At 46.0% G+C, this 143,101-nt stretch overlaps 3 protein-coding genes and 1 long non-coding RNA gene across 5 annotated transcripts; 1 reads left to right on the top strand and 3 right to left on the bottom strand.

Moving 5' to 3' along the window:
* Positions 1-39,484: 39,484 nt before the first annotated feature.
* Positions 39,485-50,437, bottom strand: LOC144326884 (uncharacterized). Its single transcript, XR_013391768.1, has 3 exons — positions 50,343-50,437; positions 48,459-48,620; positions 39,485-41,199 (listed from the first exon to the last, which is right to left on the bottom strand). It is a non-coding gene; the product is annotated as an uncharacterized LOC144326884 (long non-coding RNA).
* A 204-nt stretch (positions 50,438-50,641) lies between these two features.
* Positions 50,642-83,428, top strand: RACGAP1 (Rac GTPase activating protein 1). 2 transcript variants are annotated; one of them, XM_028710643.2, is made up of 17 exons: positions 50,642-50,778; positions 62,743-62,842; positions 63,970-64,172; positions 67,467-67,597; positions 70,571-70,640; positions 70,925-70,978; positions 71,860-71,937; positions 72,879-72,996; positions 73,697-73,824; positions 74,688-74,852; positions 77,157-77,252; positions 77,465-77,663; positions 78,886-78,991; positions 79,155-79,287; positions 79,416-79,551; positions 80,809-80,917; positions 81,752-83,428. In XM_028710643.2, exons 2-17 carry the CDS (start codon positions 62,758-62,760, stop codon positions 81,825-81,827), a joined length of 1,887 nt encoding a protein of 628 aa, XP_028566476.1. In that variant the 5' UTR covers positions 50,642-50,778; positions 62,743-62,757; the 3' UTR covers positions 81,828-83,428. The 2 variants fall into 2 exon arrangements, with proteins under 2 accessions (XP_028566476.1, XP_028566486.1); XM_028710653.2 differs by lacking the exon at positions 50,642-50,778 and adding an exon at positions 54,768-54,789.
* Positions 83,429-84,381: 953 nt separating this feature from the next.
* On the bottom strand, positions 84,382-95,442 carry LOC114586809 (uncharacterized). Its single transcript, XM_028710634.2, has 5 exons — positions 95,196-95,442; positions 91,770-91,875; positions 90,789-90,895; positions 88,675-88,847; positions 84,382-87,686 (listed from the first exon to the last, which is right to left on the bottom strand). The coding sequence occupies exons 1-5, from the start codon at positions 95,425-95,427 to the stop codon at positions 87,408-87,410; spliced, it is 897 nt and encodes a 298-aa protein (XP_028566467.2). The 5' UTR covers positions 95,428-95,442; the 3' UTR covers positions 84,382-87,407.
* A 5,112-nt stretch (positions 95,443-100,554) lies between these two features.
* On the bottom strand, positions 100,555-110,396 carry LOC114586802 (aquaporin-5-like). The gene is made up of 4 exons (XM_028710622.2): positions 109,938-110,396; positions 104,304-104,465; positions 101,724-101,804; positions 100,555-101,574 (listed from the first exon to the last, which is right to left on the bottom strand). Exons 1-4 carry the CDS (start codon positions 110,298-110,300, stop codon positions 101,338-101,340), a joined length of 843 nt encoding a protein of 280 aa, XP_028566455.2. The 5' UTR covers positions 110,301-110,396; the 3' UTR covers positions 100,555-101,337.
* Positions 110,397-143,101: the final 32,705 nt, after the last annotated feature.

The raw sequence follows: 143,101 nt of genomic DNA, 5'->3' as shown, positions 1-143,101 counted from the left end.
GAAAGGTCAAAAATTAAGTGAAAAACAAGGGAAGGATTTGCTGAATAATAAATTAGAAATTGGAATACAGAAAGGGGAGGTATGAGGAAGTCGGGGAAGTAAGTTATAAGAAAATAAGGGTCGAAATTATACTTGTTTTTTATTTTCTGTTTGTCTGTTCTATTGTATTGTTCTGTTATAAAAGTTCTGTTATTGTATTGTTGTTATAAAAAACTTCTGAAACTTTAATAAAAAATTTATATATAAAAAAAGGAAGTTGGAATTGTGTACGGCTGTCCACATGGCACCATCTCTTGTAAGCACAATGCAAGTATAATGTTGGAGACTCCAATGTATGGACTCATAGCATCCACTGCCTCTCAGGGCCTATCAAAGAACTTTGGCAACTGAGGCAGAAAAGTCCAATGAGACCTACTCTGCCCACCAAGGTTTGGTGTGTATCTGGTTTTCCCTGTATCTGGCGGCGGGTGTGCAAATCCAACATTGCTGATGTCGCAGCAAAGCGTGACTGTTGCAGTCACTCACGTTTTGCCGCCTCGGCGAACCAAATTATTTACGAAGCGCGACAACGACAACGACACTCTGCCATGGAAGGCTTAGGGCCAAATGAGAAGTGGCATTTATCACAAAGCTGCACACACACTGCACATTTAAAGTGTCTCCCACTCTGCAGGAATTCTGGGAATTGTGGTGTGTTAAGACCGCTGGGACTTTAAAATAATCTACAGGTCCTAAGATTCTTGGCTGTGTTGCGGGAGGTTATACGATGTTGTTAAACGTGCTTTGAGTGGGCTTTCAATTTACCGTATGTTTCGCCCTATAGGACGCACTTTTCCCCCTCCAAGAATGAAGGGGAAATCTGGGTGCGTCCTATGGGGCGAATGCAGGCTTTCGCTGAAGCCTGGAGAGCGAGAGGGGTCAGTGCGCACCGCCCCCTCTCGCTCTCCAGGCTTCACAGACCTCTCCGCAAGCAGCAGGAGCGCTCCCGCTGCTTGCGGAGAGTTGCCGGCATGCCGAAGCCTGCACGCGCTGAGATCAGCGTGTCCAGGCTTCGCGGACCTCTCCGCAAGCAGCGGGAGCCAGCGCTGGGCTCCCACGGCTTGCAGAGAGCTGCCTGTTTGGGGGCTGGGGTCAGGGGAAGCTCGGGCCTCCCCGCCCCAGCCCCGTGCCTGGGGGGGAATAATTTTTTCCCCTTTATTTCCCCCCCAAAAAACTAGGTGCGCCTTATGGGAGGGTGCGTCCTATAGGGCGAAAAATACGGTATGTTGTTTACGGAGCCATTGTTTGGTCTTGCACGGTTCTTTTTTCTTTCTCAAACAGGCATTGCAGGTGGAGCGCATGTGTAAGCCGGATAGGGACCACAGCATGGAGTTTTAATCCATTGTTTCACTACCACCTGCTTTGTGGCCCCGATCCGAGTCCACGCATGCAGTTCTGCTCTTCTCAATGGGAAGAAACCTTGGCCAACAATTCTTCCCACCCGCTTAATCCTCTCTTGTGCAAACCTTATCATAGGATGTCATAACGACAAGTTCCCTTTTTTAAAAAAAAAGGTTTACACAATAAAAAGGACAAACTAATCTACAAAGAATAATGAGAGATACTAAGAGAAAAGAGAGGAGACAGAAAAATAAAAAATCCTCTCTCACCGCTATATTTTAATTTTTATCCCATACAGAAAAAAGTGAGCCTTCCCAGAATTCCTCATTTCTCATAGCATCTCACCCTGTGAGATCCCCTCTTCCCCAGCTCTCACACAGGGTCCTAACCTTCACTTTCAACTGCTTGCAGTTCTTACCCAAATTTCTATTCCATACCCTCCAACATTTCTCTGATGGAGATAGGGACACTGTATCCAATAATAATAATTTTACTATTTATACTCCGCCCATCCGACAGGGTTGCCCCAACCGCTCTGGGAGGCTTCCAACATATATAAAAGCATAATAAAGGTAAAGGGACCCCTGACCATTAGGTCCAGTCATGGCCAACTCTGGGATTGCGGCGCTCATCTCGCTTTATTGGCTGAGGGAGCCGGTGTACAGCTTCCGGGTCATATGGCCAGCATGACTAAGCCGCTTCTGGCGAACCAGAGCAGTGCACGAAAACGCCGTTTACCTTCCCGCCGGAGTGGTACCTATTTATCTACTTGCACTTTGATGTGCTTTTGAACTGCTAGGTTGGCAGGAGCAGGGACCGAGCAACGGGAGCTCACCCCGTCACGGGGATTCGAACCGCCGACCTTCTGATCAGCAAGTCCTAGGCTCTGTGGTTTAACCCACAGCGCCACCTGCGTCCCCTAAAAGCATAATAAAACATAATAAAAAAACCTTCCCTATACAGGGCTGCCTTCAAACGGCTCGGGGGTTGGATAACTCCACACCCTCCAACATTTCTCTGATGAAAATAGGGATGTCCTAAGGAAAAGTGGGACATTCCAGGATCAAATCAGAAACTGGTACAACTTCTGTAAATCTGGGAGTGCCCCTGGAAAATAGGGACACTTGGAAGGCCTGCTATTCTTAATTGGAAGAAACCTTGGCCAACAATCAATTCTGCCCCTGCTTAACTGTCTTGCCCAAACCAAGGCTCTGTCACAGGACCTCATAACAACATGTTGTCCAGGTTGCCAAAAGACCCAGAAAAGCTAGCCCTGAATCGGACCAACGCACACAAACAGTTGTGTGAATCTACCCTGTTAAAGAAGGGGTTACTTGGAATGTAGGTCTGGTTTGCAATTTTCCTCTGAGGATAAGATTGTTTTGTGCAATGAAACCCCACCCCAAGTTTCCTTTTGCCTTCTGATGAGCTCTTCCATTCCCCGCCCCCACTAAGCTCAGACTCGCCATGCCTACATAATGGCAGCAGAATCTAAACACCCTCTCTGTACAGGTATATAAATCAGCGCAGCAAGACAACTGGGAACCAACCCCCAGGGTACCTCTGATAAGCCCAATTGCTAAAACTTCCCACAGATGAGAAGGAGCCTTTGATCTCTCTGAAGTTACCTCATCCCTTACGCAGGCTGTTTGTCAGGAGGCAAAGGAAAAGATAATGGAATGGATGCAAACGGACAAAGAGCGCAGGAGACACAGCATCCTCTGAATAAAGAAACACTCTGCAATTTACCTGTGGCCGGACTGGCTGCTGCTGCTGTGACCTGATTAAACCTAATACAACACAGATGGGCACAGGGTCATAGCCCCATTGGGGTCAATGGAATCTTCCCTAGGACAGGGAATGGGGACCCTGGGACCCTTCAGATGTTCCTGGATCTCATAATGCCTGACCATTGGTCCTGCAGGCTGGGGGTGATGGGAGTTGAGAGCAAAGCAATAGGGTCCCAACTTTTGCTCTACGGGAGCCTCTAGGGGCCAAAACACAGCCAGATGCAAATCAATTTCACTGGGGCGATGGAAAGGTAAAGGACCCCTGGACAGTTAAGTCCAGTGAGGCGACTATGGGGTTGTGGCACTCATCACTGCTTTCAGGCCGAGGGAGCCGGCGTTTGTCCACAGACAGCTTTCCGGGTCATGTGGCCAGCAGGACTAAATTGCTTCTGGTGCAACGGGACACTGTGACGGAAACCTAAGCTCGCGGAAATGTTGTTTACCTTCCTGCTGCAGTGGTGCCTATTTATCTACTTGCACTGGTATGCTTTTGAACTGCTAGGTTGGCAGGAGCAGGGACCGAGCAACGGGAGCTCACCCCGTTGCGGGAATTTGAACCGCCAACCTTCTGATCAGCAAGCCCAAGAGGCTCAGTGGTTTAGACCACAGTGCCACCCATGTCCCACTTGTGAGGCGATACAGTTGGCTCAAAGGGCCAGAGCCCCAAGTTCATATATCCAATTGTGAGGGGGGAAATTGAGAGGCTACACAGAGAGAAAGTAGCTGGCCCCGGGTCAGTCAGTGAGCTTCATAACAGGTCAGATTTTGAACCCGAAACCCTAGACCAGGCACAGGGAACCTTTAGCCCTCCTGATGTGGCTGGACTACAACTCCCATTAGCCATGGCTATTGACCATGCTGGCCAGGGTTGATTGGAGATGTAGTTCAGTAACATCTAGAAGCCCAAATGTTCCTAACCCTGGTTTATTCCAACAACTCACCAAGGTCTTGTCGTTCTTTCCCAGCCCTGTCAGCTGCAACCTGTTTAACTGGAGATGTTGAATGAACTTTTGGATACAAGCAATGTGCTCTATCACTAATCTATGGCTCCTCCTAGCCAGAGGTAAAATTTGGTCAATGGGCCACCCAAGGCTTGCCACTGAAGATATGGCCCGAATTTGAACTTTTGCAACCTTGTTGATAAAAGGGACGCGGGTGGTGTTGTTGGTTAAACCACAGAGCCTAGGACTTGCCGATCAGAAGGTCGGCGGTTCGAAACCCCATGACGGGGTGAGCTCCCGTTGCTTGGTCCCTGCTCCTGCCAACCTAGCAGTTTGAAAGCACATCAAAGTGCAAGTAGATAAATAGGTACCACTCAGGTGGGAAGGTAAACGGCGTTTCCGTGCGCTGCTCTGGTTTGCCAGAAGCGGCTTAGTCATGCTGGCCACATGACCCAAAAGCTGTACACCAGCTCCCTCAGCCAATAAAGCGAGATGAGTGCCGCAACCCTAGAGTCGGTCACGACTGGACCTAATGGTCAGGGGCCCCTTTACCTTTACCTTTAACCCGGTTGGCTCCAGTGAAGCCTATGGCCTTATCAATGAGTGTAAGAAAGCCAGCCCCTGACTATAGTAATTTCCATTTCTAATTTATTTCTGGCCCCCACTGAATTGCCGTACCACACAATTTACCATGTGGAGGTGGGAGGGTGTCAGAAGAAGCATCTAGGAACAACTAATTAGCAAATATAAATGGGTGATGTAAGGTGGAGCAAATCAAGCATTATAGGGATGATGGGCTAATGAGTAGGAGGAGGGTTTTCTCTGACAGATAATATTTAATGCTGTAAAGGAAAACATAATCCTCAGCCACCCAGGTGGTGATTCATTTTAAAAAAAACACACACACACACAGAGAGAGAGAGAGAGAGAGAGAGAGAGAGAGAGAGAGAGAGAGACTAAAAATAAGTTTGATACAACAGCAGCTCATCTGTTCTCCAGTTGGCTAGAGCACGTGATCAAAAAACAGATAGTGTCAGTGTCTGTTACAATCTGAATTGCACATGGGATACCATTGATTTAGCTCGCATGATTGAGAAGCAAGTTCAGTGTGAATAATGTACAAATGATGCAGACAAGTAGTTGGATTCTGTGGCTAGAAAACAAGAATCTCTGAAGACGGAAGGTGCTGTTGCCAATCACGAGCTTCTCCCTTGAACCGAAAGCACAGAATGTGCTCAGTTTCTAACGCTAAGCCAAAGCTAAGAGGGACGCGGGTGGCGCTGTGGGTTAAACCACAGAGCCTAGGACTTGCCGATCAGAAGGTCAGCGGTTCGAATCCCTGCGATGGGGTGAGCTCCCATTGCTCGGTCCCTGCTCCTGCCAACCTAGCAGTTTGAAAGCACATCAAAGTGCAAGTAGATAAATAGGTACCGCTCTGGCGGGAAGGTAAACGGCGTTTCCGTGCGCTGCCCTGGTTCGCCAGAAGCGGCTTAGTCATGCTGGCCACATGACCCAGAAGCTGTACGCTGGCTCCCTCAGCCAATAAAGCGAGATGAGCGCTGCAACACCAGAGTCGGCCACGACTGGACCTAATGGTCAGGAGTCCATTTACCTCTAATGGGAAGACTAGCTCAGTGGCAAAGCATCCCTGCCATCTCCAGGTAAGGCTGAATCTGAAAACTTTGGGCCTGCCTTTTTAGAAGACCTATCCCCACGCTTGACAGATATTCCCCCTTTCCGCTTTTGTCAAGGAGGTCTGCACACCTCCACCACCTCCCGTGGGAGTCCGTTCCATGGTTGAACAGCTCTTGCTGGCAGAAAACTCTTCCTGATGTTTGTTGGAATCTCCTTTCTTGTAACTCAAATCCACTGGTTTGAGGCCTACCCTTCAGAGCAGGAGAAAGGAAGCCTGCTTCATCTTCCAGCCCTTTAGATATTTCAAGACAGGTATCCTATCTCCTCCTAGGGTGTGTCTACACAGAGGAAAACCCCCACTATAAATAAGTCAGAAATTAGATTGTTAGAACAAATGGAGGGGAAAAACCCCTATGTAAAATCGCCTAGAAAAGTTTTCTGCTCTGCAGCGCCATCTGGTGTCACACTGTTATAACGCATATAAAACATTTTTTCTTTACTAATGTAGCTGAGTCCCCAGTCTCCTTTTCTCCAGGCTAACATACCCAACTCCCTCAACTGTTCCTCATAAGGCTTGGTTTCCAGAGAATGTCCTTGCATATGTATAGTATTCTACGTTTGGCACGTTTGGTTTCCAGTGGGCTTCAGAAGCAGGCTTGCCAGCTCTTCCAATTTGGCAGAGAGATACTAGCTGTTAAGGCTAATGACCTTCCCTTCTGCTTTCACTGTTGTTTCCTAAGCAATGTTATTGCCAATTAAGCTAAATTGCCCCCAAGGTTGAGCTAGGCTTACTAGATCAAAGCAAAAAAAGAGAGAGACGAAAAACACCCAGTCCGGTTTGCTAACAAGCACTTCAGCTAGTTCTCATTTTAAGATTCCTAAAAACCAATTTTTAGGGGAAGAGCCGTGACTCAGCGACAGAGCAAATGCTTTGCATGCAGAAGGTCCCGGGTATAATCCTGCATTTCCAGTCAGAAGAAACAGGCTATGTGAATATACTGTACAGGTGCTGGATCATTGCAGCCCGTCAAAGTAGACAATCCTATTCAAATTTGGCCACTTTCCCAGTGGCGTAGCGTGGGTTGTCAGCACCCAGGGCAAGGCAAGTAATTTGCGCCCCCTAACCCGTGGATTTGCGCCCCCCTAACCCGTGGATTTGCGCCCCCTAACCCGTGGATTTGCCCTAACCCCAGATGTTGCGCCCGGTGCGGCCGGCCCCCCCTGCACCCCCCACGCTACGCCACTGCACTTTCCTGACCTGGGATGTTTCCACGCCATGGGCGTAGCCAAGGAAGGGGGGCAGGGAGGGGCAACCCCCCAAAAAATCATCATCATCAACAACAAAAAACATAGCTAACTGAGGTTCTGCCCCCCCCCCAACAAAAGGCCTGCCCCCCTTGACAAAAATCCTGGCTACATCCATGTTCCAGGTGCACCAGCTCTAGGAGGGAGAGGGGTCATCGGCCCCCTCAACACTCCTTAGCAGGAGGCTCAGCTCCCGGAATATTGAGGGGGCAGAGGAGGCCGAACCACCAAGCCGAGTGCAGCTCAACATCAATGGCAGGCTCCTTCTGGGCGCGCGAGAGGAGGAACCACAGCCATTGATGCTGGGCAGTGCTGGGCAAGGCCTCCTCCCAATGACACGTGTGTGTGATGTCACAGCTGCGCGACACACATTGCACATGTGACGTCACCAGACACTGTGCCACTGGACCTCCACCAAGCTTTGAGTACGTTTCTGTTGCCCGTATTTTTGAGCTCTTAGCTGACACTTAAGAGCTCTCGAGCTCCTCAGGTTTAGCAAAGCTTCTTTAGGAATCTGCTTTATACTGGGTCATCTCACTAGTCCATCTTGATCTGACTGCCATTGGCTCTCCAGGTTTCCAGACCAATGACATTCCTAGCCTTACCTGGAGATGTCGGGGATTGGACTAGGAACCTTCTGCATGCAAGGGAGTGGGTGGTGCTGTGGTCTAAACCATGGAGCCTCTTGGGCCTGCCAATCAGAAGGTCGGCGGTTCAAATCCCCGTAACAGAGTGAGCTCCCGCTGCTGTGTCCCAGCTCCTGCCAACCTAGCAGTTCGAAAGCACACCAGTGGAAGTAGATAAATAGGTACTGCTGTGGCGGGAAAGTAAACAGTGTTTCCGTCACGGGGTTCTGTTGCGTCAGAAGCGGTTTAGTCCCGCTGGCCACATGACCTAGAAAGCTGTCTGTGGACAAACGCCGGCTCCCTTGGCCTGAAAGCAAGATATAATAATAATAATAATAATAATAATAATAATTTGGCTGGGTCTCCCCAGCCACTCTGGGCGGCTTCCAACAAAGATTAAAAATACATTAAAATGTCACACATTAAAAACTTCCCTGATGTCTTCTAAATGTCAGGTAGCTATTTATCTCTTTGACATCTGATGGGAGGGCGTTCCACAGGACGGGTGCCACTACCTCTGCCTGGTTCCCTGTAGCTTTGCTTCTTGCAGTGAGGGAACCGCCAGAAGGCCCTCAGCCCTGGACCTCAGCATCCGGGCAGAACAATGAGGGTGGAGATGCTCCTTCAGGTATACTGGACCGAGGCCGTTTAGGGCTTTAAAGGTCAGCACCAACACTTTGAATTGTGCTCGGAAACGTACTGGGAGCCAATGTAGGTCTTTCAAGACTGGTGTTATGTGGTCTCAGTGGCCGCTCCCAGCCACCAGTCTAGCTGGAGATGAGTGCTGCAACCCCAGTCACCTTTGACTGGACGTAACCGTCCAGGGGCCCTTTACCTTTACTTTTACCTTGCATGCAAGGCAGCTGCTAAGCTATGGCCCTTTCTTAACGAGCTGCTCCTATTAAGACTTAATAAAGTTGCAAGCACCAAGAGAACTAGCTCTAGCTCCTATGTTTATTGTTCTAGCCCAGGGCCATGACAAACCCTCAGGAACAGTATCAACAAAACAATGGATGTCGGCATCCAGAACAATATAGAACATCCATACAAACCAACATCCATTATGTGAAAGAAAATACCAGAGGCACCAACAAGCTTAAATCTAGCTTGGTTTCAGATTAAACCTCCAAATTTATAGTGATGTAACTTAACTTCATTTTCCTGACCTTCTTCCCACCTATTGATTGATTGATTGATTGATTGCAGCCAGTGTATAGAGGGCCTCTCCATGCGTTACAAAGCTATCATTGTCATTCAGAAGAAACCGAGCCATTTATGCCCACTTGCTTGTGTGAACAAGGGTTTCAGAAAGTGATCTCTGGGGTCTTTATCTGAGGGGCAGGCTAACAGATAATGAGTGATGTTTTCCCTCTGGAACTGCTCATATTGCTCCTCTACCTAATTAAAGAATGAACCTAGGAATTACAGCGCAGAACAATACAGTGGAACCTCAGGTTAAGTACTTAATTTGTTCCGGAGGTCCGTTCTTAACCTGAAACTGTTCTTAACCTGAAGCACCACTTTAGATAATGGGGCCTCCTGCTGCCACCACGCTGCAGGAGCATGATTTCTGTTCTCATCCTGTAGCAAAGTTCTTAACCCGAGGTACTATTTCTGGGTTAGCGGAGTCTGTAACCTGAAGCATATGTAACCTGAAGCGTATGTAACCTGAGGTACCACTGTATTTTGGGCCACAGTTCAGTGCTGAAACATGGAGCATCTTACTTTCCAATTTTAGGAAAATATGTTCATTTATCTACAAAAATGTATGGAATAAAACCATGCAAATAATAAAACATTCTGCCCTGATTTTACTGGCTTTGCTGTCATTATAGATGTGGTGGGGAAAGGGTTTGGGAACTCTCCGATTGGAGAGGGGTGCCAAATCTTCTGAAGATTTTCATGGGTTGGCTTCGGCTGATCGTCCCACCGAAAAACCTGCCTGCCCACCAAACTTGCAGTCCTGACATCCCTTGTTTTTTTTTAACCTAGGTGTCGTTGCCCAACACCAAGACTAACGTGTCACCCCCAATATCGTATTGACCGGTGATGGCCTGTTGCCATGGCAATTGCTGTCAAGAACCTGAACTGGCCAGAAGGCTAACCGCTCTGTTTGAAGCATCATTCAGAGGCCCAGTGGATTCAGTTCTTGCGCTAAGTGAGACGGGCTCTTGGAAAGCATTAGCGAGAGAGGGAGGCGAGAGGCTCCCAGCCCTTTGGGGACAGGAAACAAGCAGGCTCTGCAGCTTTACTCCCGCTTTGTTTTTTTGATCTCGCAAGTAACATTTCAGCCTCTCGCTGTTCAGCTCGCTGGAGCCGGCACAGGGCTGTGGGGCCCCCAGGAGGGCCGCGAATCAAATATTCCTTCTCTACTCTGGCAGCGATATTGCCAATGACAGCAAATGCATTGCTCTAATCTTTTCCCATTTTACTCATCTGCTACAGGATCTGACCTCCCTTAACAGCTTTGAAGGCTGTACCAAGCAGAGGCGGCAGCAGGGCTGGCTGAGAACAGAGGCCCAGCAACAGCTGCCACCGCATGGAGGAGACGAAGGATTCCCTCAGCAACAGCCTCACACACCCCAGCCCTATGGCTCTAGGTTTTCTGCTCAGTCAACGAGTTCAATTTGTGCTCATTGAAATGGCTGAACTCAGAGATAGCCATTTGGCCACTGGTGAGCTACATCTGGCCGCAATATTTTTTTTCCTTTTTTGTCTAGTCCATAAAAGTCTGGAGTTTTGTGGGATGTCTGACTCCGTATCGCGGCAGCCATGTCTTCCTTTTATTAGGAGCCTCCTTCCCCAAACCTAGCCTCTAGACACTCTGTAAGGTAAAGGTAAAGAGACCCCTGACTGTTAGGTCCAGACGCGGATGACTCTGGGGTTGAGGCGCTCGTCTCCCTTTATTGGCCGAGGGAGCTGGCGTACAGCTTTCGGGTCATGTGGCCAGCATGACTAAGCCGCTTCTGGCGAACCAGAGCAGCGCACGGAAACGCTGTTTACCTTCCCGCCGTAGCGGTACCTATTTATCTACTTGCACTTTGATGTGCTTTTGAACTGCTAGGTTGGCAGGAGCAGGGACCGAGCAACGGGCGCTCACCCCGTTGTGGGGATTCGAACCACCAACCTTCTGATCGGCAAGCCCTAGGCTCTGTGGTTTAACCCACAGCGCCACCCGCGTCCCATAGACACTCTGTACTAGATGCTAGAAGAGATGAGGTATAGGTATAGTCTTCTTCTGCAGGAAGTGCTGGCAACTCACGCTATACCACTGTGGGCAGTCACTGAAGACCAGTTCCCCCCAAAGTGGGCGATACTGCCCCCTGGGGGGCTCTGGAACGATCCAGGGGGTGATAGTAGCCTTGAATGCAATTGGGGGGCATTGAATAAAAATAAGGGGATGGTGGGAGCATAAACAAAGAAGAGAAGAGAGTTTTGAAAAACTGTTCATACATGTTTCATCTGCTGTGTAATGGCGCTTACCGCCAGCTTGGGCACCTCCACTAGATCGGGAAGTCGTGCTGGAGGTGAGGGTTTTGTTCCGGCCTTGGGTGAACCCTTTTCAGCTTCACCCATCCTGTGGCAGTGCTGGTCCCACCCCTGGGACAGATCAGACTGAGATGGCAGGCTTCACTCTGGTCCACCCCACGGGTTTTTAAGTCTGGGGCCTAGCAGATCTCCAGGGGGGCAATTGAGTCATATTTTTTCCCTGAAAAGGGCGCAGTAGGCCAAATAGGTTTGGGAAGCTCTGGTGTAGACTATAGGTAGGTAAAGGACCCTTGGACAGCTAAGTCCAGTCAAAGGCAACTATGGGGTTGTGGTGCTCATTTCGCTTTCAGGCTGAGGGAGCCGGCGTTTGCTCACAGACAGCTTTCTGGGTCATGTGGCCAGGACTAAACCGCTTCTGGCATAATGGGATACCATGATGGAAACCAGAGCGCACAGAAATGCTGTTTACCTTCCCGCTGCAGTGGTACCTATTTATCTACTTGCACTGGCGTGCTTTCGAACTGCTAGGTTGGCAGAAGCTGGCACAGATCAACGGCAGCTCACCCCATTATGGGGATTTGAACCGCCAACCTTCTGATCAGCAAGCCCAAGAAGCTCAGTGGTTTAGACCACAGCGCCACCCATGTCCCCTGTCTGTATAGTGTAGAGACTATGCATAGCTAGACAAACCAATGACCTTATTCAGTGTAAGGCAGCTTCCTAAATTCCCATGTATGATGAGCCCTGCTGCCCAAGTTCCTGATGCCCCCCCATTAGATGCCCCCCAAATGTCACCTTGTGGCAGCTCTAGATCATTATTTCTCAGCCACACATATAACGGGGGGCATCATATAACGGTTATGTGAACCTTCCCTAAGTGGCAGTGGATGTATGTCTCTCCCACACTCAGCCCAGTGACCCCGCCCCCACTGGTTAAGAGCCCATTGAAAGCAGACTGAGCAGATCCACGCCATGTACTGAAGAAGAATTGTGATGTTTTCCCCATATGTCTTCCTTGCAACTCAGTCTATATATACACACACAAACACACACACACACAGAGAACAAGTAGACCCTAGAGCTTATAAGAGCACTGTCAAATGCTAAGTAATTATATATGAAAAATAAGTGAATGACAAAACAGAGGGAGATGTAAAACCATGTAGCTTAATGTTTGGGCTTCTGCCTTCTTTGTGTTACTGAGAAAGGCAGAAGCCAAAATGTTTCAACTAAGCATTTTTTTAAAAAGAAATTTCTGTTTCGTGATTATATCTATATTCACGCTAGGAAACAGGTCTCTTCAGGGACAGATGGGCAAATGAATACATATGGAAATATGAGAGGTGGGATACCATATTGAATGGAGCTTTTTGGAAAGGCAGAACAGATTGGAAGTGGTAGCTGTTACCCGTTGCCACTTCCCATGATGTCATGCATTCGGGTTTTCTTCCTTCGCGCTCCTGGTCTAATGGGTGATCTCTCTCGCGCAGCCCAGAAAGCATCAGCAGTCTTATGCGCTGATTTCAGAAAGCCTAGATTAATTCATTGAATACAAGCATGTGGCAGCATTCTGGCTGGGGTTGCCAACTGTTTCCTGGCAGGGCTCCCGAGCCTATAACTGCTGCCTAATAAGCACAGATTCAGCCGATGAAGCATGCTGCCTATCGTTTCATCTCTGTACTAGCTTCACCTGCTAAATTTGTGCCTGGCAGGCACCTCTGATGTACAAACGCTCTTGTGAGAGAACTTATGAATTGCATGCAGTAAATATTCGACAAAAGCTCCCCACTGAGGAAGCTCAGGTCTACCTTTCAGACAGGCAGGGCGGAAGAAGAAGAAGAGTTTGGATTTGATATCCCGCTTTATCACTACCCGAAGAAGTCTCAAAGCAGCTCACATTCTCCTTTCCCTTCCTCCCCCACAACAAACACTCTGTGAGATGAGTGAGGCTGAGAGACTTCAGAGAAGTGTGACTAGCCCAAGGTCACCCAGCAGCTGCATGTGGAGGAGCGGAGACGCGAACCCGATTCCCCAGATTACGAGTCCACCGCTCTTAACCACTACACAACACTGGCTGTGTGGGAGAGAGAGAGACCTGGAGGTAAGGTGATATCTGAAGACTGAATGAAGAACTATAGTATTCATCCCACCTCCTGCTTAAGTAGGGACGCTTGGAGGGTCTGTGTCTCCTTTGATAAGCCATAGTAGACCAAAAGCAATCGTAAGTGGATTTTGCTCTAGAATTCTTCAGCATATTTGTCAAAAGAAAGGAGGACGCTGTCTATTCTTTTCTCTCTTTTTAATTTTTTTTATTCAAAATTATAACAAGACATATTATCCAAAAACACATCATCCTTGCCCCCTCCCCCCATTTTTCCTCCCGGAAGTTCTACCCGGAAGTCAGTTCTGTCCCCTGGCGGGGGGACAGATAGTCTTAACTAATGCCTAAACAACCACTCACATTTATGTATTTCAATAAAGCTGTGGCCAAAATTATGCCAAAAGCCTTAAAACAAAAATTATGTGTGTGTTGTGAGTTATTTGAGGGGTGGCTTGGGGACCTCGACATGCAAATTCTTTGGACCTACTTATAACCCTTCATGCTCTGCCCAATGAGGATTTAAGCCCCATTGGCTTGGAAGAGGTGTGGGGAAAATGAGTGGCACACTTGTCATCTTACCATCTTACATTGCATCTGCTGTTTACCAAGCACCGTGCCATAAAGCAAGAATGCAGAACCTGTTGCCCTCCAGACGTTGTCAAGCTCCCATCAGCTCCAGTCAGCAATGCCAATCTGGAGACCACGCAGAGTGGCCATGTTTGGACCAAGTCTGCTTTCAGTACAAATAAACCGAAGAAGGGAGAGCAGGGACACCTGGTCGCAGTCTTCCCCACAGCGAGAGATGTATTGAATTTCTATTTAAATCACTGCAGTCATTTCTAAATGTGCCTCTTTACATATCCATTTGCACATGCTAATTTTGTGAAAATTGGTGCCGTCTCTTAACTCCTTTCCAGTGATGTACTCCCGTTTTGTTTTGTTTTTGGCCACTCTATGGCCACTGAATAAATGGACTCCATGAATTACCTTTTCATCCTGCCTTCTTGCTCATAGGTCAGGACTCAGGGGCAGAGAACACAGGAGCCAACCTCTAGGGGCTGAGGAATCTCCATCTCCCCTAAATAAAATATTTGAGGGATTTGGGGGGCCCCAAAATTGATGGGTATTGCCAGTGCTTCCCCCCAAAAAAATATGTTTAGGTAAAGGGACCCCTGACCATTAGGTCCAGTCGTGGCCGACTCAGGGGTTGCGGCGCTCATCTCGATTTATTGGCCGAGGGAGCCGGCGTACAGCTTCTGGGTCATGTGGCCAGCATGACTAAGCCGTTTCTGGCAGTGGCGTAGCGTGGGGGGTGCAGGGGGGGCCGGCCGCACCGGGCGCAACATCTGGGGGTTAGGGTTAGGGGGCGCAAATCCACGGGTTGGGGGTGCAAATTACTTGCCTTGCCCCGGGTGCTGACAACCCACGCTACGCCACTGGTTTCTGGCGAACCAGAGCAGCGCATGGAAACGCCATTTACCTTCCTGCCGGAGCGCTACCTATTTATCTACTTGCTTTGACGTGCTTTCAAACTGCTAGGTTGGCAGGAGCAGGGACTGAGCAACGGGAGCGCACCCCACCGCGGGGATTCGAACCACCGACCTTCTGATAGGCAAGTCCTAGGCTCTGTGGTTTAACCCACAGTGCCACCTGCGTCCCAAAAATATGTTTAAGGGTACTCTAATTTTCACTCAAGAAAATCACCGTTTTATAGTTCAAATTAGGAAAAATAAACACAGTAAATGGACAAAACTACAAAGATTCACAAAATGTTCAGCGGTATGCGTACCCTTGAATCCCCCCCCCCCTGAAAAAAAGCACTGGGCATTGCCACCATGTCATGTGATCAATTATGCAGGACAATATTTTATTCAAGTTGGCACCCCTGGCAGAGAACCTGAAACAAAGTCAGAGTCACATTCCTTCTTGGGTAACCTTAAGGGGAGTTGGGGGCACATGTCAAGGATGGGTGGGGCCAGAAGTGAAAGTGGGTGGAGCAACGGACTCTTCCCTTTAAAGTAGACCAGGGGTCAGCAAACGTTTTCAGCAGGCTGGTCCACTGTCCCTCAGAACTTGGGGGGCGGGGCGGCAGACTATATTTTGAAAATAAAAATAAAAATGAATGAATTCCTATGCCCCACAAATAACCCAGAGATGCATTTTAAATAAAAGGACACATTCTACTCATATAAAAACACCAGGCAGGCCCCACAAATAACCCAGAGATGGGTTAGCGGAGTCTGTAACCTGAAGCGTCTGTAAGCTGAAGTGTCTGTAACCCAAGGTACCACTGTAATGGATGTGGCGAATTAGGTGCGGCTATGGTTGTAGTTCAACAGTGGCAGCACCATCCTGACTTGGCCCTCCTGACTGTGGAAGAAAGGCTGGATAATTTTTTATAAATGAAATCTTCATCGCGGAATTCAGTTAATAAGCTGCCATTATGCCACATTTCAATAAATTATGGATACAGTTTGTATGTGGCTTAAGAGCTATGTTAATCAGCTAGATAATGATCTCCCATTTATACAGCTCCTTTCGTGAATAAGGAACCCAAAGTGCTCAAGACAGGATATAGATAGGCATCTCTTCACCTGACTCTGAAATCCAAGTCCCTGTGGGATGAGAGGAAGCAGCTATTCTCCAGAGGAAGGATGAAAGCATCGCCTTGCATTGGCAGAAGGGACTCCCAGGCCTGCCCAAAACACATTTCCTAAACTGGAACGGGGCCAGGACACGGCTGCCAGCACCCTTGCTCTTTTGCAGAGAGGCTGGGTGGCCGTGAGTGGTTTAGTGACCCTGCGAAATGGGTGTCCTGGTTTGACATTTTTTTGCAGTCGAAAAGGCATTGCCTCTGGTGGTGCCAAGTCCTCCTTGCAGGATGCTGGGGCACTGGAGTGACTTCTGACACGGAATCATCCTTCCTTCCAAAGCTGGTAAAACAGTGGTCCCTTAGCACTGCTTTAGGACACAGGGAGCCAGCAACGAATGAACTGGAAGAGAGCTTTCTCGTTCCTCCCAAAGGCAGCTTTTTAAAGGCACAGGTTCACACGCAAATGTCTACGGTTGTGTTCAGCAGAGGCCGATCCACCCGGGCAGATTGGGCGCTGCTCCACCAGCCTCCTGCCAGCCCATGCTTGCATAGCTGTCAACTTACAGATTTGAAAATAAGGGACCAGCAGCCTCGAAAATAAGGGATCAGCAGCCAAAATAAGGGATTTTCTGGGTACAGGTATGTTCAACTTCTGAGCCCCTCCGAGCCAAATGCGGAAAGCCTAGCCAGCAGCCAAACGAAGCTCCAAGCCGTGGTTCCCACAGCGCAGCAACCCGGCAAAGGGGTTGCAGCAAGGAAAACCAGCGTCACCTCTCCGCTGGGAAGCGCTGAGCAAAGGCGAGTCCCCAGGCAACGCGGCCGATTTGATCGGCACAAGGCATGCAAACTCCACCCCCCCAGTTGTTCTTAGACTCCTTATTGGGTGAGCAACGCAGCCAAGCAACACAGTTGGAGCCTCCCTCCTCCCTGGCCAGCAGGGAGGGAGGGAGAGGAGCTGCTTCCTTTGAAACCTGGGAAATTTAAGGGACATCATCAATAAGGGACAGCAGCGGGACACGGCACTGGGATAAGGGACTTTCCCGCCAAATAAGGGGCGGTTGACAGCTATGCATGCTTGTCTGGCCTTCCTATTCATTCATTCATTCATTCATTCCACACCTTTTCCTTCAAGGAGCTCAAGGTGGCATACATTTAATCCCCACAACAACCATGTGAGGAAGGCTGGGCTGTGAGACAGTGACCGGTGTCAGGTCACCCAGTGAGCTTCACAGCTTAGCAGGGATTCGAACCCTGCTCCTAGTCTGATGCTCCAACCATATTTTTTTTATAAAAAATAATAATTTCCCTTTTCTTTTTAAAATAATTTTCTTTTTCCCTTCCAGATGCTCTAACCATTACACCACACTGGCTTCCTCCTATCCAGCCCTCCTTAGCCACAGTGTTTATGAAAAATATTATTTCTAGACCTCCCCCCACCTCTGTATTGATACCAACACTTGCAGGCGGCCCTTGGAAGGTTCACCCTGGAAGGGTTTCTACAACAGCAAGGAGATGTGGGTGGCGCTGTGGTCTAAGCCGCTGAGCCTCTTGGGCTTGCCAATCGTAAGGTCAGCAGTTTGAATCCCTGCACCGGGGTGAGCTCCTGTTGCTCTGTCCTGCCAACCTAGCCATTCGAAAGCATACTAGTGCGAGTAGATAAATAGGTACTGCTGCGGTGGGAAGGTAAACGGCGTTTCCGTGCGCTCTGGCACTTGTCATGGACCTCTGCTCCAGAAGCAGTTTAGTCATGCTGGCCACATGACCCGGAAAGCTGTCTGTGGACAAACGCTGGCTCCCTCGGCCTGAAAGTGGAGATGAGCGCCACAACCCCATACAGTGGTACCCTCAGGATACAGACTCTTCAGGTTACAGACTCTGCTAACTCAGAAATATTACCTCAGGTTAAGAACATTGCTTCAGGATGAGAACAGAAATCGTGCTCCGGCGGCACGGCGGCAGCAGGAGGCCCCATTAGCTAAAGTGGTGCTTCAGGTTAAGAGCAGTTTCAGGTTAAGAACGGACCTCCAGAACGAATTAAGTACTTAACCTGAGGTACCACTGTAGTTGAATTTGACTGGATTAAACCATTCATCCTACAACGGCTTTATGGTGTGGTTCACCTGGTATCAATACAGAGGAAGGATGGGCTATAATAAACATTTTAAATTAAACACACACACACAAACAAGTCACTTGGGCACACAAATAAGTCGCTGAGGCACACCCACCATTGTGAGGCTTCCTGAGCTGTTATCATTGGTCACGAAGTACCGGTGATGTCACAAAAGCACTTGGCAACTGAGTGGGTCTAAAGGTGGGCCAACAGATTGCAACCATAATAATAATTCAGCATGGCCCAGTTTTCCTCCACCTGCAGGAGCCAAATTGGCAGATGGACCTGGGCGTCCATCCAGCTGCGGGATGCTGTGGAGCATTAATAAGGCACGTTCCTTTGCTGAGCGGGACTGTGGCTTGAAGGCATCTGATATCCACGGACGGAAGCTGGCTACGTCGAGCGATGGAACTAGCAGAAGCTGGCAGAGGTTGGTCGGTGGGCGCTTGTGGGTTCTGCATTTGGAAACTGGCGGATGCCGCGAGGCTGAAGCAGGCTGATGTTTGCGGGTGTAAGCTGGTTGAAATTCACCTTCAGGAGCTGGTTGGCAGAAGTCGGCGGATATTTGTGGGTTGAAGCCAGGGCGCGAATGTGAATGAATGGAGAGTGAATGACGATGCGGTGGACATGTAAAAGGGTAAAAGAGTATTGGGAAATAATCCATAATGAATTGAAAAAAAAATGTTTTAAAGTACTTTCCCCAAAAAACACAACAGAGTCCTTTCTGTTGGGGATAATTCAGACTGAAATTCCCAGGTGTCAAAAAAGGTTATTTATGTATGCTACTACTGCGGCCCGTGTTTTGTTAGTCCAAAAATGGAAAAAAGTGAGGTCCTAACTAAAGAATGGCAGCTTAAGCTGACAGAATATGTGCAGCGTTCAGACAACATATAGAATAAGGTAACAAGAAGAACATACATTTAGAGAAGATTGGAAAATGTTTATTGAATATATGGGGGAGGGGGAATTGTGTACACCTGAAAACATTGGCAGCATTAAGATAAACTCAACAGTGTAAATACCGGTAAATTTTGAAAGACGTAGTAATGGAATACTGAACAGTTTAGCTTTTGTAAAATATGCAGGGATATATGATGTGCAAAATGAACCATGGAAAGAGAAGAAGGGAAGTCATTGATATTTTAAGGTTGTTTTAAATGAGTATTTTAAATTGTAAAACAAAAAATTTAATTAAGATTATATATATATATATATAGAGAGAGAGAGAGAGAGAGAGAGAGAGAGAGAGTGAATGACGATGTTGGTGTTCTTTATGGATGTTGGCTGGTGTACACTTGCGGCAGCTAGGCTGGTCACTGGGAGCGGCCACCAGGACCACATAGCGTTGGTCCTGAAAGCCCTACATTGGCTCTCAGTATGTTTCCGAGCACAATTCAAAGTGTTGGTGCTGACTTTTAAAGCCCTAAATGGCCTTGGCCCAGTATACCTGAAGGAGCATCTGTACCACCTTCGTTCAGGCTGGACACTGAGGTCCAGCACCGAGGGCCTTCTGGCAGTTCCCTCACTGCAAGAATTGAAGTTACAGAGAACCAGGCAGAGGGCCTTCTCAGTAGTAGCACCCACCCTGCAGATGTCAAGAAGAGAAGCAACTATATAACTTTTGTAAGACATCTGAAGGCATCCCTGTATGGGGAAGCTTTTAAATGTGAAATGCTTTATTATGTTTTTATATACCGGTATGTTGGAAGCCACCCAGAGTGGCTGGGGCAACCCAGGCAAATGGGTGGGCTACAAATAAATTGTTGTTGTGTGATTGGGAGGTTTCAAATGTGGTTTTAAAAAACTGTAAAGGACCTCTGGACGGTTAAGTCCAGTCAAAGGTGACTATGGGGTGCAGCGCTCATCTCGCTTCTGGCCAAGGGACCTGGTGTTTGTCTGCAGACAGCTTTTCCAGGTCATGTGGCCAGCATGACTAAACCGCTTCTAGTGCAACGGGACACTGTGACAAGTGCCAGAGCGCATGGAAACACTGTTTACCTTCCTGCTGCATCAGTACCTGTTTATCTACTTGCACTGGCATGCTTTCGAATGGCTAGGTTGGCAGAAGCTGGGACAGAACTGCCGACTTCCTGATCGGCAAACCCAAGAAGCTCAGTGGTTTAGACCGCAGTGCCACCCGCTCCCTTTTTAAACGTGGTAGAGGTGAATGGTTTGTGAATGTGATATGTGATATGTGAAAGGAAACTGGTGGGTATTCATAAGTAAACAAAATGCATAGAATTTGTCAGGATGAAGTTAGCAGATGAAGTTGCAAGGCTGAAGCCTGGTGGCTGCTATCAGATGGTAGCTATATCCCCCATTGTCTCTGTTTTTTGCCAGGGATGTCCGAAGTCAGTGAGACTTTTTTTTCCTGCAGGAACCAGTGCCAGATTTACATATAAGCTAAACAAGCTATAGCTTAGGGCCCCACTCTCTTGGGCCCCCCCCAAAAAAATTTAAAGGGGAAAAAACTCCAGGATGTACATTTCCAAAATATAAGATAAAAAACAAATAAAATAAAATAGAGCTTAATAATTATTTCACTATTAATATACTTCTTAATTGTATTTCAGTTCAACTTTTACTTTGATAAAATACAGATTTTGTTATGTGCAAATGGCTTTAGATACCTATTAGGTCCATAAATTACCATATAGCATATATTCAACACAAAAAACATGGCAATTTTTTGTTGACAAAGGACAGCTGGGCATATAAAGGGCCCCATTACCTTCAGCAGCTTAGGGCCTCATCAAACCTAAATCTGGCCCTGGCTGGAACTCAGTTCCGGCACCTCTCAGGTGGGCGCCATTGCCATTCTAATAGAACGATGGAGGTGTTCATCGTGAATTCTGGCACCTCTTTTTCCAGAAAAATAGCACTGGTGAGATTTGCTCGACGGCAACCCTAAAAGCAGTGAAGAGAACTGCAGTGCTTAAGCAAAAAGGCTTATCTTTCCAAATAAATGGCTTTCTAAGTACACCAGCTGTAGTGCCCATGCTACCATTTTCTTCAAAGGCAGATAGTGGAAGATCCAGTGAGCTTTATGGTGCCCTATCCTGTGTATCAGTACTGGCTGAGAAATAAAAAACGAATCACTGCTGATTTGCCCCACAATCGTCAGGCTTGGGGAGTCTGTGCTGATGGCTCTCCAGCTGTTGCCGCTGCCTGCCGGCTGCCTGTGATGTCACAAAAGTACGTGGTGGCTGAAGAGAAAAAGGCCCTCCCTTTGTGATGTCACTGAAATCTCCAAATCCTGAAATCTCCAGATCTAGGATGCTCCTGACCCTGATCCTGACTTTCATTAGTGTCAACGTGGGACTGAAACGTCCCTCTTATGAGGCAAGAGGAAGAGGCTGCCTCAGGCAGCAGATACAGGGTGGCATTAAGGTAAGGTTACCAGACGTCCCTGGATTTACAAATCAGCCCCCTGACAAAAGCCATCTGTTTAGTAGGAAGTTGAAAAGAGTCCCCGGATTCCTTGAAAAAAATCTGGTAACCTTAAGTGGGCAGCAGACTAGGCAATGGGCAGATATGGCCCAGGAGCACATCCCTCTGGGGTTATCTCCTGTGCATGACCACCTGAAATGAATGAGAAAACAGCCCTTCCATTCCTATTTGTTGGTATCGGCAGAGAATGACCCAGGGATTTGCACCCCATGCTAATTCATGGAACGTGTGTGCATGAATTTGTGTGTGTGTGCGCGCGCGCGCGCATGTGTGTGCACACCCCATTGTATTCTCCAGTCATTCCCACACAATACAAATTAAAGTTACTTGTGTGCACACAATACTTCTAAAGCACATTTAGGTAAAGGACCCCTGGATGGTTAAGTCCAGTCAAGGGCAGCTATGGGGTTGCGGCGCTCATCTTGCTTTCAGGCCGAGGGAGCCGACGTTTGTCCACAGACAGCTTTCCGGGTCATGTGGCCAGCATGACTAAACCGCTTCTGGCAAAACAGGACACTGTGACGGAAGCCAGAGCGCACGGAAACGCCGTTTACCTTCCCGCTGCAGTGGCACCTATTTATCTACTTGCACTGGTGTGCTTTCGAATTGCTAGGTTGGCAGGAGCTGGGACCGAGCAATGGGAGCTCACCCCATCACAGGGATTAGAACCACCAACCTTCCGATTAGCAAGCCTAAGGGGCTCAGTGGTTTAGACCACAGCGCCACCCAAGTCCTGCACATTTAAAGCACCCACCCACAGCCAAGAATTATGGGAACTGCATTTCTTGGCGGCTCCAGAGGCTTTCAGGCAGGAGGCCATAAAGAAGATGATAGACTTGCATGGGAGTATGTGTTCTGCTTCTATGGAGCCCAATACTTGCCCTGCTCCCCCCAAAAAGAAAAAAGGGCTGGCAAAAAAATTTGATTTGGAGGAAGAAGAGGAGGACCCAGCAGTGGTAGACGATGAATCGGAAGCAGAAAATGAGCTAAAGGAGTACAGTGGTACCTTGGGTTAAGAACTTAATTCGTTCTGGAGGTCTGTTCTTAACCTGAAACTGTTCTTAACCTGAGGTACCACTTTAGCTAATGGGGCCTCCTGCTGCCGCCATGCCGCCAGAGCACGATTTCTGTTCTCATCCTGAAGCAAAGTTCTTAACCCGAGGTACTATTTCTGGGTTAGCAGAGTCTGTAACCTGAAGTGTCTGTAACCTGAAGCGTCTGTAACCCGAGATACCACTGTATAAAGGTAAAGGTAAAGGGACCCCTGACCATTAGGTCCAGTCGTGACCGACTCTGGGGTTGCGGCGCTCATCTCGCTTTATTGGCTGAGGGAGCTGGCGTACAGCTTCCGGGTCATGTGGCCAGCATGACCAAGCTGGAGCGGTACCTATTTATCTACTTGCACTTTGAGGTGCTTTCGAACTGCTAGGTTGGCAGGAGCAGGGACCGAGCAATGGGAGCTCACCCCGTTGCGGGGATTCGAACCGCCGACCTTCTGATCAGCAAGTCCTAGGCTCTGTGGTTTAACCCACAGCGCCACCCACATCCCACTGGATATGACTATGCCAAGAGTGGACATTGATGGATGTCGTGGTAGAAGGCACACGAGGATTCCTCTCCAATGCTGAAGGTGCTGTTCCAGGACTGTTAGCTATGCAGGGGGAGAGCTACAGTTTCCAGGATTCTTGGTGAAGGGGAAGCTTTAAATGTCTTTTGAAGATATGATGTCTCCGCAACGTTCATACCACTTGAACGGTCATGGCTTCCCCAGGATAATTCTAGTTTGTTAAGGGTTCTGGGAATTGCAAATCTGCGGAGGCTCTCTCGGCACAAATTTCAGTTCCTAGGATTCTTTGTGGGGGTGGGCTGGGGCAGCCATGGCTGTTAAAAGTGGCGTAAGAGTGCTTTGCGTATATGGTGCGGATGCGGCCCAAGTCTTAAGCACCGACACAGCCCATTGCAGCAGCAAGGAAGCAGCTTGCTCCCATTGCTGCATGAAAATAATTATCTGCACAGTCTGAGTCACCGGCAATTTTCTCTGGAGCACCATCACTGCCCTGGGCTTTAGGATTTTCAATATCTTGTATGGAAGAACTGCTCCCCGATGCATTCTCCTGCATCGTGGCAGCACTTCTTCTTTCGCTGAATGTCTCCCTCTCCCAAACGCAGGCTTTGCCCGACTTACATAAGCTGGATCCTCAGTGGCTGTAAAACTCCAAAATAGCTGGCACAGGGACTGGGAAAGGATGGGGGGCGAGGACTAGGGACTCACTATGAAACAGATTATTTGCCCAATAATAGTTTCGTTTCAAATGCAGATAGATCCGTGGACTGGGTTTGATTTTTAAAGCCACACATTTAAATGGCAAGAAGCCCCACTATTGCTTCGTTGGCCACATTCAGAAATAAAAAGCGCAGAACTGTCTGTCAAAAGGCTTGTTTTGAGATCAATGGCGGGGGGGGGGGGGACCTCCCATTGTCTTCTTTGCAGAAAGCTTCCCTTCTCTCCCCGGCTCAGAATCTCTCCTCTCCACTGTTGATAAATCCTTTTGCTCTTTGAAATGAGACACCAGATTTCACATTTCATGCTCCCCGCCACCCTAACCCCCCCCCCCCCCCGGTTTCCCTCGCAGAGTGCGCACGCCAGCTTAGCGCCACAGGAACGATTCCAGATTCCGAGCTCGGAATAAGGCTGTGAGTTCTTTAAACAGCAAAATTCCCTCCTTGGGCGGGATTGTTTAATGCTAGGCTGGTCAAGACCCTAACAAAACACGCTGCGGGGTACAGTCTTGGCAGAGAGACGATGCCCGCACGATCTCTACTCCAGAAACGCTCCGTGATTCATCCCAAAGGCTTACAGCGCCACCTGATGGAGTACAGTGGAATGAGCAAATACTCGCGAGAAAAAGACTAGGAAAACTCTGTAGCTCATATGGACTGAAAGCAGGATATTTCTTCAAAGCTGACGAGGCTCTTTTGAATCACCATGTACAGCTTTCTTTTAAAATACTGCATTAAGAAAGAGTTGCAGGCCCTCAGTCTTGTTTCTTCATGATTAAACTCAGGCATGTATAGCTACTTCCTAAAATTTATGATAACTGAAAAGACTGCATGTTCACCGAATCATAGAATTGTAGTCAGGGCTGTCTTAACCATAGGTGCCAGGGGTGCGGGGCACCTGGGTGCTGGGCTTTCAGGGGCGCCCGGCCGTGAGTCTGGGGCCCAAGAGTTGGAGTCCCAGGAAGAGCCCGTCCGTCGGTTGGAGCGCCGTGGCGGTCTATTCTGCTGCAGGCGGCTCTGCGCCACGAGTTCAGAGGTGAGCGAGGCAGCGAGGTGCTGAGGTGGCCGGCCGGCTCTACCCTCCTGCACATGTGGGACTGGCGTAGGGCCGTGGAGAGGCCTGCCCAGCGGACGCTGCTGACACCACGAGGCGCCCAGCTTTGCTCAGTCGCTGATGCCTCGGGCTCCTTATGTTACCTGTTTTCTTTTCCTGAGCAGATCTTTTCTTTTCAGGGCAGATCTTTGCACCCTGGCGCCACATATGCTTGCCCCTGATTGTAGTGTTGGAGGGGACCACAAGGGTCATCTAGTCCAACCCCTTGCAATGCGGGAATCTTTTGCCCAACATGGGGCTTAAACCATAGACCCCGAGGTTAAGAGTCCCATACTCTACCCACTGAGCTAAAAGTATCTACTTGAGCTTCCAACTTATTACTTTGCCCCCTAGTTCACCTCTGGTGCGAAGAGGCAACCCATCTATATTTGGCTTCAATGACAGAATGCTCAGTCCCCACCTTCCCCCTTAAAACAACTCGCCCCCGCCAGATAAAGGGAAAGATTTCCCCCTACAAAGCTCCTCCTTTATAAATAACCTTCCTGGGACGTCTGGAAACTCCCCAAGACAGTGCAAGCTTTTGGGTGTCAGGGTGCTAAAATAAGAGAAACGACACCAAGTTTTTGAAACAAGCTCTGGAGAGTGGAATTTGACATAGTGCTAAGCAGGGTATGAATGCATGGAATGAGGGTCCACTCTTGTAGTGAGACGCAGTGGCGTAGCGTGGGTTGTCAGCAGCCGGGGCAAGGCAAGTAATTTGCGCCCCCTAACCCGTGGATTTGCGCCCCTAACCTGTGGATTTGCCCTAACCCCAGATGTTGCGCCCGGTGCGGCCGGCCCCCCCCTGCACCCCCCACGCTACGCCACTGGTGAGATGTTCCCCTCCCCCTATGCCCCCTAAACCTGTTTGGGGGCTCCCCCCACCATCCAGAGCAGATTTAAGGGTGATGTATGATTGAAGGGACGCGGGTGGCACTGTGGTCTAAACCGCTGAGCCTCTTGGGCTTGCCAATCGGAAGGTCGGCAGTTCGAATCCCTGTGATGGGGTGAGCTCCCATTGCTCGGTCCCTGTTCCTGCCAACCTAGCAGTTTGAAAGCACAAAGTGCAAGTAGATAAATAGGTACCGCTCCAGCGGGAAGGTAAACGACGTTGCCCTGGTTCGCCAGAAGTAGCTTAGTCATGCTGGCCACATGACCCAGAAGCTGTACGCCGGCTCCCTTGGCCAATAAAGCGAGATGAGCGCCGCAACCCCAGAGTTGGCCACAACTGGACCTAACGGTCAGGGGTCCCTTTACCTTTACCTATGATTGAAGGGACATGAGTGGCACTGTCGGTTAAACCACTGAGCCTCTTGGGCTTGCCAATCGGAAGGTTGGCAGTTTGAATCCCCGCGACGGGGTGAGCTCCCATTGCTCGGTCTCAGCTCCTGCCAACCTAGCAGTTCAAAAGCACACCAAAAAAATTGCAAGTAGGTAAATAGGTACCACCCCAGTGGGAAGGTAAATGGCGTTTCCTCGCGCTGCTCTGGTTTCACCAGAAGCAGCTTAGTCATGCTGGCCACATGATCCGGAAAAACTGTCTGCAGACAAACACCGGCTCCCTCGGCCTGCAAAGCGAGATGAGCGCTGCAACCCCAGAGTCATCTGCAACTGGACTTAACTTAATTGTCAGGGGTACCTTTACCTTTACCTTTACCTTATGATTGAAGAGGGTATGTCTGGATCTCAGATTTCTGCCTGACACCACACCTTTTCTATGACATACCTGCAATGTCTTGATGCTGCTATGCGAAATGTATTGTGGGAAGTCATGGGAACTTTTAAAAATACACAAAAGCTTTGTTCTGAGCTTCTTCTTTGTTTTTCATGGAGGTTATTGCAACAAGGATAAACGATCAGGCTTCCTAGCTGCTGTTTCGCTGCAGTTTTCTTGGCTTGCACCTAACTGATCCTTGAACCCGAAGGGCTAGAGTCGCTGGCGAATTTGGGAAATGCTTTAAGTAGTGTACCCCAAGATTTTGTCCTTAACAGGGGAGACATGAGGGGAGGAGATAGGAGAAAGTCCGGTAGCGCGAGCAGACTGTGTTCCATGTGCGCAACAACTTAGTTGACTCTCACTTTCAGTTTACTAAAAAGAGAAAGAATGGAGTTTGAGAGCAATATGTGCAAAAAATTCTCTTTGTCATTAATACAATTCTACTGTCAGGTTACAGGTTCAAGGCTGTTTGGAGCATTTAATTTTCCCATCCTGAGAGGAGGGATTTGCCCTATGGCACATACCTATGAAATCTTAAATATTGGAGCCTCAGGTTACAGCTAGTTAACCCTATAATCTCCAGTGAACAAACTGGTCAAAATATGTATCCCAAATAATACAAGCAGTCCATTTAAACAAAGGCTGGAAAGATATGTACAGTCTTACCTTGGTTTTCGAACAGCTTAGTTCTCGAATGTTTTGGCTCCTGAACGCCGCAAACCCGGAAGTGAGTGTTCTGGTTTGAGAAACATTATTTGGAACCCAAATGTCCGACGGGGCTTCCACAGCTTCCATTTAAGTACAGGAAGCTCCTGCAGCCAATCAGAAGCCACGCCTTGGTTTTCAAACATTTTTGGAAGTCGAACGGACTTCGAGATCGGATTCCGTTCAAGAACCAAGATGCAACTGTATTACCATAAAATACATGAGCCATCCAGGACAATCCAGTCAAATTCCTTCACAAAATTCCTTTCCAAGTCTTTACTCTTCCTTCTTCTTCCCAGCACATCTTGCCCAAGGCTCTCTTTTCCTGTCATCTCACACCCAGGTACACTGGCAACCTTCCAAACTCCCCCCCCCCAAAAAAAATCTCTGTTCACACCTCAAGGCAAGGCCAGTTCTTTTGCACTGCCAATGGCTCTCAATGGCCCTGTATTATTTCTTCATGGCCTTAGCCTGGCCAGGTCCTTTTGCATAATTGTTGTTGTTGTTTAGTCGTTTAGTCGTGTCCGACTCTTCGTGACCCCCTGGACCAGAGCACGGCAGGCACTTCTGTCTTCCACTGCCTCCCGCAGTTTGGTCAAACTCATGCTAGTAGCTTCGAGAACACTATCCAACCATCTCGTCCTCTGTCGTCCCCTTCTCCTTGTACCCTCCATCTTTCCCAACATCAGGGTCTTTTCCAGGGAGTCTTCTCTTCTCAAGAGGTGGCCAAAGTATTGGAGCCTCAGCTTCAGGATCTGTCCTTCCAGTGAGCACTCAGGGCTGATTTCCTTCAGAATGGAGAGGTTTGATCTTCTTGCAGTCCATGGGACTCTCAAGAGTCTCCTCCAGCACCAGAATTCAAAAGCATCAATTCTTCGGTGACCAGCCTTCTTTATGGTCCAGCTCTCACTTCCATACATCACTACTGGGAAAACCATAGCTTTAACTATATGGACCTTTGTTGGCAAGGTGATGTCTCTGCTTTTTAAGATGCTGTCTAGGTTTGTCACTGCTTTTCTCCCAAGAAGCAGGCGTACTGTTGATTAATTTCTAGGGTTTATGAAGGTTCCCCCTAAATCTATAACACCGTGGTTTTAAAGAAAGGGGGATATTGTGACAACTGGTGTCAGGATGACGCCAGGCCTGTTTGCTTACATGCTGGCCTCCCTCCTCCTCATCTGCTCTATGGCAGTCCTTTGAGTCTCCTCTCAGGCTACAGGTTACAGATCAAGCCCCAAGGTCCAGCTCAACGTGTGCCACCGGCCATTGTATTCCTGCAACTCAGTCTGCCTTTAGTGTTCAGGCCTTCCTGGGTAAAAGGGAGAGCTTTTGGAGGGGAAAAGGCCGTAGCTCAGGGGCAAAGCATGTGCTCTGCATGCAGAATTTCCCTGGTTCTGTCCCCAGCAACTTCCAGTGGGGTTGGGGGAGAACCCTGTCATTAATAATAATAATAATAATTTTTATTTATACCCCGCCCTCCCCAGCCAACGGCGGGCTCAGAGCGGCTTACAAGCAATAATAAAAACAAGTTGAATGATTACAACTTAAAAACAAAATTAAAATACAACATTAAAATATTAAAATGTAGCCTCATCGCAGGAGGAGAAGGAAAGGAAAAAAGAAAGAGAGGGAGGGAATCAAATTGGCTCCAAGCCAAAGGCCAGGCGGAACAACTCTGTCTTACAGGCCCTGCGGAAAGAAATCAGATCCTGCAGGGCGCTGGTCTCATGAGGCAGAGCGTTCCACCAGGCCGGAGCCAGTGTCGAGAAGGCCCTGGCTCTGGTTGAGGCTAATCTAACTTCCTTAGGGCCCGGGACCACTAGGGTGTTGCTATTTATGGACCTTAAGGTCCTCCGTGGGGCATACTGGGAGAGGCGGTCCTGTAGGTACGAGGGTTCTAGGCCGTGAAGAAAGGTCAAAATCAGCACTGAGCAAGACAGGCCGACGGGTCTGACTCATTGCTTCCTTGAATGCTTATGAAGCAAGGCGCTGGAGACCATTCAAAATGGCAGGGGTAGATACTTCCTCGACACCCTCCGCGAATGGGCACAGAAGCAGCCGTGGGTGTTGGATGAAGGCAGCAATTGGCCTTTAATGGGGCTGCGGAGACGCAGTCAAACATTTTACGGCTTGCAAAATATGAGCAAGGCACTCCCTCTGGTAATCGCCGGAATCATCAAATTAGCATAAATTCTATTAACAGTTTCCCAGACGAGACTTTCGGAGGCCTGGTCCCCTTGACGCAAACAAAAGGGAAGATAATTGCTTTACAATAAAAGGAATGGCAAAAGGGCCAGTGATCTGAACTTGCTGTTTAATTCTTTCCTTCTTTGAAATCACATTGTGCATGAAAGGACCTTCTGATTCCCTCTGTTCTTGTCGTGTGAAATCAATTGCGCTGCCGCCGGCCATTAGACGGCAGGCCCCCGTTTTTTTATTATTTTAACAAAGCCTTTGTGGAGCAGTGGGAGGAAATGTGCGTTGAGGGAACCAGAGTAATAGGAACAGAAACAGCCCAGAGAGAACCCTTGATCCCTGCTTACTGCGCTAGAGGACAGGAAGATGTTCTGGGAGGATATATTTTGCAGGATTTCTCCCTTTCCTAGCATGAATCCTAAAAGACCTAGGTTAAACCGTCATTAGCAAATGAATGCCTATTTCCATCCCTGCATGGTTGCAGAGATACGGTTGAAGACGGACTCGCAACATTTTCTGTGGCTCTCAGTGCTGAACAAATTCCCTGTTCTTTTTCGAAGCTGCAAGCAGCTCATCATTCATTGCTATCTTTCTGCGAAGTGACCTTTGATCACTATCGAAAGCTGTTGGTGCCATTTGACAAACGTCTTTTTCTCTCTCCTTTTGTTCCTTTTTATTTTTTTACCTTGTACCCTAACTCTGGTACTCTATGTGGACCAAGAGGCCTTCTTTTAAGTCAAGGTCACGAACCTTTGCATCCCTCAAATTCTTCCTGAGAGCAGTGGAGGAGAGAGAGGCAGGGATGAAGAAGGACCACTTGTTACAAAGCTGGGGCAAAGACATCATCTCCTGGGGATGCTACTGGCCACTCTCTCCTTGCCACAGAGTTGGTGTTGTTTAGTCGTTTAGTCGTGTCTGACTCTTCGTGACCCCATGGACCAGAGCACGCCAGGCACTCCTGTCTTCCACTGCCTCCGGCAGTTTGGTCAAACTCATGCTGGTAGCTTCGCAAACACTATCCAACCATCTCGTCTTCTGTCGTCCCCTTCTCCTTGTGCCCTCCATCTTTCCCAACATCAGGGTCTTTTCCAGGGAGTCTTTTCTTCTCATGAGGTGGCCAAAGTATTGGAGTCTCAGCTTCAGGATCTGTCCTTCCAGTGAGCACTCAGGGCTGATTTCCTTCAGAATGGAGAGGTTTGATCTTCTTGCAGTCCATGGGACTCTCAAGAGTCTCCTCCAGCACCATAATTCAAAAGCATCAATTCTTCGGCAATCAGCCTTCTTTATGGTCCAGCTCTCACTTCCATACATCACTACTGGGAAAACCATAGCTTTAAGTATATGGACCTTTGTTGGCAAGGTGATGTCTTTGCTTTTTAAGATGCTGTCTAGGTTTGTCATTGCTTTTCTCCCAAGAAGCAGGCGTCTTTTTATTTCATGGCTGCTGTCACCATCTGCAGTGATCATGGAGCCCAAGAAAGTAAAATCTGTCATTGCCTCCATTTCTTCCCCTTCTATTTGCTAGGAGGTGATGGGACCAGTGGCCATGATCTTCGTTTTTTTGATGTTGAGCTTCAGACCATATTTTGCGCTCTCCTCTTTCACCCTCAATAAAAGGTTCTTTAATTCCTCCTCACTTTCTGCCATCAAGGTTGTGTCATCTGCATATCTGAGGTTGTTGATATTTCTTCCGGCAATCTTAATTCCGGCTAGGGATTCATCCAGCCCAGCCTTTTGCATGATGAATTCTGCATATAAGTTAAATAAGCAGGGAGCTGCATATAAGCTAAATAAGCCTTGTCGTAGACTCACCCAGATCGGCTAAGCAGAGGAAGAGACAGATTACCTTAGCATGGTTAAGAATGCTAAAAGTTAAAATAATAGAATAAGTGTGAATGCACATGAAAGCTCATACCAATAACAAACTTAGTTGGTCTCTAAGGTGCTACTGGAAGGGTTTTTTTATTTTGTTTAGAATAATAGAGGGTCATCAAGTCCAGTCCCCTGCAATCCAGGAATCCCAACACAAAGTCTCCCATCCAACCATATTGGACCCTGCTTAGCTTTGCAAATGTGCTAGCAGTTTTATTGCTGCACCACTCGGAGGGACTCCTTTTCATTTTGAACAATTCCAGAGGGATCGACCCGTAATATCACAAAATTGTGAGCAATCCACTGGGGGAGGAGGGAATGGACCAAAATGTGTATATTGGTCAAAAGTCCATCTTTCATGATTATGGGAGCATGTCACAAAGAGCACCTTCACTTCGGAAATTACCTCCATACCACTGCTTGATAGTGCAAAGGGATCACTTCAAATGCTTTAACATCTCCGTCCTGCATCTTCAGGCTCCCCTCATACATCTGCCAGCCTGCTTCTATTTTCCCCTGGTTTCCTTCGCATTGCTGCTACCTATGCACAACAGCAATTTGGAAGCAGAATCATTTCAGAACCGCGCTGGTAAAATGCTCTGCTTAGGCAGCTGCCTGGATATTGTTCTGGAATGTTATTATGGTAATAACTCAAAGTGCTTCTCGGGTGGGGGGAGGGGAGTGAAAAATACCTAAAATGATTGGCATTCATACTTGAAATGAAAATTTCCTTTGAAAGGGAAGGTTCCTGGAGAACCATATTGTATGGGCTGGCCGGCCGTCTTTGTCCCAGGCACCCTTCCCATAGGTTCCTTGGGAAAAGATCAGTAAGGTAAGGGGACCCCTGACCATTAGGTCCAGTTGTGACCAACTCTGGGGTTGCGGCGCTCATCTCGCTTTCTTGGCCGAGGGAGCCGGCGTACAGCTTCCGGGTCATGTGGCCAGCATGACTAAGCCGCTTCTGGCGAACCAGAGCAGCGCACGGAAATGCCATTTACCTTCCTACCGGAGTGGTACCTATTTATCTACTTGCACTTTGACATGCTTTCGAACTGCTAGGTTGGCAGGAGCTGGGACCGAGCAACGGGAGCTCACCCCGTTGCGGGGATTCGAACCGCCAACCTTCTGATTGGCAAGTCCTAGGCTCTGTGGTTTAGCCCACAGCGCCACCCGCGTCCCTATGTAGGAATAGAACAGCACATTATCATTGCTTGATCAGGACTAGCTCACTGGCGTGAGCATCATCAAGCAAAAATGCGATATGGGTTTTAAAAAATTAATCTGGGAAGGCTTCTAGGCTTTCCGCCTAACCCATTAAAAATAGTACAACACTAAACGGTAGGAAAATACAGGGGGAAACTGCCATTTTGATGGGCAAATCCAGCACTTCCTAGCATGGCACAACTAACTATCAAACTATGAGGCTGAAGAGATGACCTTGTGATTTAAGATTCATGTGCTTTATTTTCCGCAAAGCAAAATTGCATTGAAGTCCAGTGGACATTTCTTCCTCCTCCTTGTCTACTTCTGCTAAACGCCTCTAATCAAAATTAAATTAACTGGTTCCAAGAGCAGCTGGATCACACAAGAATCCTTTGTTGTGTCTGTACTTTCTCCATCCGGTGACTATGCCATTCAAAAGCCCTTTGCTGTGATCAACAATTGACAAAATACCGTTCTATTTTCTGAGCTAGGGCACTTGAGGGGGGTCAGCTATGAAGAGGCGGAATCTTTGAGAGACAAAGAAAGCTTTATAAAATGGGGAGAAATGTAAGGAGGAGATGTGCAACCAATCCACTTGTAAGGACCTTGAGCCAAATAACTGCACATGTTCTCTATTCTCATGGACAGCATCCACCTCTCAAACTGATGCAAAATTTCTCAGCAACAATTACTGAAGGTGAAACCAGGAAACTATTAGGATGCTTCCAGACATGAAGAATTAGCAACAGCCACTCATTGTTGTTTTTGAATTATGGTGCTGGAGGAGACTCTTGAGAATGCCATGAACTGCAAGAAGATCACACCGATTCATTCTGAAGGAAATCAGCCCTGAGTGCTCACTGGAAGGACAGGTCGTGAAGCTGAGGCTCCACTACTTTGGCCACCTCATGAGAAGAGAAGACTCCCTGGAAAAGACCCTGATGCTGGAAAAGATGGAGGGCACAAGGAGAAGGGGAGGACAGAGGATGAGATGGTTGGACAGTGTTCTCAAAGCTACCAGCATGAGTTTGGCCAAACTGCGGGAGGCAGTGGAAGACAGGAGTGCCTGGCGTGCTCTGGTCCAGGGTGTCACCAAGAGTCGGACACGACTAAACGACTAAACAACAACAACTCATTGTTGTAAGCTGGAAGGAGAAAAGCAACTCTGCTTCCAAACTTCTGAAATTCAAATGCCATTCTGCAGCCAAGGAGATGGTCCCCTTTTCTTCAGTCCCATATACCGTTGGGAGGCAATTTTCATTGGGACCATGGTATGCAAGGATAGCGTTAAATATATTCTCCCCCCCCCCACCGCCGCCATTGAAATCCTGATCATGAGCTTCCCCCCTCCCCACAGCAAGGTGGGAAAGAGAGAAATTGATTTAAGGCAATGTTATTTGGAAATTATCACGTTAATTCCTAGAGTGGAGTGAAGGACCATAGAGAAGGAGATGGTGCAAACCTGACAGAACAGTTGCACCATGAGTCATCCACACCCAGTGGCTTAGCATGGGTTGGCATTGCCCAGGACCATGCAGAGGGGTGCGGTGGGAGAGAGGGGCACGGACAGAATACGCATGCGCATTCAAAACAGCATCTGTGCCACCCAGGAGATTGAAGCCACAGAGATAAGAAAAGAAGAGCCGTTCTGTTGTCTGGAGAGGTCGCTTCCTGGTTTGCATGGAGAAGCCGTTTTCAGCGGAGCCCAGTGACAGAAACGCACAGCTGGATTGAGGCAGCACCAGGTTTTGAAATTTTGCGTCCCTAACAATTTTGCGCCTGTGTGCCCACCCCCCTGCTATGCCACTGCCCACTGTTCCACTGTGTCAAAAAAGTTAGATTTTCTGAGCTCTGAGAAATGGAAAACAAAAAGCAAACAGGCAGAAGCTGAACAGGGAAAACCTGGGAAGAAGATATTTTAATCATGACATTATGCAGATGCCTTGAAGGAGTGAGCAAACCAGTGTGTGGCTGTTCCTCTGTAAATGCTCTGAGTAGAAGCAGCCCTGAGCCAGTTGGATGCTGACAAAGTAACTATATGAAATCCCTTTTGCACATATTTTGCCCCTTTAGCCAGTCTTTTCCCCCACTCACTTAATATGGTGCATCCAGACCGTGTCACCAGCCCATTGCATTCCAGTGTTCAGCATAACACCCTCTGTGACTTTTCGAACCTAATTGGTGATGGTTTTTTCCTGAATAAAATGCAACTGCAGCACCAATATGAACAGGGAAAGTGCTATTGAGGTTTTTAAGGGCTGCTGATCATTAAAGACTTTCTGTTTACAGGGACAATCCATGTTATTGCTCGATAAGCACGGGGGGGGGGGAGGACTTGTAAGAAATTAATTGACCCTTGAATAGACTCTCTTAGTTGCTCCAATTTCAGTTCCTGTTTCACAGGAGAAGGCTTTATTTACTGGTTTTTCTTTCATTTTTTAAAAAATAAAAGTAAAATTGCACTATTTTACTATAAAAACGAAAAAAAGTGAGGAAATCAGTATTTAAAAGCCCCTTCACAATAGGAAGCGATACTGATATTCAGGCCTGTTCAGGGGACAACCAATAGGCTGTTAATCACAAATCACCCATCCACATTTCTCAAGAAGCAATAAAGCTGAGTGGACCTGCATGTAGGAAATTCTCAGCTATCACTGCTGAGAGCCTTCACTGAACAGGAGTTACATGTGAATAAATATTATAAGAGGATCGTGATAACGGGAAAAGGCATTGATGGATAGTGCTGTATAAGTGATTGTCTAAAATCTCGATTTTCATTCTGTTTCCCGCTGGCTGAAGAAAAGCAAGGTCTCTGTCGTGGTAAAGAAACAATTGTGTTGGGGCAACTAAATCCTGTGCTCTCTCACCTGTAGGCCCCATTGACCACAATGGAAATTGCACATAAATCTGCTCCAATTCCCAGTGGGAAGGAGTTGTGGATCCTGGCCACATCAGAGCCCAGCCTGCCAATCCGCTGGCCGGGGGACGTGGCCGGGGCCGTTTAAACTGAGGAGCGAGCCAGAGGACTTCCTCTTTGGCTCACTTCCTCAATCACCCGCCCTCCCTCCCTATTTTGCAGGTTAGGCAATGACCTTGCTATGGACCTCGGTTGGTCGCCTTGGTTGTCCAAGGGGCCTGGTAGGAATTTTTCCACTTGGCAAATTGGCACTGGCCACTTGGTTTCTGCCTACCTCGTAGCAATCATCACAACTTTGCTAGGGTTGCAGTTAGGCATTGTTTGACCTTGTGTGGGGGAGGGGAGGTGTGGCCATCACTTGCCCCTCCATGCTTAAGGGTATCCCGTTAAAGGAATCCGGAGGTGTTGATCTAGTCCGAAGCCCGGCTGGGGGCTAGGGCCTTGACACGACCCCAGCGGGAACACCAGGGGGAGCTTGAGTTGGTTCGCATCGACAGGGATCCCCCTACCGGTGGCTTACCCTTACCGGGCTTCCTGCACAATGGGCAGGAGTCAGATATAGTCAGGTCCAATCATTGCCTAAGCCAATATCGCTCACATTCTGTAATGTCAATAAAGTTGTGGCCAAAATTTGCCCAATAACATCAACCTAATATCCGTGTCCTGGTGTGAGTTATTTCCAACGAGGGGGTGGCCGCGGGGTCTCGACACGCAAACGACTTGACTTAGTCATTCAGGCGTCTCTCTCCCCTTTATGGTTGGCAATGTCTATCCTTCAATTTGTGCTCCAGACTTAAAAGATTAAAACACATCCTCATTTTACGGTTATGTGAGCCTTCTTGGAGTATTACTTGGAATGTGTTTGTTTTATTGGCATTGTACTCACTGAGACTGTTCCACGCCTCTGATGGGAACCCCTAAACAGAGGAGGGAGCCCTAGATTTGGGATTCAAGAATGGATTGGATGGGGCATTTATTCAAAATTGCGCCCCACCCAAATCAAAGGGGGTGGGCCAGGGGAAAAGGAAACCCCAGGAGGATCTTTCTTCTGAAGTGCATCTCTTTAATAAATGGTTTCATTTACATTCTAAAGGGTTCCCAGGGAGCCGTTTTATTGAGTGGATAAAATAACAGTATATAGTGATGGAAAATAATGCATCAGATTATCCAGCTGTTTCCTCATTTTCCTTCCCTCTCTCTCCCCCACCCTCATTCGAAAAGCCCCCGAGCTTTGAGCTTCTGTGCCTCAGTTGTTGACTTAGTCTGTGTCCCTTTCTAATTAGTTTTCTCCCAATAAAGTTGCTTTTAAGACAAAGACGTAGAATGTGTCCATAAAGAAAAACCCATAAACTAATCAAGCTGTTTCCTTTACAAACTACAAAGAGGTATTTGCATATTTATTTCTGGTTTAAACTGTTGGCAAGGAGCGCCAGTACCGCAGAGGAGGGAAATCATAAACGTTACCTAAATACCCACCCCCGCAATGCCTGTAAAAGCGTGGAGTTTTGGACTAACCAACAGATTGGCTGACTGACCTTTCGCAAGTGGCTTTATCCATATCTCTCTCCCTGTCGCTCTGACAGCTCCCATCTGCAACATGGCGCTAATCCACTCCGTCCTAATCTAAATGTCTGCCAGTCTGTCTATTCTAATCCTTTTTAACCTGGATTAATCAATCAGTTTTGCTGGGGCTATTTGTTCCACGTGGCATTTTCCTCGTTCTGTCCAAGTAATGATTAGGTTCTTTGCACATGTTTCGGACAGCCCTCTAAAGCCAAAGAATATAAAGGCGTGCCCTTTAGCAGCAGTACAGTGGTACCTCAGGTTACATTCGCTTCAGGTTACATACGCTTCAGGTTACAGACTCTGCTAACCCAGAAATAGTGCTTCAGGTTAAGAACTTTGCTTCAGGCTAAGAACAGAAATCGTGCTCCGGTGGCGCAGCAGCAGCAGGACGCCCCATTAGCTAAAGTGGTGCTTCAGGTTAAGAACAGTTTCAGGGTAAGAACAGACCTCTGGAACGAATTAAGTACTTAACCCGAGGTACCACTGTACACACACACACACACACACACACACAATTAAAAATACAGTAAAATGGCTACTAAACGACTAAACAACAACAAAATGGCTACATACAAATTCAATACAACAGAACACAAATCACAAAGCAATATATAGCGTAACAACTGCTATCGTGCATACAGTGGTACCTTGGTTCTCAAATGCCTTGGTACTCAAACACCTTGTTTCCCAAACACCAAAAATCCGGAAGTAAGTGTTCCGGTTTTCGAACGCTTTTCGGAAGCCAAATGTCTGATTCAGCTGTCAGCTATTGTTTCTGGGGCGCCTGCATCAGTCAGAAGCTGCGCCTTGGTTTTTGAACATTTCAGAAGTCAAATGGACTTCCGGAACGGATTAAGTTTGGTGCTTTTGTTTTTTGCTATTTATTTTGCATTTTTGTGGCTTTTTTGGTTGCCGTATTTTTTGCACCATAACACTCACTTTTTTCCTCCTAGAAAGTAAGGGGAAATGTCTGTGCGTGTTATGGAGCGAATGCCTACGGGTGGCGGGGGGGATCTGCTGCAGTCGTGAGCAGAGGATCCATGGTTCCCCTTCCTTCCCTCCTCCGTGGCTCGCTTTGAAACAGCAAAGCGGGAGAAGAGCCGCTGAGAGGGGAGGAGAGAGGAACAGAGAGCCTGCTTGCTTTAAAGGAGCAAAGCGGGAGAGGAGAGGAGCCGCTTACATGAGTGTAAGCGGCTCCTGTCCGGTTGGCTCCTTTAAAGCAAGCAGGCTCTCTGTCCATCTCTCCTCCCCACTCAGCTCGCTAAATAGCATTATTAGCAGCATCCTTCTCCACCCACCCCATGCGTGCTCCTTGTCCCTTGAGTGCTTTTCCTTCCCTCCCCACTTAAAACGTGGTTACAAAGCACAGATCCACATGGATCCTCAGGATTTTTGCACTGGGTCACCCCAAATTCACCATCAGATCACATAGCATGTCCATGGCTACATCTTGCACCAAAAAAATCACGCACCCACTGTTGCCTGGGGTCGCAGTGGTGCAAAAACGTGGTTACAAAGCATGGATCCTCAGGATTTTTGCATTGGGCTACTCCAAACTCACTGTCAGATCACATGTCTGTGGCCACAGCATGAACCACAAAAATCATACATCCAGTGTTTCGTTTAGAATATTTTTTTTCTTGTTTTCCTCCTCTAAAAACTACGTGCGTGTTATGGTCTGGTGCGTGTTATAGAGAGAAAAATACAGTAATTTGTTTTTGTGACTGTGTAGAACCTAGTTCAGCTACTGATTGATTGTGTGACTGTGGAAATGGATAAGAGCCCCCCATCCAAACAATACTATCATCAGTGCAGGTAAGGGGGGAAAATAATTTTAATTTTTATCATCTACAATACTGTCTTATTTATTTTACAGTACGGTACATTGCTTATTGCTTTCATTTTATGGATCAACGGTCTCGTTAGATAGTAAAATTCATGTCAAATTGCTGTTTTAGGGGTTGTTTTTAAAAGTCTGGAACGGATTAATCCATTTAGCATTGCTTTCTTTGGGAAAGCGCACCTGGGTTTTGGAACGGACTTCCGGAACGGATTAAGTTTGAGAATCAAGGTACCACTGTATTTGAAAACCACACTGCAAAGGCGCTCAGATATTCATTTGAGTTAAACTGCAGTACTAAACAAAATGCAGGTGGCGCTGTGGGTTAAAGCCTCAGCACCTAGGACTTGCTGATCGAAAGGTCGGCGGTTCGAATCCCTGCGGCGGGGTGCGCTCCTGTCATTCGGTCCCAGCGCCTGCCAACCTAGCAGTTCGAAAGCACCCCTGGGTGCAAGTAGATAAATAGGGACCGCTTACTAGCGGGAAGGTAAACGGTGTTTCCGTGTGCGGCTCTGGCTCGCCAGAGCAGCGATGTCACGCTGGCCACGTGACCCGGAAGTGTCTGCGGACAGCGCTGGCTCCTGGCCTATAGAGTGAGATGAGCGCACAACCCTAGAGTCTGGCAAGACTGGCCCGTATGGGCAGGGGTACCTTTACCTTTACCTTTACTAAACAAAAGAAGCTTCAGAGATCTTTTTTTTAAAAAGATTAAGCCTTTTTTTGAAGTTTGAAGAAATGCATGCTGTTATATTTTAATGAGGTATTTGCACTAGTAATGTCAAGGCTGGACGCTGCCATTAGGCTGGAGGATGCAGGATGCCTGAGGCTACAGCAATAGTGAGGTACCATTCAAGCACAGCCAGCTGTCAATTATTTAGTTTATTATTACATTCTCTACCTTGGGTGGGAGACACCATGTGGCTTTTCTGCCTTAGGCACCAACATTTCTTGGTCTGATTGTGAAGTTGTTGTTCTTTCTTTCTTTTTCTTTTTTTTAAGAAAAGGCGGATACTGACAGCCAGTTATATTTTCCGCCCTGGAGCATGAGAGAAAAGGGGAAGTCAAGGCAGCCTGAGTTGCTAAATATGTACTTACTCCTAAAAGTGGGCTCAACCCATGACTGGGTGGGTGTGTGCTCTGAACTCTCTCTAAAGCAGCAGCAACAACAACTTTTTTACATCTCTCTTCCCTCTGTGAGTCCTCAAGATCAAATCCCTCCGCAAAGCGTAGATGCTGTTACTAGTGGTTCTGAACCTGCTCAGCGCGACGATGCCAGCTCCCAGGGCTGAAATTTCATGACGAGAAAAACTCTGTAGATTTCAGGGGCTTTTAAAATACGTATATTACTCACACAGCAGTCCAATGATAGAGAAATAGTTGCCCACTTTCTGCCCTAGGCAATCAGAAGGCGTATTTAAACTGCATTGGCCATCGTTACTTTGAGTCATAGATGGATGCATTTGTTTGTTATACAGTGGTACCTCAGGTTAAGAACTTAATTCGTTCTGGAGGTCTGTTCTTAACCTGAAACTGTTCTTAACCTGAAGCACCACTTTAGTTAATGGGGTCTCCTGCTGCCGCTGTGCCGCCGCTGCACGATTTCTGTTCTCATCCTGAAGCAAAGTTCTTATCCTGAGGTAATATTTCTGGGTTAGCGGAGTCTGTAACCTGAAGTGTATGTAACCTGAAGCGTATGCAACCCAAGGTACCACTGTAGATAGATAGATAGATAGATAGATTTTTTAACATATCAGTTCCAACAATCATTTAACATAACTTCTTATCTTATACAATATTTTAGACTTCCATCAACAACCTCTGAGGATTTTCCGTTCTTTATCACTTGTTCTACATTTCTTAATTTCTCTATTACTTTTAATTGCCCTTAACTAATCATTCTTTTCAAAGTCTTCCTTGCAATATTTCACAAAATCCTCCTTACAGAACTTCTTGCAGTCCTACTAGCGTAATCTGTTTATTACAATTGCTTTTCAAATAGTTCAAATATTTACTCCAGTCCTCTAAGAATCTCTGATCCCGCAGGTTTCGAATCCTTCCTGTTAATTTATCTAATTCTGCATAGTCCATTAATTTCATTAGCCATTCTTCTTTCATCGGTAATTCTTCTTGCTTCCATTTTTGTGCCGCATTCGTTTCTTTCATTAGGTCATTAGGTCAGCACTGTTCTCCCTAGTTGCTATCTTTCAAAACTGCACGATCCAGGGTTCTAAATCATGGCGTAGGGACACAGCCTGTAAGTACAGAGCAGGCTCTCAAAATATGGGTGGTTCAGGAGGTACAGGCCCTCTAGGATTGTGTCATCAGGCATGCCTTGATCTCTTCCTTCACAGGACGATGGTGGCATGGAGGACAACACTTGCAGGCAGCTAATAAGAAGCAGAGAAACATAGAATTCGATAGTTGGAAGGCACCCCAAGGATCATCTAGTCCAACCCCCCGAAATGCAGGAATATTCAGTTGTCCCATACACGGGTATCAAACCTGCGACCTTGGCATTATTAGCACCACACTCAAATCAGCTGAGCTAAAGAAAGGGCTATCCTGACTAGGACTGGATTTAGGTTTGATGAGGCCCTAAGCTACTGAAGGGAATGGGGCCCTTTATATGTCCAGCTGTCCTTTGTCAACAACAAATTGTCGCTGTTGTCTGTGTTGAATATATGCTATATGGTAATTTATGGACCTAATAGGTATCTAAAGGCATTTGCACATGCAGAATGTAGGCACCCTATATATAGAAATGAGCAAACCAGTGATATTTTAGGGAGCAGGCTAGCAGGCAGGGCCCATTACTTACATCATAGGAGCCTACACAACACAAAACACTGTTGCTGTATGTAGGTTTTATTTTATTTGTTTTTTATCTTATATTTGGGAAATGTTTTTTTCCTTTAAATTTTTTAAATTAATATAAGCTTGTTTAGCTTATACTGTAACTAAATGAGTCATAACACTGGTTGGTCTCTGTGAGAACGGAATGCCAGTCAAATGTACCATTAGCTCCATCCAGCAAGTTCTTAGGTTCTTTCTGTCTTAAGACCCATGTAATTGTCAGTTTTGAGTAATTATATGCAGGCCAGTATTTGTCAGTCTTGCGAGATTTCATTTTTATTGGCATTGTAACTTTTCGTTAGCTTCCCTGGGAATCTGTAGAAAGGTGGGAGTTAAAAGTAATAAACTTCTTTTTAAAAAAATTAAAGGTTTGAGCAAGCCCTGGGGCCTCATTTGGCAGTGGGGCTTGTCTGTCTTGTACATTCATCTTTGTAGATTAATATTAACTTAGTTTAAGATTCCCACTGCACCCCCAGCTAGGTAACTGGCTTTACACAATGTCTTTAGCCTTACATCTTGCACTCACACGTAGACTACAGTGGTGCCCCGCAAGACGAATGCCTCGCAAGATGAAAAACTCGCTAGACGAAAGGGTTTTCCGTTTTTTGAGTCGTTCCGCAAGACGAATTTCCCTATGGGCTTGCTTCACAAGACGAAACGTCTTGCGAGTTCTTGCGAGTTTGTTTCCTTTTTCTTAAAGCCGCTAAGCCGCTAATAGCCGCTAAGCCGCTAATAGCCGTGCTTCACAAGACGAAAAAACCGCAAGACGAAGAGACTCGCGGAACGGATTAATTTCGTCTTGCGAGGCACCACTGTATACATTTCAGACTGCTGCTGATGGAGGACTGACTGCTATATCACATTTCATTGCTTGTTCAAATACCGGTACATCCTGCTTCATGCTGTGACTTCTCTTCCTCCCAAGCCCTGTATGGCGTGGAAATATGCGTCTTCCTTTATGCTAACTCCTGGATGCAATCTCCATGTGGGTTGTACGTGCTAGAGCACTTGAGCACCCTCCACAATCCACAAACTGCCTCAGTGTTGTTCTGCCAACTCATAATTTAAGCGCCGGCATATATTTTAGAATCCTGCCCTCAAAGCTCACTGCTCTGTTTCTATTTTCCTGCCATGTTTCTTGTGTTATATGTAAGACACTTGCATATTTGAGCTTAGTTTAAAAGTGTGAAACATATCTCAAGGCTCTGGAGAAAAGTAGAGGGAAACTGCATAAAGGTGGGGGTTTTTCTCTAGAAAAGGGAGCAAGACACTGTTCTCTGACTACAGTGGTGCAATCCAAATAACATCCTGTTGCAACAGGAAGGTCACATTCATGTGGACAGCAGACACTTGGCTATCCTAAACTTGCAACCCAAGGATTGTGGAGTACGTAGGTAAGGTGGAGCTGGGAAAATCCTTTGTTGCGAAGAATGCCTACCGAATGTTTCGCTCTATAGGACACACCAGACGATAAGACGCACCTAGTTTTGGGGGGGGGGGGGGGGAGGAAACAAGAAAAAAAAAAATTCTGAATCCCAGAAGCCAGAACAGCAAGAGGGATCTGGGATAGCCTCTTGCTGTCCTGGCTTCTGGGATAGCCGCTGAAGCCTCTCCCGGGCTGCGGGATGAAGGCTCCCCCTACCCGGAAGAGGCTGCGCTCTGTACCTTCCCCCATCTCCGGCAAGAACTGTGTGCTCTTTAAACGGAGTGCGGCTCTTGGGGGCTTTTCTGGGAGGTGGGGGAAGGGACAGAGTCGCGCGCTCTGTCCCTTCCCCCCACTTCCCACAAGAGCTGCATGAAGCCTCCGCAGGACAGCAGGGAGCCTTTGTCTCGCTGCCCTACGGAGGCTTTGCGGGGGCTATCCAAAAGCCAGAATAGCTAGAGGGAGCACTGCGCAGCGCTCTCTCTAGCTGGTCTAACTTTGCTGCGCAGCACTCCCTCTCCCTGTTCTGGCTTCTGGCTTAGCCGCGCAGCCTGCATTCGCTCCATAAGACGCACACACATTTTCCCTTACTTTTTAGGAGGGAAAAGGTGCGTCTTATAGAGCGAAACATACGGTACTTGATCCGCTCATCACCCCCCCCCCAATCTCCCTACAGTGAAAGGATGGTGGAAACTTGTTTTCCATCATTCAGTCTTCATCCTATCTTTCACCCTGGAAGGCCTGACAAAGAGCGTAGCTGGAATATTGATGGCATGCTATCACAATACAATTCCCGCCTCCCCCCCACTCTCCAGTGATTGTACTTGGCTAGAAAGATGCAATAGAGAAAAGTGGCCTTGACACCAATCTCCATCAATTGTCAACTCTGACGTCATGACACAGACCTGGAGATGCTGTACAATGAAGGCTACAGGGCAAAAGCACTAGTAGTGAAACTTAAAATAGAACTAGGATGTATTCAATGCTGGCTTTTTTCTATTCGGGAACAAGATGGCTTTCTGGATTTAATGCAAACCCACAGTGCTTTCTTTTATATTGCTGTTTTGTGACATGCTTATTGGGGTGTTCTCCTTAGAGCATCGTGCAAGAAACCAGAGCAACTGCTGAAATAAGCTTTAAGGGTCCAATTTCTAGTAGCAATGATCAGCCTTGAACACAATGGGCAAAATAAATGGTTCCAATGCCCCACAGCTCCAGGACCAGAGTTATTTTTAGGTTCTCATCGGCAAATTTCTCATCGGTTTACCTATTACATGTGCCTGATCATACACATGTGATAGGTAAGTGTGATGGGATGATGAGCTGCTTGTGCGTGAAATCCTAGTCCCTCAGAGTTTGGCTAAGTCCGCAAACCTCTGCCTACGACGGAGCCCCTCAAGCATGGCTCCGTCAGTCGCTAGCAGAGTCCGACAGTGGGCGCTTACGGAATCTCTTCCAGCATAAAAGCTCCTTAACGGAAACACGTCTTCTGGACTCTCTGCGCGACAGTTTCCGGCGAGGAGTGGGTGTCCCTATAGGAGGTCCTGAAACCTCCCCACTATTTTCGCTGGAAGTGTCCCTGAGCCATCCCTCCGACTCACTTTCCCTTGGAGCTCCTTCTCTCCCCCTGCTGGTTCCCTCTTCAGCTGCTAAGTCTCTCTCAACCTCTGTGAGCCCTTCCACCTCCTGTCCTTCCGATGGCAGTTCCCTGACAGTAAGGAAGTAAAATACAGTGGTACCTCGGGTTACATACGCTTCATGTTACATACGCTACAGACTCCGCTAATCCAGAAATAGTACCTCAGGTTAAGAACTTTAGTTCAGGGTAAGAACAGAAATTGTGCTCCGGCAGCACAGTGGTAGCAGGAGGCCCCATTAGTTAAAGTGGTGCTTCAAGTTAAGAAAAGTTTCAGGTTAAGAACGGACCTCCGGAACGAATTAAGTACTGGAAGACCGGACAAAAGCTAGAACGTTGGCAGTGGCAAAGTTTTTATCGGTGGTTGCAAATGAGCCCTATATTCTAAACGAAATGCTTGATTAACCTGGAGGTAGGCTGTATGAACTGTGTATTGATTTGTAATGTTTTGTTGGGTCTCTGGACCGTAATAAAGATTGTTTGTTAAGTACTTAACCTGAGGTGCCACTGTACATATGCAAAGCATGAGTTGCTACTTTGGGGTGGATCAAGAATGCTCGTGCTCCTTTAATGGTACTGCTGCAGAATTTGAACTTCTCATTGTTCTGTAGTAAGGGTGCTTTCAGATGGTGGTGCTATCTCACAAATGTGTCATCTGGATCTGACTTTTCTGTGCATGCAGATTCAACCTAATGTTTTTCATAGCTATACCACTGATTCTCACCCATATCTCAGTCCTTTGTGACATGTTTCGCTGCTGTGTGTTCTAGACCCTCCCCCAGCCTCTACTACCCAATTAGCTACTGGGCCGCAATAACTCAAGGACCTGCTCTCCCTGTATAAACCTTCCCAAACTCTGCATTCATCCTCTGAGGCCCTTCTCTGTGTGTCTTCTCCAGAAGTTGGCAACATGAAAACGGGCCTTTTCTGTAGTGGCTCCCCATTTGTGGCATGCTCTCCCCAGGGAGGTTCACCTGGTGCCTTCTGTGAGCCAGTGTGGTGTAGTGGTTAAGAGCGGTAGTCTCGTAATCTGGGGAACCGGGTTCGCTTCCCCGCTCCTCCACATGCAGCTGCTGGGTGACCTTGGGCCAGTCACACTTCTCTGAAGTCTCTCAGCCTCACTCACCTCACAGAGTGTTTGTTGTGGGGGAGGAAGGAGAAGGAGAATGTGAGCCGCTTTGAGACTCCTTAAAGGGAGTGAAAGGCGGGATATCAAATCCAAACTCTTCTTCTTTATGTATTTTTAGGTGCCGAGCAAAAATGTTCTTCTTCAACCAGGCCTTGGGCTTATTAAGATTCTACGTCTTTTAAATGTGTCTGTGGAAAGGGGGGTATTGTTTTGCTGTTTTGTTTTAATTATATCCAGTACAGAGGTACCTTGTGTTAAGTACATAATTCATTCTGGAGGTCCGTTCTTATCCTGAAACTGTTCTTAACCTGAAGCACCACTTTAGCTAATGGGGCCTCCCGCTGCTGCCGCGCCACCAGGGCACGATTTCTGTTCTTATCCTGAAGCAAAGTTCTTAACCCGAGGTACTATTTCTGGTTTAGCGGAGTCTGTAACCTGAAGCGTATGTAACCTGAAGTGTATGTAACCCGAGGTACCACTGTACTTGTTTCTAGCATGTATTTTATTATTTGAAATGCCCTGAGATCTTATGATGGTGAGATATATATATATAAAATAAGAAAACCTCTTCCTACTCTGAGCAGCTGCATAGGTATTTATACACATTTAACCTTAAAAAACCCTACATAAAGCATAATAATAATAATAATAATATTTAAAGTCAGCAAATGTTAGCTGTCCTTAGTTATGAAGTTTCACAACAGGCCCAATGGAGACTTATGTTTTGGGGGTGGGTGCAGAGGGAGGCAACATCCATTTCCATTTGTTTTTTAATACTAATACAGAGTTATTTTGCAATACTGATTTATTTATTTTTAGATACTGAAATCATTATACAGAGAAATTACACAAGACCCATATAAAGTTCCAAAGTATGTACACTGTATGCGTTGAGGCTTTGAATGAATGGCTCCTCTCACCTGAAATTGCACTGTGTGCATACAAATGACACACATGACAAACTGTTCACCCCCCCCCCCCAAAAAAAAGTGCTAACAAATTTCCACTGCAGATGCATAAAGGATTATTTTCACTTAAGGGATTTTCCAGGGTAAGAGAAAATCCGGATTTAATGTAAAAAGTAGAGGCTCGCATTTTGATGACGACAGCCCCCTGCAGATGGTGCAAAAACATGTGTGCAAGAGTAGCACCAATTCCATAATAAACCTCCATCTGGAAGCACCTTAATTCAGCTCAGAGGCTACGGTACAAAACCCCTGCAGGGTGCTGTTGTTCTATCACAAAATGCTTACCAATGCCATTTGCCTCTGATTCTCTCCTTCCCCTACCAAAACCGCTTGGCCTATTGCACTCACGAAGTTTTCCTAAGCAAGCATTATGTCTGGACTTCTACCTACAACTCTGAAAACATATGTAATATAGTAATATTGTACTACATATATAATATTATTGTAATAATTCCTATATGAGCTAAAGAATGTTTGCATCCCTGACCCTGTCCTTGTAGTACCTTTGTAAGAAAAGGCCCAAGGACTGGGTGCAAATTTCAGGCCCCTCTTTTCTTCTCAGTTGGAGTGTACTGCTTGTCAATGGCAATGTGTCACGGGGGGGGGGGGCATGCCCATTATAAATCTTGGGTATATACTCATTCATATCTGTCAACCGTCCCTTATTTGGCGGGAAACGCCCTTATCCCAGCGCCGTCTCCCACTGCTGTCCCTTATTGCTGATGTCCCAAGTTTCATGCTTGCCCAGCTTGGGAGGGAAGCAGCGGCTCAGGGTCCTTGCGCACTGGTGCTGTCGTCCTGGCGTGAGGAGTTCCATCGGCCCTTCCCCGCCCGAGGGGGGGGGGGAGGGAGACTCTCGCCCACGCTGCCCGCGAGCCCGGAGGTGGCAGCGGTGGTGGCAGCTGAGGAGGCGGCCTGAGGGAGGAGGAAGAGGAGGGGATGGGGAGGGACGCAGAAGGGCGGTGCTTCAGCGGCCGCTGCCGAGCTGCAACTGCCTCATGCCGGATTGACAGCATCTGTCAATCCTACCAATGTACGCAACTCTTTACAACAGCAAAATCCCTTATTTTGTCTGCTGGTCCCTTATTTTCAAATCTGTAAGTTGACAGCTATGTACTCATTCCATCTTTTCTCCAGTTATGCTACTACAAAGCCTTTTCCCACTCCTATTGCTTATTAAACACCAATTATTGCTGTTAACATGCCCCTTATTTATTTTTATGCACCTGGTGTTTTGTGAGCATATCTGCAATGAATGCCAGACATGTTTAACCGGAATATTTTGGGACTATACATAGGTTTACGTGGGGGTGGGGGTGTGTAGTAAGGAGGTACTGTGCACTGCAGTTTCAACTACACAAAACGTTTCGAAATTTCAATGGATTAAGAAATGAATGAAAGCAGATGGGTAGAACAAAAGGTAAAATTAAACAGGCAGTTTTACAGACACTAACATTACTGAGCTCTAGGACTATGATTAGCTCATTACTGTGAGCAGTAGGGAGTGGGAAAAAGCTGTCATAACCACTCTTCTCTTGATAAGGAACCTACATCTTTCTTTCTTTCTAAATCATGGAACTGTGGACTAATAAAAATAATATCTCCTCTCGGTCTCCTTTCTTTCAGGCTAAACATACCTAGCTCCTTCAGCCACTTCTCATAAGGCTTGGTTTCCAGAACCTTGATCATCTTGGTTGCCCTCCTCTGCACACGTTCCAGAAGTACAAAAACTCTTGCAGGTGGGTGGGAACTCAAACACATCCCAATGAGGTGCTGAGTAGCCACAAAATGAGGACTCACTGTTGAGAAGATTGAAACAAAAGGGGTATTGAGAACCACCTCACTGTTTGGATAGGTCATTTTTTAAACTCACACTGAGGAGTTCTTCAGTCCTGTTGCTGTGCTGCTGGCTTAGTGAATTGGGCTTGTGAATTGTCTCTGCCAGACAAACCGTGAGCCCTAAACCCAAGAACAAACCTTGGTTACAAACCACGAGCCCAGGTTTGGATGACATGCTAAGCCCAAACCATGTGTGCTTTGTTTGTATGTGCTATATTTTGCTTTTAAAAAAGAATTATGGGTTGTTTTTGAAAATGAAAACCTATATATGGATAATTTTTTTTCTATTAGTTTGCCCTAGAATTCCAATTCCCTATAAGTTGCTCAAATTGTTTGGCAATTGGGCATCTTTTATTTTTTATACCCCACATTGATCAACTAAATTATTATTATTTTCTTGTGAACCACCCTGAGATCTTTAGAGCAGGCATGTCCAACCGGTCAATTGCGATCTACCAGTCAATTGCGGGGTGTCCCTGGTTGATCGTGTGACCCTGATTGATCGCCCCCCAAAAAGAAAAAAAAAGGCAAGAAGCAAAAGAAAGCTCACCCACTTTGGGTCTTCCTCCCCAGTGGCGGAGGAACCCTTACTGGCACCCGGGGTGGCACAGTCTGAACGGAATGCCGGACATGCGCAGTCTGTATGGGCTGCCGCTTGCACGTGGTGGCCATACAGGCTGCCGCTTGCACAGCGACTGTACAGACTGCTGCACAAGTGGCAGCCTGTATGGATGCACGTATGGACGCCGCATGAGTGGTGCCCATACAGACTACGGGCGCCCTCAGCCACTCTACAGCTGGGGGGAGGCAGGGGCCATCCTGTCACCCCTCACAGAGTGCCACCCGGGGCGGCCCCCCTTCCTATGCCACTGTTCCTCCCCAAAACTTTGGTCAATCCAATGGGTAGACCACTGCCAGTTTTTTTTATAGTGGGAGTAGATCGCAGTCTCTTGGGAGTTGGACATGCCTGCTTTAGAGGAAGGGCAGTATATAAATATAATAATAATAATAATAATAATAATAATAATAATAATAATAATAATAATGGCTTAGCTCACAGCAGTGCAGCAGGAGTGCCGTGTCCACAATGTTTGGCTTACCATTACTTGTGAACCGGGTTCATGTGCCTTCAACATTAAACCACCCTGCCCCATTTTGCTTAACATCCAGTATGATGAAGAGTTCTGGAGCTTGCTCACTATTTGGGGACATTTTGGCTGGCCCTCTAAAGGTAATGTGGATTTTGAAACACACACACAGTGTTTTCCCCCCCTTAAAAAACATTTAGGGGTACTCTCATTTTCCTACTCATATTGAAATACTGCTCCTCAATGAGGCAATTATGTTTAGGGGTATGGAATAGGAACTACCCCTGCATCACTGCAGAAAAAAGCAGTGTGTGTGTGTGTGTGTGCGTGTGTATATATAGTTAATTCACGCCTCCCCCCTGCAGTTATTAAATGCACATGAGTCCAAGCTGGGAAACCCTACTTTTCTTTTAATTTAGGGGGGGGATTGGTCGTCGTCCCTGCCCTCCTCTAATACAGCATAAAAGAGAAAACTCAGTCTCTTCAGCAATGAGGAATTTAAAAAATGTCCACTAGAAGCAAATATAAAAGCAGTGCTATGCAAACCACAACCAAGGGATTCCTTGTCGCTTGCCTTTAATCTTAACCTCCTACCCTTTTCCCGCCTCATGGGCTTGATTTGTCCTGCATGAATGGAATAGGAACTACAGAAGGTGGGAATTGGCCTGAGGTGAGACGGCTATCACAAGAACACCGCCTACCTAATTGGGCCGCGTGGGCACTTAATAGAGGTGAGCGGGGCGGGGCCGGGAGGAAACGGCCCTTGCCCTTGAGAAAGAAGGCGCCGCGAGCGTCCCGCTCCGGACTGATAGGCCGAACGCGCGGTGTCGTCACGCTCAGCTTCGCGGTGCCAGTACGGCGCAGCCAATCGGGATCGGGAGAGGCGTCAGGCTGGCGCGATTCAAACTGGGAGGCGGTCGCCAACGGCCGTGCGAAGCCGTTGGGTGACTGGAGAGCGCCTGTCTCTGCGGGGCTGAGGGAACAACGGTTCCGCGACGGCAGAAGGGCATTTCCTCTCACGCCGACGCCGGTAGGTAACGGGGGTGCGAGGGTCGGTGGGGGTCTCTCTGGTCCCAGGCCGTCGGGGCTCTTAGAGGACGCTTGGCGTGGAGCGAACATCTGACAGAAAAGGAGTGAAGTGGTTGGAAAGAGCAGGGCGGGCGTCCTGTAAATAATTGAAATAGCATTATTATTATTATTATTATTGCAAATTTATTATTGTTGTTATTATTATCTATTAATAATAATAATAATAAATCTGCGTAGTTACGAAGATAACTAGCTATTGTGGGGCGAGAATGTGGAAGTTTCCAAATTTCTCCCTTCAAGTATACTTGCGTCATATATTTTACTTACTCATTTATTTTATTTATTCTGCGCCCCACTCCATAAAACCTTCCCGCCGTAGAAAGTATTGCCTTGTTTTTGGAAAAAAATATATATATCTTGCTCAGCCCCATTCACTTCTGAGGAATGGTGATGGGAGGCGAGGCTTGATGAAGGTTTCTAGCTTCATGATTTCTAAAGCGACTGAAAGCTTGCGCATCTTGATCTAAATCCCCAAAATGTATTTTATATAGTTAAGTTTTTACCTTTCTCTTCTGTACATTTTATTTTATTGGCTGGTGGCTGATGCAAATAACGTTTATTTTGATTCTTGCGCATCATTTCGTGACACTTCTGGTTTGCTTCACAAGGGTATTGCCCTGTATGGATTTTGGAATTCCTCTTAATGGGCCAACACCACTACCTTTATTTTTTCCCTAATGTCTGTATGAGTTACTAATATAAATGATAGAAGTGTCAAATAGTAACATTTTTCTTTTATTTATACAGTGCTGTTCAGGTGCATGGTGTTTTATACTCTGCAATGGGCTTCCCTGCCTTGAGGAACTTAAGGTCTAGAGTTTTACACAAGGAGGCAACAAGACGCGTCATGCCTGTTCTCAGTACGAAATGAGATCTTAAAAACAGTGCTGAAAGTCTTGGAAAAGAAAATGATTGGTTTCAGGGGAGGAATTTAAAGGAAATTAGGGAATTGGAAACACAAACACCCCTGTGTTATTCATCTTGACTTCCATGATGAAACAAAGGAAATAAATGTACGAAATAAACATTAATAAGATATTATGGGAGGAATCTGCAGGCGTTGGGAACAGGTAGGGAGAAAGGGCAGAATCCTTTTAGGAAACACAACACATTCAGTACCTTCAGATTGTGGCAATGGATGAGCAGAGATCACAGGCAGGTATGTTTTAGGACCTGAAGGCAGAAAGATAGGGTGGGCAGGCCTCCCACAGATTTTTGAATGTCTTATGTAGATTTTTTTTCAATTTTGTTGTCCTGTATGGGACAATGACAGTAAAGATTATCGTATCGAAGGTATAGATAGACAAGTGAGTAATTGCTGGATACAAGAGTAAACAGGAAGTCAGTGTAAGGAGAGGCATCATGTGAATCTTAATGAGAGAGGTGGATTTGGTTGGAGTGAGAATGGGCATTCAAAGAGGAGATTGTTATAGCCACAGCTGGAAGTGCATGAATTAAAGTTTTTGCTGAAAGTGGAGGGCCGGATTTTTGCGAAATTCTCTTTGGAGAAATGACCTTGATAGACAGAATAGCTGAGGGCAGAGAACAAAATTTCTGATGGAGCCCAATGGAGTAGAGGAAAGCTGAGGAAGAACTTCCCTCTGTGAAAAGGTTGAGTGAGCAGTAAGGTCAGGACAGAGTTGCAAGAACCAAGAGCATAAAGGTTATCGAGAAAGATCAACTATATAAAATGTAGCAGTGCACTCTAGGACAAAGAGAAGTACTGTAGAATCATTTTTATTTGGCAGCAGAATAATCACTGGCCATTTTGGTGAGGGCAGAAGTCAGATTGTATGTGTGTGTTAAAATAAGAGTAGGAAGGCTGAGTCAGCAGGAATAAGTGGTGCGCTTTCAGGAGTTCTGAGGAAAGCACAGAAGAGAAACCAGGCACTGGTTGGGGATGGCAACATGGGTCAAGGGATTCTTTACCACAAGATGTACTAATGGCTGCCAGGTTGGATGACTTTAAAAGACGATTAGATAAATTCATGAAGCATAAGGCTGTCTGTCAGTGGCTACTAGCTACACTGGCAATGTTCTTCCTCCACTAATAGAGACATTATGGCTTGGAATACCAATTTCTAGCTGGTCCTTTGGCCTGATCCAGCTGAGCTCTTTTTTTGTTGTTTCTTTCTATCCCCCCAGAAAATAGTGGCATGTTTGAATGCAGTACAGAAGGAGCCAGTGGAGAATTATAAGTTGATTAGATGGTGGAGAGGAAGGATAATGACAAGGCAGTGACAACCAGAAGTTGAAATGGGATAGGATCAAGGCTAGTCAATTTGCCAAATATGGGCTGGAATGCATCTCGTTCCTGCATGATAAGAACTTCTCCTTCCCTTCCTCTTTTTGCTAAAGTCCTTGCCCTGAGGACAGCAGTCCTGCTTGCAATTATTCCTTCAATAATCTGATAACACCTGCTTCTTTTCTGTGTCTTAGGAAATTCATTCTTTAAGGCCTTCTCATGCTGCTGTCTGAGCCTCCAGGGTGCAGGAATTGAGGAGCGCGGGTATCATATTGCCTTCTAATAGGTGCCTCTTGTATGATTGTGAAACTTTATGACAGTGTCCACGCTTAGACTTAAGCTTAAGTATGGTTTATAGCTAGTGTTATTAGTTTGTGCACGAGCTCCCTGTTGGTGAAAGCAGCTTGAGCAATTTTTCTCCCCAGTCCAGGAGCAGCAAACTATGAAGTATTGGCTTAACGTTTGCATCCAAACTAGCACTTGTGGCTGTTTTTCCCACACATAGCACATTTGGGAACTTAGGTGTGTTCTTTGGTTCCTGATCATGGTCAATTAAGCTGATTTGCTTATGTTGCATCTGAAACTGGCCATTGTAATGTTACTGTTATGTTGCTGTTTATATGCCACCTTTCAGCCAAAAGATACCTACAAAGACAATAATGCAAATACAAACAATAAAATAGTACAAATTCAAAACATTTCAACAGTGTTAAAAAGCAAACACATCCATGTTCCTGCCCCAAAGGCAAATAACATTCCTTACAAACATGTTAAGAGCAGGCAAAAATACCTAAGCAGCATCTTTGCCTTATGAGGGTCCCGTGGGGGTGGGGCAAGGCAAGGCACTGTGTCCGTGTCCCCTCTTCACTATATGGGTATCTATATTACTGTCTGGAATACATCTTATTGATACTCAATTGACAACATTTGGCTACTGGATAATGAATTACAGTGGTACCTCGGGTTACATACACTTCAGGTTACATACGCTTCAGGTTACAGACTCCACTAACCCAGAAATAGTACCTCAGGTTAAGAACTTTGCTTCAGGATGAGAACAGAAATCATGCTCCAGCAGCGCGGCAGCAGCAGGAGGCCCCATTAGCTAAAGTGGTGCTTCAGGTTAAGAACAGTTTCTGGTTAAGAACGGACTTCCGGAACGAATTAAGTACTTAACCCGAGGTGCCACTGTAAAATAATTTATAGGCAGCTTCCTATTAAAAAAACTGATGTGGTTTACCAACTAAAATTCCGTTATTGTTATTATTAAATTGAACCACTCCAGCAGGTCCTAGGGTGGTTTACAACCTGAAATTCAGAATAATCTCCTTCACAATACTCTACGGTGTTCCCTGTCCTACCTGTCTCCACCCCTACCCCACCAATGGTCTTTCAGGATTCCATGGCCACTGAGCATGCTTAGCTTCCACTGGGTTATCTTAGTGCCCCCCCCCCCCCCGGTTTAGGGGATGTTAAGAGATTTTCTCCCTTATTTCTGCAGAGCTCAGATTGATGTCTGTTTATGTCCAAATTCTAATTTAAACTCAATGGTCTATGTGACCTCACTGAGCTGTAGAATTTCTGAATCTGGGCATTCCTGAAGATGCCTGTGACTTGGAAGAGGTTGAAATGGAGTCAGCCACTCAACATATGGGAATTGCCTATAACTAATCCTGTACAAGACTGAGCAGCTAGCTTTGACCCACGGTAAGAAGAACACCTATGATTTTCTGCTTTTTCTTGTGCCTTATCTGTGACCTTTCTGAAAACATGGCATTTACAAAGCTTTCATGGATTTGCAGAAGAAAGATGTTCTGTTGAGTAACCTTGGCTAACACATATGTATGGTGCCTGTCAAAAATGCCTTTCCATTTTCATTTCTCTGCAAAAGTTTTTATCCCTGGTTTTTCTAAATTTGCGGTATTTAAAATAGGTTTCTTCCTTCATTGTATTAATAATTTTAAAAAGGAAATAAGACTATAGGCCCACAGTGTTTCCTATGTGGATGAAATAGTGACTATAATTGGATTGAAAATGACAGTACTACTTTGCTGCTATCCAGTATGTATTTACTTAGGAGTTAGACCCATGAGTTCAGCAAATCTTACTTCTGAATAGACAGGTATATGATTGTGTTGTTGGTAATAATGGGTAATATTTTAACATAAGTATTTGGGGCAGGGGAAAAGAATTGTTTTGTGCTTCCCCAAGCGCAAGTAGTAGCCTTTTGCAGAATATTCAGACATGGCACTTTCTGCAGTATCTACATGTATTAAAATATACAAGTAGATACTGGCAAGTTTTGATTGTTAAAGCAGCTTGCATTTACCCCAAGGCAACAGCTATGGCTCCTTGTCAGCAGGGCTTATTGCAAGAATTTTGTTTACATTCCTGCTATTTCCACACCAGTCCTCATCCAAGCTAGTAGCCATCAAATACCACAAATGCTCATTTGAGCAAACCTCTTGTGGTCATCAGTGCCCATTTAAATTAATATCTTTAGCTATTGCCTTTACTCTGGGCTTTCATACAACTAATTTCTCACTTGACACAATAATCACATTTTTGTTCCTGTTTGCGTGCTGCAATACTGAAAGCTTCAGCCAGTTGTACAAATGCATTTCTCTCATTGGTCCAGATTTATAGCTGGGAGAGAGAAGGTCATATCTGGATTTTCTTGGTCTGGCGTTTTGAGTAGTTCTTTATAAGTCAGACTTACAATGATATAAGGAGTGCAGGGTTACTTCAGCCTGCAGATTTGGAGAGCCATTAACGGTGGTAATTTTGTCTGGAGTGGCAGAAATGGAAGAGGGAAAGGAATAAGGTGATAAAAAGACAACAGGCAATTTCTTCCAGGGGAAAAAATGTGACATGGGCATAGAGATTGCCAGCCTTTTTGGCCCATGATCACATACTCATGCTAGTTGTTTCTTTTTGCCCCTCTCCTGGATCAATCTCCCCTTCTGTCTTGGAAAGACCAAATAAAGGAATTGTGAGTGCCAAAACAGAAGGTCTACTTGCCACTGCGGGGGGGGGGGGGGGGGGGGGGGCTGGGCTCGGCAACACTTTTTATTTATTATTTTGAAAAGCATGAACTAATACGCAATTCACATGACACATTGTTAACATCGCATTGTTAACAGAAATTGTTAATACATGTTTAATTTGGTATTTATAATAAAAATATTGGTACCAAACTTCATTTTTCAAAATACTGTACTCCAGAGCTTTCTAAACATTTCATGTTGGTGACACTTTTTAGACATGCAACACTTTGTGACACAGTGATTCAGTTTTACTAGCAAACCGGAGGCTAAACTAACCCCTTTCCAGCCCCTTGGGGAGCATTTGTGCGACACGCCGACACATTAACGTATTGCGACACACAGTTTGGAAAGCTCTGCTCTACTCTTTGTTGTTAAACTCCTTAACGTATTGTCCTTCCTTAACATATACTTCAAGGCTTCTAAGCACATACATTTCTGTAATCCTTGAGTGTCAACCAGCTGCAGAAAATGGCACCCAGACCTCTTGAGGTGCTTGCAAATGGAGAATCTTTAGGCACAAAATGCGCCTAGAGCCCTGCTAATTTCGAACCCTGGGATGTGCCCTCTCTGCTCTCTGATTCCTGTGACATCCCCCTTTCTTCAATCTACCTGGTCATTCCATGTTCATCCTTCCAGTCTTCCAAATCACACCCCTTTCTCTTCTTCCTTCTTAGTCACTCAGTTTTCTGTTCAGCTACTTAGCTGCTAAGCTGAGTCTCAAAAGCACAAAGAGCTGAAACGAAATGAGAAGGAACGCTGCTTCTCCAACTTGCATCAATTCTATGTATTTTTCGAGGGTTGGGGTGTGGGGAAGATAGCCACCCTTCCACCTCTTGCTGAACTGTGCAGCAAGCAAGGTTGGAATTACTTGGGTTTTGCCCTCAAGGTGACCCCAGAATTAAGTTCTCGAGACACCTTAAAACCCCCATCTAATCCTTGGGCAGATCTTACAATTTATTTCCTAATGGTGAGGTATATAGAAGGGTAATGTATAGGCATCAACTGTAAGTCTGAGAGTTTTTCTTATTGCATAGCACTAGCTATGTGGTATGTGATTAGAGACTTGGAAGCATTCATCTATAATGGAAAAAAATAATTGTGGCATTTTGTTTGAGTGGGACAGAGAGGCAACATTCTTTCAAAAACCTGTTCTTCCTGCAGAGATGAAAACAGGGCTGTTTCTACTTTCCTTTTTGTGCTTTCCATAATTTATATTTCAGCTGCTGGCATAAATTGCTAAGATACCAATATTTAGACTCTTGATAAAATAGTTGGCATTCCTGTATGCAGCCTACTAGAGAGGCTAGCCTTTTCTGATGGTTCAAGAGGCTGAAGTGAAATCTGTTACATGTGATTTTGAATAACAGACTTAAACTTTTCCCCATTGTAACAGTTGAAAGGTTCTTGGGCCTGGTTCATATGTGCTAAAATACTCCATGTGGGGTGGCTGCAGCTACATTGAGAAATAAGTGATACATGTACCAGTACAGTCATACCTCGGGTTAAAGTTGCTTCACGTTGAACGTTTTCAGGTTGCGCTCCGCGGCGACCCAGAAGTAATGGAACGCATTACTTATGGGTTTCGCTGCAGACACTCAAAATGATGTCATGCGCAGAAGCGGCAAATCACGAGAGGCGCTGACGCGAGTTGCGTTCTGCTCAGAATGCAAACAGAACTCCGGAACGGATCCCGTTCGCATCCAGAGGTACCACTGTACCTGTAGTATTATGTTGTTGCACATCACCCCAGTCTCCACGCAGTAAAAGATTCCAGCTGCTAGTGCTAAATATCCCAAGTTTGTAGCTTGAAGTTTTATTTTTATTAAGTTGAAACAGAAGCTCTTTGGTTAGGTGTGGCCGTTGATTCTGACCATCATGCAGAGAAGTTAACGTAACGTGTTAAGTAGTAGAGTAGTCTGAAATTGGCTTGTTTCAACAAACCCTAGTTAAGATTAAGTACAGATTGTCTAGGTTTGGGTGATGCAGCAAGTTGTGGTTAATAAATAATGGAAGCAAAAGCTTTGGCATTTCTTGTGGCTCTGTCAGAGAGAGAGCATGTAAACCAGAGGGATACTAGGCTCGTTTTTATAACAGTAAACTGCGATGTGACATTATGTCCAGGGTGGATTTGATTTAAATCAAATCAATTTAAATCAGTAGTCAGTAAGACTTGATTTAAATCCCTTTTTTACAGAAAGGTTCAACCTTGCTGGCATCCTCTTAATATTGACAACTGGAGGAAGGTTTCATTTTTGGAATAATAAATTTTTACAGTTATATCAAAAATTACTGATTTGGTTATACTATTTGAAATACATAGACAAATAATTATGAAATTATTGTGAGGTTTAATAAGTTAACTGTTTATATTTGGACAACTTTTCTGCTATACTTTATTGGAAGGAGAAAAATAACCATTTTCTTAATAAAAATTTAAACAATTTATTTCACTAAAACAATAACATTATAGCATATGGATCCAAGTTTGTTAACTAATGTGGTTAAATGATTTTTTTAAATAAAAAAACACACCATAGACTGAGTTTTAGCACACATAAAAACTTAAAACAAATCCTTATTTCCTGATGAATAGCCTTTGGCTAGAATGTAACTTAAATAGAAAATTATCTTTAGAAAGATTTTTCCTCCAAAAGCATTTTATTTTAAAAATCCGATTTAAATTTTTAAAAAATCTGATTTTTTTGATAGATAGATATATTTAATCATTGATTTTTATCCATCCTGATTATGTCTGAACCTAGCGCAGTGACTGACCCAAGTTCAGCTAGTTAGCTTCATAGCTGAGATCTGGATCTCCTCAATTCTAGTCTAACACCCACTGCACTGGCTTATTTATTGAACTCTGGAGCTGTCAGAAATCACAACTTGTTCTGCAGTCTAACAGTCTACAGTATATACAGTGGTATCTCGGTTTACGAACATAATCCGTTCCAGAAGTCTTAAACCGAAACATGCTTTCCCTAATGAGGCCTCCCACCACCAGTGCCCTTCCACCATTCGGATTCCATTCTTAGACCTGGGTAAAGTTCGCAAACCGGGACACTACTTCCAGTTTTGCGGAGTTCGTAAACCAAATCATTCTTAAACCAGACTGTTCGTAAACCGAGTTACCACTGTACTGTAAATTCAATGGTTTTCTTTTAAGCAGTGTTAGAAATTAGCCAGGTGCCTTTTGCTACTGGCATAGGTCCAATTGTGACTACGTGGAGGTTTCTGAGTGCCAGGTTGGCGACCACAATTTTAAAACCTCTGTCATAGTTCATAATTACAGTGGTGCCTCGAGTTACAGACGCTTCAAGTTACAGACTCTGCTAACCCAGAAATAGTACCTCGGGTTAAGAACTTTGCTCTCGGATGAGAACAGAAATCGTGCTGCGGCAGTGGGAGGCCCCATTAGCTAAAGTGGTACCTCAGGTTAAGAACAGTTTCAGGTTAGGAACAGATCTCCGGAACAAATTAAGTTCTTAACCCGAGGTACCACTGTAATACCATTTCCCCGTGCGTGTTTCTTCTTCTTGCATACAGGGACAAGTGAGTTGTTGTAAGAGCAAGCTACAGTCAAGCAACGTAGTTGAGATCGTAGAATTGTAGCATTGGATCTGGCCCTCAAGGGTCATCTAATCTGACCCCCTGGCGAATAGATATTTTGTTGAGGCGAATGTTACCTAGATTTAAGGTGTCATCTGGCACCCAGCTTATATTGAAGGAAGGTGAGGACAGGTAACCTCACCTAGGCCCGAAGTCACCCCCCCCCCCCAAGCAGGCTCAAAGCTTCTCAAAGCTTTTCAAAATCATTTTCTCAGCAGCTAAGCATCAGAAACATTCCGCTTGCTGTAACTAAAAGATTGCAACAAGGTAGAGAACAGAGCCCATTGTCTTCTCAGGCCTTTCTCAGAAACACATTGCAACTTGCTTTCTCTCCGGGAACCATGCCAAAGCACAAGAATGAAACAACGGGAACACTCTGAAAACCCCCTCACCCCCTTTCCTGCCAAGAGTCCACAATAGTCCCAAGACAGCTTTCTGTACATGCTCAGGAACCTCAACATGGGGCAGGACTCCTGAGGGAGGAGAAAGGAGGAGGGAACTGGAAAGGGATATATATGCTTGTGCACATGATTGTGAACTGGTGCATGCTTTTTGTGACTTATCACACTTGCTCCTTCTACCAGTTCATGGATGGTAGAAATAAACGCCTTTTCTCCGAAACTATTCCTTGAGTGTCTGTTGACTCCCACTTCCCTTTCCCAGGCGCAATATTTTTCCCACCCGAGGGCAAAGCCTCATAAGGCTACAATATATCTGAGTTTTTAACTCTGCTTTTAAGAGTATTGCTCGAAGCATGTGGGGAGTGAAAGTGTGGGGGCAGGGGCATGGCCAGAAATTTCTATAGAAACCTCATTCCATTCAGCCTTTTAGAACATCTAAAATCTTACAAGCTGAACAGCTACTGTAGCATGCTTGCTCAGTCAGGATGCTTTTTGTAATTTGCACTTAAAACATTTTTCTGTGGCCTTCTTGCTGTGAAGGTGGTGTTTTGTCTGCAGCAGATGCCAGCAGTATGGTACAATGCATGTGTTGGCCTCTACTTGGTGATAATTTATTAGCCATAGTTCCCATACACATTTCCAGCAGCTACATGGATTGAAGAAGCAATTTCCGCACTGCTGAACTAGCAATTTCTCCTTTAATCACTGCTATGATGTCACAGGCTCTGCTGCTTGAAAAATGAGCTGACCATGTCATGGATTTTAAAAGCAACTTGAAACAGGAACAGTAGCTTGCAAAAAATTTTAACCCCGAGCCTGTTCAGAGATCTCACCAAAATACACCTTTTATATTTGTTAAACGTTGCACTAATTTTAGGCTTCACTTGAAATATTTCTAATCCTCCAGATGGTTTTGACAGAAATATCCTGATTTGTATTCCAGCCCATTGTGAATTTTGAAGCATCCAGTTTAAATTATTAATTTAAGTCAGATTTTCTATTTTGTAATTCATATATTTTCTGAACAAGCACTTTTGTTAACTAGTTGTTTGGACAGTGAAAACATTGCACTTCAGCTAAGCAGTCATTTAATACTAGCTAGGAATATACTTGGAAAAATATGGATACGCAGCAAAAATGCATTTTGCATATAGACTCAGCTGCTTTCACAATTATCCCATTTCTCTTAGCAGTGGATTTCTGTTTAGCTCCCTCTGGACTCATGCCAACCAGCTATTTAAAGATTAAGGCCAGGATCCTGTGGTAAAGCACATTTTCTATACTGTGTAGATTTGTAAAAGTAATATATATTTGTAGCTTTCCATAAGATTAACACACATAATTTGTCGTCATGCTTAATTTACCGTATTTTTCCATGTATAAGATGCCCCCTATTTTTGGGGACACAAAATTAAGAAAATGGGGGGAGATTGCCCTCGTGTATAAGACTACCTCCCCTTTTAAAACATTTTTTTTAGTAAAAAAAACACAACCCTAGTTTTATATACAGAAAAATACGGTAATTTCGGATATTATCTCCAATGTTAAATTAAAAGCTGTTTTTTATATGACTCTTAGAGTGTTGTGAATTCAGTTATAAGATATTAGGTTGGGGTTCCACTGGTGTAATGGGACTTACATTTCATCTCTTCACCCTGCAAGCACCCCCAAATCTGCTCCAGGGGGTACCTCAACCCCCTGGAGCTGATTGTGAAATTCCTTGCATGCATGGAAGCCTGTAGTGCCAACAGAGCTGTCGGTGCTGGATATGGCCCATTGAAAGTTAAACTTCCTTAAGTGTTTGTATCTGTGTTCCACTTTAAACCAGTGATACTTAATTTTTAAAAACTGTGCCCAAACCCGAGTTCTCTTCCTTCAGATCCTTCCTCTAAACTTACATTTTCTTGATGCCTTTGACTTGGTTATTAAACAAAGAGCGATATTCAGCTAAATTGTTGAGTACACAGAATGAGGTCTGCTTGTGCAATGGAACACCCCCTCCCCTAAATCTGCTGCAGAGGGTTGGGGGAATCCAAAGAGCAAGTTTGGGGGGCATTGTCGGAGGGAGGCATGTTTCTTGAGTGGACCTCACTTTGTACATGCAGACCCCATTTAGCCCAACCTTGAATTATACTATTAATTTCCAACTAACACAATCAAAGTACAGAATCTCCAACATTTCTCTGAATAAAATTGACACATCCTAAGGAAAAGCTGGACTTCCTGGGATTAAATCAGAAGCTGGGGTGGCTTCTATAAATCTGGTTCTATCCCTGGAAAATAGGGACATTCAGAGGGTCTGAAAGTATTTGCATCTTTGTGCCTTCCTTATTGTCTGTTCTACAGTGTAAATACGTTGTGCTCCAGGACCTATTTTGTGCCTATAAAGTTTTGTAAAGCACTTTATTCATTGTGTTAATAAAACAGCGCTGCATGGTGTCTCACATTGAGGTTGCAGATGAGAAGGGATGTTGATGTCTTTCAGCAAAAGACAGCATCTATAATGTGTTGATTCTTAAATTGCAGACTTAACCTTGCTGGTAAGAATTGCTATGTTTGGCAGAAGAAAAGGGAATAACAAACCAATTTCTGAATTATTTCAGTTTCTAGGCACAAAGATGGAGACCCCAATGCTGAATTTACGGAATATCTTTGACCAACTGATACGCCAAGCAGAAATCCTAAGTGAAGGCAATGAATTACGTAAGTTGTCATCTTTGTAGATGTTGTTCAAGTGCAGAAATCTATAACCTATTTGTAGGCTTTTTCCTGCCCTGTTATTCAAGGAGTCTCTTGGATGACTTGGTTGGAGTGAGATTTTTTAAATTTCTTAGAGCAGCCAGTTAATATGTTAAATTACACTGGAAGCTTGATGATTGGGATAATTCCGTGCTTCTGTAGAAAACTGATCTGCATACCAGCTAGTGGGTTTTGTAGAATGTGGTTTCTAGGCAACCAGGCAGAACATGTGGTTAAAACATTACAGTTCCAGTAGTTACCTTATTTTATCTGTTGCCTTAGGGATGTGATGTTACATTGCCATGTACTATTGCAGGTCTCAAAGAGCCCAAGGGAAGTCTAGTGCTGTGTCACAGAGCAATGACATCCGGAAATAATAGTGGTGGAGGGGGCATTGGCTGGAGGCAGGTTTGTCCAATCTTCTATAGAAGATTGTAGCTTTGCAGGATGGAACGTTTATATTCCCTTTAGGGCAGTGTTAAGCAGCTAAAGGAAATTGGCTTTTTCCTTTTAAATCAATATTTGTATAATTATCTAGCTGAATAGAGTTTCTGGCCCAGACATCTATAATACCAATCTACATCTACTGAAGCATATTACAGCAGTTACATTTAAATTTTGCTTTTGAACGTCTTTCTGGTGTGCTAATCTGTGACCATAAAATAATCTGTTCTCAAGTTAATTATAGCTGCAGTTCTATCCTTGGGTATGACAACCGTCAGCAAGTTCATATATTTATTTAAGTTGCCTTAGCCACATGTGTATCTTCTAAGACACTGTGTCTTCAGTTGTTCTTAACAAGTTATCTGACTGAGTAGCCCAATATAAATCTTTTTATCTTGATAAAGGGGGAAACTGGCTTGATTTGTGATTATAACTCTTGTGGCACCATAATTTGGATGTTTACTCAAAAGGAAGTCTCAGTGTGTGTAAGTTGTGAGATCCTGTGCCTATAGTCTCTTTGTTCCGAATAATACCAGCACCTCTGTATTGTAAAATAGAAATGATAAGACTTCTGTTGCAGGGATATTTGAGGAAATGCAAGAAAATAGTCCTTTATAAATGAATTCCGATGTGTATGCCCTTCACAGAGTTTATCCAGCTAGCCAAGAACTTTGAAGACCACAGGAGAAAGTGGCAGAAAATGGATCTTGAGGTGGCCAGGTACAAAGATCTGCTGATGAAAACAGAAACTGAACGTAGTGCCCTGGATGTGAAGCTGAAACACGCCCGAAATCAAGTGGATGTGGAGATTAAGCGAAGACAGCGAGCTGAAGCCGAATGTGAAAAACTGGTGCATATAACATTTCCTCATTTAGTCTTAATGAAGTAGAGTGACAGGCTTAGAGTGCAATCCTATCAAAGTCTACTTAGAAGTAAGTCCTATTGAATTCAGTGGGGCTTCCCCCCAGGTGAGCAAGGTTAGGATTGTAACCATCGAACAAAACATAAAAGCCTTGACTGGGGGGGTCATCTAGTCCAGCATCCTGTTTTCAATAGTGACTAACTGATTACCTCTGAAAAAACTATCAGTTGATAAAGAAGACAGCAGCCCTCCCTTTTTATGTGTCCCAAGCACAGAGTGTTCAGATACATACCGTATTTTTCGCCCTATAGGACACACTTTTTCCCCTCCAAAAATGAAGGGGAAATGTGTGTGCGTCCTATGGGGCGAATGCAGGCTTTCGCTGAAGCCTGGAGAGCGAGAGGCGTCGGTGCGCACCAACCCCTCTCGCTCTCCAGGCTTCAGGAAGCTATCCGCAAGGCTTGTGGATGGCAGCCTGCAGCCCGAAGCACGGGGCGTCCTCCGGAGGACGCCCCATGCTTCGCGCAGGTGTCCGGAAGCCTTGTGCGCCCGGGGGGAGTTGCCGCCGGGCTCGCAAGGCTTGCAGATAGCAGCCTGTTCTGGGGGGGGGGGATAAATTTTTTTATTCATTTCCCCCCTAAAAAACGAGGTGCGTCCTATGGGCCGGTGCGCCCTATAGGGCGAAAAATACAGTACTTCCACTGAACATGAATTTATTTCTGGGAGAAAAGCATAGAGGTTTTCTGGACACGGTGTATAGTGCAACAAATGCCCAGTTGCTGGTCACCTCTGTGATATCTTGTTCCAAGGAAGTGCTTCTGCTTCCAGGATATTGCAGGTTTTTTCCAGCATGCCAACACAGCTTGTGAAAATACGATTGTTTTCTCTGCTGGTAAGGTCATTCAGTTTGGAGTGATGGGGTGGCTTGAGTACTACAGGTTGCTATTCGTTAGAACTCCAAATATTACAGATGACAAATGATGCAACTCCCCATTGTATATGCCATATTGTGATCCGGTGCTCAGCCTGTAAAGAGTGGACTACTATGGCAGCTGAAATGTGACTAATTTCAAGAAAAGAAGCCAATTGCCAGCTTCACTGTGGTCAAGTGAGCCTACATAGGTGGTACTGAAACTTGAGTGTCACTTGTGGATGGGCTCCCATCCATACGGTCTTTGGATTGGGGCTTGTAAAACTAGACCGCAACAGCAAACATATGATAGGGCAGACAGGCGAGTCATTACTTGGATGTGGTCACTTGCAACTCCCTGTCGCTCCATGTTTTCAGTCCTCTGTGCACTTGGCTAAACACTGTCTTGTATTAGGCAAAATTTAGCCAAGCCTGCACATGGCTCAGGCAGGAAGGAAGAGGCCAATTCCCCATGAATTCTAGTGCTACCTAAGTACTTGAGCATTTTAGGTACTCCAGGGCTCAGAGGGCACGAGCTCTTGAAGTTTGGGAAGAGGGAACAAGCCACTGGTTCCTCACTATCTTTCCTGTGTGGAGGACACCTACCGAGTGGGAAATGAGAAAGACAGTTTGCCTCAGCCTAGAGTAGCTGGATTTGCCTGCTTGGTTTACTGCTGGAGAATGCATGCACGGCGACAGGCATCATGCAGTACTACAACTCTGGAAAGGGGGAAGAGAGGGCCCTGTTGTTAGCTGCCTTATTGTTGTCCTTCATTTACACAGGGCTAAATTATAAAGGCTACATGCAAATCTCTTTATCAGCCTTCTAACCCAAGTCAGCAGTTTTTTAACCTTCTGTTAAATCCATCATGGTGCATTTAGGACTGTCTCGCAAGAGTGGTGCATGCTCTGGTTATCTCCCGCTTGGACTACTGCAATGTGCTCTACATGGGGCTACCTTTGAAGGTGACCCGGAAACTATAAATCCAGACTGTGGCAGCTAGACTGGTGACGGGCGGCTGCCGAGACCACATAACACGGTCTTGAAAGACATACATTGGCTCCCAGTATGTTTTCGAGCACAATTCAAAGTGTTGGTGCTGACTTTTGAAGCTCTAAACGGCCTCAGCCCAGTATACCTGAAGGAGCGTCTGTACCCCCATTGTTCTGTCCAGACACTGAGGTCCAGTGCTGAGGGTCTTCTCGGTAGTGACACCCACCCTGTGGAACACCCTCCCACCAGATGTCAAAGAGAAAAACAACTACCAGACTTTTAGAAGACATCTGAAGGCAGCGCTGTTTAGGGAAGTTTTTAATGACTGATATTTTAATGTATTTTTAATTATTATTTTTTGGAAGCCGCCAAAGTGGTTGGGGAATTATTATCATTATTTTCGTTATTATAATTATTATCATTATCATTATTATTATTTCCCTAGCCACTCTGGCAGCTTCCAACAAAATATTAAAATACAATAGTCTGTTAAAGATTAAAAGTTTCCCTAAACAGGGCTGCCTTCAGATGTCTTCTAAAAGTCTGGTAGTTGTTTTTCTCTTTGACATCTGGTGGGAGGGCGTACGGAAACGTACTGAGAGCCAATGTAGGTCTTTCAAGACCTCTGTTATGTGGTCTCGGCAGCCGCTCCTAGTCACCAGTCTAGTTGCCGCATTCTGGATTAGTTGTAGTTTCCGAGTCACCTTCAAAGGTAGCCCCACATAGAGCGCTTTGCAGTAGTCCAAGCGAGAGATAACTAGAGCATGCACCACTCTGGCGAGACAGTCCACAAGCAGATGGGGCTGGTAAACAGTTGCCCTGGACACAGAATTGACCCCTATGGACAGCTGTGAGTCCAAAATGACTCCCAGGCTGCGCACCTGGTCCTTCAGCGGCACAGTTACCCCATTCCGGACCAGGGAGTCCTCCACACCTGCCCGCCTCCTGTCCCCCAAAAACAGTAATATAATTATTATTATTATTATTATTATTATTATGAAAAAGATTATTTACTCCATTCCTTGGCAGATCAGAATTGTTCATTCTTGGCCTCTTGCAGAAGTCCCTTCCCCTGCTTGCAAAAAGAAGCTCAATATGGTAGAAACTATTGTTATTTGCAAATAGAATTGGGCAAATTGCTTTATGGCTCAAAGAAATCTATTTGGAGTACCTTATCTTTTTACACTGGGTAGCAATTTGATCTAGCTAAATCTTTGTGCTGCTGCTTTAAACTAAGCTGATTTGAGAGACAGGTGCAGATCTCTTTATAGATATTAATATGTTGGTAGTGTAGCAGCCTTCTTCAGGAGGCTTTGTGTATTATGGACTGTCATGTAAATGCAAAGCAAGACTATTTTTGATGTTTCCTAACTTGCAGGAGCGACAGATCCAGCTGATCAAAGAGCTGCTTATGTGTGATTCATCGGGGAGTATTCAGCTGAGTGAAGAACAGAAATCAGCACTGGCCTTCCTAAACAAGCCTCATACTTCTATGGGAGGGAATAAAAGGTCAGATGCTGAGATATTACCTTGCTATAGGGTGCCCTTTTGGTGGGCTGGGTTGTAAAGAAGATAGATGTGACAACCTGATTTTATTTTGCTGGGGCTAGGAACATGTTTTCCAGACCCCTGGAAACCTTGTATAGGGCCAGAAAATGTACAGAACAATCCAAACCCTCGACCCCTCAAGGGAACTTGGATGGAGAATGTGTTTCTCTGCAAGCCCTACGGGAGCTCCACTGTAAGCAGGAAAACCGTGCCAGTATAGAGCAACTCAATGTGTGCCCACCCAAACATTGGTTGGAGGCCACCATCTCTTCCAACAGCAGGCAGAGGAAATCCCAGTAGTGGCAGTGCTGGCACAGGAATTGCTTGAACCTGCGTAGACCCTGCAGTAGTGGCCCTCGTCCAAGCCTCATTGTGCCGGCCTGGGAGTAGGCACAGTAAAGAGCCATTCCTTTTGCCGTGGCCTTTGTGGGCAGTGGGACTGGGAGTGTGACTCTGGCTGCCAGCTGGGAGTTAGGATTTGGCCTTAGACTTGTTCACACAGAAGAAAATAATTTTAAGACCTCCCTTGTTTAGTCCTAACACAATTTGTTCAATGCACTCACAAATTGTGTTAGGAGGACTAAACAGATGTTATCTTAAAATGACCATCTTCTGTCTAAACAAGTCTAAAGCCAAATCCTAACTTAATTGCATCTAAAACATCTGTATAGAAGTCTCTGAAAAGGTAAGAACCACACCTGTTGTTTCATCCACTTTTGCCTCTTGTCTCGGCCACCACTGGCATGTGGCCCTCGGTAGATTGCCGACAAAGGAATTCGGCCCTTGAACTTAAAGTGTTTCCCCATCCTTGGCTTAGAAGCTACTCTTTAGAATACCAGGGCTCTGCAAATTGTTCCAGGAAACACTGTTTCTTGGCAGAGAATATGGGGGTGGGGCGCGTGTAGTATTGTTTCAGGTTGTAGCTATAATCCTACTTCTTTTTTAAAGGTTTTTTCTGTGATGTAGCAATGCTAAGCTGAATGTCAATAATTCTGTCTCTACATAAGTAATTAACCTAAAGGTAGGGACAGTTCAGCAATACTTCTTTCAGCAACTGACCTAGTTCTAAACAGCAGTCATATTTCTTGTCTGGCAAAGGTTATTTATCCGAATCCAGTAGATATTGAAAGGGTTCTTATTTCTTTTTGGTACTATTAAGCATATATTTCTGCTCTGTGCATCAGTAAATGAAATTTAATACTTCAGAACTGCAAGGAATTGCAGAGGAAGACTCTGATTTATAACAGTACTTGAACCAATATTTATATATTAAAGTTGTATGATTTTGCTGAGAATGTTGAGATGCAGCCAATTAGGCCCTCATGTCTAAACAGAAAAGGACTATATAGGAAAAGGTAGAAGACATCAGACATACTTACCTTAATTATAGAATGATCAAATAATGTAATGTAATTTGAACATTCCTCATTACGCAGACTCAAACGATAGTCTAAATTAGAAAAAATCCTGAATGTCGATACTACTTGTATTAAGCGTCCCTACTTATCTGTGTTTGTAAACTTATGCACTATGTGCATTCTTTGATAGATGCCACCGTTATTATTAGTCTTCTGCAGCAGATAAAGACACATTTCTGACCAGAGCAAATGATGCCTTGAAGGTACAGGTTTTTAAATAACTTGTTCTTCTGGTCAAGGGTTGGAGTGATAGGGGTCATAAACGAAGCAGAATGGTGGAGAGGGAAAGGCATAAGCATGGAAAAACGGGCAAGGGAATGAGTAATACCAATAATTGGCAGCCATGTAGAACATCAATATAACCATTCCAAAGCTCTGGTTTAATTTCTGAACTTTCAGTAGAGATCCACAAGTTGCTAAGAGAATTTATCTCTGATTTATAAGGGTGGGCGAATTAGAATCATATTTTCTTTTCCTTTTTTAACTGTAAGCTGGCATTCTCAGAATTGAAAATTATGCACCAGATGCATCAGTTTCATGTATGAGCATGGGTTGCATAGCTCTGCATGCTAAAAGAATCCAAATTCTTCAAATAGAATGGATTATACCAATAACCACATTCCTCTTACTATTGCAATCTCCTTTCAGGAGCCTGTTTTTTTTTTTTTATTATTATTATTCTTTCGCAAAGATTACGGGACTTGAGGGGAAGAAAGGATATGGCAATTAGAGACCCCTGTGCTGTTAAGCACTTCTAAGCCCCACTGATTGTACAGGAGAGTATTAAGAGACAAGCTTAACTTTCTCCATTGAAACCAATGAGATTTAGATGTGCTTAACTCTAGCTGTTTATATTATATAAAAAAATGTGCAACTCTTAGTATACTAATTTCTTATATACCAGATATTATACCCTATGTTTGTATTATATAGGGATGCAGGTGGCGTTGTGGTCTAAACCACTGAGCCTCTTGGGCTTGCTGATCGGAAGATCGGTGATTAAAAACCACGCAATGGGGTGAGCTCCCGTTGCTCTGTCCCAGCTCCTGCCAACCTAGCAGTTCGAAAGCACGCCACTGCAAGTAGATAAATAGGTACTGATGTGGCAGGAAGGTAAACGGCGTTTCTGTGTGCTCTGGCTTCCATCCTTATGTCCTGTTGCACAAGAAGTGGTTTAGTCATGATGGCCACATGACTCGGAAAGCTGTCTGTGGACAAACACCAGCTCCCTCAGCCTGAAAAGCGAGATGAGCGCCACAACCCCATAGTCACCTTTGCCTGGACTTAACTGTCCAGGGGGTCCTTTACCCTTTACCTGTGTTTGTGTAGCGAAGTTGCATATGTATTGATTACATATAATTAGGAATGTGCCGAGCTAGACTTCTTTCAGAGTCTCCCTGCCTTCAAATACTAAGTAATTGAGCTAGTAATCACAAGGCCTTGACAAGGGTGTTATCTGGAAGAATGTTACATGCATATGTGTGATTTTTACATTTTTTTTTCTTCTTGTATTTAGATTATCTACAATAGATGAATCTGGTTCAATTTTATCAGACATCAGTTTTGACAAGACCGATGAATCGCTGGTAATGTTACCATGATCTGCCTTTCTTGTTCTCTCCTTAAATGATGTAGAAATAGGACCGCGTGTAAAGAGAAGTGTGGTGATCATGTGAACTATCTTTGTCTGTACTTCTGTATTAACCTTTTGCTTCTAGATTCCATTCAGTGCTATACCAAATAGTTTTGCAGTCTAGCAGGTCATAAGAGTCATAGATTTAGTAACATAAATTGAGGATAAAACCAAACAAACAACACATAGAAATTTGCTGCCTTCATAACGCCAATCAGATTTTTCTTGTATCTTCAGGAATGGGATTCCACAGTGGTAAAGACTGTCAAACTGAAGAAAAGAGAGAAAAGGGTATGTACTTTTCCCTTTACTGACATGTAATGGTCTAATGCAAAGTGGGGTGTGTATGTGTTCATTCACACAGGTTTCAATTCTCCATTGGTATCCATATGCATATTCACTACTTCACTTAGGTGTCTTGTTATCAAGTGGCAATAGTTACAAATGGTCAAACTGGCAAATATTTTCTAAACTCCTTGAGTGTGAACTTTTAAAGTGTACATCAATATACATATGCAATAATTTGTCCTCTTTCTTTAACACACATGATGGATAGATTTCCTAGTCAAGTGTGTGCTTCCCTTATGTCAGCAATACAAACACCCTTTCCAGGCTGGCATAATCTAGAGAGCCACTTAAATTTCAAGATGTATTCCTCTGAGCTGCTTGTTTCAAACCTGGAATTTTCTTTTGAAATGCTTTAATGCCTTGTACAAGGGCTTTGAGATCAAGTAGGACAGATCTGAAGACAGTTCCATGACATCAAAGATAGAAGTCACAATTTCCATCTCATTTTGGCTTGCAGGATAGCACAGCTGAAACTTGTGAGTTCTGTTTCGTATATACTAGTGGGGGGGTGGGGGTGGAATCCTAAAGCAGAGTGTGTCTTTTCTTCCTCCCTTCCCATTCAATTCTCTTCACTTTCATGTGGTTACTAGGTGAGATATGCATGAAGTGTATCTTCTCAGCATATCTCAAGCAGGAAAGGGCATTTCAGAAAGGTTTACTTAAAATTCTATGCAGATCATATCAAGAATATCGCATCTCTTGTAAATACAAATATGTGACATCATTTAGTGTCTTGAGTACTCCAATAGAATACATTTTCTGCTTTCTCAAAAATTCTGTAGTGTTTTGACCCAAACATGGTAATTGCAATTTTTTCTTTACAGCGCTCATCCAGACAGTTTATAGAAGGCCCACCAGGTTGTTTAAAGAAAACTCGTTCCATTGGTTCTACCGTGGACCAGGTATGCAACTTTGCATGGTTTATACAACCTTCCTTTTGACAGAAGTGCCTGTGGATTTTGGGATAGGTGGAGCGGTGCTTAGTATTATACATTACTTTACCACATAACATGTACCACCCAGAGTGCAATGTAGATGATATGACTGCTTCTCCATACCCAAAATGAAAGGTGGAGAAATGCTGTTGACCCTGATCAGGTGGCAAATCTCCAACTCTGTGCTATTGTACAAATTCATTGCACAGTGGGAATGATCAGCACAATTGGCACCTCAGCATCTATACAGAGTGTATCAAATACTGTGTGGGTCAACATCTACTTTTTATGAACTCACGGTTCAAGTCTTAATATAGAGCCCTATCTGATATTGCAGCCATTTGGCTATTTACGTTGTCATTTATTGTATTGTATTGTGTTTTCCCTGCAGAAAAGCTCTGAGTGGCTTATGTGGTGCTCTGAATAGTTTCCCAGACAATAGACCACATTCACTTAACATCAGAATAGTGCTGCATTGTGTGCTCCCAGATAGATCATTCAGTGGATCTACCTTTTGATGGCACACTTTGTGAGTGACTTATGTATTCTGTTCTTAGAAAATCCTGTAAATGATAAAACATCAGATGCAAGAAGGTTGCTCGTCAAGATGCCAGTCATATGTAGGAGTCATCCATGCACTACCATGCCTGGGCATATTTTCATTTTATCTGGTTGGAGCAGGATATAGCAGTAATATAAAGTGTCCAACTACAACCTAGCGGCCATTTCCTCAGTTTCACTGTGAATGCCTTTATTTTGAAGCCAAGATTTTGATATGCTGAGGAGGTGCTCAAGGCCGCACCATTAACATGGATAACAGGTTTCATATGCTCGGGTAGAGAGAGATTCTTATATATGACCCTTAGGTGCATCTTGCACCTGTTAATCTCTTGGCTGTCTCATTTCAGGGAAATGAATCAATAGTTGCAAAAACGACTCTCACAGTGCCTAATGATGGAGGCCCAATTGAAGCAATCGCCACTATTGAAACTGTACCTTGCTATATTGCAGACCGTAGAAAGGCAGGTAAGTGCCTGCTTTCAGATTATTACTTGCATTTCAAATTTAATGCTGTGACTTCCCTGTAACCACAGCCGTTAATCCATTTTGCAGCCAGAAGGTTGCTGATACAAGTGAGAGTCATTTTCTGTGACTAAGCACTGCAGAGGATACTGTTGGCTGCCGAAGTTCAACAGGAAATGGCAGCACATATTTGAATTATGTTTCAAATCTGTTATGGATAAACTAAGAGCATACTTTCCTCTGTCACTCTTATACTGCATAGTTTTATTCCATTTCGTATTTTATAATATAGAGGAGGGGAAAACACTCCTGAAACATTTTATCTGTTCTGCTTAAATCCATCCCACACATCTGTTTCTAATTCTACAGTAAGAAGGATTAAGGAGGTACACTGAAAGCTGACCACCAAATATCCCTCCCTCTCAAGCCTGAGCTGCTGTGATGGGAAAAGGATCTAAATGTAACCCTTGTGTGTGTTTAAAGTGAAATCGTCATTATTTTAATACGAAAAATAGGAAAGATGAGACAAAATTGGATATCTTGAAACTTCTTTCTAGTTGCATTAGCTTGCAACTAGAGTAGTGGTAGCTTTTGTGAGAAATGGTATATTCACCCGCTTCTAAATTGGGGGTCCCTATTCTCCCCCTGAAACCTATTTCAAAGGCAGAATCTGTAAAATGACTGTGACTTGTCTCCTCCCAAGCCATTCTACAACCTTGGAGCAGTGATTCAAGCCTGGGAAGCAGGAAGCAGGAAAACAAATCTGAAACAGATGGATCTAGCACTCCTGGGAACACTGGGATGAGGCTACATGAATTTGTATCAAAAACGGTGAGCAAGCCGGCAATGATCAGCCTGTGTGAATTCCTCTTTCGTTCTTTTGAGCAGGTTTATTAGTGCTGGGCAGGGTACCAGTTTGTGGACCCTTTTCAAAGTGTTGGCTTTGTCTTCTTCAAAGCCCTAAATATTTTGAGCCCAGAATACTTGACAAAACACCTCTTTAGATGTGAACCTCTCCCCTTCTCCCTGGGGTTCCTTGGATCCTGAGTACCATCATCTTTTGAGGTAAGCAGGACATCTGCGTTGGTACCCTTTAGCGCAATGCAAATATATTTAATCAATTGTTGCTGTAATCTTTTAAGATACCAAGCATACAGTGAAATCATGACTTAGCTTACTGAGCCCAGCCCAGGGATGCATGTTTAGGGAGACATTAGCAAATTCTGTCTGACATCTCGTAAGCAGAGTGGAGAAACTGTTTTAAATCTGGCTTGCCCACGAAGCCTGCAATTGCAATGAGACTATTGTGTTGTGCAAAGTAGCTCCCTAGCTGCTGCATCATAACTGCCAGTGTACCCACTTACCTGCCCAGAGTGGCTCATATGTCAAGCTCACTGAGTCAGAAGTTGCATTCAAAGCCTTCTTGCTCATGAAGGCATTTGACTGACTGACTCACGTTGCTGCTGTGGTTTGAACTTGCTGTTCTTAACCAGAATGATATTATGTTTTTCTAGATTGACCTTTATGTCAGTTTTGGTGATTAGCCGTTTTGAGAGCCTCTCTAGCTGACTGGGGGGATGAAAATATTCAAATGAATAAACTACTGATTTGGATAAGGGTCCTTATCTGGACTAAATATATTTCAGTGCTTATTTCAGATCAAGCTGTTCCTTACACGTGTAGTCTCTCTCCAGGTTATTAAACCCGAGTCGTGTGTTCCATGTGGCAAGCGGATAAAGTTTGGGAAATTGGCCTTGAAGTGCCGAGACTGTCGGGTAGTGACACACCCAGAATGTCGAGATCGCTGCCCCTTGCCCTGCATCCCTACCTTGGCAGGAACCCCTGTCAGAATTGGAGAGGTATGCTTCCGTATGTGCAGCATCTTCAGTGGCCTACAACTGAAAAGTTTTCTGTTGGATCTAAAGAACAAAATGGTTTTTAAAAAAATTATACTTATTCGTCACTTCTTACACAAAGAGTATCCCAAAGTGACTTGCAGCATAAAAGGTATTAAAGCTCTATATTAAAGCAAAATACTTAAACATGCTTCTCCCAGAACATTTTTTAACTTACAAATCTTACTCAACCTATTGAAAGAATACATTCCGTATTTTTCGCTCCATAAGACGCACCTAGTTTTTAGAGGGGGAATGCAAAGGGGAAAAATTATTTAAAGGGAGCGCTGAGTAGAGCTTGTATGCACCCCAGGCTCTTCTCAGCTCTCCCTTTCACGAGCTGCGAGGAGCGTGTGTGCAGCGCTTGCAGGCTTTTCCCTGAGGAGCGCTGTGCAGGGCTCCCTCTAGCTATTCTGGCTGTTGGATAGCCCTGCGAAGCCTCCGCAGGGCACGGGGATGAAGGCTCTCCGTGCCCTGCAGAGGCTTCCCGTGGCTAAGCCAGAAGCTAGAACAGCAAGAAGGAGTACTGCGCAGCACTCCCTCTAGCTGTTCTGGCTTCTGGAATAGCCGCGCAGCCTGCATTCTCTCCATAAGACACACACACATTTCCTCTTACTTTTTAGGAGGGAATAGGTGTGTCTTAGAGCGAAAAATACGGTAATTCACTGTCCACCCCATTAACAGTCAAAAGCCTGGCTAAACAGAAGTACAGTCAAATCTGGGTTGTCGAACATAATCCATTCCGGAAGACCTTTTGACTTCCAAAACGTATGACAACTGAAAGTGGAAGCCTCAGCATTTACTTCCGGGTTTTCGGCGTTCAGGAGCCGAAACGTACGATAACGGAGGTGTTCAGGAACAGAGGTTTGACTGTATTTTAACTTGGCACCTAAAGGCAAAGATGATCCTCAAGGTGCCTTCCAACTCTTCGATTCTATGATGGTGCTTTTACTTTCCTGAGAAGAGCATTCCGCAAATGAGAAGTCACTGCTGAGAATGCTTGTTTTTTATGTTGCCGCCCTTTGCACCTACCTTGGAGGGACACAGAGAAGGGCTCTGATGACAAATGCAGTGTCCAAGTAGATTCAGATGGGGGATTTGGACCTTGAGGTGTTGGGCTCCTCAACTGCATAAGGAATGAGATTTAAGGGAGTGAAACGTGTGTAGCACAGCTGTGAAAATACCTTTGGGGTGCATTGTGTTGAAAGCCGTTCTAAGAAGAACATTTGCTGTACAAGGGCTGTTTGAAATGACACATCTGCTTACTGAACTTTTCAGTACAGTCATACCTTGGATCCCGAATGCCCTGGAACTAGGACGTTTTGGCTCCTGAACATCACAAATCTGGAAGTGATTGTTCTGGTTTGCAAATGTTCTTTTGGAAACACGTCCGACGGGGCTTCTGATTGGCCGCAGGAACTTCCTGCAGCCAATCAGAAGCTGCAATTTGGTTATTGAACATTTTGTTTGACTTCTGGAACGGATTCCATTTGACTTCCAAGGTGCGACTGTAGTTGATAGAGAATAGGTATGTTTTCTGGCCAGTGATTTAAAGAAAGTCTTAAGCTGTATGCTTCCTATTAGTAACTTTAGGATTATGTACAAACATAAGGTTTCCATGATGCTTAGGGATGCTTGTACCTGGCCAGATGTAAAGATGAGCAGAACAAAATAACTGCTACCAATGTCTGCCACCTTTTTCCTAAGGGAACCAGGAGTTAACAGCTGCTCAGTTAGATCTTATCATTTTTTGTGCATGCCTAGGGTTTTTCAGAAAGGTCTTGGGAATGTTATCTTTAGATTATGCAGTTTTAAGTAATGTGGAAAAAAGAATGTGATGTCTCTGTGGTAGAATCTTTGTTATACCTGTGCTATTAACAAGCACACATCCTTCACACCAGCCAGAAAATGTATGATGTTTCTCCAAGCATTTGTAGTGTCTCCACCACTAATGATTTCACAGGTTTATACTCATATTTCTTCATATTTGTACTATGATCTATAACAGAATTCAATAGTAGGATTTACACTTGAGATTTTGATTGTGGCACTTGGTTGCAAAAATCAGTTTAAAGCAATTTTGCTCCCTATTTTCCTGGAGTGCAGTTATGAGCTGTTTTCCATCAAGGATTCTGTGGGTATGTTATGGTCAAGTTGTCTTTTGGAAGACCTGAAACCTGTGCCTTTGTCCTCTTAAAGAATCTTTCTTCTGTGAGACTTCTAGGGAGTTGGGTATGGATGGAAAATCACTGTGTTCCTCTTTTCCAGGGAGTGCTAATGGATTTTGTATCTCTGACGCCTCCCATGATCCCCTCCATCATAGTTCATTGTGTGAATGAGATTGAGCAGCGAGGGCTGCATGAGGTAAGAACTTGAAAAGTGTGCATATTGTTTATGCTATTTGGAATGAAGAGAATTATATACTGTCTACCTTTTGGGGCCCTGTGAGAGTCTGCAGCCATTGAAATAAAAAAATGTTTGTGCTGTTATTAAGATCATACCCATAAGCACTAGGAGATGGGGTCCACCAAAGCTAAAAACTTTGAACATAGGTTAACATACTGTTCTTTCAACAGACAGGCCTCTACCGAATTTCTGGTTGTGATCGTACAGTGAAAGATTTGAAGGAAAAGTTCCTTCGAGGGAAGACTGTGCCCCTGCTTAGCAAGGTGGAAGATATCCATGCTGTGTGTGGTCTCCTTAAAGACTTCCTCCGCAACCTGAAGGAGCCTCTCCTCACCTTCCGTCTCAACAGGGCTTTTATGGAGGCGGCAGGTAAGAATTATGGCTGTCCCAAGTGATATGGGCATTTCTTCAATGCGCAAGCTTACAAAACACTGGCTCCCTGTCTTTCATCATACAGAGTCATCCCCTATCACAAGGAAGATAACTATTTGATTCTCTGCTGTTGCACCAGGGACAAACAGAAATATATTTTATAGCTGATATTGATGGTTGGATAGTGGAACTCTTAGAACTGGCTTTTTGAGAGTGAGTAACAGGCACAAATGAATTATTTGCCTAAATGTAATGCCATTCTGGACTTATTTGATTACAGTATTTCCCCCAAACAGCAACTGCTATGACCTGGTACTTTTCATTCCTAGCCTAGCTGACACAAACATCTTCCTACACACCACTTTCCATCTCTTGTTTCACTTGCCTTCTGTTTTTTGATAACCTCCTACTTGTCTGACTGAAAATCCAGTAAGAAAACCTCCTACTTGTCTGACTGAAAATCTATTTTAAATAACAGGCCCTTAAGACTATAACAATAAGGACATAATTACATTATTAGAAGCCTCTTTTCTTACCAACGGTGTTATGTCACCCAAAGGGATGATACCCATTTTTCAAAGAAGCTCTTCCCTCTCATTTTAGTGTGCTAATTCTTCTCCATTTGTTTCACTCTTTATTGTGTGTAATGAAAAACCTTAATACAATACTAATAGGAAAGCAATAGACTATGTTGCAAGGAGCACTTTTATATCTGCTCTGTTGCAAACTACCTTTTTAAAAAATCCCCCAACAGAAACCCCGGTATTGCAGCAAGTCTTCAAATATAAGTTGATGGGTTCATTTGGCTCCTAGCACAGTTCAGCGCACATAAACTAGGCTGGACCTATGTGTGCTACCCTCGTTGGGATAGTGTCATAGAGTAGTTTGACTCCCCTAATAATTTCCCCATGCATCATGTTGAGCACTAGGCGACACATAGCAGATAGGTTTTTCTGTCTCATTTGTCTTTGTTCTGTAGATGTTACAGTAGTCGGGAAAATTCCAATTGAGTTGCCCATTTCAATAAATCTTCCCTTTCCCAATACTGAGATGGGACATTCTACTGATTTGATAGTGATGGTAACTCCTGTTGCTTTGTATTTAATAACACATGAGACACAACACAACTTGTGTCCTGTCTCTTAATGAAACCCTATTGATATGTTGAAAGCAGTTATAGAAATGCTATTTGTTTTGTTTTGTTTTGTTTTGTTTAAAGAAATAGCTGATGAAGACAATAGTGTGGCAGCCATGTATCAAACAGTTGGGGAACTCCCGCAGGCTAACCGAGACACTCTGGCTTTCCTTATGATACACCTCCAGAGGTGAGTCCAGTTGGGATATAGATTCTGGAAGAGTTAGTGTGGAAAAAAATGATATAATTCTGTTGGCGTGGGGGAATGAGTTAATAAACTAGTGATCAATGGGCTTATGAACCAAGAAGAATGGCAGGCTTGCTTTACACAAATGCTCTGTCTCTTTGTCTAGAGTGGCCCAAAGTCCAGATACAAAAATGGATGTCTCCAACTTGTCCAAGGTCTTTGGACCTACAATTGTTGGTCATGCTGTGCCAGATCCTGAACCCATGACACTACTCCAGGATACAAAAAGGCAACCCAAGGTAGGCCAGCAGTGTAAATTGAGGCAGAATGTGAACTTTTGGCAGCCAAAATGTATCAATTGCATTGCTGGTATTTGTCTATGCTGTTCTGAAAGAGGAGTGAGTCACATGTCAGTGTGCTCCTGTAGGTGGTGGAGCGGCTGATCTGCTTGCCTGTGGAATATTGGAGTCAGTTCATGATGGTGGAACAGGAAAACATTGAACCATCACATATCATTGAAAACACAAATGCCTACTCCACACCCTGCACACCAGATGTTAAAGGTAATCATACCCTATTTATTGGCTACCTATTAGGAATTAAAAGGGAATTAAAAGAAAAGTGGTCCTTTCAACAAACAACCTAGCCTTTTCATTTCTTAGTGCCAGATATTGGTTTTAATAATTATTCAGGCTGTTGTGCTAATGTTACCTTTTGTCCATTTAACACCTGCCGACAATCGCCTTTTCTTCAATTCATTCTTGGTCATCCCTGCAATGCTAAAACTTGAGGCTGCATCATCCTAAATGCATATTCTTGGAGCAAAAAGCTACAGTGTGTGATTAGATATGCCTCAGAATGTGGTGCTCCTGCCAAAAATGGCAACTTCCTGTTGAATTCACTCTCCTCTTGCCTGCAACATTCTGTAAGGGAAAACGGCATTTCCGTGCATTCTGGCTTCTGTCACAGTGTCCTGTTGCGCCAGAAGCAGTTTAGTCCTGCTGACCACATGATGCAGAAAGCTAGCTGTGGACAAATGCCGGCTCCCTCGGCCTGAAAAGCGAGATAAGCGCCGCACCCCAAGGTTGCCTTTAACTGGACTTAACTGTCCAGGAGTCCTTTACCTTGCCTTTTATACCTTACTGTAAGGGAAATTCATAGCAGCATCATATTGCACTTTTCCCTGTCTGCTGGCAGCCAGTGCTGAGAAGCAGATCCCAACACTATCACATTATGCATTTCTGTTGCAGTGCATTGTAGGGGTGGCCAACGTGGTGCTTTCCAGATGTTGTTTGGCTACAATTCTCATCCCTGACAGTTGGCCATACGGATGTGAGTTGGAGTCCAATATATGAAAGACTGGTCATGCATTAAACAGAGCAGGGTTTGACATGGGGTTGCTATTCCAGAGACAACACTCTTTCACATTCTGGGACTGTGTTTGATTAGGAGAACTGGTTACGCTACTTGAATCTGCATAAACTGTGCTTCGTTGTTGCAAGAGCTGAAATTCTTCGGCAGAAAAACGCATAGCATTGGTGGGCTGTTGGGAACGTACAGTATTTCTTAGTGGCAGCCTGAACAGTAGGATGTGTATACTTGTGCCTCATTCTTTTCAACCCAGAAGAGGGTGACTTCACCCCCTCATGAACTGGGCAATAGCAATCAGAATGAGAAATGCTGCCTCTTAAAATTGTTTATTATTAGTTCAGACTGTTCACAAATACATCTCTAAGGCTGAAACTACTTTATCTGAGATAAGATACTTCTGATTAAGAATGCTAACTACGGTGCTATGCTTGTGTCTTCTTGCTTCAAAGTGAGCATGTTGGGACCTCTCACCACTCCAGAGCAACAAATGGTAAAGACCCCTTCAAGCAGTTCGCTCTCCCAGAGGGTCAGGTCTACATTCAGCAAAAACACACCCAAGTAAGTTGGGCCGCTGCTTCCTTGACCTAGCAGACAAAGCATTTTCCTCCCACGTTAGAAAGGGCTCCAGGACTCTAGCAGCGTCACTATAGCCGTCAGTTTAGCTCGGCAATAGGCAGAAAGTATTGTTGCTGAGGAGTTCTGTGGCTTGTTTCAAGTGGATGATGGGGTGGTCTGGAATCAGGCAAAACAAGCTGGCAAGGAGTAAAACAAAGTGAACAGTTGATCCATGTCTAGAGTGTAATGTTCTGAAAGAACCACCACTTGCCTTCAAGCAAAGTTGACTGCAGTGCTTGAGGCTGCTCATAAGGGAGCGATGGTATTTGGCTTGGGTACGGGTCTTGAACATGAGGCGGGGTACCACAGCTGCTCTCCCGTGCATCTGCCTCTAGCTAGTTTTGCTGTAGCTAGGAAAAGGCAAAATAGCCCAGTTGCTAGGGAACTGCAATTCACAATCCCATTTGTTCCAACTTCATCAAAGTGGCCAGCCTGGAGGTAATCATGACTCCTGGAGACTGCTGCATACCCCGAAATGTTGGCAACATCACTTGGGGGGGGGGGTTGGGGTGAGAAAGCAATATATGTAAAGAAGATTTTTACTTGTACTAATCTTGTCTTGGGCTGTATCTGCTCAAGTGCTTTGAAAATGTGCGGAATTTCCATTGGGCATTTTCAGCATTAATGGCATATGAGTTATTTGTTAAGTGCTCAACAAAAGTGAAAATGTGGGTGCAGAAATAGTCATTGTTCGCTCAAACATGCTCATCCACCAAAGCAAATGCTAGGACACTGAAAACCATTTCATGCAGAGTCTCTCCCTTTCTTTTTCCCTAGATTTGCCAGCAAAAGCAAATCTGCAACCAGCATTGGACGCCAGGGTAATTTCTTTGCCTCTCCAATGCTGAAATGAAGCATGGTTTCATACTGAACATCATCCTGCAGTCAGATTATGAACATCTGCAATAAAATCTGAAATTGTTCCTTCGCTTGTTCCCAGCAACATTGTGTACTAGGATCAACTTTATACCATTTTCAGTTAAGAGACTTTATTTTTATTCTGCAGAGTATAGTATCTATTGCCATATTACATTTATGAGAAATAACTGGCAAACCCCTATATAAATAGGGAAACTTCAAAAAGTTCTTTTTTAAATGTTTTCTGTAGTTCGGATAATATCTCCACCTTTTCAAAGCACCCCATTGTTTCAGTTGTGCATTGTTGTTGACAGTGATACATTTTTACACTAGCAGTAATCTTCCTTGTTTCAAAGAACTGCTGTGCATGTTTCCTGGTTAGTCTCTTTTTATTGAAACCAATGACTTTTAAGTGAGTAAACTCAGAAGTTGGTCATGTGAAAAATGGAAACCCAGTGTTCCATAGTGCATTCTTGAGCTTCTTCCTTGTGCACCAGAGGAGGGCACAAACAATAGGATACTGAATTGAGCATCTTAATCTTGACCTGCAACCTTTAAGAAACCTGGCTTGGATTATTTTAACTGCCTAGATTGCTGATAAAAGCATGTGTTAAGTGTGGAAACCTTTTAGTCATGTTGTCGCCATAGCAATTTGGTTTTACCCTTGTATTTATTTTCTGTAAAATCCTGGGTTTTTAGCAGGATACTTAATGGATAGAAGATGAACATGTTGTTTGTTTGTGAGATGCAATGGAAGACTCAACCAGTTTAGTTTCCCCCACAAAGGTTTGTCTTACCAACACTTGTAAACACACCACTGATTTTGCAAGAGTGTCTTATTTTGTGTTGTGGCCCATCAAAAAAAAGTTTAATTGTATCTTAACATGACCCATATTATTTTGTGGAGTATTGAATTGTATTTCCATAAAGTGTGTCAATTTTCAGGTTAATGTTTGCAATGCTCAGTGTCTCCCCCAAATGCAGCAGCGTTACCCGTCCATCAGATTAATAGTTTTGTACTTCCCTGTTTGCGCATAACATTTTAATCATGGTTTAGCACAAGCAAAGTGCCCAAGAAAAACAGGGCTCCTGGGCTCCTCCTCCTGGGTGGGCAGAAGAAAGACTTCACTCGCATTTACTTTCATTTTCCAGAATCATGGCTTATTGCATACGAACCAGAGATTGTAGCAGAAAACAAACTCTTCAGTTTCTAAACAAATAAACTTCAAGCCATGGGTTTTGAAGCTGGCTTGCTTAACTAACCAGTTTGTTTTGAACCACAATCTCTGCCTTGTATGTAACAAGCCATGGTTCTTTAAAAGTGAATGTAAACACCATCAAAGTCCTTCTGGTTTTATGACATAAGCACTAAACTAAACCATGGTTTAGAATTATGTCAACCAACCCAATGATTTTCGATGGCCATTGTTGTTGTACCATGCTCAGAGCAGTGGAAGATGGGAATAAATGGAAAGAACACCTGCAATTCCTGTATCTCATCGAAAAAGGCTTGACTAGGAAAACCACATTTTTCCAGCCTATGTTTGTTGCTGTTCAGTGCAAACTGTCCTTTATCATTAAAACAACTGTAGACAAGTCACTTGAGTTAGTGCAGTTATTTTTTGTTATATGGAACCTTCTCAATAACTTTTTAATGACAGCTAAAAATATTAAAACTCTTAGATCATCTTGCTCTGTTTCTGGAATGACATGTTGAACTAAGGTTAACTTATAAGCTACATTCCCCTGTCTTTACTTCGAAGTGTTCTCTGCTTCCTATAACAGATGGATATCTGCTCTGTGTTCTGTTGCTCAGAATGTTAATGGAAGTGGAACCCATTTTTAAGTCCTCGACATTTACACCAAAGAACAAGGATCAACAGGAAGCTTGGCAGAAATAAATGGCCTGTTTTTGCAATGAAAATGGGGGGGGGGGGATAGTCCCCATAGGATCTGCTGTTGGACACTTACTAATTTGCTCAAATATTGCCTAGAGTTTGGGTGGGTGAGAGATCCAAGTTTGCAGGTTAACTCCAAATCAGACTAAAGAACCCCCAAAATCGATCCCTTGAAACTAGGCACAAGGGCAACAGAAGGGGAGATCACATTCAGTAGAAGTGCAAAGTAATGCATGTACGGCCAGAAACCTTGAACTTCTCATACAAATGCATTCTCCTTGGTAGTTATAGTTATTTTGAGGTTAACGGTAGAAAACAACTATGCTGTAGCAGGGAAAAGGTGATAGGGAAAAAAGTAAAGAAAAAGCATGTTGCAACCACGGTTAAAAATAACTAGGAGCATTTATCTCCCACACAAACACTATCCTGGGAGGTAGAAAAGTGCAACTAAAATGACTTTGGGGTTCAAGCCACTTTTGCAATGAAGCTCAGATCTCTTGAGTACAAACAAGATAGAAGAGACAGCAAAGAGTTATCTGTTAAATAAGAACTTCTGGCACTTCAAATGGGCTTGAATTACAGTTTCAGGTCAATCATAGTTCATAGATGTAGCTTATGGAATTTATTGCCACAAAATATGGAGATAGCCAGTAACTTTTTAAAAATAGGTTTATGAAGGGAAGAATTATCAAGTGCTCTAAGTTCCTATTGATGAATTCAGTCTTGATCAGAGGAAATAAACTGCCCGTGCTTTTCATGTCGCTGCTTGAATTTCACAGTCTCATATGGCTATGGTTGGAGACTTAATGATGCTAGACTCAATAGAAATTTGGTCTGGTCTAAATTTTTATTGCTGGCGGTCCTGCTTTCTAACTCCACCTTGTGTGCAATAAGAGCAGATAGCATATTTCGGGAAGAATGTTACACAGAACCAAAACCCCGCAGCAATGAAAACAAATCCAGTTTCTTCCAATCCTACTTTCTCAGAATGTATTTTGCCCTCACAGCTGAAGATTCCTTCTTCAGTTAATTGCACTACTTTACAGCCCTTTTAAAATGCGTGTTTTTTTGGGGGGGGGAGTATTGGGTAGTTGTTTTTATTTTGATTATATATTTTGTGGTTTTGTATTTTCATTTTGTTCGGTGAACTGCCTCGAGACCTCAAGTTATAGGGCAGTATATAAAGCCACTAATAATAATACAGTAAGGAATGGATACTAAAATGTAGCAAGGCTGACTGAGAAGCAATAAGTCTTTACTTAAAATTTTCAGTCGAAAGAGACTGCTGCAAAAGAATCTCCCTCTAAAAGCATGCCCTGCCTGTCAGAATACAGATTTCAAGGGGTAGAGGGCAATACCTAATACTCTGTAGTTGCTGGAACAAACTCTAATTACCAGCAGTACAGCTTTATCAAAGCCAGAGGTTTTATAAGGGTGGCTTTAAATAAAAATACAAAAGGGAATGTTGACTTTTCTACAAAGTTGGACAGGGGCAGAATGGCTCTGCCATAGCTGGTGTGTTATCTGCTGCTAACCCAGCTTTGGCAGGTTATATTCATACTTCTTTCTACAAAAGGTGAACTTACTGGCTATGATCTCCTCTTTTCTCCGTACACTGGATTATTGGGATTAACGCCTCAGGCAGCTAGGCAAGGGGCACCCACTTACCAAGAAGAGAGCAAAGCCTTCCAGCTACTTTATGTAATTGAAGCTAAAAGACCAGCACTGCCTTCTAATCTCAGATTAAGTGTTTTATGCCAGACATTGCTGTTCCAGGGCAATGAGGGAAATGCTACTGATGTAACGATAACTAACCGAATACTCTGCGTGCTGAAACACTGGCACTTGTTCCCTGAGGAAGGGCGCATATGAAATAACTGCTCCAAGGGTTAGCATTCACAGTGGTCCCCTTAGCAACTCGGGCCTTCTAAATTATTGGATTACAGTTCCCATCATCCCTGACTACAGGCCATGCTGGTGGGAACTGGGACTCCAACATCTGGAAGGCCAGATGTTAAGCCACCCAGGTCAGTGGCTGCCTCTGCATGACAAGCAATTTGCGTATACAGTGGTACCTCTGGTTGTGAAAGGAATCCGTTCTGGAGGCCCGTTCGCAACATGAAAATAACGCAACCCGCAGCGGCGCTTCTGCGCATGCTGCAATTCTGTGCTTCTGCGCATGATGTCATTTTGCACACATGCACGAGCGGCAAAACCTGGAAGTAACCCTTTCCGGTACTTCCAGGTCGCCGCAGGACGTATCTCAAAAGAATGTAACATGAGGTATGACTACCACCTTACAGCACAAGTTGTGGAGCTTTCACCACATAAAACACAGGCTTTGGTTAAGCTGGTGATTTTCAACCAGTGTGCCATAGCATCCTGGGCTGTCTAGAATGATAGTCATGGGCAACGTGGGCCTTTGTCCCTCTTTCTTTCCCTCCCTCCCTCTGATGCCCTCTTGCATCTCTGCCTCCCAAAGGCTTGCATGGTGTATCAGTTAATATCTTTACCCTGCTCCACTGAATTGAAATTTCAGCCTTCACGACATAGGAAAACGGCCAAGTAAACAGCTATTTTCGTGGAGGAGGGTCAATATATTAACTGATATGCATGAAATACCAGATATAGGTATATAACCCCTAGTGAGGCATTTTTCCCAAAAAAAGTTTTTTATGAACTGCCCTACTGAACACCCAATGCTTTTCAGTGGAGCAGGGTCAAGATATTAACTGATATGCATGAAATTTCAGATATAGCTATATAATCCCTAGGTAAAGGTAAAGGGACCCCTGACGACTGGGGTTGCGGCGCTCATCTCGCTTTATTGGCTGAGGGAGCCGGCGTACAGCTTCTGGGTCATGTGGCCAGCATGACTAAGTCGCTTCTGGCCAACCAGAGCAGCGCACAGAAACACCGTTTACCTTCCCGCCAGAGCGGTACCTACTTATCTACTTGTGCTTTGACGTGCTTTCGAACTGCTAGGTTGGCAGGAGCAGGGACTGAGCAACGGGAGCTCACCCCGTGGCGGGGATTTGAATCGGCAAGCCCTAGGCTCTGGTTTAACCCACAGCACTACCCGCGTCCCTAGTGTGGTAAAATAAGACCTTTGGAGCAGGCATTTTTTTAAAAGTTTTTTATGAGCCACCCTAGTGTGCAATGCCAGCCTGGGAGCCGAGTGCCCAGCGCCGAAGGGGAGCCTTTCCTCCATGCAGGCCCACAGCTGCCTCTCAAGGTGAGTTAAGTTGTCTGCCTCATGTTCACCTTTGGCAAGTCTCTTGGGCTGCTAAGGCTGGAAGCATCCTCTTCCCAGGCCCCTGGGCATGAGGACGCACCTCTCTTTGGGGCGGGGGGCGGCTCAGAGACCAGGAGTGGCTGTGGGGACACTCCAGAAGGGAGTGTGTTCGAAAAGGGGTGAGGGGCTGCCAGCTCTGCAGGCAAGGGGTGACACAACGGGGCTCCCGCAGCTCGGAGCACGTTTCCCCACAGGGGAGCCTTAGAAAGAACGCAGTTTGTCAAGGGAGCCATGGACTCAGAAAGGTTGAAAACTTGTGGCTTAAGCCATTGCTTGAGAACAGCCCGGGAGCTAAACACTAACGTCACGGCTGTGTACAATTTAAAATGGTCCCCGTGCAACAGCTGTTTTGTGTTCAATGTCCCAAAGAGCGTTTCTCTGATCACTTCAAGCTGATAGGCCACAGCACGGGAGTCTTCTGCAAGTAAGCCTGAAACGCCGCCTCTTTCCCCCATCTCTTCATGGCTGCTTTTTCGAGGATTGGAATCCCACTGATAAAATTGAGCAAGAACCACACCAGCAGCGGTGAGGTGACGCTGAAGTATTGCCAGCCACGTAGTACTGGGGTGGCCGACACAAAAAGTCCTGTCCACAGCAAGATCTCGCCCAGGTAGTTGGGGTGACGACTGTAAGCCCATAGGCCACTCTGGATAAATTTCCCCTAGGGATTTTAAAATAAAAAGTGTCAGTTTTATTGTGCAGCGTAACTCCATAGCTGGTTCCAATTACGAAAGAAATTCACTAGTTGAATATATGTGCAGAATTCGGTCGGCTTATCCAAATCAATATCAGTGAATACCCACATACTAAGCAGGATCCCTTTTCTTGCCTAGCTACCTTCAGCAACTAATATGCATTGCCAATTCCAAAGCTAGCATCCCTATTAGCAGGATTGCTGTTATCACAAAGAGCCAATCTCCCCATGCTTGATTGGCTAAAATTTCCAAAGCAAGATTCTGCTTAATGAAGTGTCCCTTTTTTGTGAGAACATAGCTTTTCCTAATTGGACTCTTAGACATCCTACATTAAGGAAAAGGTATTTCAGTGCAGAGATGCGAGTATGTTGTCTCTTAGCCCAAGCTTTATTTGGGTGGCTCTGCAAGCTATTATTAATGTAAGAACAGTAAAGAAGTTGGAACCATGTCTACCTTTAGATTTATTTTCCTCTTGTTTGGTCTGTGTCTTTGATTCTTGCTTTGCCAGAAAAGCTAGCTTTTGATTGGTTTAAATGCTTCAAACAGATAAAACCATGTTACATCTAGGTAAACTAGCAAATCATGTTACATCACCAGTTGAGTTGTACATCTAGTCTCTGTTATGCATGTGAGGTCAATTCCTCCATCCACACTCAAGTCAATGGATGGCAGCGGTCTTACGAATCATTGACCTGGCATTGCACAACAGCACCTTAAGGTCATGTGGGGCACCCTTGTTGAGACCTGTATCCTTCTGGTCAGGACCAGAGTAGCAGACAGGGATGATCTTCAGAGAAGGACTAAACATGCCTCCTTGGTAATGACATAGTCTGGTCCTAGTGTACAAACCCCTCCTGCCTATGAGATCCTGTGTCCTATTGCATCTCCCCCTATAGCCAAGGGCTCCCTAAAGCCAACTATCATGTAGCAGAGAACCTCACAGCCATTACTCACAGCGTTGTCAGGGTTGCTTCTGAAATGCCACTTCTGTTGGTCAGCTACAGCCTCTGTAACGAACCCCACGGCCCAAATGCTCCATCCAAAATAGTCCCAGAATCCAAGGGGCTTCTGGTGTTTCTCCAGGTTCAGCAACAGAGTGGGAAGCAATGTAACAAACACCCATATACCTGTCAAAACATGAAGCCAGGATAGATTAGGCTGCATACATTTGCAAAAACAACAGGACAGACAAGACTGCGCACTTACTTGGGAGCAAGTTCCGTCTTACTCCTGAGTAGAACTGTGCTGTAGGCCTGTAACTTAGCAGCTGCGCCCAGAAATATTATTATTTATTGAATTTATATACCATCCTATACCCAGAGTTCTCAGGGCAGTTCACAAAACAAAATCAAAATATAAAACCGCAAAATATATAATCAAAATAAAAACAACAACCCAATAACCCCCCCCCAAAAAACCCCACATTTAAAAGGGCATAGGATGTCAATCAAATCAACCAAAGGGCTGGTTAAAAAGGAACGTTTTTGCCCAGCACCTAAAAATGTATAATCTTTTCTTCCTCTTAAAATGTCATCACATTCCACCTTAAAGTCCAAAGTCCCATTAGCAAAGTCCTGGTTTGTATATGTTCAAGTGCATTCTACGTCTTCTGATATGTTCTGCAAGCTAAATTCTGCGATCTGAATAAATGTGACTGCTTGGGCACAGGTTCCCCCCACCCCTCTTCTGCTAACCAACTGGAAGGTGCTCCCCCAGAACATTAAGGCACACTAGACCTATTGATTGACGCAAGTCCTGCTCAGTTCTGGCTTCTGATTGTTAAAGACAAGCACCACTAAGAGAAACAACAACTAGGGTGAAGCTAAAAGATGTGAAGCACTGAAAGCCAGCAGCAGGGGAACGAAAAGACATTGTACATTAAAAGCCCATCAAAGCAACAGTGACTTCCACTGCTTAAGGAAAAGGCACAGAGGGAGCCTGATGGATCTTGATGAGAAGAGCATTCCAGAGCTAAATAAAAACCATCTTGCATTCACCCAGTGGCTATCCTGAGTTGGCCTCGGAATTTGATCTGAATTCCAAGAAAGGTCCATATTACAGCAGGCAGCTCCTAACAAGGGTTACTGGACCTAACCCATTCATAGTAATAATAATAATAATTAATAATAATAATTTATTATTTACATGCCGCCCATCTGCCTGTGTTGCCCCAGCCACTTTGGGTGGCTTCCAACGAATTAAAAACATTAAGCACAGTAAAACGTCAACCATTAAAAACTTTCCTATACAAGGCTGCCTTCAGATGACTTCTAAAAGTCAGATACAGTCATACCTCATGTTACAGACGCTTCAGGTTGCATTTTTTCGGGTTGTGGACCACCGAAACCCGGAAGTGCCAGAACGGGTTACTTCTGGGTTTTGGCAGTCGCGCATGCGCAGAAGCGCTGAATTGCAACCCGCATGTGCGCAGACGCGCCACTGTGGGTTGCGGATGCTGCGGGTTGCGAACGTGCATCCCGCACGGATCACGGTCGCAACCCAAGCGTCCACTGTAGTTGTTTATTTCCTTGACATCTGATGGGAGGGTTTCCATAAGGTGGGTGTGACTATTGAAAAGGCCCTCTGCCTGGTTCCCTGTAACCTCACTTCTCGCAATGAGGTTAACAGCCAGAAGGCTTTCAGAGCTAGATCTGTGTCCGGGCTGAAAGATGGAGGTGGAGAAACTCCCTCGGGTATATGGGACCGAGGCTGTTTAAGGGTTTAAAGGATAGCACCAACTCTTTGAATTGTGCTCAGAAATGTTCTGGGAGCCAATGTAGATCCTTTAGGACCCGTGTTTTATGGTCCTGGCAGTCGCTCCCAGTCACCAGTCTGGCAGCAACGTTCTGGATTTGTTGTAGTTTCCGACTCACCTTCAAAGGTAGCCCCATGTAGAGCACATTGCAGTAGTCTTTAGGGGTTTCAAGGTTAGTAGAACCATCTCTTTGAGCCCAGAAATAAATCACATGGCACACTAAGCATGTGCAAGTTAACTTGTTCAATGCTTCTGGCCAAATTTCACTGGTGAGGGGATATAGGTTTCAGTTCCAAACTATCTACGCCTTCACCTTGCATTGTCCAGTATAGGAAGAAAGTGCCTGAGTGTTCTCTGACGCCGTTGAATCGCCTGTCATGTCCCTCCTTCAGGATCCGTAGGAAGAGGAAAAGCCCCAACCTGCGAATAGCAGAGATAATTGAACATATTTGAAATGGTGTTCATGATTACGTGGAATCAACCAGAGCCTTCCTAGGCCTCAGATAACAGCTGGCAGTGCCTGCAGCTTTGTGATTGCCACATTTTGGTGACTCTGGTCTTCTGTTTCAACAGTAGCCTAATGAAACACAAATATAGGAGAAAAAAGCCATTTCTGGCATGGAAATAAGTCATGGGGAAAGCTATGTGCAATGCATTTAAAAATCAAAAACCTGTACTAAAGAATAATGCTGCAACCTGAACAAACTAAGCAAATCCATCTGATTGTGCGTAATTATTCGGCATTTTTACTGTTACAAATAATATGTTGCTTCTGGGAGGGATAAGAACCTTTGAAGAAAACTCGAGCCCTGCCAACCGCCACTGAAAAACAACTCTGATTTTAAATAGGCATTGTCCGCACACTGTCAAACGTATCTTGACAACTATAAGGGCTAGAAATTTGTTCCTTTTTTGTCATTTAAAAAAAGCAACACAGCATGATAGCTAAGATTCTCGGGAAACCCAACCCCCTACTTGTAATTCTGTGCTTGTGCAAAATCACAGCATAAATGCAGCCCACTTGTGTGGGATCATAGTTGGAGCTGCAGCCATAGGCTGAAGAGGAAATCAATCGGTAAGAAGTGACTGGATTTTAAAAGCCTTTAAAAAAAATATGCAGTGCTTTGATTTTTACATTCAGTTCCATCAACACTGTTAACCCCAGAATAGCATTCATTGGCAATTCCATCAGGCTCTCTGGGCTGCAGGCACACGAGTCGAGGTGATGCATCGTGGAATTGGCTCAAACTCATTGCTGCCTCTGAAACAAATGCACAGCTCATTGGAAACTCACCTGAGGCCCCAAATCGTCACCAGCCCCGTCTGGACCTGCTGCCGAAGGTGCTGTGTGTTGCCCCATCTGAGGCTCAGGTGCGCCAGCAAGATGAATGTCCCGCTTCCTAGAGAGGCAGAAAGAGCAACATCAGAAGCTAAAACAGGCAAAAGTCACCACTGGGGCTCTTGAATCCTGCCCTGGGGTGATACGGGCCTTGCAGTTCATAGAATCATAGAGTTGGAAGGGACCGTGAGGGCCTAGTCCAACCCACTGCAATGCAGGGAGAGTTCACCTGACACGAGACTCAAACCCACAACCCTGAGATTAAGAGTCTTATGCTCTACCGATTCTCCATCCTTGTACTGAGCTATCCTCAAGGCCTGTAAGGGGGAAACATTAATAAACTCCTTTAGTAAGAGCAGGGGTCAGCAAACCTTTTCAGCAGGGGGCCGGTCCACTGCCCCTCAGACCTTGTGGGGGGCCGGACTATGTTTTGAAGGAAAAAATGAATGAATTCCTATACCCCACAAATAACCCAGAGATGCATTTTAAATAAATGGACACATTCTATTCATGTAAAAACACCAGGCAGGCCCCACAAATAACCCAGAGAAGTATTTTAAATAAAAGGACACATTCTACTCATGTAAAAACATGCTGATTCCTGGACTGTCCGCGGGCCAGATTTAGAAATTGATTGGGCCGGATCCGGCCCCCGGGCCTTAGTTTGCCTACCCATGAGTAAGAGGATGCTATATTCTCTCCACCCAAGTAGCGCTGACTGAATGCTACTGTTTCATATTCCACTACATCTAATAGCTATATTACAGATATTAGCCATTTGCAGCTTCTACTTGATCTCTGGCGTGCTTGCTCTATAGAGCTGCCGTCTTAGAAACACGGCAGTGCTTTCTCTTTTTGGAATCTGAATGCTACTCTTATATTCCGGCCTGCCTACCCCATCCCACCCCAATAGCTGATTATGATGAAAATAATAATAAGAAATGAAGTGTTTGGGTACAGAGGTTCTCAGTGTTTCTAAGGAGAGGGCTGCACAGACTTCCCACAACCGTACAATACTATGATCTGGCCTCAGTTACAATAGGCCTCTGACAGAGCTGAACACACTGTGTGAGCTAAAAGCTTTCCAGTCCTAGGGGGCATCGCCAATCGCTCCACGGGGCGGCTGGGAAGCTAGTTATTTCTGTGCAAGTGGTATACCATACAGATGAGGCAATATTCACCCCCGTAAAAGTAAAGGGACCCTGACCATTAGGTTCAGTCGTGGCCGACTCTGGGGTTGCGGCGCTCATCTCGCTTTACTGGCCGAGGGAGCCGGCGTACAGCTTCCGGGTCAGGTGGCCAGCATGACTAAGCCGCTTCTGGCGAACCAGAGCAGCGCACGGAAACGCCGTTTACCTTCCCGCCGGAGCGGTACCTATTTATCCACTTGCACTTTGATGTGCTTTCAAACTGCTAGGTTGGCAGGAGCAGGGACCGAGCAACGGGAGCTCACCCCGGCGCGGGGATTCGAACCGCCAACCTTCTGATCGGCAAGTCCTAGGCTCTGTGGTTTAACCCACAGCACCACCCGCGTCCCATATTCACCCCCATACAATGGCTCCAAGTCTGTTAAATCTCCCAACAGCCCTTGCTAGCAGGGCCAGAAATCAAGGATGATGGGACTGTAGTTCGGCAACATGAGGAGGGCGATACGTTCCCAGCGCCGGCTCTAAGGACACTTGCTCATACCTTTTAAAGTCAAAGCTGGAAGGGGGAAACTGGTACCAAGAGCCATCTAGTCCAATCCCCTTGCAATGCAACTTGTCATTGCACCAACTTCGCCTCTGTGACGTTTACCCCTGGTTACTGGAAGTCTTTCTTCAGGGGCGGACTTTGGTAATATGGTGTGCTGAGTGAGGACAAAATTTGGCGCCAAAAAATTTGGCGACTGTCAATATTTATTTGGCGCCCTCTTGCTAGAAGTGCATGCTCTCAACGCACTATGTCACAGTTGTGGCAACTTATTCCTGTCTGACAAGGGTCCAACTTTGAGTAGGTACCCATATAAATATTAATTATTATTATTATTATTATTATTATTATTATTATTATTATTATTCACCCCATCAGCTCAGCACCCTGTACAGAACCACTCTCACTGCCCTAAATCCAGCGTTGCTTCCTTCCGCATCAGCTTCCAGCATGCTACCCTATAACCTCGGGTTACAGACGCTTCAGGTTACAGACTCCGCTAACCCAGAAATAGTACCTCGGGTTAAGAACTTTGCTTCAGGCTGAGAACAGAAATTGTGCTCCGGCAGAGCGGCGGCAGCAGGAGGCCCCATTAGCTAAAGTGGTACCTCAGGTTAAGAACAGTTTCAGGTTAAGAACGGACCTCCAGAACGAATTAAGTTCTTAACCCGAGGTACCACTGTATATCATATGCTCTAAAAGCCCAAAGGCAGCAGGGACAAAAGGGATGAATTTCCCCCTTGGCTGATGAGACAATATGATCCCTCCCAGCAGCCCTACTTATTTTGATCTGTCAGCGAAGGCTTGTTCATGTAGAAACCACTCAGTAGGGTCCAGTGCTTTATAACCTTGGCTAGCGCAATACTTTGACTTAACCAGGCTTGGAGTCCTTTAAATAACAGTGCCTGGAGCACAGGTTTAATCAATGTGAGTCAGTGGGTGCAATTCTCAGCACCCTTCTTTGCTTCTTGGGGTACCCCAGAGAAATTGGGGGTGCTGATGACAGGAAAGAGTTGAAGGGGCCCGTAAAGAAAAAGTAACATTTTTTTGCCCGGAAGAGCTTGCTAACTATTTGGTGTCATTTGGGCTGGCCTGAATAAAGGTGGCTGTGGACTTTATTAACAGCCTTTCCCCCTTTTGCTTTTTTAAACTGCGCCTGTGTTACTTGTCATCCCAAACGGGTATTCTTGGTAGTGTCGCCCGCCCCGTGGAACGCCCTCCCACCAGATGTCAAGGAAATAAGCAACTATCTTACTTTTAGAAGACACCTGAAGGCAGCCCTGTTTAGGGAAGTTCTTAATGTTTGATTTCTTGCTGTGTTTTTGGAAGCTGGTCAGATGGGTGGCATATAAATTAATTGCAATTATTATTAGCAACGCAGCCTTGATTCCGAAAAAGAAAGGGGGGAGGGAATGAGCGGGATCTGGCAGTTTAAGTCTATTTATTTATTTCATTTATTTTATGAATCGCATCCCGAGGGAGGTTAATGCGCATTTACATGGACTGGAAAGCAAGGTTTCTCGCAAATACGAGAGGCGGGCAGAGCAGCGAAAGGTCGAAAAACACGGGGAAGCGCGGCCGCACGAGCCGCCCTGCAGCGGTCAGATCGCTTCCCCACGAGGTCCGCCAGCAGATCCCGCGCCGTGATCCATCCCAGGTCGGACCCGGAGCCCCGAAATCCCCGCTCACCCGCCAGGTCGAAGAACTTCTCGGTGCGCAGCGCGGCGGCGGCCGCCCAGAGGCCCCACTGGAGCGCCAAGTCCACGGACGCCAGCCAGGCGAGAGGGACCAGCGCCATGGCGAGCGGATGTCCCGGAACGCGGCGCGGATAGAACCCTCCGAAGTATCCTAACTGGACGCCGCCAATCGCCGAAGGGCGGATCCGAGTCGTATCCAATCGGCAGTCGAGCACCGCCCCCATGGGGAGGAGCGCGTGGGCGACTGAGATTGCTGCACGCTAGCTGTTGACCGGAGGGTTTTATGAGATTAGCAGCAGCGTTCTCCTCCTCCTTATAATGCAGACGCATTTGTGGCTAGGGTAACTTAGTATTTGCAGGAGATCAAGGCAGTGGGTCGATCCCAGGGCCGGATTTAGGTTTGATGAGGCCCTAAGCTACTGAAGGGAATGGGGCCCTTTATATGTCCAGCTTCCCTTTGTCAACAACAAATTGTCACTGTTTTTGTATGTCGAATATATGCCATATGGTCATTTATGGACCTAATAGGTATCTAACGCCGTTTGCACTTGCAGAATGTAGGCACCCTATATATAGAAAGGAGCAAACCAGTGATATTTTAGGGAGCAGGCGGCAGGGCCCATGACTTACATCATAGGAGCCTACACAACACAAAACACTGCTGCTGTATGTTGGTTTTATTTTATTTGTTTTTTATCTTATATTTTGGAAATGTACATCCAGCTGTTGTTTTTTCTTTAAATCCCCCCGCCCGCCCGCAAGAGAGTGGGACCCTAAACTTGTTTAGCTTATACGTAAATCTGGCACTGCTATGCTGCATCAACAGAAGTCCATCGTCCCCGATCAAGGGAATTAATAGTACCACTCAATCAATTTATCATTTCTTGTGTTTGACTAAAAGCTGCCTCAAATCCAGCCACAAAACCAGCAAATCCAACTAAGAAAGACCCTGAAATAAGCAACCATTTACTATAAATCAAATTAATGAATCCCCTGCAGAGTTTTTTATGTGACTAACACAAATACGGTACTTTTAGCGGCTTTTGCAAATAAGGCTGTTTTTATACTGTATGTGACAAGCAGGTGACAGTCAGATAATTGTACCACTCTATTAAGCCTGTGGTAAAACCACACCAGGAATACTGTGTCCAGTTCTGGGTGCAACAGTTTAAGAAGGAATTAAGTACATTTCTGAGCACAGTACAAAGTTTTGGTGCTGACTTTTAAAGCCCTAAACGGTCTTGGCCCTGTATACCTGAAGGAGTGTCCCCACACCCATCATTCAGCCTGGACACTGAGGTCCAGCTCTGAGGGTCTTCTGGTGGTTCCCTCACTGCAAGAAGTGAAGTTACAAGGAATCAGGCAGCGGGTCTTGTTGGTAGTGGCGCCCACCCTGTGGAATGTCCTCCCATCAGATGCCAAGGAAATAAAGAACTACAGTGGTACCTCGGGTTACATACGCTTCAGGTTACATATGCTTCAGGTTACAGACTCCGCTAACCCAGAAATAGTACCTTGGGTTAAGAACTTTGCTTCAGGATGAGAACAGAAATCGTGCTCCGGCGGCGTGGCGGCAGCGGGAGGCCCCATTAGCTAAAGTGGTGCTTCAGGTTAAGAACAGTTTCAGGTTAAGAACAGACTTCCAGAATGAATTAAGTACTTAACCCGAGGTACCACTGTATCTGACTTTTAGAAGACGTCTGAAGGCAGCCCTGTTCAGAAAAGTTTTTAATGGTTGATGTTTTATTATGTTTTTGATATTTTGTGAGGAGCTGCCCAGAGTGGGAGACATATAAATATTATTATTATTATTATTATTATTATTAAGCTGGAATGTGTGCAGAGGAGGGTGGCTAAGATGATCAAGGGTCTAGAAAGCAAGCCTCATGAGAAACGGTTGAAAGAGCTGGGTATGTTTATCCTGGAAAAGTGGAGACTGAAGAGAGATAATGGCCATCTTCAAATAGTTTATGGTTTGTCACATGGCTAGGACTCGAACCAATGGCTTCAAGTTACAAGAAAGCAGATTCCAACTAAACGTCTGGAAGAACTTTCTGATGGTAAGAGCTGTTCGACAGTGGAACAGACTGCCACAAGAGGTTGTGGACTCTCCTTCCTTGCACGTTTTAAAGCAGATATTGGATGGCCATTTGTCATGGACTCTTTAGGTGAGATTCCTGCATTGAAGGGGCTTGGACTAGATGACCCAACTCTACAGTTCTATAGAAGAAATGGCTCTCTGTGTGTGTGATGCAGTACATGTGAACTGAACGATGAGCTGATTATCTGGTGGCCTGAAGCAGTCGACCCACCGACAAATTTGGTTGGGCCTTTTAAAGCTCCTTTAAAACAGGAGCAAGTTTAACAGTCCTTCATCTGATGCAGTGGTCGGCTGGGGAGGGAGGCTGAGAAGCAGCTGGGAAGGTAGCCTTGGAAAAATCGGGCCCGTCTGTCGATATGAGCAGCAACGCCTGCTCATATCGACAGACGGGCCAGTGCATTCAAGCACTGGTAGCTCAGCACTGTGCAAAACCAGTGCATTCAAGCACTGGTAGCTCAGCACTGTGTGAGTGTCTGGAGGCGGTTGGAGGATGGATGGCGGCTAACAGATTGAGGTTGAATCCTGACAAGGCAGAAGTACTCTTTTGGGGGGACAGGAGGTGGGCAGGTGTGGAGGACTCCCTGGTCCTGAATGGGGTAACTGTGCCCCTGAAGGACCAGGTGCGCAGCCTGGGAGTCATTTTGGACTCACAGCTGTCCATGGAGGCGCAGGTCAATTCTGTGTCCAGGGCAGCTGTCTACCAGCTCCATCTGGTACGCAAGCTGAGACCCTACCTGCCCGCAGACTGTCTCGCCAGAGTGGTGCATGCTCTGGTTATCTCTTGCTTGGACCACTGCCATGCGCTCTATGTGGGGCTACCTTTGAAGGTGACCCGGAAACTACAATTTATCCAGAATGCTGCAGCTAGACTGGTGACTGGGAGTGGCCGCCGAGACCATATAACACCGGTCTTGAAAGACCTACATTGGCTCCCAGTATGTTTCCGAGCACAATTCAAAGTGTTGGTGCTGACCTTTAAAGCCCTAAACGGCCTCGGCGCAGTATACCTGAAGGAGCGTCTCCACCCCCATTGTTCTACCCGGACACTGAGGTCCAGCTCCGAGGACCTTCTGGGGGTTCTCTCGCTGCGAGAAGCCAAGTTACAGGGAACCAGGCAGAGGGCCTCCTCGGTAGTGGCACCTGCCCTGTGGAACGCCCTCCCACCAGATGTCAAAGAGAAAAATAACTACGAAACTTTTAGAAGACATCTAAAGGCAGTCCTGTTTAGGGAAGCTTTTAATGTTTAATAGGTTATTGTATTTTAGTGTTTTGTTGGAAGCCGCCCAGAGTGGCTGGGGGGACCCAGCCAGATGGGCAGGGTAAAATAAATAAATAATAAAATAAAATAAAATAAAATAAAATAAAATAATAAGTCCAGATGTGGTTAACTGCAGTTATTCAGTGATGACTGCAATACGCTCTTTACATGGCAAGAGGCTCGCTCCTTGATTATTGCACTTTTCCCAGGACTGAGTCCTGGCGTTGAAAAGACGTTTGGGGATAAAGGCTTTGACTCAAATGGAGATGTGGAATCCGTCAATGCCAGGGGCCGTGCTGTCAGTGGTACAGCAATTTCTCCTCTCTTTATAATTGCCTCAACAATCTCTGTTTAATCTCCGCAGCTCATCCATCAGTGGAATGAGATCTGGGGATAAAGCAAGGATATGCACCACCAAATTCGAGCCATTTGTAATAAACCCTCTGCTTGCACTCCAGCCCGGTGTACATAAATCTCTGGGTTTGTGGTTGTTGTTGTTGTTTTTAAAAAGCCCACAAAGACACACGGAGGCATGCAGGCTTTCTCGCAAATATCAGGCTTTTAATAAAATCTTGCCCATTAGCTCCGAACAGAAGGGATTTTTGCCATCTGTTGAGCTGCAGACACCAAGATTGACAAGGTTATTATTGCTGAGACAGAAATATTCGCTCTTTGTCCTTTATCTTTTCTGTATCTTCTAGCCGAGGGGGGAAAAAATACAAGGGGTCTGTTATTGCTGAAATACATCTTATTTAATGCTGCTTGCCTCAAATCAGCGGCAATCATGAGAAATTGCAAGGTCAGGAAGAGTGGAAAGCGAGATGAAAAGAGGAATTTATGGCAATGGAAGCTTGTGTTGAAGAGGCGAGAGACTAGACTGTTTGGGCGAGATGTTTATTAAGAGCCCGGCACCTCCAGTGCCCTCAGGATACAAAGGGGAACAGATTTCTCCTGCTTAGAAAGAAAGAAGGCAATAAGATTCCAGCAATTAAAGCTGCTATGGGCTATTTAAAAGTCCACCATCAAGATATACAGAAGCAACAACAAAGGGACAAAGAGAAATCACCCACAGGATGCAGAGAAAGGGGGAGCAGAAAAGCATGCTGAGGATGCCGTAATTAGAATTAATCAGACATATTAAAAGTAAAGGGACCCCTGACCATTAGGTCCAGTCGTGACCGACTCTGGGGTTGTAGCGCTCATCTCGCTTTATTGGCTGAGGGAGCCGGCGTACAGCTTCCGGGTCATGTGGCCAGCATGACTAAGCCGCTTCTGGCGAACCAGAGCAGCACACGGAAACGCCGTTTACCTTCCCGCCGGAGCGGTACCTATTTATCTACTTGCACTTTGACGTGCTTTTGAACTGCTAGGTTGGCAGGAGCAGGGACCGAGCAACGGGAGCTCACCCCGTCGTGGGGATTTGAACTGCCGACCTTCTGATCGGCAAGTCCTAGGCTCTGTGGTTTAACCCACAGCGCCACCCGCATATTAATTTCATACAAATGATATTAGTAAATTACTGGGTGGCTGAAGAGCACAACTAGAATACTGTGTCCAGTTCTGGGCGCCACAATTTAAGAAGGATATTGACAAGCTGGAACGCGGGCAGAGGAGGGCAGCCAAGATGATCATTCCCAGAATTTGCTGACGAAAACCACGACAATTTAAAAAATGAATTCAAAACCACAATAAGGTTTTTAGTGTGGGTATGCCCAGGGGCGTACAAAGCGGGGCATGGGGGGTTGTGGCCCACCTCGGTGTCATCCCTGAGCGGGTGACAAAATGTCACACAGTGGGGGGTGGCACTTACTGGGGGGGCCTAGTCTGCAGTGCGCCCGAGCCACAGGTCTCTCCTGGGAGTGACACAGTGGCTCGGGGCCCTGCGCTTCCTGAAATGGCAGCATGGGGCCTGCGTCCACCAGGCGGACTCCGTGGGCAGCTCGCTACGGTGCCCCCGTGGGCGGATCGCCCTGCCCCCGTAAGCGGATCGCCCTTCCCCTGCCACTCTGGGTGCCGGAGCAGCTAGCTAGCCCCCTGGGTATGCCCTCCTGAGATCATGATTTTCCTATGCTAGTGTCGGGGACTGTGCTGAGGAGGGCTGCACCGAGGATAGTTCAGAGCCCCCCCTCCCCCCAATCCTGAATCTTCCCAGGAGCAGAAGGACAGTATAGATTTGGAACAGTGGTTTGCAGAGGGGCATAGTTCAGAAGGCAGAAGCTGGGAAATCCTGGATGGAGAACAGCTAAGAGAAGATGCGCCGGGAGAGAGAGAGAGTGAACAGATTCACTGTCTCTGGAAAGCATCCCTCCGCTCAGCCCAAGGTCAAGAAGAGCAGATAAGGTGGCAGCATAGAAAGCACAGTGGTTACGAGCTCAGGTTATAAGACGCGGTAGTGACGTGGGTGAGTAGGGAGGAAATGGGTGGAACCCTTAATTGGGAGCACTGCCATTCCTAGGAATTCTTTGTTCTCTCGCTGTGGTCGTTAAAGTTTCTAACTGGTAAGAAGACTCCTTTTCCTTTGTTCTGCTTATCTACTTCCAGGGGGTGGGAGGTGCGGGGGTGGGGGATTCCCTGAAGCCTGACAGCTAGAGTCTGTCAGCAAGCAGCATTTTGAAAAGTCACATGGGCAAGGAAGGTGCTTTTTCCCACCCAATCCTCTTGTTTGGAGGTGAGACAAAGGCGAGGCATTCCTAGTCCACAGAGCTGGATCCTGAGCATAAGGTTAGCTGCAGCGTCCATCCCACTGTGTAAACAAGAAGGCTGAGCCTGTCCCCTTTAAGAGACCAACCCACAAGCCTTATCATCCGTGTCGATGAGCTTGGGAAGGGTGTGGACAGAGTAGGTCTTCAAGGACTGCTTCTTCTGACGTCCATGCTCTGCTTCTTTCTCAGGATCACGGTCTCCTCTGAGGATGGCAATTCGGTCTGCCGTGCTCCTGGGCCGCGGGCACAAAAGATAGTCGTATAGCATCATGGCTACGATGGCACCAGCTAGCGGCCCGATCCAGAAAATCTGTGCAGAGAGAAAGAAAGGATGCTTTGGTCAAAGCTAGGGCTAGGGCTTTGCCAGCAGCTGCTGTGTGGGTCTAGCTGCAAGGGCCTCGCTTTGAAAGATGCTCCTCATCCCATCTCTTTCAGAACAGAGGCAGAGTCTTCTCTTACCCAGTGGTTAGCAAAGTTCCCCATGACCAGAGCTGGGCCAAAGGATCTAGCCGGGTTCATAGAGCAGCCAGTGTAGTAGATCTAGGGAAACACAAAGAGGTGGCTGAGAGGAGGGAAGGAAACCAAATACATGCCCTGCAACATTTCTCCAATGAAAATAGGGACGTCCTTAATAATAATAATAATAATAATTATAATGGCAATTTTATTATTTATACCCAGGGACGCGGACTTATAAAAAATATTGGGGGGGCCCGGGAAAGCTCATGAATAATAAATAAGCTCATGAATATGCAAATAAAGTGGCTCCGGCCCTAAATAGGGCAAGCCACGCCCCCCCAGCCAGCCAATCGGCTGGCTGGGAGGTGTGGCCAGTCGGGATTCCCCTGTTCTCGCGGGGGCCAGGAGGAAGGAAATTCCCCCCGGCAGTGCCTTGGCAGTGGCGGTGGTGCTGCGAAGCAGCGAGGCAGGAGCCCCCGCCCCCGGGGATTCCCTAATCTCGCGGGGGACGGCCGGGGCTCTCCGACTAGGGCGCGCGGCTGGCTGGCTGGCTGGCGAGGGAGCAGGTGGGGAGGAGGCGGGGGACGGCGGCGGCGCTCTGCTGGAAGGGCGCCCGAGATTATTGGGGGGGCTGAGCCCCCCCAAAAAATTTTTTGAGGGGGCTCGAGCCCCCTCAGGCCCCATGGTGTCGGCGCCTATGTTTATACCCCGCCCCTCTGGGCTGCCCCAGCCACTGTGGGTGACTTCCAACATGTACAAAAACATAAAACATTTAAAAAATCCCTATACATGGCTGCTTTCAGATGTCTTCTAAAGGTTGTGCAGTCGTACCTTGGAAGTTGAATGGAATCTGTTCTGGAAGTTCGTTCGACTTCCAAAACGGAAATCAAAGTGCGGCTTCTGATTGGCTGCAGGAAGCACCTGCAGCCAATCGGAACCCATGTCGGACGTTTGGGTTCCAAAAGAACATTCAAAAACCGGAAACTCCCCTCCGGGTTTCGATTGTTTGGGAGCCAATTTGTTCAGGAGCCAAGGCGTTTGAGATCCAAGGTACGACTGTATAGTGATTTATCTCCTTGGCTTGGGTACAGCATAACTCCATACCCTCCAGCATTTTTCGGATGAAAAATGGGGTGATGTCCTAAGGGAAGGCAGGACATTCTGGGATTAAATCATAAACCAGGACGGCTTCTGTAAATCCGGGACTGATTCTGGAAAATAGGGACACTTGGAGGGTCTGCAAGCAGTTTTCACTGCATATGAGGAGTTGCATTTTGCGTTTGTGATTTTCTGCCCCAGCTGTGCAGAGAACTGGGCACAGCCCAGTTTCCTATTGTTCATGACCTCATGAAATATCCTCCAACACCCAATACCCATTGCAGCCTAACACCGCCCCCCCCCCCAAAGCAGGCTTGGAGCTTGCCAGAACACCCTCCCAACTGTAATATTGTCATTTGATTTGATTTCACTTTTAATTTGTACACCCCCTTTCTATATTGCTAAACACAACGCGGTATATGGCAACAAAATACACAACAAAGAACGCACACCTTATAATCTGATCCGATACAAACAGGCATAATAAAACATAACTACTAAAGCATGGACTACTGCAATGTGCTCTAGATGGGGCTACCTTTGAAGGTAGCCCGGAAAATACAACTAATACAGAATGCGGCAGCTAGACTGGCGACTGGGAGTGGCCGCTGAGACCATATAACACCAGTCCTGAAAGAACTATATTGGAACCCAGTATGTTTCTGAGCACAATTCAAAGTGTTGGTGCTGACCTTTAAAGCCCTAAACGGCCTCGGCCCAGTATACCTGAAGGAGTGTATCCACCCCCGTCGTTGAGCCCGGACACTGAGGTCCAGCTCCGAGGGCCTTCTGGCAGCTCCCTCACTGCGAGAAGTGAGGTTACAGGGAACCAGGCAGAGGGCCTTCTCGGTAGTGGCGCCCGCCCTTTGGAACGCCCTCCCATCAGTTGTCAAGGAAATAAATAACTATCTGACTTTTAGAAGACATCTGAAGGCAGCCCTGTATCAGGAAGTTTCTAATGCTTGTTTTATCATGTTTTTCATATTCTGTTGGGAGCCGCCCAGAGTGGCTGTGGAAACCCAGCCAGATGGGCGGGGTATAAATAATATATTATTATTATTATTATTATTATTATTATTATTATTATTATTATTATTATTTCAAAAATCCATGTAAAATTACATAATTCGTGTCATATGGTTTCTCTGGCGCCTGCCATAGCTAAGGCTTTCCTTTTCACTCAGTTTCCCTGATAAGCATGATGATTCCAATCTGTGATCTGCGGACCCCCTCATAACCCACCTGGGGGGTCCATTCATACACACACACACCACACACCACACACATATATGAATGACCCTGTTCCACACCATGGTCAGCGTTGATAAGACCCTGGACTGGAGTTGCCACAAAACACAGCCTAAAATGTGAGATCCAATTGCAAGTTTGCAACTGAGGATCTTTGAGGGAAGAGCTAAGCGTTTTGATATAAGCGATTGATTTTCGCAAGAGGGACCCGTGATTTTCGCAAGAGATACCCACCCCTATCAGGTGTCCTGCAGTGACTGACAATCCAATGGACAATGCCGGGAAGCCAACATCCGTCCTGCGGCTGTCGGTGGACGCAAAGACACAGAGGACCAGCTGGAGTGTGAGGAACATCTCAATGGTCACAGCCTGTCCTGCCGACGTGGTGTTCTGGGGCTGGAAAAGAAGGGCACGTTGGTGAGAAATGTCCCTAACTGCACTTTTGGAGGCTGAAGGTCTACTCGACTGTCCGGGTGGACTTTTGAGTGGGTCCAACCAGCTGCATCAGTTGCGAGGGGCTGACACGGTGAACCGCTTCCACAACGTAGCACCATCGGCTGCAGTGAGGACATGGGGTACGGCAGAGGTGTCCAACTTCCAAGAGACTGCGATCAGCTCCCACTATAAATAAACTGGTGGTTACCTAACCATTGGGTTGACCAAAGAATTATGGCAAGAGAAACTGATGGACTATGCAGAATTGGCAAAACTGACACATAAACTACGGGACAAGGGTAAATGTGGCTTTAAAGATGAAGGGGAACCTTTTACAAAGTACTTAAAGAAGCAACAAAGTGAACTGGACTCCTTGGCAGGTTTTGAATAAACACTCACAAACTTTTTATTGATAATAACCAGTTAGATAGAGAATAGCATCTACAGAGAAACCAGAGATGCAAACTGAGGGAATTCAGTGGGGGATAAATGGGGGGGGGGGGGATTAAGGATGACATGTTGTAATAGGCTTTGTTCAAATTCCTAATATATATATATTTTTAAAAGGATTGACCAAAGTTGTTGAGCTTTTTAGATTAAACTCAACCGGAGCACGATTTCTGTTTTCATCCTGAAGCAAAGTTCTTAACCCGAGGTACTATTTCTGGGTTAGTGGCGTCTGTAACCTGAAGCGTATGTAACCCGAGGTACCACTGTAATCATAATGAAAAAAGGTGTGTTCTTTGTAATTTTGCAGAATATACTCGTTAACCGCACGGAAAGTACTCCCTGGTGTTTTTTATTTAACGTCCTAGTTTTCAAATGACTGGAGATTTTGACCAATTTTTCTGAGCACTTGGGGTCAAAAGAAAGCAATTTAAAACCACTATTGTCGAGACGTTTCATTCCGAATCTGCTAGACAGAGCCAGACAGAGATTATGGTGGCCGGTGGGTGCATAGCTGTCAACCGTCCCTTATTTGGCGGGAAACTCCCTTATCCCAGCGCCGTGTCTCGCTCCTGTCCCTTATTGATGATGTCCCTTAAGTTTCCCAGGTTTCAAAGGTCTCTGTCTGGGCGTCTCTGCCTGGGGCCTCCCCTCTGCCTGTCACCGCCGCCCCCGCTAGGCCAGACTGCAGCTGCGCCGCCGAAGGACCCAGATGAGATGGGCAGCCTGGTGCAGCCTATGAATTGCTGAGGAGCCTTGAGAGGAGAGCGAGGGCAACCATAGAGAAAGCAGTTCAGAGAGAGGAGGAGGAGGCGGAGGAGGAGGCGCGGGAGGTGTTCCAAGGGCTAACCATAGAGGGGGAAAGCAGAGGAAGGACCGCAAGCGCTTCTCCCATAAATTTGTAGTGGTAGACTAGCATAGATGGTCTGATCTGCGGGTTTACTTCAGGTGCTATTTGCCCCCCTCTTTTCCTCCCACCCTGCCTGATGGAACTCAGAGCTGCCGATGGAGCACGAGAGAAAAGATACAGAACTGCAGCAGCATCTTCGTAACTTGGACTTGGTTTTGCACGAAAAGTGGTTGCTGCTTGTAGTTATATAATTGCAGTGTTTCATCAGCTGGTATCTTGAGCAGCAACCTCTGGAAACGAAGGGCTAAAAACCAGCGCTGCTCTCCAAAATGATCTGGTCCCTTTTAACTTCGTATTTCAGCTGGTTGACTAAAATCCCTTATTTTGGCTGCTGACCCCTTATTTTCGAGGCTGCTGGTCCCTTATTTTCAAATCTGTAAGTTGACAGCTATGGGTGGGTGTCCTGCCCCCACGCCCACCCCCAAATCCTGGCTATGCCCATGGTCACAGGGTAGTTCTCAGCAAAGCAAATCTGAGTTGAAGTGAATGGAAATTGAACAGGAGAGGAAAAATCAAGGATCCAGTTCAGGGCATGGGAGGGGCCCGGCTTGCCTTGCATAACTGGGCAAGAGGACAAGAGGCGACGTCTGCTCTGCAAAAGCTGGTATTAGCGAGAGCCGAGACAAAAATATACCAAAGATTTCGGGGTCGGAGATCACTGGCGGTGAAGAACAGAGAGAAGCAACCTTCGGACTGGGCCCTCTGTGACTTCTCTTCAAAACAACAAAGCCGAGGCGAGAGAGTTCTGTTTCATTTTAGCTTCGCCCAGCATTTAGAATTGCTTCCTCCAGGCAGATTCTGCCAACCGACTGATAATTCAGTCTCATAACACACTTCCAGAAAAAACAAGCCAGTGGCTGAGGTTAACCGAAGGGATTTTAAAGAGAGAGAGAGAGAAGGCCATAATTTGAAATGTTTAAAAGTTTGATCAGATCGGTTGCAAAGGCTTAAGTCTGAGGCACAGTTTATTACTATGATCAATTAATTAAATTTGTATACAGCCCTATGTCAGGGCAATTCACGACATAAAATCACAATATAATATGGCAACATGATATCAAATAACAACAACAACAAATGTAGAAAGCTGAACTTAAAACAGGAAAACGAGAAACTGGGAAAACTGGACGTGGCATAGTATTTTAATATTGTATTTTAATATTCTGTTGGAAGCCACGCAGAGTGGCTGGGGATAAATAATAAATTATTATTATTATTTATATCCAGCCTTTTTCCTTGACAGGGACTCAAGGTTGCTTACAGGTAAAATAAGAACAGCTAAAAACATAGGGAAATCATTAAAAAAAATTAATAGAATTAAAACTATCGATCTATGATCTATGAAGAACATAAAGATAATTACAAGAAAAACTGTGAAGAACCAGGCTTTTGTTAAAAGTTGTCAGTTCCCAAAAGCCTGCTGCAATAAGAAAGTCTTCAGCTGCCAGTGGAAGGACAAGAAGGGAGCTAGTCTAACTTCTCTAGGGTGTTCCAGAGTCTGGGAGCTGCCACCGAGAAGGCCCTGTCCTGCTTCTCTACCAATCGTGCCTGTGAGGGTGGCAGGACCGAGAGGAGGAGGAGGAGGAGGAGAAGGAGAAGGAGAAGGAGAAGGAGAAGAAGAGGAGGAGGAGGAGGAGGAGCGGGAGGAGGAGTTTGAATTTGATATCCCGCTTTATCACTACCCGAAGGAGTCTCAAAGCGGCTAACAATCTCCTTTCCCTTCCTCCCCCACAACAAACACTATGTGAGGGGAGTGGGGCTGAGAGACTTCAGAGAAGTGTGACTAGCCCAAGGTCACCCAGCAGCTGCATGTGGAGGAGCGGGGAAATGAACCTGGTTCACCAGATTACGAGTCCACCGCTCTTAACCACTACACCACACTGGCTCTCTCAGAGAAGGGCCTGCTCTGAAAATCTCACAAACAGGGCAGCTTTGGATGAGGGAAAGTGGTGTATCAGATTTTACCAGGGCTCTCTGCTCCTCAACACAAACCTGCGTTTAATGCAAGGATGCAGTCCCAGAACACACAAAGCAATGGTAAAAGGAGTGTCTCTGAACATGTGCAAAGCACATTTCTCTTGCCATTCTGCAATGTCACCCCCACTACACTGCGCTTTTCACAGGGGCAGAGACAGCAGGTTGCAGCAGATGCTATCTTTTAGTAGATCTTTTAATTTCCAGATTTTGACACCAGACCTTTTAGGTGTCCCTGCTTTCCAGGGACAGTCCCGAATTTACAGATGCCGTCCCGGTTTCTGATTGGACCCTGGAATGTCCTGCTTTTCCTTAGGACGTCCCTATTTTCATCGGAGAAATGTTGGAGAGTATGATAACCCTATGAAAATCGGAGAAAAGTTGGAGGGCATGGAGTTATGTGACCCCCCGAGCCAAGGAGATAAGTAACTATACAACATTTAGAAGACACCTGAAGGCAGCCCTATATAGGGATGTTTTTAAATAAATGCTTAATGTTTTATTATGTTTTTATATATGTCGGAAACCACCCTGAGTGGCTGGGGCAACAGTCAGATGGGTGGGGTATAAATAGTATAGTAATATAATATAATAATAATTGTTGTTGTTGTTGTTGTTGTTGTTGAATAGTGCATAAATAATAAAATTATTATTATTAATATTATTATGGAATAGGACGGTCCTGATTTTCATCGGAGAAATCTTGGAGGGAATGTGACACTAACCATATACCTGGTACAAGCACATCACCATCAGCCCCAATCGTAGGAGAATCAGATGTCCAAGAATCTCCCGTCATTCCTAAGCATATTAATAAATGCACATGCACGAGCTCTTCATCACTCTAGATTACTGAAACAGACCAACAGAGTCTCAAACTACTGTGCAGGGAATGAGAGACAGTCAATGAAGGCAGCTGCTTCTGTTGCTACCAAGGGGAAAGGATTCTGGCAAAGCAATAATAGCAAAGAAGACACACAGCTCCTTTCTCCATGGATATGGCTGCTCCAAGGCACCCAAAGCCCTGCTTGGATGCGCACATCCTTACAGTGGCCCATCAAGAGTCTCCAAAATCTGCAGAAGAAAATGCGCATTTCTTTTATTTTAAAATCACAGCAGGGTTGAATGGGCCTGGGCTTGTGCAGGAATGCCAGAATTTGGTGAGGTTTTCAATTAGATGGACGGAATTCAAATTCAAGCCTATATGAATAACTGCAAAACTGAAAGATGTTGCTGTGGCAACATCTCAAAAAAGACCGGAGAAGGTAAGGTTTGGTTTTCAAGTAAGATGGAAAACGGTTGGCGCAGCCAAATAAATCCAGAGGTCCTTTGGACTCCAGGGTTATATAGTGGTACCTCGGTTTCCGAGCGTCTCTGAAGCCAAATGTTTCGGAACCCGGACACTGAAAACCCGGAAGTAAATGCTTCCGTTTTCGAACGCACCTCGGAAGTCAAACGGCTTCCACTGCGTGTTTTTCGATTTTCTCCATTGAACTTTAAACCAGCCCTTTGTGCCTCGGTTTTCGAATGTTGCGAAAGTCAAACGTTCTTCTGGAACGGATTATGTTCAAGAACCGAGGTACTACTGTATGTTGTCATTCATCCTACAAAGCACATTTCCTTTGCACACTGCCTGGCAATCTCCTTTTGTGGCCTATTCATCATCATCATCATCATCATCAACAACAACAACAATTATTATTATTATTATTATTATTATTATTATTATTATTATTATTATTATTATACTATTTATACCCCATCCATCTGACTGGGTTGCCCCAGCCACTCTGGGCAGCTTCCAACATGTATAAAAACATAATAAAACATTAAACTTTTCTTTAAAAAAACTTTCCTATACAGAGCTGCCTTCAGATGTCTTCTAAAAGTTGTACAGTTACTCATCTCTTTGGCTTGGAGGTCACATAACTCTGTACCCTCCAACATTTCTGCGATGAAAATAGGGACGTCCTAAGGAAAAGCGGGACATTCCGGGATCAGATCAAAACCCGGGACGGTGTCTGTAAATCCGGGGCTGTCCCTGGAAAATAGGGGCGCTTGGAGGGTCTGACCTCCCCATCAGTGATCATTCTCGGACTCACCGCATTGACCCCCAGGCTTCCGTGGACCTGACTGGGGGTCAGTTCATACAGAAGAGCAGCTCCCACCACTGCTCCGAGGAGCTGAGCGAGGACGTAGCAAACAGCTTTGCAAAGGGAGATGCGAGAGCCCAGCAGGAACGCGGCGGTCACTGCAGGGTTGAGATGGGCGCCACTGACGTGGCCCAAGCATTGGGCCAAGGTGCCGATAGCCAGGCCAAAGGCGAGAGCGACTTGCAGGACCGAAGGGGAGGCCAGGGGCCAGGGCAGGGCAGAGCCCAGGCCTACGAACACAAAGACCGTCGTGCCAATTAATTCGGCCAGGAAGGCGCGAGTCAGGGCCCTCGAACACAGTTCCCGCTTCATCGTGGCAGAAGGCCGCAGGAATCCACGCTTGCCTCTGCGGCCGCTCTGAGCCCGCAGGCAGGGAAGAGAGTCCGGGAAGCCTTTATATGTGTCCTTGCCCCAGGCTGGAAGGAACCTGGCCCAGCCTCGTAAGAACCGGAGCTTCAGGTGGGAAATTTTTGGAGCGTCTCCCCATGAGTCAGGCAGAGGCCTGTCTGAGCCTGTGATGGACCCTCCCATCCACAGGGATTTTATAAAACACAGGCTGTCAGCTTCTGAACTGATGTTCCCTGCCAAGGGAAGCCGCTATCCAAAACACGAAGGGAGTAATTGTGCCGCACCCGAGTCCCATTTGTCATTTTTTAATGCAATTATATCCCATCCGCCCTCTAAGGAAGCCAGAACATTATAGAGGGAGTTATCCCATTTCCCTCCTTCACAACAACCTTGTGAAATACAGTGGTACCTCGGGTTACATACGCTTCAGGTTACAGACTCCGCTAACCCAGAAATAGTGCTTCAGGTTAAGAACTTTGCTTCAGGGTGAAACCCAAGAATTGCCAATGATAGAAGAATGGCAGATGAAGATGATGGATTTTTCGGAGCTAGACGACCTAACCGGAAGAGTCCGCGACCAGGAGGAGGAGGAGTATCAGGAAGGGTGGATTAAATTTAATGATTACTGTACTTAGTTAAATATGTTAAGTTAAATTAACTGAAAACAGCTTGCATATACTTAATTGGCTTAGGATTTTATTTATGTTAAGTGATGAATTAATATGTTTAATTTCATAATGTGAAGATCTGAGGTTGTTAATGTTTAAGTTAAATTTAAAAGAACTGTGATTTGGAAAACCGTTAAAAGGATATCCAATGAAATTCAACCAAGGGGAAGCGAGGAAGTAAGTCACTTAACAATGTTAATAAGTGTAATTTTCAATAAGGCTATGATTTATGTTTGTTTGTCTTATGTGTTTGTTTGTTTGTTTGTTTATAATGTTGTGAAAACCAATTAAAAAAATTGGGAAAAAAGAACTTTGCTTCAGGATGAGAACAGAAATTGTGCTCTGGTGGCGCAGTGGCAGCAGGAGGCCCCATTAGCTAAAGTGGTGCTTCAGGTTAAGAACAGTTTCAGGTTAAGAACAGACCTCCAGAACGAATTAAGTACTTAACCCAAGGTACCACTGTAGGCTGGGCAGAAAAATTCACAATTTGCCTCTGGTCATCATCAGTGAGATTTGTGGCTGAGATCCTGTGGCCGTGATCTTGTGGTCACGTACGTAATAAGGAAAACTGCTCCTTTTCCCTTACGGGGTATCCAAGAGCCCATATAGAGTCCTTAAGTGGGTTACCTATCGGTAGGAGAAAATAACAGAGGCCAACCAGAGTATATTGAGAAGCAAAGCAACTAGTAAGCCTGATCTTTATTGCAATAGAAAAGTACTGTTGCAACAGGGTACCCACTCCCCACACACAGGAGGGAGGAGAATCCTGAACAATGGTGTAAAAGGAAAGGTAAAGAGACCCCTGACCATTAGGTCCAGTCATGGCCGATTCTGGGGTTGCGGTGCTCATCTCGCTTTATTGGCCAAGGGAGCCAGCATACAGCTTCCCGGTCATGTGGCCAGCATGACTAAACCGCTTCTGGCAAACCAGAGCAGCGCATGGAAACGCCGTTTACCTTCCCGCTGGAGCGGTGCCTATTTATCTACTTCCACTTTGACGTGCTTTCGAACTGCTAGTTGGGCAGGAGCAGGGACCAAGCAACGGGAGCTCACCCTGTCGCGGGGATTCAAACCGCCAAATTTCGGATCGGCAAGTCCTAGGCTCTGTGGTTTAACCCACAGAGCCACACGCAAGCCCTTATATCAGGGGTCAGCAAAGTGTTTGTGGCTTGGGCTGGTTCATGGTCCCACAGACACTGCGGTGGGCCAGTGTGTGTGTGTGTGTGTGTGTGTGTGTGTGTGTGTGCATGCGCAAACGCTCTTTCCGGCGCTCTTTCTGGCACGGAGAAGGTGTGTGCAGCTTCCTGCAGCCAATGGGAAGCCGGACTGCGTCACAGAAGGCGGTCCCTGCTCAGCTCCGCGCCGGTTTAGCGCGGCGCATGGGAGCCAACCATCCGAGCGGCAGGGTTCCCTGAGCAGGTGGTGGGCGTCCATGGACCAGTTAAATGACCCCCACAGGCCACTTGTGGCCCATGGGCCTTAGGTTGCTGACCCCTGCCTTATATAGACTTTCTGAAATTGCCCACTCTGTAGTCCATGACCACCCCCCAAAAAACATCATACAGTGGTACCTCGAGTTACAAACGCCTCAGGTTACAAACACTTGAGGTTACAAACTCCACTAACCTGGAAGAGTTACCTCAAGTGGAGAACTTTGCCCCAGGATGAGAACGGAAATTGTGTGGTGGTGGCAGTGGCGTAGCGTGGGGGGTGCAGGGGGGGCCGGCCGCACCGGGCGCAACATCAGGGGTTAGGGCAAATCCACAGGTTAGGGGGCGTAAATCCACGGGTTAGGGGGCGCAAATTACTTGCCTTGCCCCGGGTGCTGACAACCCACACTACGCCACTGGATGGTGGCACAGCGGCAGCAAGAGGCCCCATTAGTGAAAGCACGCCTCTAGTTAGAACAGTTTCAGGTTTAGAACAGTTTCGGGTTAAGAACAGACCTACGGAACGAATTAAGTTCATAACTAGAGGTTGTTGTTGAGTCGTTTAGTCATGTCTGACTCTTCGTGACCCCCTGGACCAGAGCACGCCAGGCACTCCTGTCTTCCACTGCCTCCCGCAGTTTGGTCAAACTCATGCTGACGTTGGCAGGGTAACTGAAGCAGAAGAAAGCGTGAAAGTAACATGACGCTTTTTAGTAGGTGGGAGGTCTGAATCAGCTCTGCCTAGGGAGTAGTTGGTAAGGGACGCGGGTGGCGCTGTGGGTTAAACCACAGAGCCTAGGGCTTGCCGATCAGAAGGTCGGCGGTTCGAATCCCCGTGACACGGTGAGCTCCTGTTGCTCGGTCCCTGCTCCTGCCAACCTAGCAGTTCGAAAGCACGTCAAAGTGCAAGTAGATATATAGGTACCGCTCCAGCGGGAAGGTAAACAGCGTTTCCGTGCACTGCTCTGGTTCGGCAGAAGCGGCTTAGTCATGCTGGCCACATGACCCGGAAGCTGTACGCCGGCTCCCTCAGCCAATAAAGCGAGATGAGTGCCGCAACCCCAGAGTCGTCCACGACTGGACCTAATGGTCAGGGGTCCCTTTATCTTTACCTTTAGGGAGTAGTTGGGATAACAGCTAGGGATCTGAAATGTTTTAAGGACATTCCCTCCCATCCCAACCATAAGGGCTATTGGTCCTGTTTTCTTTTAGGTAACCACAGGATTCTTCACAATGGGAAGAAGTATGGCGCCACCTATTGGCAAATGCACAGCACAGTCCAGTGCTCCTCGCTGTATGTGCCGCTGATGAGCTGGGAGAAGATCTCCGTGTGTGTGTGTGTGTGTGTGTGTGTGTGTGTGTGTGTGTGTATGAGTGTGTTTGCAGTGGGGCTGTTGATATTGATCAGAGAAGCAGCCCTGGGGAGAGAAGGCATTTACCTTCCCCCACCCTCCCTATGAGGCAAATGTAAACAGCAATTGCTAAAGCTGCTTATTATCTAAAAATGTGTGTGTGTTTCTTTTTCGGAAGCATTGTGTGAGAGAAGGGGGTTGCTTCTTTGAAGAGGGTGGTATTTACCCACAGGTTTCTTTAAAAAAATAAAATAAATTTTATTCAGGTCTATAGAGAAAAATACAAACCTTGATACCCCCCCCTTTTTTTTTCCAAACCAGGACAGTTATCTAGATACAGTGGAACCTCGGTTTTTTAACGTAATCCATTCCGGAAGACCGTTTGACTTTATTTTGTTTACAACAACTTACAAAATGTTTGAAAACCGAGATGCAAAGGGTGGTCTGCGATTTCTTTCTTTCTTTCTTTTATTAATCTTTATTAGTTTCCCACACAAACATATATACATAGATAACAAGTCATACAAAGCAAAGCAATAAAAAGTAAAGGGAAAAAGAAAAAGGAAAATACAAGATATTACAATTAGATAACAAGTTAAAATGTAAAACTTCCAATAATTCTCATTATACTGCTTATATTGTCTGTGTTTTAGACATGTATTAGATATCTTTTTGGACTATATAAAAATAATATGAAATAATATAAATCTGTGCAAGAAAACATGCCATTTCAATAGAGAAAATTGAAAAAACCTCAGCGGAAGCCATTTGACTTCTGAGGCGCGTTCGAAAACGGAAGCAATTACTTCTGGGTTTTCGGCGTTCGAAAACCGAAATGTTCAGCTTCCGAGACACTCGAAAACCGAGGTTCCACTGTACAATAAAAAAAGAGAAAGAGAAAGAGAGAGAGAAAGAGAGAAAGAAAGAAAGAAAGAAAGAAAGAAAGAAAGAAAGAAAGAAAGAAAGAAAAGGTTAAAAGAAAAAGAAAGAAAAATAAGATTCAGAAATTAAAGAACTTTCTGAAGTATCGACCCACAATTTCGGAGTGTTAAGATAATTACATTTTTAAAACTTAAAAAAAAATCTGCTCCCTGATTAACTGGGGACTTCTTTAGTAAATCAAAAGTGCATAAATTGATTTATCAACTGAACACAATCCCAGTGTATGCATCCATGAATCAACCCATAGCAGTTTGCTGTTGGGTATATCCATCATCATCTGCTTATTTGTATCTACAGCATAGCAGCCTGCCCTTTTCATTCCGTGCAAGTATATCCACTTTGTAACCAGCCACGATGGACTGAACAAAGCCTCTACCCAAAGGGAAATTATCGCATTTCTCTTCTGTACACCAGAGCCGTTTGTTCCCACTTGAGCCTGGGGGCAATAGCACAGCCAAGTTGGAGCAAAGCCAGTTCCAGGTGGTTTTTGGCCCTGGGGCCAGAGACACCAGATTACTCCCAGATTGCCTGGCACATTTTGTGGGCGTGTGACGTCACACAATGTTGTGACATCTGGAGGAGGTCAATCGTTCTGGAGGAACCGGCCACTGAAGCTGCAATGCCCAACGCGTGTGCCGTGCATGTCAGGCCTGTTAAGTTGTGGCTGAACATATCAGACGACACAGCGATTCTTCAAACAGCTCTTGTTTATTCACAAGCCAGAACTGAACTGTACCAGCTCCATCTGGTACGCAGGCTGAGGCCCGCAGACTGTCTTGCCAGAGTGGTGCATGCTCTAGTTATCTCTCACTTAAAAGGTAAAGGGACCCCTGACCATTAGGTCCAGTCGCGGCCGACTCTGGGGTTGCGGTGCTGATCTCGCTTTATTGGCTGAGGGAGCCGGCATACAGCTTCCGGGTCATGTGGCCAGCATGACTAAGATGCTTATGGCGAACCAGAGCAGTGCATGGAAACGCCGTTTACCTTCCCGCCAGAGCGGTACCTATTTATCTAATTGCACTTTGACATGGGGATTCGAACTGCCAACCTTCTGATTGGCAAGTCCTAGGCTCTGTGGTTTAACCCACAGCGCCACCCGTGTCCCGTTAGCCTGCATATTGAAGTCCAAATACACATCAGAGTTACTACAGATCAAGGAGCCTAACACAAAACTGGCCAGACCTGCATAAAGACCATCAAGAAACTGGCAAACCGGGTCCTCCCTTAAAGAGGGCACGTATTGTGGTGAGACCTGGAAAACCGACACCCTGTGTTGTGGGTGGGTGTGATTGGTCAGCCACAACACCCGATTGGTAGGTCCCTCGTAGCTGGGAGCAATCTGGCCAATGGGATGCAGTCTAAACTGTTAAGTTGTGGGTGAACATATCCGACGACACAGCGATTCTTCAAACACCTCTTGTTTATTCACAGACCCAGAACAGAACTGAACTGAAGGGTTCAGCCAACCTGCTTATATAGAGCTCCACTACAACGCAACAGTAACAACTTTCTGTAACTCTCCAATCACTGAACTTCACTTTTAGTCCCTTATTTGCATATGTGGACCTGAGTGAAAACTATCTACAGTATCCCCTGGCTGGCCCAGGGTGAGAACTTCAGTACATAACAAGGCCCCCTCAACATGGAAGGGGCACGGTCTCCTTCTGACAAATATTGAGGGGGCTGAAGACACCTCAGGCCCCTAGAGTTGGTGTGCCTGCCTAGTGCAGTTCCCAAAATAGGGACCCTCTTCTCCAAAAAAAGAAACGAATGATATAAGATACCAGAAAATACATACTGAGGTGTTTTGAAGACCAACCAATTAAACTTTCATGCACTACAAAATAATAATAATAATATTTGAGCACATGCGGTTTTGCAACGCTCAGCAAAGCACAACCGAATAAACAAAACGGTTGGCTTATTTTACAGAAATAATTTAGAAGGGTGCCTGCACATTTTGCTTTATACAGTATCAATCAATCAATCAACCAATCAATCTTTATTACAGTCCAGAGACCCAACAAACCATTACAAAGCAATGCACAATTCAGACAGCCTACCTCCAGGTTAAACAAGCATTTTGTTCAGGCTTAAAGATAGGGATCGTTGGTTCTTGCAACCACAGATAGAAACTTTGCCACTGCTAATGTTCTAGCGTTTGTCTGGTCTTCCAATAGGAACCTGACATAGTGAGCCTCTGATTTTCCCGGGAAAGGTACCAGCAAGGGTAATATCAGTCCAGCCCTGGCTTGCTCATATTTCGCACAGTGCAGCAAAATATATTTTATAGAATCGATGTCTTGAGCACACAAGCTTTATAACTTTCCTTCTACCAGGACTAGAGTCTTCCTATTTTTTATTAAGAAAGCTTAGAGCTTGGTCTCTTGCAGGCATGGACCCTGCTGCAATTGTTCCCAAGAGAGGTTTCAGGCAAAGTGTCCTTCTCTAGCTTTGGAGATGAGAGAGGAGGGTAGCTACCCAGTGCAATGGATTCACTGGTGAAAGTCCTAGCAGAAATGTGTGACGACGTGAGGTTGGTGTATCATAGCTTTCAGTGCAAACTTGAACCCCTTTAAAGTGGCTCAAGGTCGCATGGAAACCTGTATCTGGTGGGACCTTGTCCCTTCTTAGGTTTTGTGAAGAGGGGAGGGGCTATTATTTGAGACCTACCCACCTGGAGCCGAGGCACAAAGAGGATGAAACAAGAGGGCCCTTTGCAGGCATAGCCCATGGAGTGCTCCAATTCCAACATTATAATCTGGTGCTGAGTAGAAGCATAATAATAATAATAATAATAATAATAATAACAACAACAACAACAACAACAACAACAACAACAACAACAACAACAACAATAATAATTCTTTATTATTTATACCCTGCCCATCAGCCACTCTGGGCGGCTCCCAACAGAATACAGTGGTGCCTCGCAAGACAAAATTAATTCGTTCCGCGAGTTTTGTCGTCTTGCGATTTTTTTCGTCTTGCGAAGCACGGTGTCGGAAAAGTTTTGGAAAAGCTTCAAAAATCACCAAAGTCTTCAAAAACCTCAAAAAAGGCTACCACACCGCGTGCTATGAGTTGCTCCTCGAAGTCAAGTCGCAACTGTATTAACGGTGTTAAGAAAAAGGAAACAAACTTGCTAGACATTTCCGTCTTGTGAAGCAAGCCCATAGGGAAAATTGTCTTGCGAAGCAGCTCAAAAAACAAAAAACCCTTTCGTCTAGCGAGTTTTCCGTCTTGCGAGGCATTCGTCTTGCGAGGTACCACTGTACTAAAAACACGATAAAAGACCAAACATTAAAAACTTCCCTAAACAGGGCTGCTTTCAAATGTCTTCTAGAAGTCAGATAGTTGTTTATTTCCTTGACATCTGATGGGAGGGCGTTCCACAGGGCGAGTGCCACTACCGAGAAGGCTCTCTGCCTGGTTCCCTGTAACCTCACTTCTGCAGTGACGGAACCGTCAGAAGGCCCTTGGAGCTGGACCTCAGTTTCCGGGCTGAACGATGGGGGTGGAGACGCTCCTTCAGGTATACTGGGCCGAGGCCATTTAGGCCTTTAAAGGTCAACACCAACACTTTGAATTGTGCTCAGAAATGTACTGGAAGCCAATGTAGGTCTTTCAAGACTGGTGTTATATGGTCTTGGCGGCCGCTCCCAGCCACCAGTCTAGCTGCTGCATTCTGGATTAGTCGTAGTTTCTGGGTCACCTTCAAAGGTAGCCCCACATAGAGCGCATTGCAGTAATCCAAGTGAGAGATAACTAGAGCATACACCACTCTGGCAAGACAATCTGCGGGCAGGTAGGGTCTCAGCCTGCATACCAGATGGAGCTGGTAGACAGCTGCCCTGGACACAGAATTGACCTCTATGGACAGCTGTGAGTCCAAAATGACCTGGTCCTTCAGGGGCGGTTACCCCATTCAGGACCAGGAAGTCCTCCACACCTGCCCACCCCCTGTCACCCCAAAACAGTACTTCTGTCTTGTCTGGATTCAACCTCAATCTGTCAGCTGCCATCCATCCTCCAACCGCCTCCAGACACTCACACAGGACCTTCAGCATCTTCACTGGTTCTGATTTAAAAGAGATGTAGAGCTGGGTATCATCTATAAGCAGAAGCCCCTGATGCCATGGCAAATGATGCAGAAGATGAGAGACCAGTGTCGCTGACCATCCTTGGACCAGGCTATTTCCTAACCCTACAGCCCCTTCAATGGAAAACAGGCAAGCAAATGGAAGTTGTAATGCCAGTTAAAGGGATAGGATGGGATGCACATTTGACCTTTGATTAACATCCTGCACAGATGTGCCCTCCTGGGAAAACAATGGAACTGGCTTTCCTCCACATCAGAGCTCTGATCCAGGATTCCTCCCCTGACCTCTCGCAATCCATTCCCTCCTATTCTTGGCCTTTGTTCCCCAGAGCCCATCCCAGGGAGGAACAGTAGCTTCTGGAGTTCAGATCGGTGCAAATCACTGCCTGTCACTCATCCATTCAGCCCATCCCCTGCGAGGAATTTGTTACCCACGAGGCAGACAGAAGAGTTCACAGCGGGGGCAGTGGATCGGGCAGAGGCAAAGCTGGCGGGCATCCACACTCTGTTTGCCTGGGTACTTGTCCAACTTGCTTGATATAATGCACAGCCACAGCAAGTGCTCTGTGGTGTTCTGTTCCCTTTCAAATTGTAGATTCCCAATGCCCCCATGTGATTGCAGATCAATGTGATCCATTGCTACACCCACCATGTGCAGGTAAGGTTGTAAGCAATTATTCAGTGCCTGTGTTGTGTGCTGTTCAGCTCTGTGATAATAGTGGAAGATGTTCCAAATCTGGGATGAATCTTTGGCCACCCAGATGTAGCTGAACTATCCTTTTTGACAAAAAGTGGAAAGATTTTATTTATTTATTGAGTTTACATACCGCCCTATGGGACATGGGTGGCACTGTGGCTTAAACCACAGAGCCTAAGACTTGCCGATCAGAAGGTCGGCAGTTCGAATCCCCGCGACAGGGTGAGCTCCCATTGCTCGGTCCCTGCTCCTGCCAACCAAGCAGTTCGAAAGCACATCAAAGTGCAAGTAGATAAATAGGTACCGCTCTGGCGGGAAGATAAACGGGCGACCAAAGTTGTTGAGCTTTTTTTAGGATAGATGTTGTTGAACTGCCCTGGGGAGAGCAGTCCACAGACGGAGAGCCACTGCGGAGAATAAGACCGAGCGATCCCACAACTCTTTCCTACTCTCCCTAGCTCTTCCTGTTAAGTTGTGGGTGAACATATCAGACGACACAACGATTCTTCAAACAGCTCTTGTTTATTCAAAGGCCAGAACAGAACTGAACTGAAGGGTTCAGTCAGCCTGCTTATATAGAGCTCCAGTACAACGTAACTGTAACAATTTTCTAAAACTATCCAATCACTGAACGTCACTTTCGATCCCTCATTTGCATAACTATCTACAGTATCCCCCTGCTGGCCCAGGGTGAGAACTTCAGTACATAACAGTTCCCAAGATTGCTTGACCCTCAAAAAGGAACAGATATACTCAAAGACACACAACAGGCTCATGCCATTGGGCTGAAAGTTTTACATCTCATACAGGTGGCTGCAGCACACTGTGGGTCTGTCCACATTTCTCCCACAACTTTGGTTTTGTGTAATCAAAGTGCGCTGCCATCCTGGCATAATCCTCCACAATCAGACTTTTTGCAGTTTGGAATTGACAGTGAAATGCATTTTAAAAATGGGGAAGGAACAAAAGAAGCTGCATAAGCACCCAGCAAACAGGATGAATGTTCCTAGCTATATAACTGCTACGTAAATGAATCGGAACGAAAGCTCAATGACCGGACATAATCTCATAATAATCATAATCCCTGTGTCAATTCTGTGCAAGGTAATCAGAGTGAATTCTGTACAAACAGGTCGTCCAGAGAGAACTAACTTCAGGAACTGCTGAGGCACACCTCTTCCTTTACGCTGGCAATCTTTGTAAAGGTAAAGGTAAAGGGACCCCTGACCATTAGGTCCAGTTGTGATATTAACGGATATTAACTGATATGCATGAAACTGATATGCATGAAAGATATTAACTGATATTCATGAAATTTCAGATATAGCTATATAATCCCTAGGTAAAGGTAAAGGGACCCCTGACCATTAGGTTCAGTCGTGACTGACTCTGGGGTTGCGGCGCTCATCTCGCTTTATTGGCCGAGGGAGCTGGCGTACAGCTTCCGGGTCATGTAGCCAGCATGACTAAGTCGCTTCTGGCGAACCAGAGCAGCGCACGGAAACGCCGTTTACCTTCCCGCCGGAGCGGTACCTATTTATCTACTTGCACTTTGACGTGCTTTCGAACTGCTAGGTTGGCAGGAGCTGGGACCGAGCAACGGGAGCTCACCCCGTTGCGGGGATTCGAACCGCCAACCTTCTGATCGGCAAGTCCTAGGCTCTGTGGTTTAACCCAGAGCGCCACCCGCGTCCCTCGGCAATCTCGGTACTTCCCTGTAAATTTAAAGAGAAGCGGGCAGCTACAGAACTGCTTTATCCCTCTTGCTTTCATAAGGCCATATTAGATATTCATAAAGTGCTTTGGCGATGATCTGCAAGGGGCATTATCATCAACGCAGATTCCCCGCTGTGAGAATGAGCCGGGAGGCTGAATGGGGCCAGCTTTTCTCATGCCACATTGATTCTCCAAGGAGGCCATCCCCGGAATATCACGTCCTTAATACAAGGTCTACTGCTGGCCTTCTTATCTCCCCATAAGCTGGGATGTTATTGCTACTTTCTTTGTCATGAATCCCTGCAATTAACACCGACGGCCTTGTAATGTGCCGTTTAGCCCAGTTTCGCTTTAGTGCTGAACAATGATTTCCACAGTAATTATGCCTTTGAAAGAATGGCAATAATTAAAAAGTATAAATGCAACCAGGCTAGCACGCTGCGATGAGAGGAGAAGGCCAGGAGGGGAGAATGGCGGGAGAAGTTACTGAAATGAGAATTGCTCGTGTCACCGCTGTTTAGGCTGAGAGACGGTCCAAAATGCAGGGATCATGGCAGGTGGAAGAGAGAAGACAGGTCTATATATTAATTAAAGTCAGTCTGTGGGTGAGCCTTGCAACACAAGCCCCATGCAGGGAACTCACAGGCTCCTAGAGTTGGAAAGGACCCTGAGTCATCTAATCCAACCCCCTGAGATGCAGGAATCTCAACACATGGTCTCCCATCCAATTTGAAACCGGACCGGACCCTGCTTAGCTTTGCAATTGTGCTAGCACATGCCCTCCCACAGAGGAAAATCAGGATGTGCTTCTTTCGGGGCTGCACTCTTATGGGAGACAGGTGACTCTCATGAGAGCACAACCTCCTCCCCAAAATGGGCATCTTTTTGAGCCGTGTTTTCGCAGGATACTCCAGGATCCGATCAGAAGCCAGGGAGGGTTTCTGTAATTCAGGGGTGTCCCTCTTGAAACGGGACAGTTGAGATGTATGCTAGCAGTTTTATTGCTGCACTACTAGGAGGACTCCCCCCTGTGCAGGCTCTGTCCCGCCCCCATACCTCCACCCCAGCTGCTCAGTCCACCAGGTGAGAGCAAGACTTGCCACGCCCTGGGCACCGGCAACCCATGCTATGCCACTGGCATGCCAGTATATTAGTCAAAAAGCCACAGTTCCATAGTGCAAGAAGTACTGCATCAGTTTCCATAACGCAAGAGGTAGCGTGAAAAGTACATTAGAAAACAAGGCAGAAGTGCTAGCATTTCAGTCAGGGCGGGGGGGACCACAACATTCCCCATCTCTGAATGCGCTCGCCCTATGGGCTCCTCCACACTTCCACTTGTTCCATGCCCAGAAAGCATGGGTCCCATTGGTTTCTGGGCACAGGTCTGAACAGCTTTCTGTCTGTCTCAACACTTCCCCCGGGAAAACCCACTCTTTAGTGCTCAATCGGAGCAAACAACAGTCTGTGAAAACACAATTGACATTTGTTCCAATGAAGATCAAGGTTTCCTGGGGGAAATGGCGGGACAAGCGGAAGTCAGAATTGAGCCCTCTGTTGTGCCTGGCAGAACAGGACACAATTCCTCTAATGCTAATCAAGCTTCTTATGATTGGAACAACATTCTGAAAAGCAGCTGTAGTCACAGTTCTGCTTATAAGGCTGGACTGTGGAGGAGGAGGAGGAGGAGCATTTTAATAGTAGTATTTTCCTTCCAGAGAAGCAAAAGAACTATCAGATTTAGAGGGCAGGTAGCAAGGGGGAGGCAGTGCCTTCTCTTTTCCATAAATTCTTACATCCGTTATGCAAAAAGGGTGCAGCAGTTACACCAGAAATCAACAAGACAAAGTGCACCAGCCAAAACCCACAACCGAAAGAAGGATGAAGTGTACACACTTGACCATTTACAGATAGGTAGCCGTGTTGGTCTGCCATAGTCAAAACAAAAAAAAATTCCTTCCAGTAGCACCTTAAAGACCAACTAAGTTAGTTCTTGGTATGAGCTTTCGTGTGCATGCACACTTCTTCAGATACACACTTGACCATGTTCACACTGCATTTTCTCCACTTCTTACTGCAGTTGCTCACCTCAAGTGACTTGGAAATACATGCCTAATAGACCCGCCTCTCGTTTTCTGCACTCCTTGTTTTATTTTGCTTTCCCTTCTCTCAAAACGTAGCTCATCGGATGTTTGCGATAAGGACCTGTCTTTCTTACCGTCTCGCTCTGCAAAGCACCAAAGTTTGGGAGTCACCCTTTGGAGCCATCACCATCCCTTTGAACCAAATAGTTCTTCAGGGGAAATGGCATTGCACAGGTGCACAATGACTATCACATTGAGGGAGGCTGACCAGATCTCCTGAATTGACATTTGCGCACCAAACTGCGCTGGTTGGCCTGAGGCGACATCCTGCCCCCTCAAGACTGGGGGGGGCGGGGTGCTGCTGAGCCCCATCCAGCAAACATTGTGAGGCTGTAGAGGCCTCAGCCCCATAGAGTTGGAACGCCTGTCCTGGCATCTCCAGGGAGGACTGGGAAGATTTCCTGCCTGAAGCCCTGGACAGCCATCGCTAGTCAGTGTAGACCAGGCATCTTCTGTTAGAATTCCTGCTCCATGATTGCAGTCATGGGATTGTTGTCTATCACATGATGGTATATGTTTTGACTCCACAGAGTGGGAAGTGATGGAAACAGGATGTTTGTGTTACTGTGTTCCGGGAAGTGGGACTATTGTCCTTTTTTCTTTTACTCTTTGCTGTCTGATGCTAGAGAGAGAGGGAGCCATGTTGCAGTGCTCCGTGTGTGTTTATATGTAAATAAAGTAGATTAGCCAAAATGCTGAGTTGCTGAGGTCTGTCACACGAACTGCGAAGACTCTGCGGATCCCTAAGTGTGCCGATGTCTGTTGGCATCGGTCGCTGTGATGTTCGGGCTGAAGAAAGCTTTTGAAGCTCACAAACGAACGACCAGGAGGGAGAGAACATGCCACTCGGGCATATGTCTCTGCCAGGGTCCTACTCGAGTGTAGGACGAGCTCCTGACATCTTCAACCTTTTTGAACCCAGGACCTACTTTTGACCTAAACATGCATTTGGGGACCATTTCTTAATTCCCCCCATATATTTGCATGGTGTTAGTGTTCCTATTGCAACCCACCTTAGATCAGGCTGCAGCCTACTAGCAGGTCCCATCTCACCAGCTGAAGACCAGTGGTATAGACAATACTGTCGGAGAATAATAGAACCATAGACTTGGAAGAGACCAGTCCAACCCCCTGCAACGCAGGAATCTCAGCTAAAGCATCAAACGGTCATCCAATCTCTGCTTAAAAGCCTCCAAGGAGGGAGAGTCCACTACCTCCAGACGGAGATCATTCCACTGTCAAACAGCTCTTACTGTCAGAAAGTCCTTCCTGTTATTTAGTAGGAATCTCTTTTCTTGAACTTGAAGCCATTGGTTCAAGTCCTGCCCTCCAGAGCTGGAGAAAACAAACTTGTTCCCTCTTCCACACGACAGCTCTTGAGATATTGGAAGATGGCTATCATGTCTCGGTCTCCTCTTTTCCAGGCCAAACATACCCAGCTCCAGTGTGGTGTAGTGGTTAAGAGCAGTGGACTCATAATCTGGTGAACCGGGTTCGATTCCCGGCTCCTCCACATGAAGCTGCTGGGTGACCTTAGGCTAGTCACACTTCTCTGAAGTCTCTCAGCCTCACTCACCTCACAGAGTGTTTGTTGTGGGGAAGGGAAAGGAGAATGTTAGCTGCTTTGAGACTCCTTCGAGTAGTGATAAAGCGGGATATCAAATCCAAACTCCTCCCCCTCCTCCTCTTCCCCCCCTCCTCTTCTTCTTCCTTCAACTGTTCCTCATAAGGCTTGGTTTCCAGACCCTAGATCATCTTGGCTGCCCTCCTCTGCACACTTTCCAGTTTGTCAACACCCTTCTTAATTTGTGGTGCCCAGAATTGGACACAGTATTCTAGCTGGATAGGCCAATTGTCCGACTCAGCGTACGGCAGTTTCCTGAGTTCCTATTCCATGTATGAAAGCTAACCAGATGGGCACTTGAATCTGACTTTTGTGCTGGCAACAATGGGACAGTGTCCTTTGCTGTGTCTGAGGGCAGCAGGCCAGCTTCAGGGGCACAGACCAGGCCATGTGGTGCAAACAACATTCTTCACCCCTCAGTACATGCCGCCTGAGGTGGCTGCCACATTCTGCCTCATGGCCACTGATTCCCCATCCCTAAGCTGAGGCAAAGAAAAAGAACGACTCACGTTTCGTTTAGAATCCATTCAAGAAGCTATGTACACTATACCTTTAAAACACACACACCCATCCAAGAATTCTGGGAACTGTACTTCATCACACATGCAGAAGGGTTTCACAGCACCCTTAAACTACAGTTCCGAGGCCAGGGGTTTTTTTGGCGGGGGGGGGGGGAGATGCATAGCTGTCAACTTACAGATTTGAAAATAAGGGACCAGCAGCCTCGAAAATAAGGGTATGTTCAGGGTACAGGTATGTTCAACTTCTGAGCCCCTCCGAGCCAAAGGCAGAAAGCCTAGCCAGCAGCCAAACAAAGCTCCAAGCCGTGGTTCCCACAGCGCAGCAACCCGGCAAAGGGGTTGCAGCAAGGAAAACCAGCGTCACCTCTCCGCTGGGAAGCGCTGAGCAAAGGCGAGTCCCCAGGCAACACGGCCGATTTGATCATCACAAGGCATGCAAGCTCCACCCCCCAGTCATTCTTAGACTCCTTATTGGGTGAGCAACACAGCCGAGCAACACAGTTGGAGCCTCCCTCCTCCCTGGCCGGCAGGGAGGGAGGGAGAGGAGCTGCTTCCTTTGAAACCCGGGAAATTTAAGGGGCATCATCAATAAGGGACAGCAGCGGGACACGGCGCTGGGATAAGGGACTTTCCCACCAAATAAGGGACGGTTGACAGCTATGGAAAGATGCGCTTTAATGTATGGTGCAAACACATCCTTGGCTGTAGCGGCCCAATGTTTTTCTCCTGAAGGCCAACCACAATTACCTCAGTAGTCAAGTAAATTATGAGCAAGCATTATATTCAAAGCCACCCATCTGAATGTAAAAGCAGGTTTTGGAAGGGGGGAAATACAACTGAGGTGAGGGGTGGGGAAAAACAACGAGTGAAAAATTGTTTTGTCTCCTGTTCACAGCGGCAAAGAGCGATCCTGCTCCCTTTCTCCCTGGCAACGTCGCAATTGAGGCATGATAGAGATTACGCTGATGTGAAGACCTTTCAGGAGATACTAGTCTTTGTTTAAAAAACCCGAGGGAGGCCTGCAATTTGTAAAGAAGGCAGAGCAGGGAAGAAAGAGAGGCTTGCAAAGATGCGCGAGGTCTCTTCTGGCGTGCGTGATCAATGCCGGCATGGAATTGAAATGCCAATACCATTTATTAGAGGGAAGGGATTTCGATAATTCTGCTTTCTCAGTGCGATCCTGCAGCTCGGGCTGCTCAGCACCAGGCACGATAGGTTAGCAAACAGGTCTAATCTTTCCTGCGATGATCTAAGAGGACCCTAAAGTCAATGGGGGGTGTGTGTGCAATTTGTACTCACGTGGGACAGACTGAAGGATGGTGGCTGTCTTGCGAGAGGAGGGGGATGTGTATGAGAGGAAGCTGCTGGATTTGCATATGCTAATTAATTCACCCACTTGCACACGGTGGCTTCTTATCGATTAAACAAATGGTTTGGAAACCACTCAGGTGACAACTGTTTTAAAGGCAAAAGTTATCTCTCTTCCCCCCCACCCAAAGAAACGCTTTAATGAGCTGTTTCGTTGGTTATCGTCTCACCCCACCTTGCATCTTCCCTTCGGTAGCCCACAGAGAGAATTCAAACTATTAACTATTGACAAATCCCTTGCCTCTTAATTAAAGGAAATGTCAGTTATAGATGGCTGGTGTGGTATAATGAAGTAGCCCAGGACGTGAGCGGTGAAATCTCTTGGCTTAAACAATGCTGTCGCCACCGAATCACTAGCGGACCTCTGGCAAGGTAGGATCCAGCAAGGAAACTTTTGAAAACTTGTTGTCCCATCCTCCGGAATGCCACAGAACAGGTGTGGTGAATAATAATAATAATAATAATAATAATAATAATAATAATAATAATTTATTATTTATACCCCGCCCATCTGGCTGGGCCTCCCCAGCCACTCTTGGCGGCTTCCATAGAAACCAAAAATACAGTAAAATATCACACGTTAAAAACTTCCCTGAACAGGGCTGCCTTCAGATGTCTTCTGAATGTCAGGTAGTTGTTTATCGCTTTGACATCTGCTGGAAGGGTGTTCCACAGAGCGGGCGCCACTACCGAAAAGGCCCTCTGCCTGGTTCCCTGTAGCTTTGCTTCTCGCAATGAGGGAACTGCCAGAAGGCCCTCGGCGCTGGACCTCAGCGTCCGGGCAGAATGATGGGGGTGGAGACGCTCCTTCAGGTATACTGGACCGAGGCCGTTTAGGGCTTTAAAGGTCAACACCAGCACTTTGAATTGTGCTCGGAAACGTACTGGGAGCCAACGTAGGTCTTTCAGGACCGGTGTTATGTGGTCTCGGCGGCCGCCCCCAGTCACCAGTCTAGCTGCCGCATTCTGGATTAATTGTAGTTTCCAGGTCACCTTCAAAGGTAGCCCCACGTAGACCGCATTGCAATAGTCCAAGCGGGAGATAACCAGAGCATGCACCACTCTGGAGAGACAGTCCGCAGGCAGATAGGGTCTCAGCCTACGTACCAGATGGAGCTGATAAACAGCTGTCCTGGACATAGATTTGACCTGTGCCTCCATGGACAGCTGTGAGTCCAAAATGACTCCCAGGCTGCGCACCTGGTCCTTCAGGGGCACAGTTACCCCATTCAAGACCAGGGAATCCTCCACACCTGTCCGCCTCCTGTCACCCCAAAACAGTACTTCTGTCTTGTCAGGATTCAACCTCAATCTGTTAGCCGCCATCCATCCTTGGCCCTCCAAATGTTGCTAGACTACAACTCCCAACATTCCTGATCATTGGCTGCATTGGCTGGTCCTAATGGGAGTTGTAGTTCAGCAACAACTGGCAGGCCAAAGGGCCGACAAGGAGAACAGGTCGTTCACAGATCAAAGAAAGAGAGCACACACTTGGCTAACTTACAGTTAGGCTGGATCTAGACATATTTTAAAAAAAACGTTTCAGAAAAATACATTGTAAACCTCATAGTGGGAAATCACATTGCCGGAAAATGGAACTCTATAACGCCATCTGGTGTCACAGCTTTGTTGTTTAGTCGTTTAGTCGTGTCCTACTCTTCGTGACCCCATGGACCAGAGCACGCCAGGCACTCCTGTCTTCCACTGCCTCCCGCAGTTTGGTCAAACTCATGCTGGTAGCTTCGAGAACACTGTCCAACCATCTCGTCCTCTGTCGTCCCCTTCTCCTTGTGCCCTCCATCTTTCCCAACATCAGGGTCTTTTCCAGGGAGTCTTCTCTTCTCATGAGGTGGCCAAGTACTGGAGCCTCAGCTTCAGGATCTGTCCTTCCAGTGAGCACTCAGGGCTGATTTCCTTCAGAATTTTGATCTTCTTGCAGTCCATGGGACTCTCAAGAGTCTCCTCTAGCACCATAATTCAAAAGCATTGGTTCTTCGGCGATCAGCCTTCTTTATGGTCCAGCTCTCACTTCCATACGTCACTACAGTGGTACCTCGGGTTAAGAACTTAATTCGTTCCAGAGGTCTGTTCTTAACCTGAAACTGTTCTTAACCTGAAGCACCACTTTAGCTAATGGGGCCTCCTGCTGCTGCCGCTGCGCCACCGCTGCACGATTTCTGTCCTCATCCTGAAGCAAAGTTATTATTTCTGGGTTAGTGGAGTCTGTAACCTGAAACGTATGTAACCCAAGGTACCACTGTACTGGGAAAACCAGAGCTTTAACTATATGGACCTTTGTTGGCAAGGTGATGTCTCTGCTTTTTAAGATGCTGTCTCGGTTTGTCATTGCTTTTCTCCCAAGAAGCAGGCGTCTTTTAATTTCGTGACTGCTGTCACCATCTGCAGCTTTATAACACATTTAAAATGCTTTCTTTTCTTTCTTTTTTAAAAATGTAGCTGATTCCTCTGTTTCTTTATTAAGGAAGCAGAACAGAGAACACACAGAGACATCTAAGGGTTGCTGCTGTCTAGCTGAAGCAGTTGTCCGAACTGGCTTGTAACTCCCCCTTCGCTCCCTAGCCCTCTGTGTCAGGCCCCTCCCCCTGCTTACCACAGAAGTTCCCAAACTTATTCGGCCTACTGCCCTCTTTTTAGAAATTTATTTTTACTCAGCACCCCCCTGGAAGTCTACTTTCTTCAAGCAAAGGGGTGTGGCCGGCGCTGCAGCCAACCTGCCAATGGCCAAATAGGCAGGCAAGCTGCCACCCTCTTCCTGGGCCTGGGTGAAACTGAAAAGGGTTCATGCGAGCCCAGAAAAACCCCTCGCTTCCAGCACAACTGCCAGATCCAGGGGACATGTTGTTGCCCTCCCTCAACAGCGCCTGACCTGGCAGTAAGCATCATTACACAACAGATGAAACATGTAGAATGATTTTTCAATTTTTTCTTCACTTTTCTTTTTTCTTTATGCTTTCACCACCCCCTTATTTTTATTCTATGCCCACCAATTGCACCTGATGGCTTGGACTACTGCCATGCAATCTATGTGGGGCTACCTTTGAAGGTGGCTTGGATTACCAGTGTGGTGTAGTGGTTAAGAGCGGTAGAGTTGTAATCTGGTGAACCGAGTTTGATTCCCCGCTCCTCCACATGCAGCTGCTGGGTGACCTTGGGCTAGTCACACTTCTTTGAAGTCTCTCAGCCCCACTCACCTCACAGAGTGTTTGTTGTGGGGGAGGAAGGGAAAGGAGAATGTTGGCCGCTTTGAAACTCCTTCAGGTAGTGATAAAGTGGGATATCAAATCCAAACTCTTCTTCTTCTTCTTCTTCTTACTGCCATGCGCTCTACATGGGGCTACCTTTGAAGGTGACCCGGAAACTACAACTAATCTAAAATGCGGCAGCTAGACTGGTGGCTGGGAGCGGCCGCCAAGACCATATAACACCGGTCCTGAAAGACCTACATTGGCTCACAGTATGTTTCTGAGCACAATTCAAAGTGTTGGTGCTGACCTTGAAAGCCCTAAATGGCCGCCACCCAGTATACCTGAAGGAGCATCTCTACCCCCATCGTTCAGCCCTGACACTGAGGTCCAGCTCCAGGGGCCTTCTGGTGGTTCCCTCACTATGAGAAGAGAGGTTACAGGGAACCACTGCCTTACTTGGCCTGCTCCCGTGGCTATGCCTCCCCAGTCATGATTGGTTGTTTGAACTGAGGTTTGGCGGGAACCTCAAGGTTTGCGACTTGGGGAGGCGGTCCAGGAGGGCTCTGACGGGAGTCGTGTAGGATGGGGGGGTGCTGCGCACGGGCACGCAAAGGGCGCCCTCCATTTGATATGGAGAGCGATCATTTTTGGAAGTCACACTCCCCTGTGCTGCTTATGTTGGTATGGAGTTAGGCAGAGTTATTCAGGCTGCCACTCTGTTCAACGTTTGTGTGGATCGCTCCTATTTTGAGGAGCTCTGTCTATACTAGGTAGAAAAGCTTATTATAGATGGAACTCACTCACATTCTTTGGCGGCTGCTGCGGCTGCTGCCATCATTTAACAAAAGAAACGAAATCTCCGTGGATAGCAGTAACCTTTTCACCGCTGCGATAAAGCAAATTTGAACGATGTGCTCTGCGCAATCTACATTTCCACCAGTCTCCTGTCACTGTAATAAAACGCTGCCTGATACAGAAATTTATCACTCTCTGTGTGTATACACAGGAGTCCGCTTAAGGCATGGGTAAGCAAACTAAGGTTTGCGGGCCAGATCAGGCCCAATTGCCTTCTGGATCCGACCCGCGGGCGGTCTGGGGATTGCCATGTGGATTGCCAGCACGTGCATTCTTTCCCTCTCCCTCACATGGCAGTGGCGGTGGCGCCTCCTCCCTCCCTCCTCCTGGCTTCTCCCTGCCATGCCTAGAGGAGGAAGGGGGCTGGGCTTTGTTGAGCTGCAGTTGGCTGAGCGCCCCTCCTTAAATCAGCCCCTTTCCAGAGCCAGCCCTTCCGTGCGCCACTCATGGTCTCTCCACCGCCGCCACCACTGCCAGCCCCTGCCACTCACAAGGCACAGGTAAGCCTGCCTGGTGCTCTTGCATCACACCCCCCCAAAAAATAAAGTCCAGCCCCACCACAAGGTCTGAGGGACAGTGGACTGGCCCCCTGCTGAAAAAGTTTGCTGACCCACGGCTTAAGGCAAAACAAGAAATGCTGTCTTGCTTTGCCACTGCTGCTGCAAGTCACAAACCTGCTGTTGCCACAACCTGAACTACTCAATCGACCACATCTACAGCTGGTGGAAAAGTGCTGCCACCATCACTGCCGATTTCAGGCCAGGGTGAGATCTCACAGGAAGTAGTGTGAGCTCAGCAAGGTATTACGCAGTTTCAGGGAAGATCTCGCCCAAAATGGATGCAATCTCATTCGAAACCGTGCCATTGCCGTTTTTTCCTCCCTGGTGGAAGTGTTAAGGCAGACAGGACACCTGCAGGGATGCCGCCTTAGAAGCTTCTGCTGCCTGAGGCAGCGGGCTCACCCTGCCTAATGGCTGGGCCGGCCCCTACACACACACACACACACACACACACACACACACACACACACACGGCTATTGCTTATTCTTAAGGTCATAATAAGCTACATCCTGTTGGTCTGCAAGAAACTGTTCACCACTGCACTGTAGGATTGCCAGACCTCCAGGATTGACCTGAAGTCTCCAGGCTCCCTGGGTGTCTCCAGGTGGCAGGGGAGGGCCTGAATCACTAGGTGGGTGAGAATTTCTTGTTTGCAGAAAACTGTGCATGCAGTTTGCAAGCTTCAGTCCGGCAGCAGCCAGCTACAAATTATTACATAGACTCTCTAGGGAGTCTCTCCTTCTCCACTCCCTCCTTCCTTGTCCCAATTAACCTCCGTCTCCAGGGCTCGGTGATGGGAGAGAGCACATGGGAGGAATCACCAGGGGCTGCCCCGTGACATCATCAGGGTCTGCCAGCCATGACGTCACCAGAGGCTGCCCCTAGCCATCAGGTTTCAGCCTTGAAATCTCGGGGTCTGAGATGCCCCTGACCTGGAGACCCTAATGCATTCCTAGCTTGCCTAGTAGCCAGAACAATGGGAAGATTGAACTGGTGTGGTAAAATCTCTCCATTTGCCCAAATGGCTGGACAACCCATGAACCACAGGGTAAAAAGTGGTGACCAATGGCCAAGCATCATTTATCTAGGCACCCCCAGCTGTGTTAGTGACTGGGAACGGTTGTTTAAGATGGCTTTGAGTGCCTAGAAGTGGTGCATGCTCTAGTTATCTCCTGCTTGGACTACTGCAATGCGCTCTACGTGGGGCTACCTTTGAAGGTGACCCAGAAACTATAACTAATCCAGAATGTGGCAGCTAGACTGGTGACTGGGAGCGACTGCCAGGACCATATAACATCGGTCCTGAAAGACCTACATTGGTTCCCAGTACGTTTCCGAACACAATTCAAAGTGTTGGTGCTGACCTTTAAAGCCCTAAACGGCCTCAGCCCAGTATACCTGAAGCAGCGTCTCCACCCCCTTCGTCCAGCCTGGACACCGAGGTCCAGCTCCAAGGGCCTTCTGGCAGTTCCCTCACTGCAAGAAGTGAGATTACAGGGAACCAGGCAGAGAGCCTTCTCGGTGGTGGCGCCCGCCCTGTGGAACGCCCTCCCATCAGATGTCAAGGAAATAAGCAACTATCTGACTTTTAGAAGACATCTGAAGGCAGCCCTGTTTAGGGAAGTTTTTAATGTTTGATGTTTTATCATGTTTTTAATCTTCTGTTGGGAGCCGTCCAGAGTGGCTGGGGAAACCCAGCCCAATGGGCGGGGTATAAATATTATTATTATTATTATTATTATTATTATTATTATTATTATTATTAGGATTTGGTGAAGGTGGGAGCAGCCTGTATGTGATGCTGTATCCTTAATGTTCTTTTTCTGCACCTACATTCATATGCAGGCAACACTGTACAACCTGGAGGGAAAAGAGGCCTCCATGCCCTTCTGAAATGAGAATGCCATGTGCCATCTAACTGGGGCAAGTTAGGGACTGAATAATACAGAGCAGAAGCTGGTTATATAACCAGCAGGTTTTGCAATGCTCTGCGTAGATAGAGAAGGAAGTTCCAGATACATTTCATACAGGACAAGGGAACAACAAAAGACCAGCAAAAGGAGCCGGGCTTCGCTGTTGCATCCTGTCCTTCTAGGGAAGCTACCCCAAAGCGGGTTTAGGATCAAGATCACTATCACCGCCTGGGCTAGGACTCTCTGTCAGGGTCTCGCTTTGCTTTCCAACATGTGTTCTGGACTCTCCAACATGTGTTCTAGTCACTCTGCCATTCCACAGGTTGATTGAGGGCTCCACAATGAGGAAAATGCTACAGGCAACTTGTCCACCGCTGCTTATCTTCCCTTGCAATCATTGGTATGCGGTCAGTGGCCTAGGGTTACTAGGCTAGTCCCCTAGATGTCCCCCTGGCGTCTCCTTCCCAGAGCCCAGGAAGCTTCTGGGAGGCAGGTGTGATTCTCGGACAGGGTCCAAGAGCCCTCCTGCCACCTTCCCAAAGCCCACCCAGTTTTGGGAAGAAGGTAGGAAGACTCCAACATCCTATCAGAGGCCTGGCACCTCCTTCCCAAAGCCCAAAGGTAGCTTCTGCACAGCTTAGGGAGGCTACAGCTATAAGTCCCATCTTCCCTGGTCATTGGCGACGGTTGCTGCAGCTGCTGGGACTTGTTATCCAGCAACATCTGGAGGGCCAGATGTTCCCCATTCCTGCATCACACAAAATCAGAAATGGATAGGAAGAGTAAGGAACAGCACAGTTTGCCTGTCCACCTTACTTAACACAAACCTGAGAAGGCAGCTGGGAAATGCAACAATCAGCCGGTTTCAAGCAATCCAATAATTCGTTGCACAAAGATCCTGATGCAGCTCATCATGATGACATGTCCGAAACCAACGGAAGAAGTTAGACATGAGTTGTTACAGACCCGCTGTTTTCAGCTGGAGTCAGCCACCTTAATCTGGATTGGAGCTCTTAGCGGAGAATTCTCCCTGGGAGTGCACCATTGACCAATACCTTGTCCTTCAGATCAGCCTCCATAGGTTGGAGGAAAAGAGGGACACTTGGAGGGCCTGGCATTGGTGTTTCCTGACGACCAGAGCAAGGACTATTGTGCTAACCTAAAGCCAAGAATGACGGTTGCACAATATGAAATGCAGCTCAACAGTTGCACGGGTGGAAGTAGGTTGCGCAACTGGAAATATCAGGGCTACAGCAATCTGTTGAGCAACCTCCTATGAAAACCTGTGCTTTCCTCCTGCACCATTTCTTGTGCAGGCCATTCGATTTAGTACACTGCTAAGGGACTTCGTAAATTACCATATTTTTTGCTCTATAAGACTCACTTTTTCCCTCCTAAAAAGTAAGGGGAAATGTGTGTGCGTCCTATGGAGCGAATGCAGGCTGCGCAGCTATCTCAGAAGCCAGAACAGCAAGAGGGATTGCTGCTTTCACTGCGCAGCGATCCCTCTTGCTGTTCTGGCTTCTGAGATTCAGAATATATTTTTTTTCTTGTTTTCCTCCTCCAAAAACTAGGTGCGTCTTGTGGTCTGGTGCGTCTTATAGAGCAAAAAACACAGTAGCGCTACATTGAAATCCACCCATGATGGTATCTAACTCCAGTTAAATTAGCAAAAATGTATAAAACCATGGAAAGCAAGTGTTGGAAATGTAAAACAACAGAAGGGACATTTTTTCACATGTGGTGGGGTTGTAAAATTATAAAGGAATATTGGGAAAGGATTTATGATGAAATGAAGAAGATGTTTAAAATCACCTTTGTTTAAAAAACCAGAAGATTTCCTATTAGGCCTCACAGGAGTGGATTTACCAAGATCACAAAAGAACTTTGTATGCAACTATGGCTGCATGGACATGATTAGCCCAACTTTGGAAAGAAGAAGATGTCCCAGCTAAAGAAGATTGTCAACTTAAATTAATGGAATATGCTGAAATGGCAGAAGTGACAATGAAACTAAGAGGAAGAGATGACAACGAGTTTAAGGGGAAATGGAAGATGTTTATTGCATATATACAGAAGCATTGTAGACAGGTTAATACATTAGCAGGGTTTTAGAAATACTTGTAATTTGATTATGAATGGATAGTAGGTTATACAAATGGATTGCAAATTTAACAAAGGACATGCAGTATGTTGATGAATAATGGAACCAAGCAAGGGACTGGGGGAAGTCAATTTGTTTTGTTTTGTTTTGTTTTGATTTGATTTTGTGTTGTTGTTGTTGTTGTTGTTGGAAAATTAATAAAATGTTATCAAAAAGAAAGAGAAAGAAACCCACCCATGAAATTGAAAGCACTCATGCACGGACAAAGGTGCACAAATGCACTCATGGAAACAGCCACCCACGTAGACACGAATGTCCATGTGGTCACAGCGATGTTGAGGAATATTGGGTGGTTGTTGAATCCATCTCCCATAGTTGATTCGGGGGCAGCATTGCTTGGACAACTTGATTCAAGTCCTGGATGGGCGGAGGTTGCTCTGATAACCTCACCATGTAGTAGTTGTTGTTGATGGTGATGATCATTGAGGTTTGAAGCCAAGATGTGGTCTATCTGGTTCTTCATATATATATATATCCTTTGTATGGCCCTCCTGCACTCTTTTTAACCTCGGCGCTCTAATGACTACTTTGCTTTCTGCAGGCAACGAGGGGAAGAAGAGCCCTAAGGGGAGAAAAATATAATGAATCACTGTAATTATTACTTAATCCATTGGCTCCTCTAATGGTTTTCGTGACTGATAATTAGTCAAAGCAGAGGCCCGCGTAATTGCCACGTAACCACTAAACAAATGGCAAAATGGGAAAAGCTGTCTGGCAGCTCCCCAAGAGACACAGGGAACGGTAAGTTGGGGCGCACAGAGAATTATTGCACGGCTGTAATTATATGACCCATCTGATTTCGGTGTGTTATTACAACACAATGCAGAAGTTTCAGGGCAATTAATTGTTTCCAGCTCCCTTCCCCCCCGTTTCTGCCAAGACTGAACAATCCTACCTGATCTCACCTTATTCTTGTTTGTTTTGGTTTTTTTAAGAGATAGAATTACAAAATAGCAATTCCTTCCCATTATAACTTAGTTCCTCTACAAGATCTTGCCTTGGGTAGCTGCATTTGGACAGGAGCCAAATGCAATTTGTTCTCCCGCGGTATGTTTATTATCAGGAACTGCATACAACGTGCTGCAGAGTCTTAGTGATATATGGATGCAGTTAAGCTCAGATTGGCTGGAGATTTATTTATTTGTCATATTTTTAAACCTCCCTTCTGCTGAGGTTCGCAGGGCGGGCTACAAATCATAATAAAAAACACTGAATGAAACATCCATCACGAAAGCATAGGAATGCAATTATCCTAAAACCAGCAATGGCAGAGGATGAAATCCCATAGGAGTGGGAAGCGCGAACGCTCTTATGAACCTCCAAAGTCCTGACGGAACAAATATGTCTTCAGTAAACGATGAAGAGAACATAATTCCAGTGGGATAGAATCTCCAAGCAGAGAGCCACAACAAGAAGACCCTGCCATGATGAGGCTCAGGTGGCCTCAGTGGCCCGGAGTTCCTTCCATCAGATTCGGTTGGTGGCCCAGCTACACCCCTATCTGGGCAGGGATAGCCTAACCACTGTTGTCTATGCTCTGGTAACCTCAAGCTTAGATTACTGCAATGCCTTATATGTAGGGTTGTCTCTGAAGACAGTTTGGAAACTTCAGCTAGTGCAGAATTCAGTGGCCAGGTTGCTCATAGGAGCAAGGCTGTTGAACATATTGCACCAATCCTGGTCCGCCTGCACTGGCTACCAATTAGTTTCCAGGCCCAATTCAAAGTGCTGGTTTTGACCTGTTGTTGTTGTTTAGTCGTTTAGTCGTGTCCGACTCTTCGTGACCCCATGGACCAGAGCACGCCAGGCACCTCTGTCCTCCACTACCTCCCGCAGTTTGGTCAAACTCATGCTGGTAACCTCGAAAACACTATCCAACCATCTCGTCCTCTGTCGCCCCCTTCTCCTTGTGCCCTCCATCTTTCCCAGCATCAGTGTCTTCTCCAGGGAGTCTTCTCTTCTCATGAGGTGGCCAAAGTACTGGAGCCTCAGCTTCACGATCTGTCCTTCCAGTGAGCACTCAGGGCTGATTTCCTTAAGAATGGATAGGTTTTATCTTCTTGCAGTCCATGGGACTCTCAAGAGTCTCCTCCAGCACCATAATTCAAAAGCATCAATTCTTCGGTGATCAGCCTTCTTTATGGTCCAGCTCTCACTTCAAAGCCTTAAATGGCTCAGGACCGTAATACATCAAGGACCGCCTCTTTCCATATGAACCCACCTGGACCCTGAGATCATCTTCTAAGGCCCTTCTTCATGTGCTGCCTCCTCGAGAGGTCCGGAGGGTGGCAACACGAGAACGGGGCCTTCTCTGCAGTGGCTCCCCGTCTGTGGAATGCTCTCCCCAGGGAAGTTTGCCTGGCTCCTTCATTATACAGTGGTACCTCAGGTTACATACACTTCAGGTTACATACGCTTCAGGTTACAGACTCCGCTAACGCAGAAATAGTACCTCAGGTTAAGAACTTTGCTTCAGGATAAGAACAGAAATTTTACAGCAGCGGTGCAGTGGCAGCGGGAGGCCCCATTAGCTAAAGTGGTGCTTTAGGTTAAGAACAGTTTCAGGTTAAGAACAGACCTCCAGAACAAATTAAGTTCTTAACCTGAGGTACCACTGTACACCTTTAGATGCCAGGCAAAAATGTTGCTTTTTAACCAGGCCTTTGGTTGATCTGATTTACATCCTTTGCCCTTTTAAAATGTGGGTTTTTTGTGTTTTATTGGGTTGTTGTTTTTATTTTTATTTTGCGGTTTTATATCTTGATTTTATTCCGTGAAACACCCTGAGATCCCTGGGTATATAAATTCAACGAAGAAGAAGATGTCACTGGGGTTCAGGCTGCAATTATGGTCTCTCCCCAGTGGATCTCAGATTACGGTCTGGCGGATACAGAAAGAACTGCTCCTTTAAGTACTCAAGTGTTCTATGCACCACAATGAGCACCTTCAATGCCACCCCGTCCATTATCACACCTATTTCTGCAGCTCAACCATCTGTCGGCAACATTTCGCACCAAGCTGTCTTCAAAGGCAGCCCCATGTAGAGCACCCTGTAGCAGTCTAAATGGGAAGTCACCAGTGCATGTATTATTGTAGCAAGACTACCCTGGTTCAGGAAAGGCAGTGGCGGGTGAACCTGCTCTAACTCCTTATTCCACTCATCTCGAAGATCCCGAACATCCACTTTACGATATTCCAATAAATATTTATAAACAAGAACAGATCTGCCGTTCTTTAAATATCCAATTATTCCCTCTAGCAATCTGGGAGATACTGAAGCACTCAAAGCTGACCATCCATAAATATACACCCAAAGGCTGTAAATTTGAAGATATTGTCATTCACTGCTTGTGGATTGGTGGTTTCTTAACAGCGATATTGAAAATGGCAAAAAATAAAATAAAAATAAAATACTCCATCTAATTTATGGTCTGATGCATAAATTCCACTTTGAGTCCATTTCTCAAACAGATCTTCTTCTCTGTCTTCAAATCTGGGTTACCCCATAGACTTAATTCAGCATGAACACATAGGTCAAAATATAACTGACGAAGCAATATAATCAGTGCCTTTCCAGCTGCTAAAACTGCAAGGGGAAATACTCCTTTCTTTTTATATACATAGATTCTAGCGCCATCCATCCATAAAGTGATGTACATCATTTCTGTGATCACCCATGCAGAGGTCTTTGCAGGGGAAAAAACTTACCAATCACTTGTATGAGCAAAAATATATTCCTTATGGTACTGTATAAGGAATATAACCCTGAAGGCTTGCACTGATGCCACTGGGCCCAGACTCTTTGCTTTCAACAACAATAATAAAAAGAAAGTATATAGACCTATGAGAAAGTTTGGGGGTAAAATGTGCAAAATCTAAGTGATTTCTGTGAAATGAGAGTGAGTGTGATGTAATCACCTTGTGAATTTTTCCTGATACTGACAGCAACAACATCAGTGTGTCTGTGCGTGTGTAAAATCAATATTTTTGTGATCTCCACAGGCTTGACTAGCAGGACATAGCTGGCTTGCCATGGTAAACATGTTGTTGGGGGTGCCTGTCTCTCTAATTTTGTACAGTGGTACCTCGCAAGACGAAATTAATTCGTTCCGCGAGTTTTTTCTTCTTGCGAATTTTTTGTCTTGCGAAGCACGGTTTCCCATAGGAATGCATTGAAAATCAATCAATGCGTTCCTATGGAAACCGCCTTCAGACCAGGTCCGGGGACAGTCTATCCCCCGACCTCTTCTGAAGGCTGGGGGGGGGGGGGACAAGGGCTTTTCTTCCCATCACCAGCCTTCAGAAGGCTGTTCTGAAGGCTGGCGGTGGGAAGAAAAGCCCTTCTCCCCACCTCCCGCACCGCAAGCTCCGGGGACAGGAGGGCTTTGCTGCCGACCGCCAGCATTTTAAAAGCCCCCGGGACAGCGGAGACTTCTCCGCTGCCCCGGGGCGATTTTAAAATGCTGGCGGGCGGCAGCGAAGCCTCCGCTGTCCTGGGGGCTTTTAAAATGCTGGGGGTCGGCAGCGAAGGCTTTGCTGCCGCCCGCCAGCATTTTAAGATCGCCCGGGACAGCGGAGAAGTCTCCGCTGTCCCGGGAAGGCAGGCGGGGGGGAAGCAAGGGCTTTCGCCCCCCGCCGGCCTTCAGAAGAGGTCCAGGACCTCTTCTGAAGGCCGGCGGGGGGCGAAAGTCTTTGCTCCCGACCGCCAGCATTTTAACGGTGTTAAGAGAAAGGAAACAAACTTGCAAGACGTTTCCGTCTTGCGAAGCAAGCCCATAGGGAAATTCGTCTGGCGAAGCACCTCGAAAAATGGAAAACCCTTTCGTCTTGCGAGTTTTCCGTCTTGCGAGGCATTCGTCTTGCGAGGTACCACTGTATTATGCCCCGTACCCCATGGCAGCCATTTTGTGTTATGCCCTCTCTCAAAATTCCAAATGTGCCCACTGGTCTAAAAGGTTGGTAACCCTGGTATGAACTAAGTTCGGGAAAATTTAATCCTCATTTCGATACGGAGAGCTGCATTTTTAAAGAGTAAAAAATGAGGTGGAGAAGCCCCTCAAATACACTTCTGAAATACCGTGTTAAATTTTTGAAAATATACTTGGGGGATATATAAAAGAATACCACAAGCACATAAATTTTCCATGACAAGATATTCATATTGTGTAGTAACCATACTCCAAATACTAAGCCTAAATAACAGCCACCTTACTAAACTGAGAAATATCTCTGTCATCAAACTGTTTAAATTCAGTTTGATCATTCGAGGAACTTAATCATCTCTGGGAACCAAAATACCCATGCTTTTGTTGGCTACTTGTGGCAAACTCTCTCCATACTATACCTTGACATTTTTCTTCCTCTTCACTCTGACATGGCTGCTTTTACCTTTTGCACCCGCAAGGACATTGAGGTCGCTCCATTTGTGCCTTTCACAATGCGAAACGCATTTGGCCAGGGCGTTCCCACAGAGGGACTTTAAGGACGTGATTTGTGGCTTTCTCTAAAACAGCACGCAATGGCCTGGTGCCAAAAGCAGAGCTGAATTCTGTGCCAAAGGCTTAAGGCTGCAAGTAAGGGGAGAAATGATGGGAGTTCATACCATTATTTGTGGTATGAAGAAAATGGGTGGAGGAATGTTTTCCTCCTTTTCTAGTAACACTAGAATTCGTGGGCATCAGGGAAGCTGAACATTGGGAGGTTCAGGCCAGACAAAAGTGCTTCTTTGTGCAGCGCAAAGTTACTCCCTTTCCAGATCTTGGGAAGTTAATAAAAGTAAAGGTAAAGGAACCCCTGACCATTAGGTCCAGTCGTGACCGACTCATCTCGCTTTATTGGCCGAGGGAGCCGGCGTACAGCTTCTGGGTCATGTGGCCAGCAGGACTAAGCTGCTTCTGGCGAACCAGAGCAGCGCATGGAAACGCCGTTTAACTTCCCACCTCCAGCCTTCAGAAGGCTCTTCTGAAGGCTGGCGGTGGGAAGAAAAGCCCTTCTCCCCACCTCCCGCACCGCAAGCTCCGGGGACAGGAGGGCTTTGCTGCCGACCGCCAGCATTTTAAAAGCCCCCGGGACAGCTTTTATCTACTTGCACTCTGACGTGCTTTCGAACTGCTAGGTTGGCAGGAGCAGAGACCGAGCAACGGGAGCTCACCCCGTCGCGGGGATTCGAACCGCCGACCTTCTGATCGGCAAGCCCTAGGCTCAGTGGTTTAACCCACAGCGCCAACCACGTCCCTCAGACAGTTACACATGGGATTTTGTTATTATATCCCTGTAGCATTCCTGCTCACCTGCGGGAGCCCTCTAAGCACCCAGATCTACACACTAGACTTCCTTTCACACAGCTGCCAAATGCATGGTGACTGAGGTGGGAGCTAGCAAGCGCATTATGGGGCAACATGGCAACTGAAGATGAGGCAGGTGGCAGAAGTCTCCGCCCAGAGGTGTAGCAACAAAACTGCTAGCATACCCCTCAACTGTCCTGCTTTGAGCAGGACATCCCGGAATTACACAAGCCTGACTGGAACCTGGGATGGACCCTTTTGATTCCCATGAGAACATGACCCCAAAAGACACCCGTTTTCGGGAGTTGTGCTCTCTCTCTTGAGTCACCTGGCTGCCACAAGAGTGGAGCCCCCAAAAATGTGCATCCCAATTTTCCTCTGCAGGATTTTGGAGGGTCTGTTATACTAGAACATGGGTAGGCAAAATAAAGCCCAGGGGCCAGATCTGGCCCAATTGTCTTCTCAATCCGGCCCGTCGACGGTCTGGGAATCAGCGTGTTTTTACATGAGTAGAATGTAGAATGTTTTTTGTGGGGGCTGCCTGGTGTTTTTACAATAGCAGAATGTGTGCTTTTCTTTAAAATGCATCTCTGGGTTTTTTGTGGGGCATAGGAATTCATTCTTTTTTCTTTTCTTTTTTCAAAATATAGTCTGGCCCCCCACAAGGTCTGAGGGACAGTAGACCGGCCCTCTGCTGAAAAGATTTGCTGACCCCTGTACTAGAAGGATTCCTTCTGATTTTATCAATGACTCCTAAGTAAAGGTAAAAGTACCCCTGCCCGTACGGGCCAGTCTTGTCAGACTCTAGGGTTGTGCGCTCATCTCACTCAAGAGGCCGGGGGCCAGCGCTGTCGGGAGACACTTCCAGGTCACGTGGCCAGCATGACATCGCTGCTCTGGCGAGCCAGAGCCGCACACGGAAACACCGTTTACCTTCCCGCTTGTAAGCGGTCCCTATTTATCTACTTGCACCCGGGGGTGCTTTCGAACTGCTAGGTTGGCAGGCGCTGGGACCGAACAACGGGAGTGCACCCCGCCGCGGGGATTCGAACCGCCAACCTTTTGATCGGCAAGCCCTAGGCGCTGAGGCTTTTACCCACAGCACCACCCGCGTCCTAACAAAGACTTAAAACTGTGGGGGGAACAGCAACCTTGGGAATCTATCTGAAAAAGAAACGTAAAACAGGCAAACAAAATCAATCTGGATACAGAGTATATACC

The sequence above is a fragment of the Podarcis muralis genome, chromosome 2, assembly GCF_964188315.1.
Source record: "Podarcis muralis chromosome 2, rPodMur119.hap1.1, whole genome shotgun sequence".
In the NCBI taxonomy this organism is placed as follows: Eukaryota; Metazoa; Chordata; class Lepidosauria; order Squamata; family Lacertidae; genus Podarcis; species Podarcis muralis.
The sequence above is the reverse complement of the archived record's forward strand: the minus strand, read 5'-3'. Positions and strand labels throughout refer to the sequence as shown.

What these genes read in the sequence shown, in the direction of transcription:
- LOC114586809 (XM_028710634.2), bottom strand. Translation starts at nt 95,427, where the DNA reads ATGGGGGCGGTGCTCGACTGCCGATTGGATACGACTCGGATCCGCCCT. An exon ending in GAAGTTCTTCGACCTGGCGG is followed by an intron (nt 91,876 to 95,195) that starts GTGAGCGGGGAT and finishes CTGCCTCTCTAG; the next exon opens with GAAGCGGGACATTCATCTTG. An exon ending in CCTATACTGGACAATGCAAG is followed by an intron (nt 88,848 to 90,788) that starts GTGAAGGCGTAG and finishes ATGTTTTGACAG; the next exon opens with GTATATGGGTGTTTGTTACA.
- LOC114586802 (XM_028710622.2), bottom strand. Translation starts at nt 110,300, where the DNA reads ATGAAGCGGGAACTGTGTTCGAGGGCCCTGACTCGCGCCTTCCTGGCC. An exon ending in CTGCAGGACACCTGATAGGG is followed by an intron (nt 101,805 to 104,303) that starts GTGGGTATCTCT and finishes GTGTTTCCCTAG; the next exon opens with ATCTACTACACTGGCTGCTC. An exon ending in GGAACTTTGCTAACCACTGG is followed by an intron (nt 101,575 to 101,723) that starts GTAAGAGAAGAC and finishes CTCTCTGCACAG; the next exon opens with ATTTTCTGGATCGGGCCGCT.
- RACGAP1 (XM_028710643.2), top strand. Translation starts at nt 62,758, where the DNA reads ATGGAGACCCCAATGCTGAATTTACGGAATATCTTTGACCAACTGATA. An exon ending in TGAAGAAAAGAGAGAAAAGG is followed by an intron (nt 70,979 to 71,859) that starts GTATGTACTTTT and finishes TTTTCTTTACAG; the next exon opens with CGCTCATCCAGACAGTTTAT. An exon ending in TTGGTTCTACCGTGGACCAG is followed by an intron (nt 71,938 to 72,878) that starts GTATGCAACTTT and finishes GTCTCATTTCAG; the next exon opens with GGAAATGAATCAATAGTTGC.